Below are 144,179 nucleotides of genomic sequence, written 5' to 3'. Positions count from 1 at the left end.
ATAAGCTCAGGCGCCAAACTGCCCATGTTTTACATGTCTGGAGTGTGGGAGTCAAGGGCCCAACTTCCTGCTTCTCCTGTGCTGATGGTTAGACTCCTTGAGTCACAGCGCGCACACACCAGCACCCACTCCACCCGAGCAGCAGCGGTTAGAGTCCGACAGACGGACTCGAATTATGACGCCTGAAACGCTAAACACAGCTGATCGCTCTGGGTAAACACAGCTGATCGATCGATAAAAAAATACCGCTGGAGTGAATTTACTTCCGTCACTGAAAACAGTCTTAAACGTAACTGCTGACATCATGCAGCAATGCAGCATGATGATGATGGTAAAATTTTACAGATAAAAACCATAGACTGTAAAAAGAAGATAAAAACACGTGTTTCTTCATCAGCATCAGTAGGCTACAGAACTGAAATGAGGCTAGAGGGGAATTCAATCAACCTTTATTTAATGGGAGCATTGGGAAAAAAAACCTTTTAAAGTAACGAAAAAGTTACTTTCTCAGTAACGCATTACTTTTTGGTTTAAGTAACTGAGTTACTAACTGAGTTACTTTTTTATGAAGTAACTAGTAACTGTAACTAGTTACTATTTTTCAGTAACTAGCACAACACTGTTAGACTCTACTTGAGAACAGATCAATTTGTTTCAGTATTGCTAACACTAAAACAAATTGAGCTTGGTCAAACTCTGGGGGAGCTGCTGTGGCTGTAGTAACACTTACACTGGTTTATAAATAAAGATGAGTGATCAAAAACAAGTTTACTCCTGAAAAAGTCAACCAGGATGAGGACAGAATAACTAAATGTACTTTCAGTGAACTCACAGATACAGACACTACAACTTGTACAAACATGACGCTCACAAATGTGTTCCTGAACATTACAGTAAATACAGAAGAAGCAGGTGGGTACTTTCCAGAAGGAGATGATTTGTTTGACATGTTCGGTTGCTTTGGAGACAAGCACTGATGCATGTGTGGGTACAGTATGAGTGTGTGTGTGTGTGTGTGTGTGTGTGTGTGTGAGAGAATGGCAGAATTGCCGGGTGACAGCCAGTTGTCCAGAGGGTGGGGAGCAGGGTAAAAAAGGATATTAGCTGGCTCTTGAGTCCAGGGATGGAAACCAAACTGGGCAGAGCTTCAACTTCAAGGACGCCCTCTGACCAGATTTTCCCAGCCTGATCAGGCCTCACCCCTCTCCAGAATCTGGGTTATTAACTGGCATGGCATCCAGTGACAATGACAGGCACTGACAGTAATTTGGGGTCAGACATTGATACTGGGTCCAATTATTCCAGATTCTCGTGTCTTCTTGCTGTTAAAGTTGGAGTGGATGTATTTTTCCACATCATAGCACACTTAGAAACTGGTGAAAGTCTGACTCTTGCCACTTCAGAAAGAAATCTTTGTCATTTTTGAAACAATGGAGCCTTGATTTCAACAAAGTATTGGATTAGGAAAGCCGACTGTTTTTATTAGCTACGGCTAGATAGATAATTAGGGTTCCATTTTGTACGAAGTGAGATGTCTTTCTTTTTTGATTACAAAGAAGGTGATTCTATTAGTACTGTGAAAATATCAAAATGCTAAATCAACAGTCTATGATGATTTGTAGAAGTGGGTCAGTGTATCTTTGGAGAAGTACAGCCCAGATTGCAGAGTCATCACATTAACATACTTCAACCTCTTCAGTTTCTAAACAGTTTGAGGCAAGGAGCATCGGGTGGATAAAATGAGTGCAACCAAAATCAACCTACAATTTTTCTATAGACGTTAGATGTCAAGATAGTTGTTTAGGCATCCTGGACACACTTCCCTTGAAGTAATGTTGAGCACAGCACAAAATCCCTTGAACTGTTGTCCAGGGTGGGTAAAAAAGAGTGTAAGTAAAAGTCCAAATGTCAGAAGATTCTCGATGTGTCTCTTCTTAAGAGATGCTGAATTAGCCATGCACTTTTCTCTTACCAATTAGCTGACTGGTCTGAACTGGATCTAATGATAATTGAAGCGGCAGCAGCGCCTCACACAGCCCCTAATAGCTTTCTCTTTAATAAATCACAAGGGGCAATCACTCTTCCATTACCTTCAATCACACTTGCCACAATCACACACCATTAAAATGCTGCACTGTATAGATTATACATGATGACAGCAATCCAATCCTTCGTCCTTTCTATTATCTGAAGTAGAACCAGAGGTTGGATAATAACACCCAATGTGAAGTCAGCACTTTAGTCCCACACGCGCCTTATAACTGTTCAATCCCCCCATTTGTTGGCAGTCAAACTGTGTTTTCTAGCTTTCTTTCACACGTTAACCATGCAGCTACCCCGTACTCAGTCTATTCTACTAGCCAACTTAATGCTGAGCTCAGTTCTTCCTCGCCACATTATTAGCTTTGACCTTTGTGTGTCGGTTCCAGCGCTGATACCAAGCCAGAGAAACTCTGCCAGAACCTGAGCCAGAAATAAAGGGGTAACACATGTTGCATTTTATGAACAGTCCAGCCATGGAACGTACTTCCACTGTGATGAATACAGGTCTGTGGGGACTGTAAACCATGCTAGGCTCTCCAGACACAAGAGGATCCCTTCCCAACCACACCCTGAAGCTATCTCTTGGCCAGAACCCGAACTCTGTCTCTTTACAGTAGATGTCACTCCATCCACTTAATGCTCTCCTATTCTGATTCCCTTCTTCACTTTTATCCAGTGGGACAGCTCTTAACTTGTCCCCACTTTTAATTTGACCCACCCGTACGAAGTACACTGACTATAAGCTCTGACATTGCTGCCATATCAATTTTATCTTTATATTTTTTGTTAACTTATGGACAAAGAAGCTAATGAACACAACAATGCAGACATGTGTATTGCATAAAAGCTGATTTACAAGCAGTCCCTGAGGAAAAAGTGTAACACTGATACGGTCGAATAAATGAATGAATGATGAACCCTAATGAAAGAAGCACTACATTTATTACCGAAATCTAAGTCAACAGGTCGTTTGTGTGGATGGCAGACAGTAGAACGAAGTGCACGAATGCCACACCAAAGACCACGTTCAATTCCAGATTCCTGTTTGTGGTCAGGTTTAGATGAGTGCAAGATCATGGTTTTTGTTAAATGTCAGTAAACATGTGTCTGAAGTCACTCTGAACCTTTAATCTACAGTATTAAACCAGACAATCTTTTTTTCCCCCCAAACCTTAACAAAAAAATGAAAATGAATTTGCTGTATCTGTTAAATAAAATTTCTACCCAACAGGGTTGTCTATGTCTCACACTTCATGATTCCTCTGTCACCCCACCCACACAGTCACAATTAGGTCACCTCTGCTCCCCCTCCACCTCAATGATGACTTGTGATCTAAAGAGTGGAGTCATTTTCATCTCAGCTCATTTCTGCCTTCTCAGCCTGTGAATAATTGGTCACCAGTGGTTGTTAACACTCACTCTGTGGCTTTGTCAGTTGCTGCAGTGCCACAGGGACACAGACTGGACATTATGCAAGCAGCACTGACTAAATTAATAAAAATAACTTTCAAAATGAAGGCAAATCCAGTACTCGACCTTGCTGTTATCTTGTGTATTCGTTTACACATGGAATTAAAGCACATCTTTTAACCAAATATTAAAGCTTGCATTTTTAAGACAAACCTAAAAAAGAAAAGAAAAGAAGATACAGTACTTAGCAACTCAAAGTTTCTACATACGTATATCGTAAAAAAAAACCTGAACAAGTGTGGATTAAATTGAAAATACACAGGTACTGTAAGCCCAAGTAGCTTGAACTTTTTTGCCAAAAATGAAAATACAACATCAGCCAACTTCACCATAAAAAACACAATAAAGACTTGGAGAACCATAAAAGAAGTCCTGAAAGAACCCATTTCAGTACCACCAAACATCAAAGTGTGAAATAACAAATACGTAACGATTCACAATCAACCTATTAGATGGACAGAATGGGAAAATAATGGGATACATTTCATTAAATATAGATTACTCACTTATTAATTACTCATTGTATTTATTCATAACAAAACTGATAATATACTCTTTAATACTGAAAGTAGTTCAAAACCTACCCCCATAATCTATAAAGAATTACAAAAATCAAATAACACAGAAATTATTATACAACATACTGTATATAATAGATACATTTAATAAAAATATACCAAGTAATTGCATAAAATGTAAAAAAAAAAAAAAAAAAAAGGACTCCATACCCCATGCTTTTGGGGAATGCAATAAAATTTAATCCTTATGGGCAGAACTAGCTTGAAGAAAGGTGGCATAAGGTAAGTATTAAAAACTCCATCACTCTGTCTTATTACTGATGTGCACGGTGATCATACCCTAAGATATCCGAAGGGCTGGATTGTTCTCCTATCGTCACTGAATTTAAGAAAAAAACTCATACTATTGCACAGGAAAGACACTAGACCTCCTTCTTTTAACCACTGGAAGTGGTACTGTATATGCTGCACTATTAAGAATGGAGTATAATGTGGCTAAGGAGAGAAGAAAAGCACAACAATTCAATCAAGTTTGGATAATTGGCAATAATTACAGCTCTTGAAAATCAAGGAAGGTTCACTTATTGTATCTTTTATCTTCCCCTTTTCCCCTTCCTTTAAGGTCATATAGGAGAAACAGAGGAGAGGACTAATCCACTCTTCCCACTGTAGAGAACTGTATAAGTGAAAAGTCTTTCTCTTTGTCTTAAGTGTCTTTTTGTCTTTTGTTTCTACTTTTCTGTTCTTAGAACCTCTATGTATTGTGGCTACATGTACATACTTGGGGACATGAAAACCAATAAAAATAATTACAAAAAAAAAAAGAAGTAACAAACATGTTGTCCCACCACAGAGTTAATATCCAAATGTGGCAATCAAGCTGAGCGGTGAGGAAATTGTCATGTATTTTCACAGGCAGGAACTGACACAAAGTCCAAAGTGCTTCCATAGCAGCAGGGAGCAGTATTCAATTTAGAGACTCATTAATGTGAAGTTTTTTTTGCAACTCTAGTCCTTTTCCTATTCTTCCTGCTGTGAAGTATCACAAACCAGCTATGTAAAGTGGGTTTACAATTGTGCAAAAAATATGAAGTGCACTGTCTCATCTGTGTCAACTCAACATTGTGATAAAACATTCCTTCTGTTTTTGAAAATCATTGTCATTTTCTATTGCTCACGTGACAAAACATTTGTCGAGGTTCAGTTTCAAATTGTATTTTTGTTGTTTTATTGGTCTCCCTGTTGTTTGACTTTGATGTTGCACATGTCATCCAGGTGTGTCGTCCATGTCGAGTGTCCCTTTCCCACTGTCAACTTCCTCAAACCTCCCAGGGCTGTCAGTGAAGGCAACCCACTCTATACATATCATACAAAAGAGAACAATCAGAATGTTTCATCAATGAGTAAACAAATACATAATGATAACAATGAAGAGCAGTAATAGTGATTTGAACTTAGCCCCATCAGTTAAGTCTATTTAGCTTTAGTCTGTGAATCTGTTAAATGACAGGAAGTGGTACAAAAGCACACTATTTTTTAAATATTATTGTATGCCCTGTGTCAGGTTTGGACAAATAGTCTTGTTGATAATTTGTAAGCTGTTGATAAAGAGTAAGCTGTGAGGAGATTGCTGGTGTCACTTCAGATGATTTAGGACGTTTAAGTAAACAAGACTGACAGTCTAACTTCTTTAGTGGCCCCAAGAGACCCTTTGCTATCCTTAGACCTCATCCTCGCTGTTTACATGTGAATAGTACAATGTGCAACAACACTGTTTTCAGATCATCTTCTTTGTGAAGATCTCTACCCAGCGAAACCAAAAACAATAGATACATACTACATACATTAAAGGTCCCATATTGTAAGTAGTGAGATGCCTGTGTCGTTTTGGATCATCAGGTCTAGGAGTTATATGAATACTCTCAAGTATCAAGGTGTGCAAAAATATGAACAACAAAACAACAAAATATGAACAATTAAAACCTGTCTTAAATGAGCTGTCAGGACTTACAGTATGTAACTTTGTGATGTCACAACAAAGCAGTCAGAGCCCATTAAAAGAGCCCATGTAACAAGCCCCGCCTGCAAACTTGTAGAATTTGGATTATCTGAGAGTTTACCTGAACAAAACAGCCAGCCAATCAGAGGACAGGTTTAGAGAGTCTTTGTCTTAGATCTCTTTTCACAGTTGTGCCATTGTCAGATGTTGAACAGACTCATTAATGTGTTTGATGTGGCCCAATTCACCTACAACAGGTTCCAGGGGCTGTGGAGATGATCAAATATTCAGGTCATTTTGGCTGCATTAAGGTGCATTTAATATATATTTTTCAAACCTCTGTCTAATTATAATGTGAAGCTCCTGTCTGCATGCTAACACCTGATGGCATGACACACATTGTGAATAAATCATTTCCTCAGACTGGATTTAGATAGATTAAGCTAAATTGACTGGAAAAAAGGTTGTTTTCCCCACTACATTTAAAATCTATCAACTTTCTGTCAAGTTCATTCCTCTGAGCATCACCAGTGGGCTTTGCAGGTCATGACATTAGTTTCTGACTCACTTAGACAAACAGTGGCAGTGGATGAATGGATTTTCACCAGTCTGACCTTGCTGTGCTGTGCAGAGCAGTAGGATGTAGAGGGTATTGTCATCAGCCACTCTGTGCTTCCTTTCTCCACTTCCCACTTCCTGTCTGCCAGTGGCACTAAAGTCAGAGTATTCCTCTGTCAGATGTTGAGAATAAAAAAATGTGTGTGTGTCTGTCTGTCTGTCTGTCTGTCTGCGCATGTGTGTGTTTATGTTTATTTAGTTTTCATCTCCAGGAAAACTCCCATTGATTCCCTTCCCTTTTTACTTATTCTGTGGCTCAAAAAAATGTTATCTGACCCAGTTTATGCACAGCTGTGTGCATGTATTCTTGAATTTGTGCATGTGCAGGATGTGCAGTGTGTGTGTGTGTGTTTAGTAAGGGGACAGGGAGGTAATAAGGTAATATTATTTTATGTCATGACGGGTGAGAATATTTTTCAGTATGTTTGCACAGATAAAGGATGATAACAGATGGAGAGGTAGTTCGAGATGAAGTCATATTTACATTTCTATAAACTGCTGCTTGTGCAGGGAGTTTTTATCTTCTGTTGTCAAAGAACACAACAACATTAAATTTTGAATGTGGCCATTTGACCCTGGCAAACAACAGTTTTTACATAAACGGGCTTCTTTTATCTATGTTGCAGTTTTTTCCCCCTGATTCTGTTTCGCAAAGCTGCTCATGCTCCAATACACGGCACAAAAAATCTTGAGCTTCTCAGTCTTTTTCAAGAACAGACACAAATTCTTGATTGGATTCAGACCGAAGTGACTTGGCCCCTTCAGAATATGAAGATGATGTTTCAAAGTCAGACAGGTTTTTATCAGGGCTCAACACATAAATCTTCTCCCAGGTCACAACATAAGCTCAGTTTTGGTCTCTTGCATACAGAAGTTTCAAGTTGTCTCTGAGAGGTCACGGCAGGGTTTTTTTTTTTTTTTTTTTTTAAGTTGATTTCTCTTTGACACCTTCACATAAAACTGCAACTGAAACATTACTTCTTGCATCTATTCTTGTACTTTATCTTTCTCCTTCACGGCTGTTGTAAGTCTCTTGGTGGAATTGTTCGCTTGTGTCCTTTGTGCAGGTTCACTCAAGTTGGAGGATGGCCTGCTCTGGGCAGATTTACAGCTGTGTCACACTCTCTCCATTTCTTAATGATTGATTCAACTGGACTTCAAGGGAACTTAGAAATGGTTTTTATATCCACCCTCTTACTTGTACTTTTCTGTCACTGTGGGGTTTCTTGAAGTGTTGGATCTTCCAAACACAGCTGCATTTATGTAACTGATTGAAATCCCTTGAAAACTCAAGCAAATCAGTAGCTTGTCTTTTGTAATTGTGATTCATTTAGATTTAGATGTCTTTGTGGACACCACATTATTTGTGCAATAATCCAAACAATAAAACATGAAATCCTCCAAGACAGGGATTACTGTTAGTACTGTATCCATGCACCAACACACTTCTGTCCTCCTCTGTCATCCTGCCAGGCTTAAACGGCATCTCACTGCTGATTTCCATCAGTCGCTGCCACAGTGATCTAGTGGCTGGGCTTTGTGGGTGCGCTGTTTTTAGACGGAGGGAATGTCACTAGATTTATGTGGCTAATGCCAAAACAGCTGCTGCCATGAATAGCTGAATGAGGCCTCGTAGTTAATATCCACATCCAGACTGAGCCATTCAGGAAATGTTGCAGGTGAAGGTGAAGACAATGGAAAGTGAATAAGTCTTACTATACAGCAGACAGTGTGTGGGTTATCATGTTAATGCTCTTACACTTCTCTCTATCTACATTTTCTCCTAAACATACACATGTACACTCTTAAATACACACACACACACACACACACACACGCACGCACACGCACGCACACACACACACACACACACACACACACACACACACACACACACACACACACACACACACACACACACACACACACACACACACACGTACACGTACACACCAGTTTCCTCTGGCAGCCAGCTGGCAAAGTGCCCATCTAAGTCCATTCTGAGGGTTGTCTGCCATTTATGTTCCCAGCTTGTCCACAGGCCTTTCCGTCTGTGTGTGGGTGTGTGTGCGTGCGTGTGTGGGTGTGCGTGTCTGTGTGTGTATGTCTATGTGCATGTGTGTCTTCCTGTGAACCAGTCCCTTGGCACACACAGTCACATTTCCACACCCAGTTCCTATACAGCTCTATCCGCACACCTCCCCATTCACCCATTCACACCGACACAGTACATCACACACGCAATTAGCTGAACCTGCTGTTACTGGAAGTCAGCAGTGGGTGGAGTCCATGTAGTAAGTGATGGGAGGGGGTGTACATGCATCAGTGCATGTGTGTGTAAAAGAAAAAAAAAGAGGCTCATCGACCCAGCATGCAACTAAATATCAATATTACCGTAATACCTCAGACTTCCTATTGGCAGAGAAGCTCTCTGTGTACATAAGTGACAGATCAGTAGCATGTACATGTGTCACTGGCTTTCTGGACAGCTGTGGATGCTGTGAAAAGGTTGTTGCTCGATAAAACACCAGTTGAACCATCCATCTACTCTGAAATCCACCCTCTGTAGTACTGTAATGTCTCTTATTCCGATAAAAGTCATATTAAGATTGATTAAGTTTCAGACATGTCATTCACACTTCCAGATCAACATTATTTGCAATGCTTTTCCAAAACATTTTTCCATAGAGACACTCATCTGTCTTCAGTCTGTCAACAAGTCTGCAGTTCCAGTACTGTACAGGCCTCTGCTTTGAAGCTGAAACTAGTTAAGATTAACAGGAAGATTTTCTAAAACATTGTTAATTTAACAATAAAAACAACCCTTGTTTAATCCAACCACTAGTTCTACCATGTATCAGATGTATAGCATATTGTGACCATTGAGACCTTTCTAAAAATATCATCATGAAACCTGCCCCAGAGCACAAATGTGATTACAATCCATCCTCTCTTTCCCAGGTTACAGACATATCTGGGAGGGCTCTGCTGCAGTACAAAGGGTGTCAACTCAAGTCAATTTTTATTTACTTATAGTGTCAAATCACAGCAGACAGTATATCAAGGCTCTTTTTCCAATAAGCAGGTCTAGTCTTTTTTGCCATTGATTACAGAGACCTAAACCAGAACTGGCCTCAGGGCGGGGAGCCATCTGCCAGGCCTGGCTGGGTTGAGAGACAGAGAGAGGGTGGTGGTCATGCTCCTGAAGCTGTCTGGTAAAACACTGGGAGCGGATGCTGTAGGATCTTAGGAAATTATCAAGCACACAACATTATCTGGAGAGGCAAAAGCTATATCGTTTTCGTGGCTCAAATTTGCTCTGCTTCCTCACCCACACAGATCAGCACTCTCACCAACCAACTCAGATCTCTATCTCTTTTAAATGTTTCTGGGATGCATTTAGATTTGGCTCGATTTGCATCTGATAGGAATCTGATTCAATCAAGATGCATGAAATAGCCTGAGTGTAAATCCTTCTATCTTTTATTATAGAGTTTGCATCATTAGGAACTAGCTGATGACTGATGCAATAAATCTTCTTGGGAAAAGCCTCCTCTCTGACAATATATGACCCATCGGCTACAGATTAATTTGTCAAATAATTCCCTTAAACAGAAGGATGTTTCTTAGGAACTATACTATGCTCATATGGGACTGACTATATTGCACTACCAGTGTTCATAATGTGAGGGAACATGCCACTGAGCAGAATGGTGTCTCTTTTAATAAGTTTTAGACAATAATGGAGGTCTGAGACACGGATAATACAGCCTGAATGGCTTTGAATGCTCATACATCCTTTTTTTTTTCATGAGAATTTATGAGTTTCATGACAACAATAAAAAATAAAGGACATCACCGGCCCTATCCCTCACTGCAAATTCACCTACTAATATCACCTACTTCCTGTCGTGAAAACAAGACATAAACTAGCACACACTTTTACATGTGGGGGAAGTAACTGTAGCATCTCTGAGCAAGCAAGAAAAGTTTTGTTTACGATTATTTCCTCTCTGCTGTGTGATTCCTCTCACCAGCTGACGTATCCTGATCTTCTGGAGGTTTCATGACTCACAGTGGACTCTGGTTGGATGCTGAATGTTATTCTTTCCCATCATAAGCACAAACCTGAGCAATAAAGATGTGATCCCAGAGTCACAGTGACGTATGACTCTACTATGAGTGGTTACCAGTGGGAGCCTGAGGGTGTGTATCTATGTGTGTTTGTCGGCATATGTGGGTGTGTGAATCCTCTGATAAATCTTTGCTGTTAAGAGGAGATGGGATGTGTACCGTAATGCATTAAGATGGCTATGGCTCTTATTACCAGAGTTGCCACACACATGCACAAAACAATTTAATACACAACGTGGAGCCTTTATGATCCTTTATGCAGTAATCTCATTACCAGTGAGGTTGACAGTAATCAGTCCGGTAATCAAAGCTCTGCCTCTTCCTTGTATGAGTGCCTCAGCTTCCTTTTCTTCTCTCTTATGTGCCATTGCAGACCAAAAACAGCAGTGACTAAGACAAAACCGATAAGACGATTAGACAGTGGAGGAGCTGTAGACAGAGACAGTACATCTTCCTTGCTCGCTTACTTCGGCTTAATTGTATTACTTAGCAGGATTCAGGACGTCTGAGTCCACGTTGTCCACCAATATGATGGACTGTACCAACTGAGGCATGTGTTTTTTTTGTTTTTCCGTACACCTAATGACATACATACTCCACTAATTATTTGCACTAGCACTGCTTCAGCAGCAGTTTATGTTTTTAGTCCAAGTGCTGTTTCCAGGACAGGCTGTGCTGTTTATAACACACTGATATTAAAGGTGTAGTTATGCTTGAGTTATCTTGTTTAAAAATGTGACCAAGGAGCCAAGTAGCTGTTGTAAGTGTAAAAAAATGTTAATGTTAGGACGTTGATTACAGTCGGACAAAATTGGTTTAAGGCTAGACTGTCTCATTTACAAATGGTTGAAGTGGCCGTCTGAGGTGCCACCGAAGCTGTTGCCTCGGTAGACTACGTAGGCTGGGTCCTCCGAAGGATGCAGCCCCTGAATTGGGACACGTCATATCCAGTTCTGAAACACTGAGATAAAATATGTTTGAGTAAAAAGAAGACAATGGTATTTATGATGAAACGTTTGACCTTTTATTGTCTCCTTTATAAGGTCACTTGCCTATTATTTAAAAATGTCAATACATTTATTCTATGAGTAAACATATAGGGAAATTCACTACATTTGCATATTGCAATTTGTTCTTTGTTGTTTGGTCGTTTTCAACAAAGAGTGAAGTTTCAGAATCATTTCTATATTGTGCATTTTCAATTAATCAATTCAATGTTTATACAACCTAAACCCTTACCTTTCACTATCTTTGGTTAAAGGCCTTCTGTTCTTGTTTATCAGAAGGTCAGAGGAAAATGTGCCAGTTTGCACACACTCAGTTCCCATGTTAAAGTAGTGTGAGACTACCAGGTGGTTTTAATTGCTTTACCTTTTAAAGGAATCTGACATTTTGGGGGAATCTGTTTATAGTCCCTTTCTCGCTGGGAGTAGGATGAGGAGATTGAGATCACACTCGTGCCGTGTTTATCCACCAAATATAAGGCTGCCAGTTTGCTTGGAGCAGTGTAAAGACTGGATATAATATAAAACAACTTCTTCTTTTCCTTTGGGCTGTTCCCCTCAGGGGTCACCACAACGAATCATCTGCCTCCATCTAACCCTATCCTGTAATTCAGTATAGGGTTCATGAGTCTTGTGATTTGCATCTCTAATGTGGTTTTAGGTTTAGGTTGGATGCCCTTCCTGCCATAACCCTCTGCATTTATCCAGGCTTGGGACCTGCATAAGGAGGGCACTGGCTTGTGCCCCCCTCGAGGCTGCATTATATCATGGAAAACAACTATCTCATGCAAAGTATCTGTTTGTGTACATACAAATGAATGACAAATTGATTAATGAGCTCACAGAGGTAGTTTTGACCCCTGAAAAGCAAGATAGCTTTTTCTTTCTGTTTATTGTGGGTTAGTCACCTATTGTTGGCTGTAGTCTTATATTTGGTGAACAGACTGGTATTGATCTTGTCTTCTAACTCTTGGCAAGAAAGAACACAAACTATTCTTTTATTTTTTTCTCTGAAAATGTCAGAGTGAGTCGACTTAAAACTCCTGGAAGTGCTTATTCATTTAGGCCTTTTAAAAAAGCTCAGGACCTTGTGGCTACTGGTTCAGAATGAGAATTAAGGTTTAAGCTTTTTGCAGAGTCATAAATTAAAGGTAGCACAAAATAAAGATAAAACATATTCGCTCTTCAGCCTGATTAGGTTCTGTATAAACAAGATGGGGGTGAGTGGTCACAAATATGGAAGTCTGTGCAGAAGAAAAGCCAGATGACCAGGCTGATCCCGACTGGAGGTGAGAAAGAAAAACTGCAACTCAGAGGAAGCAGAAGAGAAGAAAAGACAGCGAGAACAAGAGAGAAAGAGAAGAGCAAGAACTATACAGCTCAAGGACACGTCCTGTTTGTACTTTTTGTCACTCGTCCAAATTTCCGCACTTGAGAGCGTAAGTGGAAATAAATCAGCCGACGAGCCTGAATGTGAATGAGAATCAGCAGTGTTTGTGTGTGAAATAGTTAGAGTAGGAGCACACACTCATTTATTACTGTTGTACCAGACAGATTGAGTGAAGGACCATTTGTCATCTCCAGCCCCCCCTCCAACAAAAAAAAGCCCCCAAATCTGACTCTATTCACATTGACCCCATCTTCAACAAGTACCAGAAAAACCTGCACGGCTATAATTGGTGAAGTGCCTGCTCTGGGTGACCGTCACATCAGTCGTCTGTCTGCCTTGCTTTGTGTTTTGCTCCCTCTAATTTGACGGCCTTTTTTGTTTTCCTTTGAATGTCCATCTCAAAGTCTCATTTTTTATTTCTTCCTCCCCGCCACACCATCCGTCACACTCGTTTGGTTTATCCTCCTCTTTCAACCTCCCATGTCCCCGCTTTCTGCGTATTCATTTAACTCAGTGGCCCAACGTATTGTGGTGAATGCTAATAGGTTCCCACACTCACATGGTACAATATAGTGAAGAGTAAGTGACTGTGTGCGTGAATGCTTGTGTGTTTTTGTGTGTGTGTGTGTGTGTGTAGGAGGCTGGGCGGTCAGTCCACAGTTCCATTAGCCTGATGGAGTTTCTATTAAATTAGAAACTCTCTCTCTCTCTCTCTCTCCCTCTCTCTCTCTCTCTCTCTCTCTCACTCTCTCTCTCACTCTCCCAATCACATTAGTGCTCTTATCTCATTTGCGGAGGCTCTGCAGGCAGTGAGGGGCGGGGGCAGAGGAGGGGTGGAGTTATGATCTGGAAGCGGACAGGAAAAAGGACATGCCCTCGTAAATAGAGAGAAGAAGGACAGGCAGTTGATGTGTATCTAGTATGTGCATCCGTGTGCATGGAATGGCTATGTGTGTGTGTGTATAGGCGTACATCTGATGTGTTTCATTTTTTGAATTGTCACGGATGTTCGCTTCAAATTGGTCCATCAACAACTCTGTCAGACAGGGCTGACTTTAATGCTGCCTGATGACAAAATGCAGCATGGATGGGTGTGTGTGTGTGTGTGTGTGTGACTGTCATGTTAAAGAACAACCCAGTAAAACACAACATGGACATAGCCTACCTCTGCTTTAGGAATTGAGTTTGGGACTGAGATTTGAATAAGATAGGTTAAGGCTAAATTATAATGAGGATAAAATGATAATAAGTTTGTGTAAAGTCAGATGAAATACAGCTGTTGTGTCTGCTCAGTAATGATATGCCAGGGCCAAGAGGTGGTTAGCCTCTCTTAGCATAAAGCCTGGAAGCAGGGTTAGCCTTAATTAATATGTTACATGTCATTTGTTTAATCTATTCACAAAGGGAAATGTAAAAACAACTTTGTGGTTTTAGGGAGTCTCCGGCTGTCGCTGTTTCTTCACGACCCTAACAGTGTCAACCTCAGGGTGATGACAGCCAATCACCGCCCTTGGCTGATGTTTGGCAAGAAATAGCTACGGTACACACCACATCATAAAATAAATAAAACCTGCCTCCTGGCTGTAGTTCAACACTTGACATAGAAATATAGTGTCAATCCTACCGTCACTCTGTTTTCCTTTAAAGAAATAGATTTTAAAGATCCACCCCAATGAAGTCAAGTGCTGTTAATATGTCCAAGAATCATATGTGGACAAAAGCAGTCTGCTCCATGGCTGAGTATTTCCACCTTTGAACTGCAGTGATCCCATGACAACAACAGTTTTAAGAATAACAGATTCAGGCAGTCAGGGTTTCTTCCAAACTGAGGAACCAATCCTGTCAACTTACAACTACAAGCGGCAGGGATAGATAAACCTTGTCAGTACAGCAACTAAGTGTTAGAATTAGCACAACCGCTAACACTGTTAGTTAAGCTAACAAACAACATAAACAAACAAAATGTGCTAATTACACGAACACCCCATCCTGACATACAGCAATGCAAGAGAGCGAGCGAGAAAGAGTGATTAGAATGCGTACTTGTTCTGTCTCTATCTGGATGACATTTTGCGGCGGTGTCCCGCCCCTAAACACTTCTTATTGGTTGAAAAGTACACACTGCTTCCTGTTGACAAGCTAGTTATCAGAGAGAGGAGAATATGAGAGAAATAAAAAAAATAAAAATACTCCAAGCTGTGAAAAACGGCAACCAGGAAATGTCAGGAATCTAAAAGCAGCGCAAGAAGTTTGTTTACGTCCCTTGATAATTTTATTGGTTTGGATTTTCGTTACACTGCCTATCAGGACACCTTTGCGCAAGATTTCGTCGCCGTACAGCTTGCTCGCTGAATGTCAGGATGCGGAGTAACTGGTCTGGTTTGTCTGCTTTTCTGGATTCAGATCACAACCCTTCAGCGACCAGTTGTTGTTAATTCATCTAAACCATGTCAGTATAAGTCAACCTAGTAACGGGGCACTAGGCCTGATCCATATTTTTCAATGTGCTCCCAGTTTTCCACTTTTCATTTCTTGACACAAAAAACATGTTAAACAAAATGTTGACAGTAACAAAATATTCTACATAGACTAAACATATTCTTTTCATTGTTCATGTTGACTGATTGCTGGAGAGCTGCTATTAACCAGCATCATGTCCATGTCCGAAGAAGTCCTTCACTCTTTATGGTTTTCATAATAAAACATCAGTGTGCAGCGAGACATTCTCCTGAAAACATGGTTTACTCTCAGAATCAATGTAAGCTTCTGTTAAACTTAGGGTTCAGTGGAGTCAGGGGAAAGTACAGAGTCTTGCTCAAGTGTGTTTGTGAGTGTGTCTGTTTGTGTGTTCACTAGCAGCCATCCAGGGACGTCCAGCCACAGATGATAGAAGTAATGACTTAGTGGAAACTCAGCAAGACAAGAAGGAGACAGTACAGAAGAGATAGATACGCGGAGACAGACTTTCATGGAGACCCGCCATGCTGAGACTAATGTGTCCCTGGAATGTATAATTATCAGTGTGTGTGTATGTCAGTGTGTTTGGGTGTGGGAGTGTGTGGGTGTGTGCAGGCGACAGTGAGCCATTAGCCAGGTTTAAATGAAGGTCTGCATCAACAGCAACTATTCTAATAATGACCGGCTTGGTCACAGACAAACTAATGTAATGGTGGCGTCTGCTATAGTACGTCCTATTGTGTTGTGTGCATGTGTGCGTGTATGTGTGTGTGCGAGCATAAAGCTGAGTAAGGAAACATACCTCTTAAATTGTCCAAGGTGACACTATGTGCAGACATCGCTTATCATGCACCTCTGGATGTGATAGTGTTTCTCTTGCTGTCAAGTACACACAGATCCAGCTGAAACAGCATCCATTACAACAATTATACACACTCATCCAAAAACTTCCACAACGTTGGTTCTTTGTGTGTAATTATATGTTGGACTGTCAAAGAAGAAGTTTTATATCTCAGATAAATGACCTTGTTTCTGAGGACAGTCCCTCACCTATAAATCACTCGACTGCAGATCAAATCCAAAGCTGAGGTGGTAACAGGTAGTGACTTCACCGCTTACCTCATCTGTTAAGCCTCTGTGATTGGTTAATGGTTAATGTGTGGCCATTTTGCACCATCTGTCTCAATAATTGGCCCGCTCCCTTTGTTCTCTTCTTCCCCAAAGTCCCTTTCATTGTTGTTTAAGACCATTCATCTATTTTCAACCTTTCTTCTCGTCAGCTGTTTTTGATTGTTTCCCCCCTGTTATTACATTCAAATGCCATCCATCCCCTGCACAGCAGATATTCTGTCAAACACTGACCCGACAGCAGCAGGACCCTGCACTTAAAAGATTTAAAAATACTATATGATCTCATCGCAAAACAAATATGAATTTTAATTTAATGTTGATTTCAACTCTGGTAAGCGAACATGTGTGCAACTCAGCCACTGCCCAACAAGCGCCTCACCCCTCGGACCCCCAGTCTGTTCTTATATCATCTGCAATAGTGTAACTCTGTTACTTGTTGTTACATCTTTTTCTACAGTGTTATACATAAAATGTAATGTATGTCATATTTATCAAAAGTGAAGAGTGATGTTGCAAAATATGTCACATATTATTATACTCTGAATATATGAAGATATAGATTTACATAGAGATACAGAGATAGATTTCTATGTCGGTTTCTTCTTATGTATTTGATTTGATTCATTTTTTCTATCTCCTGCTAAATATCCTCAAAAGTTTGTGCTGCACTGATCTAACTTTTGCAGGTTTATTAAAAACTAATCTAATCTAACCTGCAGTGTTTTCACTGCATGTGAGAGATACTTTTTTTGTTTGTGAAATTGATGCTGAGGAGAAAACTACCTGGGGAGCATCTTCAGAAACAGTGCAACATTTTAACATGCACGGAAATTTATCATTGACCTATCCCAGAATCAACAGACTCTGTTTTCATTTGCACACAGACATTTATAGCTGTAATTGACTCACATATTGTTTTGTTTTCAGTAAAGCTACTGACTTTAAAATATAGTTTTTTTCTTCTTCTTTTTTTTTCTCCAGAGGGAGACAATAACCTGTTGCCTGAATGATACTAAATAATCCATCGTACAGTTCCAGGAGGCACAAATACAAAGACTTTATTATCACAACTGCTGTACTGATCGATTGGCCTTCTCTGTCCCGGCCTCGAGTCATCTATTCATCCAGACTATGATGTGTGTGTGTGTGTGTGTGTGTTTGTGTATGTGTGTTGTTTCTCCCAGGATCTCCTGTCTCTAGGTCATGGGAATCAAACACAGTAGCAGACAGTAAACACAGTTGGGGTCATGTGGGAGGAGGGATATACAGTATAGGTTTTATTTGGTAGTGGTCAATTCTTTGGAGACAGACTTCACAGTGTGATCGGGGCTGAGAAAAAGTCACAGGGGTGTATCACTCACAACAGGGAAGGCTGTTTATAAGTTGCACATGCAGGCAGCTTTATCAGCAGAAACACTGCATGGGCAAGTTGATGCTCTATTGGCCTAATTTGATGTATCCACCTGTGTATTCCCTCACATTGGCTTAAATACAAATCAGATATTCATCAGTCCTTGTTGCCTACTAGTGCTGTGTACCTTCAAGACATTTTTCTTTGCAAAACTGCCTGGGATTGGCAGAAGCTGTGCCCCCATTACACCCCCATCTCTTGGAAATTACATTCATATACAACTAATTTGCGACAGGAAACACATTTAGAGAAAAAACATATTGCTTCCCCAGTGACATTTTTATCTGCAGAATGAGTAAATATTTTTAGCTATTGCGACTAAAGCATGATTTATGTATTCCTGGTTTTCTTGCAGCACACACTTCAGACAGAAGGAGTTTATTTATAGTTAAAGGAATACTGCTTTATTTTGGGAAATTCACTTCCTGGCAAAAAGTTAAATATGATGCCAATCTGACATCTATGTCAAATTTGTTTTTAAAGCTCTTTTTTAATAAACAAGACGTGTTAATTACTGAGCTATAAATGAACTGATGGATGGATTTTGTTTCCATTTGACTGAGCCAGGTTAGCTGTTTGTCCCTGTTTGACTGCTGACTGTTGCAGCAGACATAGACATAGGTTACTGACTCTTTACTGGCTCTCTCTCTCACAAACACAAAGATACACGCACACTAATAAAAACCGGCTCCAGGTCCACAATCTCTATGTCCATGTCTTTAACTAATGGAGTTTGAGCAGTCTGCTGTTTATTATCTGCCCTGTCTTCTGAGAGATCTATATCTGTCCTGAAAACACACAAGACCTGTGTCTGTCTTTTGTACAAGCATCTGTGTGTAACGTATGTGGATGTACATGTTTGCCTTGAACTACAGGTGTTGGATAGAGAGCCAACATAAACAGGCCCATGTCTGAAAATGGATTTTTCATATGGATATCTGCATTGCCATCCACTGACTGTTGGGGTAAAGGTTAAGGACCAGCAAGTGCATGTCATGATTTTATCTCAGCAGGGTCTCTGAAGCTGATGGTGTTTGACCAACAAGCAGTCTGTGTGATGGATGTTCCTCCATTACAATGTCTGGTGCAGGTCATGGTAACAGCTCCACATAAAAGTAGCTGCTTGCACTCTGCCTTTCCTCATGTCCCAGAACACATGTTAAAAAAAACATCAAAAAAACAACATCAAATATGTCTGCATCATCTGGATTAGCTGAGCAAGCAGAAAACCACAGGAGATAAAAGTGGAATGACACATTAGTAAAGCTGGTGAAATAAGAATGCTGAGCAAAAAAATGTAAACGCTTCCCCACTTTTTGTAGGAAATTACAGTAGTGACTGTATTATTTTAAAGGGATAGTTCAACGTTTTGGAAGATTCGTCTTTCCCTACAGTGCATAGGAGTAGGTTTATTACCTTTAATAATCAGTGCATGTTGTTTTATGCAAGCTGCTCAGCTCACACAATTGAGGAAACGGTACATGGTCCTCTGTCCCTCAAAACTCATCAAATATACAGTCCAACAACTCCAAAACACTCTTGTGGAGAAGTTGTGACCTGCACATTCACCACACTATGTAATAATCATGTATAATTAATTATGTAACATTACGACACACAAAGCAAATACTCAGAACTACTTGCGCTTTTGAAATCACTCTGCCCAGCAGCCATGTCTTTCCAGCTATGCATTTGCGTCTAAAACAACTCTGTCTCGTAATGTTAGATTATTATTTCATAGCATGGTGAATGTGCAGGTCACAACTTCTTCACAAAAGTGTGTTGAATTATGTATTGGATGAGTTTTGAGGGACAGGGGACCATGTACCATCAATTGTGTTCGAGAGCAGAGTTCAAATCCACATTTAAAAGCCCTTGGGTATCAACATAAGTGTGACTTGCCAGATAAAAGATAAATATTTTTGTAGTGTAGAAAATGTAACTATATATTTTTTCAGATAGACCTATGCTACTGTACTTAACATGTTGGCCTACAAAATCATGTCATACCTGTGGCACTGTTTTCTTTTCATTTTTTTTATTTTATGTATTTCAAAAGGCAGGAACATGTGCACACCAGGAGGAAACCAGGAAGATACATGTTAATGATTCATTCCTGGTAAATGTTAGGGAGTAGATATTTACTGGACATTGCAGTAATTTTTGATCATTGTCCAGTATTGTCTATCATAAGACCTGTGAGAAATGATGGGCAGGGACGTGACTAACATTGTTAGATCTCATCCTGTCTCACCACAGCCCATCCTCAAGACACTCACACAGGAGTGCTACGCTAGCACAACTTCCTCCAGTAGCAGCACGTAGTCACAAACGTTAGTTGTAAGAGGAAGCGGTTGATGTCACCTGAATCTCTTCCTCCTCTCCTGCACTCCACCCTTCCACACTTCCACCGTTTCTTGCCCTCTTTGTTGTTGTGTAAAGGAAAATAACTTAAAAATGTTCCACCCAGAGCAGAACACTTGGGCCAGATAAAACAGTGACCTCTCCTCTCTCACATTTGCGTCTTTACAGAGGAAAAAGGAAGGAAGGAATTAAGTTTACGTCGAATGAGCAAACAAAAAATAAAAGAGGAAATCTAGCTCTGATAAACATGAAAGGCTGGTTCCGCTATTACACAAGCTATGCCATCTACCTCACTGTGAACTTTTGGGTCACACATTATTATGAGTTAACATTTCCTATTCAGTTTCCTTAGTGAGCAAGCAAGCCTGACATTAAAGAGCTACCACTTTGTGTGCGTGCATGTAAGTGTGTATCTTGCATACGTGTGTATTGCTCCATCATATACGCCACTCCACCTGGCTATGATGAATTGGTATAACCCGTGACCCTTACATCAGAGTGGCTGGTGGTTGTGTTATGCCTGTGGGTATCTTTGCCAGCTAAATTATTTAGCTTGAGTGACTGCTGGTAAGACACCATGCAAAAGGTTTTATTACACACTGATAGAAAAAAGATATATAGAATACAGTTATATGCTGGTAATTACTGTTACCAGTGTCACTGCAGGCATCCGACAAATACATAAAATATTTTTATGCATGCAATGGACAAGGTGAAAGCAGAAAACACTGATATATCCTGACTATGTAACTGTTGAAATAGGAAATAACACATCCTTTCTCTCAACTAAAAGAGTTGACTTCATAATCAATTAAAAACCCATCCGGTAACACTTTACTTGAAGGTATCGTCATAAGAGTGACATGACACTGTCATAAGACTGACATGACACGTTCATGACTGTGTCATGTCAGTCTTATGACAGTGTCATGTCACTCTTATGACGATACCTTCAAGTAAAGTGTTACCAAACATCCTCTCTTGTTTCATTACACTCACTAGTTTGTAATGTTCATGTTAGCAAACTAGACATGTGATACAAAACTAACAATACTGAGATTGCAACTCCTCTCCAAATTGTTACCATTACGATTCATTTTTTAGCATTTACTACGATCCCATAATTCCCATTTATGGCCTCAGTCCATTATAATCTCGTATTCCTGGTCTCTGCTGATTGGTCAAAGGCTACGATGACATACCGTGACATACAGTAGGGTGGTCTTTACTGATTGGCTTGGTGAAGATGTTTCTTTTTCTTACTGACAGGGACAGGGGGGAAATATAACATGTGCAGAAGTAACCAAAAACAGTCACTTGCCCTAAAGGGTTAAGCTGAAAAAAAACTGAAAACTCCACTTCCCATTAGGCAGCTTACACTTTTCTTTTTGAATTCTCAGACCCTAACCTATTTGTTTCAGACTCCATGACACCAGTTCAAAAATAGGCCTTATCAGGGATACTAACTTTTTAGATACACTATAGACTGGAGTTTGCCGTAGATAATGGCCATCATCATGGTAGTCAAATGTTGGATTTCTGTTAATTCATAATAAATGTTTTTATGGAAAACATCACCAAAATGCCACTGTTTCCACAATTTAAAGATAATATTAAAAATGTTCATGTCAGATTCAGCCTAGACATTGAAACTATACAGTGAATAGTGTCAGTTCTATCTTTTGTTGCTGGTATGTCTATCAACAGGTCTATTTTCACAGCAAACTGCACACAGCACATCTGCTCTAACCCATTAACATGACCACTGAAGTGAAAACTAAGATGTTCCACACCCATCACACAGCCAGTGTGTTCCCTTGTTTTGTCAGAAGGTAACAAAGCTCTTTCAGAGCCACAGCAGAACATATACATTTTGTTTCATTGGCAGAATAGTATTGCTTTTAATGAGAAAACTGATATGTGTTTGGGTGGTTCATAAGAGACAAGAAGCCCTACCCCCCCTAGCTAATTTATGGTGGTAGGTGACACTCAGTCTCTCATAGTGTTGAGTAATACTTATTTCAGTCAGAGCCTGCACGCTGAAAGTGATATGTTTCTCACTTTGTTTGTATTTTTATGCAGTGCAGTTAAAGTCATCACATCTGAACATGCACTGATCCCAAATATGTTCATGTTACTGACTCAATTAGATGAATCCAGATTTAGAGGCTGCATAGAAAAAGACAACTGTAATTTGCACTAAATTACAACTGAAGGTGGTGAAAATGAAGCCAAAACAGAACCAAAACAGGAACAGAGGTCAGTGTCTGGAGCATGTTGCCAGATAAGGATCATTATAGTGAAATGCTTGAGGACCTCCACTTTGAGAGCCACTTGTCTGGAACCGTGGTGGTCAGATAATAAACCACTGTTTCCGCCTCAGCCTCTTTTTTCTTCTTCTTCCAGCTTCCCTCTTTCTTCCTCTCTACTCACTTCCCTTTTCTCCTCAAGGCACTTCTCTTTCACATCATCCAATCCATCATAGTTTTGCTCCTTGCCCTTGTGGGGAAGAAATGGTTGCAGTGGTGTTTTCCCTACGCCTCTTCATCCCACACTAACATACACATAAAAACCTAATCTAAATAAGCCACTTACATTAACCACCAGCAATGAAAGCAATAGATGCAATGGGAAGAGAAAAGCAAGACTGGTTATTGTATCGACTGAAATGCATCAAAGTAAAATCAATCAATGAGTAAATCAATGAGGCTAGTGATTTATACATCCTGAAGTCCCTGGAGTTCAATAATTGTTCTTCCTCTAGGATATTTGTTGTCATGAATCCAAGACATCCTGTGATTGATAGTATCAATCTTGTGAAGGAGCAGGCCTGAGATAGATATGCTAATTGTCACAGCTTAACATGGCCAACAGGTAACTTTAATAGTAGAGTAATAGGCCTATAAAAAAGGCACAGCCATGGGCGTAATGAAAATCCAATTACAGTAGATAGTGTACAGCACCTCTGAAATGGCCCGTCAGTCAAACAGCACAGCTGGTGCACCTCAGTTAAATTTTTGTGTTTGAGGCTCTGATGATGTGGTAGAACCACTTGTCCTTGTACTGCTAATGTTAGCGCTGGCCTGGATATGGGGCGGCAGATGAAAATACGGTGTTGCTCAGAGCTTGTTAGTGTCTCAACTCTAATGCAACTTGGACTTGAGCTTTTGGAACTTGAAAGTTGGCAGGGACGGAGTGGCCATCAGGACAACCGGTTGCTCTGGTTGCACCCTCTCTCCACTGGGGTTTTTGGATCATTAAATCATTTCGGTAGCAGCTGCCTTTTTTTCTGTATTTTTGTCTTATCTTTTAACCATGGCTAATCACAGCTATCACTGCTTTGTGAGTTTTCCAAATCAATAATGAGATAAAGGTAAAAACACTCTGTTGCACATTGAGTTGCCAGATAAAACAGTTCATTCCAACAGCCAAATGAGTGCCTGACTCTTTGTTTGAATGATTTTTGTGAGATGTGTGTTGATTTAAGTGTGCAATGCAGCATTTTAGAAGCTGTAGTTCATAATTCTGTCAGATTTAGACAGTGTGACAATACATTATGACCATAGAGGTGACTCTTCTCTAAAACACTTCTCAGCAAGTCAACTTATTTATTGCAAGGCTGTGGTGATCAGTCTTATTATTGTAGATTTAGGAGTAAGGATCCCAAAAGGGTCCCAGATGATTGATAAAATAGAAAAGCTTACACTCAAATCACTTTTTAGTGCGAAATACTGGAAGTTTTTACCTTTCAGTACTCTAAAACCTATAATGAAATGAGTAGAGGTTCAACGTTCAAGAAGGAGTCACGACACGGCGTTTCCTGGTTATAAAGGGTCACAAGCAAAAAGGGTTTTCAACCAGTGTATGTATTAATTGTTTAAATGTATTTAAAGCTAACGGGTAAACTCAATGTATATCTATGTAAGTGACAGATATAGTGTGTAAATGGGTATTTATTTTTATGAGTAGGAGTGTTATAGATATTGCATTACTGTAAAAATGGTACACACACATACATGCGCACACTCACACACTCAAGGCCTGTAGTCCACTTGCTGAGTGACAAATAGCCACTGAATCATAGCATTGATCTTTCCACAGGAAGTAGCCATTGGATTAATCTGTAAAGTCACTTCCAACGATGAGAGACTTTCACTCATAACAGGACTCTTGGGAATTGATCAATCCTCTTAAAAGTGGCTTAGTATGGCTTGATAAGAAGCTCAACATTACAGGGCCACACACACACACACACACGCACATACACACAATAACAGACACACCCATAAGCAGAACAGGCAGCAGAACTGTATGAAAGACGATACGTCTGTTTACTTATTGACCTTTCAGTGAACTGTAGTTGCTGTGCCACCCATGGTGAAGCGTCCCTGCGCGTAGGCCGAATAGTTCGACATAATTACCCGACTCATATGAAAATCCTCTGCAACACAAGAGAATAGCCACAGTCAAGTAGGGTAGGCAGACACAATCTGATGAAGCCCTGTAATTTACATAAATGGAGATGAGAGACATGAAAGAATAAAATGAAATGTAAAAAGCCTTGTATTTATTGTCTGATTTTGTGTGTCTCTGTGAACGTGTGTATTTATATGAATGTGAGTTGCGGAGTAGGAGGTGGTAATTACAGGGACACCAACCTACACTACAGATACAGACATAGATAGATGGATGAATAAGAGATCAAAGACAGAGTGGCGTGTGTGGACTATGAGTGGCGATAATAAGGCCGACAGCTGCTTCTCAGGGATGGACAACATGTTTTGCCCTCATAAGAGATTCAGAAATTTAACATACAGTAAAACATTATCACCTATTAAACATGTCCCGATGACTGCTGGCATAGTGGACTGCACATTGCATGGATGGTCACACCCTGTTATTAAGAAATATTAGATCCTGACAAATATCTGTGGCACAATCCAACATGACATGAAGAGAGCACGCAGGTGATTCTCAGATACGTCACTGCTATTTTAAAATCTTTAATCAGATTGGAAATCGGAGTAACTCTTTAATACCAGACTTTAGAGCAGCAGCTTCCTTGATAGTGCTCAACCAATCCTGTTGAACTCTGGTTTGGCCTTTTTATTTGCTCCTTTTCTCCTTCTTCTCTTCAGAAGCGGGAGGGAGCTCATCAACCAGAAGCTGTTCACCTGGGTTGTGGACGGGGCAATCCTGGTGGGGCTTGACTTCTCAGTCTGTCATTTCTATTTCTCTCTCCCATTTGCTACATGGTGTCTTGTGTTTCATCACCAGACACTCTTTTACACTAATTGATATCTGGTTATGTAACTAGGTTTTTTAATGACCACTTTGAGTTTTTTAGTTCAGTAACTCCTTCCTTCTTTGTCTGAACTCTTACCAAGTTGGTGCCATTCTCCACCATCAGGAGACGAACAATTCTTCACCAAGGAGCATTAGCCAGGTTTCCATTACAGTTTTTGCACAACTGAGAAGCCTTTATTTTGAAAACTTTTTTTGATAAAACTTTAGTGTTTTAGTTTCACCTCCTACCAATCCAGTTGAACATTATAGTGGATTTATATGCCTCTGAGTGGGAACTGGTCCTAGACTGTGGCATGATATGGCAGACACCACCATGAAAAAAAGAATCTAGATTTTTAGGATTTTTTTTTTTTGCCCATTCAAATAGACTGAAAAACCAGCGAATATACATTTGGTTGTGATTTGTTTTCGAAATTCATATTCCCAATACTCATTTCTGGGTTTGCTATTTCAGATTGCCCATTATGTAGGTTAATGGAAACACACCACCAGTTGTTGAGGTTCATGACGGCTCAGTGTAAACAACCTTTGATTTGTTGCAGATATTATCATTCCCATCAGGTATAGAGCTAGCATTTATTATTGTCAGAGCACTTTACCACATATTGTGGATTTATATGCTCCATGTTAAAGGTCCCATGTGTTCTCTGATTATAGAGCAGGTACTATTAATACCACAAGCATGTCAAAGAGCTCAGTCCACACAGCCTGAAACCGAGGATTAAAATGAGCCATTTGGACTTCTGTAACTTTGTGATATCACAGACTGACCTTGTCACGAGATGTAAAACTACAAAAAAAAAATGTTTTGTAGCTATATTGTCTTATAGATCAAGAAGGTTCAAAGTGACCAAAGATGTTGAGTTCCTCTATCATTTGTGTCACTTATATTCAGTAGGCCTAAATGATGTATCATTGTTTATATGTGTATAAATGTGTATGCATGTGTCAGAACACTGCCTGTGCCCTGCCTTTCATTGACCCTGGTAATTTGTCTCCTTGGTAACCATGACTCATTTCCTGGTCAGAGTGAATGGATGATGTGAGCCCATTAGTGTTCCCTATGGGATCTTAATAATGAACTCTGTCTGGAAAGGAGTGAGGAAATGGTCGATATTAAATAAATAAATAAATAAATAAATAAATAAGCACAGCATCATGGTATAAATAATGTATTGATACATAAGTAATACAACAAAAATACCTATCACATACAAATCAATGAATTATTCAACCATTTGATAACTAACTTATTATTATGATTTACTGTGTTTTATGATGTGACCAGTTTCCAGCTTCTCAACTTTCAGCCAGTCAATGCTGTGTCCTGACATTTCAAAAGTGTTAATCTTATAACTATATGATGACACACATTCCTTAGAACACAAATCCTCATCACATGCACAAATTAATTGTTATGCTCTCCAGTGTTTGACTGACCTGCTGTATTTTTTTTTTTTATTATTATTATTTATTTATCCCCCCTCCACCCTGCAATCTCTGTGTAAAACTAAAGCACATGAAGGTTCATACCTACTTTACCTTTAGCTCCTATGACTGGTTCATTTGAAACAAAGCATGTGCTCCGGGCGATGTAGCTTGACTCAACGGTCTCTAAATAATTGATCAGCATCTGTCCAGAATGACATTGCCATGAGTGGTAAAAAACAAACAAACAAAAACCAACAAAAACACATCATGTCTACCCATACAGTACAAAGCAAATTCTGGTGCTTTGTATTTCTTTGACTAACAACAGTATACTACTTTCACAGACTAGATCCACATACAGCACAGTATACAAATATTAGAGATGCTTAATGATAAAAATGGATCAGTATATTTTGTGGGAAGAGTCTGTGTCCGCCCTATTTATTGCAAAAGCCCAGACAGATGAATTGACAGTAGATGTTTGCATGTGAAAAGAGAATGCTCCAGTGAGAAACAGGTCAAGACCGAGCCTGTTTCCTCGCAAATCATGTCCCACATTTCTGTCTGTTTGTTTTTACTGGACAGAGTGCAGCAAGGATCACGGCCCAAATATCTATCCATTTACCATGAAGGACGATATTCTGGCTCACCTCCTATAGCACTCTGTGCCAGGGGACAGGGGCAGCGGATTGGCTGATCTCATGACTTGGCCAACTTTCTCTGTCTTTCTCACACACACAAACATGTCGTGGAAATCTCAGCCAGCTGTGGTACTAAACTGGTGCTACAGTACATCACATGTGCAGGGCTAATTGACCTTCTCATGAAAGGACTTATTTATTTCTTATCTTTATCAATTTTTATTTCATCCTCATGGACAGTGATAAATATGACTCACTGACACCCACTTCCTCATGACAAAAACAAAATAACAACTTCACAGAAAAATTAACTATTTTATAAGCCACCAAAACAAATTGATTTAAAACTATGCTGGAGTTTTTTAAGCTATAACTACTCACTGAGCACCTATCAGAGAGGTGTAAATATTCCCACAAACAACATGATGCTGTTTCACAGCAGCCATTATGCAGTTAACTGTCCAATGGATGGACTCTGTGTGGCCCAACTGGTCCCGTGATTCAATGCATGCAGCAAACACACACCAACAGAGACCATGGCACTTATTCTTAGTGGATGTAAACTCAGTGCAACAGCTGCACGATGAATAAAACAGTATAGCTGTAGCAACAGTACAGATATGGAGCTTCAAAACCCAAAGTTTTTGTAGAGAAAATTTCATGTTGTTAAGGTTGCTAGGAAACAGGATCAGCACTTTGGGATAAAGGTCAGGGTGAGAACAAATATGAGGCAAGGCAAAAATCCATTTGACCACTAGGTTACACTTATGGGCTTCCTGTCTGGATACAGATTATAGTAATGTGTAATTAATCACTTGTGTAGGTTTATGACCTTAAACTTAACTAACCAATTTGCACCCCCCCCCTGAGAGAAATATGTAGCTCTATATCCAGCAGCTAGTCACTAACTTTGATTGGTATTGGTTTATTAGAGCTTCTGTAAAGCTGAACAAAAACAATAAGCTGAAAGACGCTAGAACCGAGCTTGTTCAATTTTCCATCATATTCTTACTTCACTGATACAGTAAGTCTTTATCACTAAATACAAAATGATGTTTAAAGACATTATAATAGGATTTCAAAATAAAATCATTACTATTGATATTGATGAAATGATAAGATGCAAATGTTAAATTATGAAAACTGGAAAATTGATAAAGGTCTACCAACAGTCCAGTCATCAGTGTTGCTCACTGTGTTTTCCAGACTTATTTGGTGCATTCCAGTACCCCACCTTCATTTCTCCTTTGATCCCTAATGGTCAGTCCAGGTGTTTGCACAGCAGAAGGTGGAGCTGTGAAAAGTTTGCTGAAGGCACATGTCATGGAGATTACAGTATCGGTCAGGCTTCCACAGGACACCTGTAGATTAAGCAGTGTCAAGAATAAAAATGTGTAAAATGGTGTGGATGGCAAACTGGGAGAAAATGCAATTTCATAGGGAGTGGACTGATCAGAAGAAGAAGAGAAAAAAAACGGAGGTTAAGCTGGGTGACAGAGCAGATGAGGGAGCAAATAAGTGGGAAACAGGAAGAAGAGTCATGTGTGTGTGTGGTCATGAAGTGGTGTTGGAGTAATGGAGTTACAAGGGTTTTTAAAAGTTGTCCAGATGGGTTTGGACCACAGAACGAAGTGTGCAGCAGCTGGTTGTCTGTAGCCACAGAAGATGTTTGGATCAATTGGTTCTCGCTGCTTTATGGCTTCACTTCCTGATGCAGTCTGTGGAGCGTCTGGTTACAGCTGCCATGTGGACTAATACCCACGACCACCTGTCTGGACCAACAACTTCTCAGACAACCTGTCTATTAAAACCAAATACTTTTGCTTTTGCATTGTTGTTAGGTCAATTACGAATATTGGTAGAGGAAATACTGCATGACAACCTCACCAAACCAAAAAAAAAAAACAATATTGTGTCCTGCATTTGAGCCTCATCATTTTCTTATCACTGTCTGAATTGACAAATGAACAAATGTCAGAGTTGAACAAGCATTTTATTCTCACTTAATGCACATTACATCAGCGTGACATCAGCGGGCCCTCTGTGGAAGTGGCTCTCTGACATTGAGAACTACATTTCTGTAGCTGCTATTTGTCAGTGCACGTTACCTTACACTGAGATGTGGGAAAAATCTGACAGAATTATTCATTTGGAAGATTCCTCAAGACCAGCAAGATCGTCTTTCGGCAACTTCAAGACCGTCGTTTCACAGTGAAGTCAGAAACACAATGTTGTACCAGTGATTTCTGGTACATTCAGCACTATATCTGTCACTGTGAGACAACTGCAACATGTAGCCAGTAGGAAAAAACATCACATGAACTCAAAGCAACATAAACATGCAAACACCCACACAAACAGAGAGAGCCACAAACATGAGCCATTGTACACAACACACAATATCTCATGTCCTGAGGGATGCAGGCTTCACTCTAATTCCCTTGCTAAAGCAGTATGCCTATAACTTGCCCCCCCTACCCCACCCAGCCCCCCTCACGTCTCGTCTGCTCATGACTGAGGTCTCACTTCATTACATCCTAGGGCTCATTCTCCACATTCCTAACTTCCCTTCTCATTTTGTACTTAATGTTGTTTTGATGCAGTTATTTTAAAACCACAAACCTCATGTGCGGCTTGTGCTTGTTATGGGGGTTGTGGGGGAGGATTCTGCTCTGAAACAACATAACATTTTCCACTGTAGCATCCCTCTTGTCACTTCTATTTCAATTTGCCGTACCTGCCGCACCTGTCGCAGAAGCCTCCAGACTTTGAAGATTCACTATTTTTAGGTGATTAGTGCGTTTCGCTGCGCTGGATCTCGCAGAGAAAAATAAAGATGGAGGGGCGGTGGAGAAGAACAACAAAGGTCGTGAACCAGACAGTGAGATATGCCTCCCACAGCCCTCTGTGCCCTCTGGGAACCTAAGACACGCAATTTCCCATGAATTGTCTCCGGTTGCTTCAGCATTTGCCGTGGTTGCACCATGCAGAACACAAGACCTGGTACCTCATATTTCCGGCCAGGTCTAACCACAAGACAATTCAATAGCACCTATTATGATGACATGATTGGTGCTTGTGGGGTGCATCATCTAAGAAGAGGTTTAATCCACACCTACGCAGCTGCATGACAAGAATAGATGAGAACTAGACAGAGGGCCGACTGACACAATAAATAGCCCAATAAATCTACTGGGCTGCCTGCCTCCTGTGTGTGTGCATTACCCCAGGGATGCAAGTTAGTGGTAAAAACAGAGGTGGTTGCTAACTCACTATCAGTCTGAATTCTTGAGGTGGATAAAATAATACAATACACACCGGACAACAGAAGGCAGTGCAAACACATCTCACACCACAGGGAATAAGTTGGGTGGCAGACATGGTAATTTTCTTATCTTGGTGCCCTAAGATTGCTTTCTCTGGTTACAACTTCCCACTTGTTGGCTCTAGACTATATCAGGTCTATGTTAAATTTTCTGAAAAAAAAAAAAAAAATTCAATTAGTATTTTACAGGACAAGATCAAATTCATGATGAGAATATAATGTAAAAAACATCAACTGATTTTACAACATTGTGGAAGACATAGAAGAGAAATTGTAAGATGACAAGGGGTAGTAAAAAATGAGAAAGAATGATAAAATGATCTAGAATGTTTAGACTAATTGCTCGATTAATGGGAGAAAGACTTTATTATAATGATGGATTGGAGAAGTTAAAAGTAGATTCAGGCCTAAAGAAATTACAAAAGACAGTGTTGATTGACGTACTGATATAGCATATCACAGTAGTTGTTGTCTTATGTCTAGGTTAAGATTCCTTCACTGTCAGGTTTTTAGGAAATTGCTAATACTGTATGGAGGACAAAGATGTCAGGGAAGAGTTGGGAGCTAAGATTGATACCAAATTTTATTCTAATTTTAATCCTTAGTTCCTTTGATAACTCCTGAAGCAGATGTTCAGGATGTTTTTACCAGCAGCTGAATTATTCGCAGAGGTGTCTTCCTCTCCATACAGTAACAAGCAGAGGTTGACTAAAACCCATTGAAAGACACATAAAACTGTTCCACTTAAAAAAAAAAAAAATATCATCATAATTCTGCACACCTCAGGTTGCAGGTAGAGTACCACAAAGGCTTAGTCTTACCTGCAGTGGCCAGTGGCATGATGTCCCCGCCCTCTCTCCCTGTTCTGTCTCTCTCATGGTTGTAATCTGAATGAAGGCAAAAAAAATCCCCCAAAAATCAGTTAAAAACCAGTGGTTCACCAATGCTCCTTGGAAGTAGCTGGAAACTGAGACCACTAACATTTGGTTCTTCACTAATTTATGAACCAGATGTTCAGCAGGTTTTTACCGACAGAGGTGTCCTCCTCTCTCTGCAAAAAAAATGACCTGGAGATTGGTAAATGGATAAAGCAATTTCAATTGAAGTATGTGGCTTAAAACTATAAAAGTTGTTGTTGTGCTTCTGGCAGGAAACCAACACTGACACACGCACATTGGGGATATGATGCACGGATGGGGGCTCCAATTTTGATGCCATCTTAACTATTAATATCATTGTGTTCACAATAAGTTAATCATATATGGATAGATGGATGCTGCAACTTCATTCTCAGATATAGCTGCAGAATGAGAATATTTAATCAAAGAAAAAGTTGTATTCTTAATCCCAAAAGAAAAGTGAAAGACAAAAAGCACTCTGAGCACTGCAGCAGTTCACAGTCTAATGTTTCATTTCTAAAATTGTTCTCTCCTACTTCCTCGTTCTTATTTCACATAAATCCCTGCTCCAAACATTCATCTTCCCCCCTCTCCCTCATGAAAGTGTGACTTCATTATGTTTCAGTTACAAACCACAGTTCACCTGACTAATACTGTAATAACTGTAAGAGTTTTGATTAGTTGTCAGTTGTTATATTCAAATGTGCATTACATTGTGCACTATGACATGACAGTGTTGGTATTCGCTCCATGATGTTTCTCTATTATGAGACAACAATGCATAATCAAAGACAGAGGGACCAGTATCCAAATGAACACATTGTAACTAGTTTTATTTACACACAAGAGGAATATTTGCAACTCCTAAACAACTAAAAGCTTTCGGCCTTTGTGCTAAGCTATACTAATCACTTGCCTCCTCTTTGACATCAATCCTTCGTTCATTTCTCCATGATTTCTTGTATTTCTTTGGGAGCAGACCTCTGGGGGGAAATCTCAATGTTATCTTCTTTTCACCTGTTATCCAGCTGCAGGTTGTGAGATTATTACTCTCTGCCCAGAATGATAAAATGTTTGCTTGAGGTTTATTCTTTTTTTTTTTTTTCAAATGTGAGCACCACAACTTTGATTTTCGTCTTCACAGGAATGTACATAAAGTCTGTGCTGTGAAGCTATGGACTTACGAGACCAAATCATGGAGAAACAAGATGTAATGCTGAGATGAAGACAGGGCAAAGCTCTTTGCTCAGACTTGTGGTATTGATCTTCTCATCCAGAGTAGCTCTAGGCTAAAAAAGAGAAAAAGAAAAACCCCAAAATGTTGAACTTCTCCTTTAGATAAAACACAAAGATGATCGTCAGTGGGCACAGCTGCTTAATTTTATGCAAAATATCAGATATCAGTGTGATATTCAGCTCAATATTAAATTTAAACACAGCTGTCCTACCTACCTGAACTTTTCATTGCACTTCAGTGTGCAGTGTTCAGACAGGCTGTCGATGTTCTGACCACACAGCCTCAGGCATTACCATTCAGTAAATTTCATATTGAATGGAATTTCCCTATAGTTAATCTTGCTTGGTCACAGTGCAAGGACAACACTGCCATTCAGTCAGCCAGCCAGCGGTCAGCAGGCCTGACAGACACCCAGCAGGTCAAACAGTCAGTCAGCCAGTATGTCAATAAGGGTCCAATTCACATATGGTCCTGTATTTGTGAAAAGAGATGGACCAGTTACTGTACAGCTGCAGTATAATAAGAGTGACTGTTGCCACTGGTCTCCGACCACTAGACTACTGCACATTTAGTTCCAGTTTACACAGGAAGGACAAATTAACTAGTAATAATAATGATGATAACAACTTCATTTTGTATAGCATCTTTCATACACAAAGTATAAAAAGGAGCAAATCATTTAACACAGAATGTCCACAGAGGTTGTGGCCTGTTTAATGGACATGGGCAGGTCATTACACAGGTTCACTGCATAGTTCATTAAAGCAGCTTCCCCACTTCCCACTGATTATGAAGGGTTCTGCTTTGGGCACAATCAAAAGAGCAGCTCTGGAGGATCTCAGGTTTTTTTTTAATGATTAATAAGATCTAAAAAAAATATATATATCAGATATATATGAATGTGCTATAGGATTAAGAGCTTTAGGTGATAAAGAATTGGTCTTAAAACTATTAATCAACTTTTTTGGAAGCTCATTGCAGTAGTCTAATCTGCTAGCTTCCATTAGTCAGTATTCATCGCCATATATGTATTTCCTTTTTATCATCCGTCACGCTGCTTCCCAGGGCTCATAAACAGACACACACATATGAAGCAAACAGAAGATCATAGAGGCTGCACTAACCAGGTAAATAAATAAAGTAAAAGGACACTATGAACACAAACAAATCACCTGTTCAACAAGCAACAAGGAACAAGTCTGTGGTCCAAAAAGGTTGTTTGTAAGTATTTGCATTGAAAAACGTGGTGGTCCACGTGTCTCCTTATATTATATTATTATTACTCCAGATCAGTTTTGGAGTTGTTGAAAACTCTGCCATGAGCCTAGGTTGGTGACTGACTTTCTCAAGGTTCTTTGTCAACTTGTGTCCTCGATTCATAGCTTAAACTCCTAAGAATCAATAGACACATATTGTTGAGTTGTCAAACAATGTGACACATCTGCATCTCTTCATACCAGTCAACTGTGTTGTGATGTAGTGCAGACTCTTCTATTTATATTACTGTTTATGGTTTATTTGGACGGCTCCTTTTTTTATACAGATGACAGATTTCCTGTTGGTGAACTCTGTGTTTTCTGTTTTTTTCTTTCCAAACAACGTAGCAACATATCAAATATTAAAGTGGCACTCCACCCGAAATGTATTTTAAGTAGGCTATCAAGCATTAACCTCTCTTGACTTGAAAACAGTTTTGTCCTTCATGGAGAAAGGCAGCCAGGGTCAGTCTGAATTTACTGTATATTAGTCCAATACTGGCAAAGTTCCATCCATCCATTAGCTTCCTCTCCTTTGTGGATTTATCAAAACTACAAAAACCTCTGAAACTTACTGAGTCACATTGTCAACAGACATTTGTCTGAGGCCTGAATATTGCTAACTAAACCTCCACATGTCTTTGTTACCTCTGTTTAACCCTTCACATGTTCACCTTGCTAAAGGCCAAACTCTCTTTGGACGCATGTGAAACTGACTGGCTGTTTAAAATTTAAATAGTGTCAGACATTCAGCAACCAAAACACCCACCACACTTCCTTGTCAGCCTGCAGTAAAGCCATGTAAGACTACAGATAGACAAGCAGCCACCTACTCAGTCCACTTGGCCAGTCAGGAGTGCATCAAGACTGAAGCCATTGTCTTGATGCACTCAGCCCTGGGCTGAGATGAGACGGAGGCTGGAATGCATGGAGGGGCGAGAGTCAAGCCAGACTGCTCTCGCTCTGCACAAAGTCCTTTATTCTGAGGCCGACATGAGAGAAAGGCACGGTAGTTATAAGGCCAGTGGAAGGAAGGCGTGAGGAGAGACTGATAACCAGCTGTGTAGAGAAAATAAGTGAAGCTCCAGACATCAAAAACGACGGGATACATCTCTGAAGCAGGGTTTGCCTCAGTATGTTCACTATTGAATTAAAACGCAGGAAATGGAAATTCAAAAGCTAGACCATATTAAAGTCGACTTTTTTTCATTGACAATTTCTAAAAAACATTACAAAATGACAACAGTTGTCCATTTAGCAGGTGTTAAAGGTAACATTTTAAATCAGGCAAATTGAAAATAAACTGCCAGCAGAGACACTTCAAGTCTCTGTGAGTCAGACTCTCGCTCTCACTTGCTGCTCCTCCTTCACTCTCTTTCATGTGTGTCAGTGTGCAGGCATATCTTAACTTGACGATGCTATCACAGGACTTCTTTTTGCCTGAGGTGGGATCTGATGGAGGCAGAGGAACACAGACAGAACAGACTCGCTCGACAGCACAGTGAATGAGCAGCAGTGATGAGGGGAGATGAAGTGAGCTGAGAAGGGATTCTGCCATGAAAAAAGATGAAAATGGGGGAGAATGGAAGCCAAGATGTAGAGACCCCGGCTGAGAGGAGTTCTTATCCCTGTCAGCATGACGCCGTCTGACTCTTGCATGTAGAGAAGGAGTCGATCCTTTATCATCCCTGAAGAAGCAAAATGGAAAAGCAGAGAATAGATATTTAATTTCCTACACGTTGCATTCAAGTATTCAACTTAATTTGGATATCTCAGTTTGGTCCCCATTGACAAATCAGACTGTGATCCAAATAATTAGTCTTGACCAGACAGTGTTGCTCATCTTAAAGTTTCCCAAAACAAAACTGGATTCCAAGGAAGCAGTCCACTCTACTTGCTGGTGTGATTATTGTTCACTTCAATGATACTTCATCGTGGCAGCGATCAGTGCTGTGCCATAATTTGGGTGAAATTCATTTTTGGAACCGTTCAGAATTTTGAATTATAAACTATGAACTGAACTAGTTCATTTTAAAATTTGTGAACTGAACTTTGAACCAGTTCATGTAGAAAGTGAACTTTCCCAACACTGACAGCGGTAATGAAACCTTTATGAACGCCAGATATAAGCCTCCACATGCCCAATATGAGCTATACTGTATGTGAGCATCCTGTTCTAAACAGGCCTGAAAATTAAAACCTGACCCAGTCCAACCTGCATGCAGCCCGACTCACCAATACTAATTCTTGACCTGACCTGAGTCATTTGCGTCCGGTTGGGTTGGTTGAGTCTTCCTTGTGCATTTCCATTTATCAGTTAAATTTATATGCTATATTATAAAACTCTGACTGTTTGACTGTGTTGGTTGCAGGCCTCTGAATAAGACTCAGAATCAGAATTGTCTCATTCTCGTTTCACTCGCTTTCCTCTTCTTTTTACCAATTACCATTGCCGTGAGTTGGAGGTAAGGCAGGAGGAAGAGGTGGGTGGGACTTTGGGGGGGGGGGGGGTTGCTGTGTGTGAAAGAGCTGCTTCAACTGTACTGACATTATCACTTTAAAAAAAGAGATACACTTATATTGTTATTGCTGAGAGTTAGATGGACACCACTGCCATGTCTGTGCATTGGGCAAGGGAGTGATTAGCTTCAATTAGCATATTGTAGTTTGTTTGCTAAATCCAGGCACAGATGGGGTTTAGAGCGTTTTTGCATTTTCTTTGTCTCTATGAATTAAACAAACAAGATACATCATGTTAATTAGGTAGCTGCAGAAGCGCTGGTAGGAGTGTTCACATCTCTCCTGAGTCTAACTGTTTCACTCTTCCAGTCTTTATGCTAAACTCAGCAAAGCTACATGTAACTAGTTCCTGGCACACAGGCATGAGACTCATACTGATCTATTCATCTAGCAAATAAACTATGCAATAATTTAACCTTTAAATATTGCCTATCCATAAAATACTGTATGATTTCATTCTGCATATGAATGATTTGTTACCACAGTTGGCAAATATCCAGTGTAAATAGAGTTTTTCCCCCCATAAAGCCATTTAAGAGCAATGATCCACCTGGTTCGTAAAAGTTTCTCATTTCCTCACAGATTCCTCAGGTCTCTCTCTCTCTCTCTCTCTCTCTCTCTCTCTCTCTCTCTCTCTCTCTCTCTCTCTCTCTCTCTCTCTCTCTCTCTCTCTTTCTCTCTCTCTCTCTCTCTCTCTCTCTCTGCCTGCATATTAAGAAACAGGAAGAAATCACACACGCACACACACACACACACACATGCACTTGTGTGTCTTTCATTCCTTTCTCCATTTGGCATCTGTTTGTTTTATGTTAGTTAGTAACCTGCTTCACCATTCCTTCTCCAGCTGGCTGGAAAACATGACGGCATCTCAAGTCTCTTCTGGACCAGGGGCTACTCTCCTGCTGTGTGGCCCACTACCACTCTCTGCCAACTCCAGATGTCCCGAGACAAAGTTTCTCCAGATGAATATATACATATATTGTGTGTGTATGTGCCACCCTAACAGCTGTTGGACTGCCCGACATCATGACTAGAGAATGTTTGACTAATCTTGAATCCAGATGCTCACCTCAACATATCTGTGTGTGTGTGTGTGTGTGTGTGTGTGTGTGTGTGTGTGTGTGTGTGTGTGTGTGTGTGTGTGTGTGTGTGTGTGTGTGTGTGTGTGTGTGTGTGTGTGTGTGTGTAAAACCTGCAATAAACACACTTATCACACACACCCTCTCAACAAACTTACACCTACTGTTAATAGACTTCAAGGTCATAACACATTACAACAGCCTGAAATGTTGCTTGATGCTGCAAATTCAGATACAATGTACAATGCCAATTCAAAAAGCCATATTATAATACAAAAGATAATACCATGGACATTTACTGAAAAGTAATAAACACACATCATGAAACCAATACAAATACACACTGTGACTACAGCAAAAACAAACCAAGCCTGAAAAAGTGGAGCACACTGAGCTTCAACCTGAGACACAACCCCCGTTCATACCTAACATTATCATCTTTCCCAGCTGATCCAATCACAAGTGGTAAGCTGTGCTATTTCACACATTTGAGATCTGATCACTCAAAACAGATTTGGAGGGGGCTAAGATGCTGTCAACATGATTGATTTTTGGTTTTTAAAACTATAAATGTATATTCTGCTGGATCAACACTTCAAACACAGGAAAACTGTAATTATCAGACTTTTGTTTTCTTATCATTTACTTTCTAGATAACCATATCTAATGAAAACAATAGGTTCAGTGGATTATCAAGAGAAACAGGAACTATATCTCACCTAAGAATTTTGAAAATGTCTTATCATTTACTTTCTAGATAACCATATCTAATGAAAACAATACATTTAGTGGATTATCAAGAGAAACAGGAGCTATATCTCACCTAAGAATTTTGAAAATGTCTACAGTCTACATTCATGGTCACCAGAGGATATACAGGTAGACTGCTGATTTTCAAATCAATTCTTAAACCAGAAGTAAAAAAAAAAAAAAAAAAAGATGTAGAGAGAGCTAAATCTACTTTAGATTCAAAGGACAATGTAAAATATCTTACTTTCACTTAGGTGTAACATAACTTATTTAGATTATCTGATTGGATCAGATGAAAGTTTAATGAGTGCTGTGGGTGATCTGAGGCAGCAGATAATAGGATACAGCAAAGAAAAGGGGAATTGAGCAGATGAGGGTTCATCAGTTCAATAAAACCATTTAAGCAGACAAAAGAAAAAAGAACATCTCAGATGTACAGATACACAGAACTTTTTTATTTGTATTTATTTATTTATTCAGACAGGATTCACAAAATAGCCTCATCACATTATCTCTGTGTTTGTATGTGATGTACTGTATAAGGTTTTGTAATTTAGTATAAATTCCTCATCACCAGAAACACCCACCACCTTCTCCTTCACTGTCATTGTTTCACACTGAGGTGATGCTGAGGTGACATCTGGAGCTGTCATGGAGCTGTAGTGTGTTTTGGTGCCAGGTTGGCACACATCAGGAGGTCGACATGAGTTCACCTGTGTGATAATAAAATGATTGAGTCAACACCATAATCACCACAATGTCCGTACAGCTTGTAAATTGCCAGTGGCAGCTAGTGTATTGGTCAGAGATAAAACTATTGCTTAATCATAAAAGACGGAGGTAAAAAGTCACCACTTTGGTGAGGAATACACAAACACCAGCTGTCAACCAGTCAGAATTTGTTTAAAGTGTGACAACCCCTTTTCCTTGAATTGCTGTAGGTGTCTGGTGCTACTGTAGTTACCCAGTCTGTCTCTTTTCTACTGCCAGTTACGAAGTACTATCATGGGTCCTGACGTAGTTTTTCTGTGTCCACCACTATGAAAACAAATTCTTTTTTCTCACAGACCTGTTTCCTTGCTGTAACAGGATTAAAAAATGAAAAGGTTGCATTCCTTGTAAATCAAGGCCTGGGCCTTCAAAGGCAAGAATTTTAGCAGTGATAACCTTAAAGTGTGAAATCACTCAGTCAATCAATCCATTTCTCTCACAAAAACTGAATCTAATTTAAACAGAAGTCACCTACAGGTCAGGAGCCCTCCGCAATCTCACCCCCTGCACCACAAACACAGACCAAAGTGGTGTATTATATCAGATAAAATATGAATAAGAAACACAATGGTTCAGACTGTGCCATATTATTACCAAACATTATGTTGCTGTCACTCCTAAGGTGAAAAAAAAACCCAGCCACCATGCAATTACTGTAATTTTGCCAGTCAGTCAGAACTAAGTATTTTACTCAAGTTGCATCTGTGTAAGATAATATAAAATTATTCTGCACTTGACTTTATAGACAAATCTGTTGCCCATGCACTGTGCAGCGCAAGAAGGCCAGCTGGACTCAAGTAACACCTGGACATGCTCATGAATTCCACCTGGACAAATAATCACATCACACCAAGAACACAAAAATTAACACGCACATATGCAGGTGTACGGATGTACTTGGAGTACTGTTGAAGAGTACTATGCAGTAGCAATGACAAATTCTAGGTGAAAGCTTGAGTAATTTAATGTGAGGTTGTGTGAGGTAGTTAGATATCATCACTGCTTTACCTGCAGTAAATTCATATCAGGGCAATGTCACTTAGGAGATGCAGCTGGGAGCAGTAGCTGAAACATCTGTAAAAAAAAACTTGTTTTGGACACTTAAAAAAGGTTGATATCAGTAGAAGTGTACACACTGTTTAATCTCTTCTCTTGTCATCAAACAACCATTGACCCACTGTATCATTTGTCACAAGTGTGTTGTTAATTGTTGTTTTCTCATGAAAACAATCTTTATTATGAGATGACAAAATAAATGAATGCATTATCATTAGAAAACTGACTTTGTTATAACAAGATAACGAAATAATGAGTAGATACAGAAAATGAGAAAACGGCAATGAAGTAAAAAAATAAATAAATATGTGGCTGTTCTCTGCTTCCTTATGTGGTACCTTTTAATGTCACAAGGTCCTCTTTACAGTTTTGCAGTTCTAAACTGTGAGGGATAAGGAAAGTCAATGGCATAGTCGAGAAAATCTTTCTTTTGGTGATGTGTCCAAGGTGCAAAAAACTACAAAACAACAAGAGAGTTCTTCGACAACTCTCATCGGGACACATGGTGCTCTAAAGCAGCCCCTCAAACTGTGGACACATTTGATTTAAGTTATTTGAGATATTTTTTTCATCAATTGTTGATGAATCATGCAAATCAGGACAGGTCAGATGACCAACAAAAAAACAGACAGTTGCTAAATTTTTGCAGCTGAAAAATGTTGCCACTGTACTGTCCAAAGCTGTATTTCACCTCTCTAAGCTGAAAGGACACTGATGACAAAATTGACTGCATGTCACTGGCTGTGCTGTATGTATTCTAGATCAGTGGTTCTCAACTGGTGGGTCGGGACCCAAAAGTGGGTCGTGGACCCGTTCTGCATGGGTCGCGGACAGCTGGTCAAAAAAGTAAATAATATTTAATGCACATCTGATGTTGGATATGTCTTTTATTTTGAAAAATAACTTATATTGAAAGGCACACGAGACACGTGAACACATCACATGCAGTTGTAATGGTCCTCCTCAGTTTCTTATTATTTGCTCTGAATGCAAAGATATCAGTTTCTTATTAATGTGGCCTGAATGCAGTGAATCTTGTTTTGTTTTGTGGGTCTTTATTTTGTGCAATTTGATATTTATTCACTTTGTGAATATGCTCTGAATGCAGAGATGCATTAGAAGTCAAATATATCATTTTGTTGGTCTCCATTTTGTGCAGTTTGATATTTTTTTATTCACTTCCGTACATGCAGTTGTCATGGTCCTCCTCAGTTTCATTCATGTGCTCTGAAATGCACTTTGCTCAATAAAGAGCAAAATGAGTTTTTAAAGGCTTTAAAAAAGAAATTCTTGGTTTGAATTCTATAAAAGTGGGTCGCGACTTAATGACCATGGGAAAATGTGGAGCCCAGAGTGAGACTAGTTGAGAACCCCTGCTCTAGGCTACCTGTACATAATACCTCTAACAATCACTTGAAGGCCCAACATTGTTCATTTTTGTTATTATGTGTTATATTTCATATTTTACAATAATAATAATACCACTGCCCTGCTGTGCTTCATTATTGCTTAATTAGCAACTCACTGAAAACTCACAGTAAACAGTAATTGCAGTAACCCGCTGCTGTTTTCTTGCAGCAGAAAACACAACTCTGTCTTATAGACACTGTGCATGTATGTGTTGTTATTGTGGATTTGCATGGTGATCCAGCTCCACCGGAAATGTCTCGACAAAACTTCCACGTTTCTCCTTTTCCTGAGAGAAAGCTCTGACCTCGTCTCCACAGCAGCTGAATCTAAAAACTGAAAAGGCTCTTCACTTCCCACAACCCTGTGTGTTATGAACCTTTGGCCCCCACAGACCCAGGAGAGATGAGACACAATGGCAGGAGAAATACTCTCAAAATGTGTATCTTCTCTCACATCTGTGAGGCTACTGTATTCAGTATTATGGAAATAAAGAAATAACTGAACAAAATCTTATTTAATTACTAATTTGGGGATAATTACATGACTAAACATGAGGTTTGCTTCAATCAAACTACAACGGGGAAATCTATTCCCCTTCCCACAGGCCTTTCCAATTCTTAAAAACTTGCATGACTGTATCCTAGATGAACCAAAGCATCCAGAACATCCCTCACCCTGTGGGGAACGTCTCTGAGACAAGCGATCAAAACCTTCATATTCAGCTCACGAACCAAATCCACAGGGAAATCGCACAGCAGTCATGGGAAGACTTACCTGGTCAACATGTTCTCCTGACTTTGTATTACACTCTCTAAACTTTTATTGCATCCTCCATCAATTCTTGATGTACGCTACAAAGAGAATACAAAGGGAACCCAGATGAGGTGGTGAGATTTAATGCAAACCTGCTGCAGCCACATGTTTTATTATGATACGTAGTTCCCTCATCTGTACAATAAAACTCGCATCTCTGCGAAACATGTGAGTGTTTACACTCTCATGTGCGATATGTAAGCTTGTGTGTGCTGATAAAACCTGCAGAGTTTGGTTTCACGCTGATGTTAAACCTATTATCAGAACAAGTAAGAAAGCTCATAAAATTATGGGATGTAATAAAGTTAATGAGCAAAACATCCCAAGGGACACATGCCGTGTGTGTTTGTAGCTCTGTGTGCATGTGTTACTGAGAGAAAGAGATGAAGATATACTGTGTTTGTCTGTGTTAACAACCACTCAGTACAACACAGTAGAGCTATGTGCAGTACGGAGCAGTGTTGCCTCATAGCTCATTAAATGTCCCATTTGACATTGTTTGAGTTAATATTTAATTCTAAGTTAACCTTCTCAATGTCTGGCTCAAGAAGAACAGATCAGTGAGCCAATCAGAAGAAAGGGGGGACTGAGCCTCTCCTCTGATTGGTTGGTTGGATGGTGGGTCCATGTGGGCAGTGTTTGGGATATAGTTGTGGTCAGCGACTGCTTCATTGTGACATCACAATGCTACAATTACAGTCCTGACAGCTTGTTTTGAGCCTCAGTTTCTAAATCCAGGCTGTGTCTTTCTATGTGAGTCTGTGACATACTGTATTTGCAGTATTAATATAGCATCTAGATCTGCTTCATATTCAAAGGACACATGGGCATCTGCATTTATATTGCAGTATATGGGATCTTTAATATCCCAACCCTGTCATTTAAATTCAAACCCCTGCTTGTATGTCAACAGGATATACTAACAGGTGTATTACTGTAAACATGTTCTTTGACAGGTGGTTCAACTTTACTATGTGCAGACATTTGAAGGAGAGTAATCAGGGTTTCTAATGATTAACTTTGTGTGTGCATGCATGCACGCCTGTGTGCGCGGTGGGGCTGAAAGTGAGTTAATTTTCTATCCAGAGGAGAGAGATGGCTGCAAGTAATTATTGTACTCCACAGGGTGTACCTGGTGATAACTGTGGCAGATAGATTTAACAAGCAATGATCCTGGCCAGACATGGACTTAACTTACACACATGCACAGCAGGAAAGCATTAAAATCATGTAAACAGAGAGCAAAGCAGGTCAGCATACTTAAATACCATGTACACACACGACATGAACCATTAAAGTTGTTTGTTTACGAAGTGCACAGAGGTATGGCTCACTTGAAATGGCTGACAGCACATTGAAAAGTAGGTCATGGGGTTGGAAAGTGTGTTCACTCATTGTACATCTATCCTCAAAATCAATAATCTGACAAGGGCCCATCTAGATGTTTGGAGATATCCGTTAGTACCTTAAAGTACATGCCTCAGACATCCTTAAGTCTGGAGCATTAGTGGTCATTAAAATTGTCAAACTGATATTTCATGTTAATAGTGGCTGAACTTACTACACATAAAAATTAAAATATTACCTGGCAGTAAAGAACCCTAACCCAAACTCATATACAACTCTGCAATCGCCAGACATTTAACATTTCAATCGTTCTTCTTTAAAAAAAAATGTATACCCCACAACCTTTCTGTTTCTATGTCCATGTTGCAGTACAATTAAAAATAAATTGCTGCTGAGCAACAAACAGCAGCGACTAGCTTGTGAATATAGTGGAGCATTTAACAGGATTAGTGGTGGAGAATAAAATAAAGCAAAAGGAAGAGTCAATGTTAAACTATATTGATCAGGAATGGACAAAGAGAGTAGGAATATTTTGATAGATTTACTGATGGATTGTTGGTTTTGGTGTTTTTTTATGGGATCTGTGTGGACATAATCATATTGTTGAATCATTATAGTTTATCATATGTGTTAAATTCCAACATTTCCTCCAAAGGCTGATGATTGGGTTCACTCCTTGTCTGTTTTTGTTTTGTTCTAAAATACCTACTAGTGAGCCCATCCCTCAGCAAAAAACCTCCGTGAGGACTCAAGATGAAGACAAAGTAATTATGACCTGGTATCAATTTTTGCCAATTATGCCAGCTGTGGGATGTAGGTGTCACTTCATTTTCACCCCTGAAAAGGACTTAATCTAAGGCACCAAAAACATCTAATTAAAGTCTACCATCGGTCTCTCTTCTGTCATTTTAGTGATGGGATAAAATCCATCAGAAAAAAGCAACACTGCTGTGCTGTGAACAATGAATTTCCTCTCAGTGTGATGACACCATCGCCTGCTTGGTTTCCTATAGGCTCTGCATGGTGCTCGCTAACTTCCTCTCCGCTCATGTGGCTTCCTGGCAGTGGGCCAGACCGCTCTCTCCCTTCTCTGCTCTGCTGCCTGTCCCACGTGAGACAGGAAGCAAGGCCCTGGACAGTGACCTCACTAAAGGAGGGAAACAGCGCATGTGTGTGTGTGTAATTGTAATTCTCTACTTGCAGTCTGAGCATAAAAAAGCACCATTGTGAATATTTTCAGAGCAACTTTTAATGTGTACATGTCCAGCATGGCTTGTTAACACACTCAACTAGAGGTGAACACACAACAACACAAATGTATAAAATCTAACATTTTTTCTACAGAAAAAAACCCACTAACAACCAATCAATAAAAACCTAATTGGAATGTTGTTAACAAAAAAAAGTCCTATCAAGTTTGGTAAGAAAAAAAGAACAAAATCAAATCAAAATAAGACTAATTATAAAGGACAAAGAATAACCTCTTGATGTTTTCATCATCTGCTGATTTTCATCTTTTTTTTGTCTTCACCTCATCCCAATCAGGGACATTAGAGAAGGCTTTTCTTTTTCTTTTTCAGAAAGTCACTAAACCATTACTCAGGTGTAATGAAGAGAGAAGTTCGAAAGGACCTAGTGCGAGATGCCAGGAATCGATGGTCAGCGCAGAACAGACTGAATCCCAACGAGAATCTACACTCTACTGAAGCTGTAGTTAGTGGATGAAAACAGTTTTCTTGAGCCGGCTGTCCAGCAGTTTCATTGTCAGGGCTGAATTGATGCACCGCACTCGTCTGGTGGGGGGAAAAAAAACGACAGCACCAATGCCGAGAGTCATTTGTCAGCCTCGGTTTCTGTTTCATCCCCATGGTGAAGGGATGACTTGACCTGGTTATGATTTAAAATGAGTGGTTTCAGGGTGGATGGAGCTCAACGGGAGAGATACACTCTGGGGGAAAGAGAGAAGCAGCTGGACAACCCACGATCCTTTAGGGTCCTGTCATGAGACACGAAGCTGACCGTTCAAAGTCTTACTACACGTTGTCCTTTTTTTCTGTCTTTTGTTTATGAAGGGGTATTTTCTGGTACAGGTAAGACTTTGCACTGATGCAATGGCTTACACGCTGCGACCGCAGGAAACTGAAACACAGAAAAAAGTAAACAGAGCGGAGAGAACAGACGCAGCTGAAAGAATACCTGCCTTCTGAATGATGGTGGAGATTTTAAGAGATGTTCATTAAGATACAATAAAAACAGAAAGGTAAGAAAGGCTGCGCTCAGAGCCAAAACAAGAGCAGCTGAATCAGGAGAGCCTAACGTGCAGTGTTTACAGAAATACATCCACGGAGAGAGATGAAAGCGTAGACAAGCTGAGCGATGCCCTAACCTCACCCAAACTTTGCATCGAGGGCCCACACTTCAAAACACACAAGGCATTAACATAAAAGAAGAACAGCCTATGCAACTTTATATTTAAATGTGACAGGCCTTTGTTCGACAAAGTGAAAACCTGACAGGTAGAGTGTTTGTAAGTGAAGCTTTCCACGGTGTTAAATGTTGCTGAACAAGGAGGGTTGGATCTAAAAAAGGAGGTTCTGCTCTGTGAGGCTGGACCTTGGCCTGGACTAGTTTCCTTGAGGGAGGGAAGGTGGTAAGGTTTGGGGGAAGACAATAACATGGTTGTGTGTGATTGTGTGCGTATTAGGGAGAGAGAGGGAAAAGAGAAAGAGAGAGAGAGAGAGAGAGAGAGAGAGAGAGAGAGAGAGAGAGAAGGCCATTGTTGTTGTTATGATCCCCCTGGGCTCAGAGGGCTGGGCTGAGTATGCAGAGGGGTGGGGAAAAAGACAGTGTGGGAAATTTACAGCCAGAAAACAGTCGGGCCTCGCTTGTGGAGAGTAGAGCTGATTAAGTTGACACACTCTATCCACACACACACACACATGCACACGCACACACACTCACACAAGCATTCATCAATCAGCCCTGACAGATTTCTCCCCTCTCTTCTGCTCGGTGTCCTGAGACAATGAACTGAGCTAAATTCAATCCCAGCCACTGTGACCACACAGAGAATCATTCAAAAACTGCTTCGTCACCAAACCCCCCCTCCAAAAAAAAAAAAAAACCTGTAAAATTCAAGTAAAGCAAACTCAGGTATCTAACTCTATATAGGTTTTCAACTTTGAAGTGGTTACTTTAGGCTTTGAAGTGGTTATCTCCCTGTGGGCTCTCTGTTTGGAGGTTACTGAGGAGAAAAAGGAGGAGGCTCCGTACGCAACGTTGTGTCAGTGAGTCTGCATTTTCTGAGCCTGTCCAGACGCTCAGCTGTCTAAGAACGCATTGATGTGTGTGTGTGTGTGTGTGTGTGTGTGTGTGTGTGTGTGTGTGTGTGTGTGTGTGTGTGGGACGAGCAGGACAGGAGGAGAGGTTGGTGGCGGTGGGTGGGGGCTGCTTTTAACGCTGATTAGCTGCGTCCGCCAACCTCCCTCCCACCCCCCGCAGCCTTGACGATGAGGAGGTGAGCAATGGACACAGGACACCGTTTCCTGGCAACCGCTATCGACTGGCCACTGGATCAATCTCCAGACTTCTGGTGATAGCTGATTATACCCTTCCTTTTTTTTTTTTTTTTTGGTTCCTGCTTTCACTACATGTGTCCTATTATCTTAACTCTGTGTGCTTGGGGGTCTCACCTCAACCTGTTTCCACCTCACTGAACAACAGCAGGGTTAACATACAGAGGAACGACAGCTCAACTGCTACTGCTTCAGAGTAAAGGTCAGAATCTGTATGCAGGCTTTAACCTGTTGCCAGACTTCTCCACTTTTTGTGCACAAGCTTGAAAACAATGTGCCGGAATTAAAAAGGTTACTCTTCTTCAATCTTTTTGATTAGAGTCATAACCTTGGGCTATTTGGAAAGGTAACTCTTTAAATTTTTACAACCAAAGTAACAATTCTGTGCCAACGGCTGTGGCAGTGATATACAGGGATGGAATCAGGGACTTGGAGCTTTTGAACAATGTACAAGCTGTCAAGGTTTTGTGAATCTCTACCGGGGTCTTCCCCTGTGTGGGGGCAGTGCATTTTAAAACATGTAATGGGGGAGATACACAACTACAAGCTAAGCACTTCCAGCAAGCATTCCCACAAAAGGTCTGTCACCTACTGTAAGCTTAAGTTTCCTCTTTGGCCGGCGCTGTTGTTGAGCTAGCAGGAGAATTTGGGTCACATGGGCTGTTGCCAGTGGGAGCCATCAAAGCCCCCCCCTCTCTCTCTCTCTTCCCACCCCTCCTTTATTCCTAAGATCCAAACTTTGCAAGCTCAGGCGGAGAGGAGGTCAGACTCCCTCCCCCTTCCGCCTTTCCTTGTCTCAGCTGCAGGAAATTGGGTGTCTCCTCGCCCTCCCCGTCCACATCTGTGTAACCTGAGCTGGACGAGCTGAGCCCCCTCTGGTCAAGAGTGGCAGCTTACTTCATGCTACCTCAGATAAGCCTTCCTCCAATTCATTTCAAGTCACACTCTCAAGTCTTCCACCCTTACACCCTCGCTCGCCTCATCCTGCTTTTTAAACTCAAAATCTTACCATTGCACGGAAAACACGAAGGATGAGAAATTCTGAGTTTTATATTGCTGCTACACTTTTATAATGGGCCTGCTCCAAAAGAACCTGGGTAAAGCCACTTGTCTAAAAAATGCTGAAAATGTGTTCTAAAAGTGATTTGATCTCGTCTCTGAGGAATCATCGTCATCATTTTCTTATGAAATATTTATGGAGGACGACACAATTCATTTTCTATATTCATGCCCATTTGTTACTATTTCAATAATTTTAAATGTATATTTCCATGGCAACCATTCATTTTTCTAAAGAATAAAAAGCAGTAAGCAGCTAATTAAAATGTGTTTTGAGCTGCATAACCAAGTACGTATATTGAACATTAGCATTGTTTTGTCAAAGTTACAGGACATTTTGTGGTTAATTAGTTTGCTACTTGACTTTCATACTCAGTGTAAATGAATGGAAACAAAAGGCAGCTACCGGTGGTAGAAGACATACATGACAATGTAAAACTCTACAGCATGTATGTGAAAATGATTTGTAGTTAAGTAGCTTTGTATTAAAAAACAACTCTGGTGTGGCCCTTTAATCCTTGGCTCATCGTAATGAGAAGTTAAGATGGGCGTTTTTCCGTGCACACACTTCTCCTCCATCCTATCTCTGGTGTTGCGAGATGAAACAAGAGTGGGGAGTGTTTTGATTCTGGGAGTTCAAGGTTTAGTTTAAGGGTCATCGAGGTTAACAGCATTTGCACACACCTGCTGTTTTTTAATGAAGGGGATTAGTCTGCGTTCACATGAGCCTGCGTGGCCCGGGCCCACCCTGGCGCTCACAGCTTTGCTCTCTTTATAACAAAATTGTCCTTTTAAATAAAGGACTGGCAGTAAAAAGTCTGTTATGAAGTGCAATGCTGTGCAGCTGCTTACTGCCACCACTGCGCTGCGTTTGTGGAGTTACATCCTGTTCTGAAGTTAAAGGCCACGACTTTGCTTTGTTTCGCACACACACACACAGATGCAGTGAATCCTGTGTTGTTTCACAGGAGAGGCAAGAGCTGACTTTTTAAATGAGCCATTAGTCTGTCTCCTCTGTAGCGCAAATAAAAGCTCTTATTGTTGACAGAAAAAAGAGGCTCTCTGAGAATTAGCCAATAAATGAGAGTTAAAGGAGGAGGTCCTCTTTTAACTCTGTTTACCTTTTCAGCCAAAGAGGTCTTTAAATTGTTTCCAGGTAAGACAAAAAACAAACAAAAAAAACAAACAGGTATTGGACCTATTGTCCAACCATTTGGGCACAACATAAAGAAGGAGAACGAGGTAGCAGTGGCATGCATTTAAAGGATTGTTATAATGTCGAAGCTGTTGGTTTCATTTTTGTAGTTTTAGCCAGTATTTTTTGACTGTTCATCATATTCTAATCATTAAAGTAACTGCAGAAATCTGTGAACACGGGAGAATAGCTACAACAAAGTCTGATGGGACAGCAAACATGATCTGTAAGACAACTGGCTCGATTAAAGAAACATTTTGAGAAAAAAAAAAAAGGTTTTGGTTTGAGTTAGTTCAGAAGGAAACAAGAGGCCTGGCTTTGCACAAAGCCGAATAAATCTTTTGAAATCTTCCTTTAACCACTGTTCAATGGATTTTCTAAGCAACTTAATTTGGAGGTAATCCTGGCATTACACCTGGAAACTGTGGGTGCACTTTCATGGCAAGTATGGCAGATCAAAGTGAAACCTTGAACAGAGTGGATCCTGGTTTGTGGACTGATTTATGTTACCAACAGACATTTTACAGACTGTCCTCATTTACTCTCCCAGATACATTGGGCTAACCTTGGACTTGTTTGAAGCCTCTGTGATTTATTTCTCTTTAGCGATATCCTCAGGTCCCCACATTCCCAGATCTCTGCAATTTACACGTGAGTGCAGTGTATTTTTTACCATTTAAATCAATGGCCAAAACTGCAAAAAAAATAAGAGGTGAATGGTGATAAGACTTATCCTTTGAGGGCTTATCCTTCACTATAAAACCAAAGCAGTGTCTGCATGAACAACAAACAAAGCTCAAACCTTCAGATCTCAACCTTCCAACCATCATGAGACAAAATCCAAAGGACTCACACCAGGCCTCCAAATACCCCTCACTGTCAGCTACAGTGGAATATCTGTTGTGATCAAACCCTGTTTCTCTCTGACCGTGACAAACTTTACTGCAGAGACAAGGGAGGAGATGTAGCAAGGTGAAGCAGAGGATGATGAAAGGTGGGGGGAACTCTTCTAAACCCAACTTGAAGTTTAAGCAAGTTCTTCTATAAATCTGCTGTAACCCCTTGCATGTAGTATTTCCTTCGTGGTAACTGTGATAGTATAAGCAGATGTCAAGTTATCGGCAAGGAAAAAAGCCCCTACTGAGATTTGGGGAAGTAGGAGGGCGGTACAGACCCGGGAGAGAGAATAGAGCGGCCTTCCTGGTTGAGAAATAATAATAACAACAACTTAAAGTCACACAAAATGAAAAACCAAAATAAAAACAACAAGAAAAAAAAAAACCACAATGTGCAAACTTCTCTCATATAAATAGACTACAGTCAACGCATTTGGAGCACCATGGGAGACAAGAAGAGGTTAGGATGGTGTATGTGTGTGTGTGTGGATGAGTGTGGGTGTGCATGTGTGTGTTGTCAGTACAGTATTTGCATGGATCTACTACCACATGTACTAAGAGTTGCTGGAGCCACTGAGCACAGAGACTTGAGACAGATGAATCACTCATGGGGGAGAGGTTTGGATTAGAGGAGGCGGGTGTCTAAGGTCCAAAGTTCAAAGTTCAGCGTCTCCTAAATGTCAAGGGTCACACCCAGTCCTGTAGCGAGCGCTTGCAGTGCACGAGCAGCCGCGGCGCTCCTTTGCTCTGCAGCGTGTTGATGATGGCGTAGATCAGTCCCAGAATGCACAGCACCAGGACCAGTGGGATGGTCACCATCAGGATGTTCATGGTCCGCTCCTCGCTGTCGTCCACCTTCAGCACCACGTCCACCTCGTTGGTATCTTCCTCGCGACCTTCGCGGTAGTCTTCGTCTTTGTCGCCGTCCGAACCTTTTCCCGCGTCTTTGTCCGTTCCCCCTCGGTCCGTCTTGTCCTGGTCTTTTCCCTTGTCGCCGTCTCGTCCCACATCTGGGTTGAACGGTGGGCGGTTCACGTCTGGGAATTTGCGTCCCGAGTCTGTGTCGGTGTCTCTGTCCGGGTCCAGGTCAACGCTGCAGCCCATGAAGTCTCTTAGGATGGACTTGGGGTAGCCTGGCTCGCTCTTCATACGGTGGTTGTCAAACTTCCAGTACTTGGAACCCTTGTAGAAGTAGGTGAAAGCTGGAGAAGGCAAGGAGAGCAGAAGATATAAACCAACATACTGTAACAACTTGAGGACAAACAATTGAAAAGAATATTTCAGCATTTTGGGGAATAAGCTTATTTCCCCATTTTTTGTTATAGGAGAATACTGATATTTATTCCATCAAGATTGGGTGTGACAGCTGCTTCTCCTTTACATTGTTCGTACATTTTCTTTAAGATGTCATTGTTTTTGAGACACATCATGGATGAAGTGCATGCTGAAACTCTTATTGAAAAGATTACTGGAAAATGTATTAAATTATTTTTTCCTCTGGTCAGATCTTAGCCTGCAACAAAGTCTCTAAGGTTGCAGTTCGGACAGTGGCTGACAAGAGGGGCGACACTGTGGCAGATTACAGCAGTTATTTGGACAGAATATTCGGAGACACGCCCTCGGCTGAGCTCGACCTGCTAAGCCTTGAACCGGCTGGTCAAGTCTCAGGGTAAGATAGACACGCTTGAGGAGCACAAGGATTTAGGTAAGTGATATCAGATCAACTTAATGTGCAGTGCACAAGAAATCTGAACCGGATAGAGACATTGAACTTGAGCTCTCAGGTGTTTTTTATTTATTTGTTTCTATCTGCTTATAGGTTAAATAAATTATGTTGGCTTAAGCAGGATCTGGCAGGTGGTTAGCTTAAAGCATAAAGACTGAAAATGGGAAAACGTTCGGCTCGCTGGGCTCTGTCCCGGAGTCCCCCACTGGTTGCATGAAAGGACAGCTGTTTGCCGACTGTTTCCAGGCGTCATGCATAACGAAGCCAACCAACTGCTGGGTATTTCCACTCTAAGCACAGTTAAGTAAAACAAATTTAGGCTCAGATTCACTTCCCAAAAGACATACACACACGGCATCCCCTCTCCCATGATGATTGCATGACCACGCCCTTATTCTTTGTTTCAGGCATGCCTCTGTCTACTCCTTTCCCTTTCACACACACACACACACACACACACACACACACACACACACACACACACACACACACACACACACACACACACACACACACACACACACACACACACACACACACACACACACACAGAAAGCACTCCTCCTATCTTAGCTCACCTCCATCATCACTGAGGAAGGCCCCCTTGGGAGCAGAGGGCACTGATGATCCCCATACACTGATTGGTTTTGGGTATCCTCTGTCAGCCGAGCGCGACTTCTCGTTGAAACGCCAGTACCTGCAGACAGCAGCAGAGGAAAGATGGTTGTTACTGTTTATCAGCTGTCTAAACCAGGGGCTGAGGGCCAAGGGTGCACTGTGTGTATATAACAGTTTCCACAGAACAATCAAAGCTGCTGAGTGTAAATGCACAATGCAAACTCCAGTGTAATTACTTTCCTGAGAGTGTTTTCATAAAAAAGGCTGCTCTATAAATGTTTTTTTTTCTGCTCTGCAGCAAAGCGTGTTCAATATGCTTGTATTGTCCACTCTTCTCTAGCTTCTCTAACTTTGTTAGCAAAGAGCTGCACAAACAAAATATTTTGTATAACTGGATACTTTATACTCTGCGTCTAGGATAAAATAGACATAGAGAACGTATGTAGAAATACTCTATATATAGCTAAAATTAGGAATCATTCTAATGAATCAAGTAGTGAGAGCTGTGCAAAGATAAGAAGCAGTGGTTCATTATCTGAAAACAATGAAAACACACTTTTGTTTAATGGAACATTAAGGATTGATCAAGATCAAGCATCTTACTATTGATGCACACATAATAAGCATACATAATAAAACATATATACTGGCTAAAGGGCAATTATATGGTCACAGGCTTAGTTACCAGTCTCCTTGAAAGAAGTAAGTGTAGCCGGACGGCTCCCACCAGATAGCCGTGTCTATTCGGTCGTAAGGAATATCTTGACCATAATCAGTTAGCTCCAGTGGATAGCCTTGCTCTAGGTTAGCTTCCCTGAAAAGCCAGAATCTGTTTCCTGAGTAAGGTAGAGTAGAGTAGAGTAGAGTAGAGTAGAGTAGAGTAGAGTAGAGTAGAGTAGAGTAGAGTAGAGTAGAGTAGAGGAGAGGAGAGGAGAGGGGAGAAGAGGAGAGTTGCTTAATACAGACATCAGAACATTTGCCCTCCACTCCTACTTACAACCATTATGGACACACACACACACACACATACAAAAATAGATGTAAACACACACTCTGATAGGCACAGACACATTTAACTTGCTGGCACAGAATATGTAAAACAATACGAACAATATGAGAAACCAAACCAGCGTTCACACACACTTGTAAATTATATGACTGTAATAATGATTTGTTGGCAGGCGATCAAAAACACAGCAAAATTGACTACAACACCATTGACTGGAATTTGGGTTTGGCTTGTAATTATCCATTAGGAGCGGCTTGTCTCATGTCGGGCTAAGGCAGATTTCTCGCTGAAGGGAAGGTTTTATTATTTTTCACTGTGTCAGACAGGGGTACTCTGTTTCTTCTGGCACCATTACATCTCTGCTCTTGGCTTCAATCTGCCTCTCCCTCTCTAGTTCTCCCCCCACCCATCCACCTCCAGCCCCTTGCTCCTCATTTAAAATGAAAGCTCTACACTCAGCATCTGGAGAGAACAAGAGGTTGACGCAATGCTTCCGAGGGGTTCCTGCGGTGCACAGCCCTGATGTAAAATCCCATGACTTATTCCATGACTTTTATACGCTTGGGTCCGGGTGCTTCAGTAACCGACACATTCGATTGCTTCCTGCTTTGGGACTGTTGTTTTTCTACAGGCATAAACAGTGTGGTTTCTATCACAGTTGGAGTTGTTTTGGGTAAAAACAGTTGTGAAACCTCTGGGAAACACAACAGCTGTGTAGAGAACTGGATGAATAGGGTTTTGAATGTTACAGGACCAAGACTTTTCCTACTTTCCAAGTCTGGACTGCGTCTTCCCATTTATTCCTATCAAATAAATTCACGTTTGTCCTTCTTCAATAATGACTAAGCTAATAAGCTGAACTTGAACAGAAGGAAGGACACATTACTCTACATTACTATTTTCAACCATGAAAAGCAGCAGCTTGGAAATTGACCTAAAAGTGATATGTCCTGTCTGTCTATTGATCTCTTCCACTGTGTCTAATAACAGCGTGACACCTACATTCAACAAACAGTACTTCAAATGACAGCTGGTGTGAGTGTACATGCGCATTGGTGTTGCAATATGTGTCAAACTGTGACAAGGGAAATACAATTTAATATAAAATTTACACTAAAAATGATGATAACATATTAATACATAAATTAAGGAAATAAGTCAAACATAATCTATGTCTCTGATGATCATCGATCACCAAGATCATCATCATCTTCCAATGCTACCAACATATCACACACTACACTGTCTCTTATACATTTTAATTGCTTACTTGGTGAGACAGAACTGTCTTCACTGGAGATAACTGTGGACCTGACCTAATGATCAGGTAGCTAGAGCTAGAGCTAACTGGGCTGACTTACCTTGAAAACATAGAAAACATTCAAGCAGTCATTATTGGGTGATAATGTCAGCCAACATGAAGAAAATGGATTGTTCTACCAGTGTGGAATAATGTATGTACATAGCTGATATTTGGAGTCTGAACTCTGTCCGTGTTGCTCCCCATTAGGTTACATCCAGCTCTCCACAGCAGGAGGTGGGTAGTGATAACAGTCATTATTGTGGTAGTTGTTAGTTTTGTTGTCCATTGCCATCAATGCTGACTGATGTGAAATGTATTCAGCAGAAGAAAAAAAAAACAACAACAATAAAACACCTCAGCTTGGCTGCATGCGCAAAACTCTGTGACTCATGACCTTATGAGAAAGAGAAAGGATTGCTGTTGTAATGCTGACAGGACGTCAAGCTGTTGCTGATCTGATTGGTCCTTTTAAAGGTCTTTATAACAGCTCTCCCTTTCCCTTTTGCTCCCAGGTTTTGCAGCCCTTCCTTTTCTCTTCCCCTCCTCTTCCTGCCTCTTGTTCTTTCTTTGCTAATGGCGTGCGGCCAAGTGTCATACTGAAACACTTGCCAATGACATCATCCTCCTCATCACCAACAGCTGCCCCAAAAGACTGTGGCTCCCCCTGTTTGAACTGCATTAAAGGCTGCGTTCTTTCTTTTTCATTCAACAACTTTATCCACCATTGTAAAACACAAGCTGCTCGCAGGGACTCGCAGTATAAATAATGAGCTGTGCTGGAGGAGATTTATACTCTGCATGTAGAATACATTATGTTCTGCTGCTTTCTTGAAGAACTGGGGGTATGTACTGTATATCTTCAACAATATCTACAAAGGATGAAGGAGTCCACAATGAGCTTTACCATTAGTCTTTCAAAGTGACAGCTAATAACGGCAGAAAAATATTATGTAGAACAGAGCCAGGCCTTTTACAGCTATAATAAGAAGGAATAGTTAACAGTGGATGGTGTGCTCATGTCATTAAAAAAGATTGGAGAGTGGAGAGATTGCAGTTTGCCAGCAAGGGATAAGGAGCACAGAGGTTTGTTGATCCTCACAGGTCTCAAATCATACACATGTTCAAAAGTAAGTCATGACATTGTAAAAACAAACACCAATTAAACTGAGCTTTCATAAATTGGATTTTGTTTTTATTTACTTCATTAAATAGGGCTTGTAATTCATAGGCTAGATGTCAGGTTATTGTACGTTACATCATTCAAAAATCGGATAAATCCCACTGTGTTCATTTATGAAGAAAATTATTATTATTAACCACTCATTCTCACAGACTGCAAGCATTGGGGACTGCAGCTACAGGGCTTCAGCTAATTCCAGTTACCTTGGCTGGATGAACCAAGTGATGAGTGAGGAGGTTTTGGTTGAAATTGGGCTTTTGTTTGATATCATTGAGTTTGTGTATTTTATTTATCCTTTATTAGGTATTATTCATGTGCATAGTGTGTATGTAACACAAAAATATGTTAAATTGTACATTTGATAAAAGTTGTGGGTGTGGTCATATATATACATGACACTTGAGTGTTGGAGAGAGAGAGAGAGAGAGAGAGAGAGAGAAAAACACAGTCTGATGCTGTTCTTTCCTCCACCACATCTTACACCTCAATCCTGCTGTTTGTAGGGGCTTACCACCAACAAAACCTCACAGTTACATAATGTGAAATAATATGATGCACGGGTACTGACCAGCAATTGCCTGCTTTTGTTCTTCACGAGAGATAAAGAACAAATGATCAGTCATGCCTTTTGACATCTCAACTGAGCTGCACTTATGAAGAGGATAATTTGCAGTGTGTTTTCAGTCATGAATGTTTCAGAGTTGAGTAATTAGGAGCATGTCCCTACAGTAAGTGTGGTTACAAGTATTTGGTGCTTACCTTTAAAGAAGACGAACCTGCCGTCCTGTCTTTCATAGGCAGCATCTATGTCTCCAGGCAGACCCCTCCAGAAATGACCGATGGGCATGGGATAGTTATCCAGAACCCTGTTCCTACGCACCCGCCAGAACCAACGGCCCTGAGGAGAGAAAAGTGACAAGTGTGTTTGAGTAAAAGTAATTTCTTCAACACATCTCAGATTTTAAAAACATTTCTGTGCACGCAAGAAGATGCAGTGCAGACAGCTGTTGTGAGAAAGGTATCCTTTCTCGGAGCCTTACAATCAGCCGATCATCAGAGAGGTTTAAAACGTCAGAACCTCTCTGCTGATCGGCTTATTGACCTGTTGTCACTAAAACTCCAGAGAGAAGCATGTGAGAGCAGATGTAAAACTACACTACGGTAGTTTTCGGTTCTTAAGAACCACATGGATCAACACTTAAAATGAAACACAAGAGGAGTGTAAAATGTGGAAGCTTTAAGTCTGTCATGCTTGTTGGTCATTATGCCAGGCAAACTGAGGTCTGCAGGATAACTAGACCAGAACGTACAATAAACTAACAATAGTGGAACAGTAGCAGGCTAATAATAGTCTCTGCTCTGCTGGCTTTATCATGTCCCCATATCCCACTCTCTCTGTTGATCACAGCCTACTACAAATAACAATTAAGACTATCAAGAGGGATTTCACTGTCAGATCGGCATCACAGTGGCATATTTTATCCTGAGCATATAGGGAAAACGTGTGCTTTTGAACATTCATATCTGTATATGCACCCACCCAGGCCAGCAGACAGATTTACACCAGAAGCCCTGAGACTCATTCATAAGTGGTGAGTCAGTAGCCCTGCTTGTCCTGGATAATGTAACGGTAAAATGCTCAGTGCTGCTTCTTTCTGGCAAGCACACCTCGTTTCGTCCTTCACGTAGGACACACTGGCAGACAGCACGGCGCGGCACGGTATGGAATGGAACAGAGATGGAGATGGGTTGGCGAGAGCTGAGAGAAACATCTACAGGGGCCGAAGCGAACGGGCTGTGTGCTCCTCGATTTGTGTGGTCTGACAGGCTCCTTGCGTTGACCAGATTAAGACTGAATTGACCATATTAGTCCTCAGCAGAACAGACCAGAGCTCAGCAAGGGAGTTGCAATACTGAGAGCAGCCCGGCGTGCTCTGTTGGCTGTCTGTGTGTCCAGCCCACTGCTGAGAATAAATATTGATAGTGAATAAAAGACAGGAGCCATTTCCTTTACCACAGTAACAGCCTGTTTCTTCTTTTAATGGACAGGACTCCGTGGAAGAGACAGAATGGTACTGATGTGATGTAGCCCACTCCCACTCATACAGAAGTTAAAGTAAGCAACTTTGCCTATGAATAATGTCTCTCATTATCAACTACAACTTCTGAATAGTGCAGTCATCATTTTCACACTGGTACTAGAAATAAGCCAAGCAGTGACAATAAAACACAAATTATTAATATCAGTTGCTGCTGGGTGAGCAAACTGTGAGACAGTGATATATGGACTTGACTGAGTATGTCACTTGTTAGTGTACTGTATGTTCTCTCTGAGATACTCTCAAACAAGAAATGAGAGGAAGCACAAAAGAAGACACAAAGCTGCTGCATATCCAACCATCTCGTATGTACGTATATGCTGATACATTGACAGTGTGGAGTGTAAACAAAGTTGTATGAAGCAAAGAGATGCTAGGCCAATGCTTGAAACATTTTAAAACAGCAAGGATATTGTAAACTGGCGGCTGGCTGCATAGAAAAAGTCCAGGGATCACCAAAGATAATCATTCTCAAGTGCCTCTACATAATTTGATCTCAATCTACTGAATAGTAGTTCACCTATTAGAAACCAAACGGGTGATCTGGGATCAACCCTGCTGGCACAAATAAACATGAATGAACAAAGCAGAGAGTGTTCTGATCTTGAATTGTTCCTGTTACACTCAGTGGCAAATGGCAGACAAAGAGGCAAAAAGTTGATTGCAAAACTACAAATCTGCCACAGATGCTGAATTGTATCTAAAACTCAGGTGGTCGTTCCTCATGTGCTTGATAACAGAAATATATCTGCAAAAAACTGATCTGCTCAGTTAAGGAATACTAATTGCTTCTGGTCTGCATTTACTTTGATTAGATCAGAGCTATTAGTTTAAGAACCACTGCTAGGCATGGAAAAAGTTAATTGTGGACACTTATTAATGCTGTCCAGACTAGCTACATGACTGTGGGTGAAACCCAAGAACATAGACATCACTCGCCGAGATGAAATCTAAGAGCACAGATATAACTGTCTGACCATGTGCAGCACATGTCCAGGCAGCTGGATGCCAAGTCCTATAACTACTGGTCAGTGTCAGACACACAGTGTGCAAGATAAGAGATATTCATAGACTGATCTCTGTGTGTTTGGAGGGACAGTGGATAGCGCTCTGCCACACAGTATACCTTTAAAACACTGTTTGGTTTTATATGCAAATATTCCACTGTATAGCAATAATAATCCAAAGAGGCCCACTCAGAAATGTATTACAACAGCTTATCAGCTTTACTGTGAACATGTTTTTGTATTCCACTCTTGATACAGGCATATACTAGGTCAAACTGCTGTTGACACTGTTCTATATCTTCACTCGTTTGACTCCCTCCTGCTGCATCTCACTGTCAAACATCAGAACTTCTGATCATGGGACGCTGTCAACATTAGCCAAAGCACAAGTTTGTAATTGCACTGGAATGCACTGCCTCTAACCGTACATGACGATGAAAATAAACTAGAGGTGAATCTGAAAAGCTCCTTCCCAATAAGGCCCGGATGTCCTCTGTCCTCCACTCTCTAATATCTGCGAACCTCTTCAGTGTTCAGCACTGCCAACACTCGACACCTCCTCTGACCTCTCCCACTGGAGCACATCATTACTTATCTTTATAGAGCTGTTCTATGTATAGATTGTCACTGAACTAATCCTGGAGGGGATACAATACAATGGAGTAAATTTGAACCTATCTGCTGTTGAGATTTCAGTTAATTTAACTGGTAATGACCACACACAGTATTTTGCTTACATCATGGACCCTGACTGGAAACGGCTCCTTCCACCATTGGTGAAAACACATGTCTTATGTGTAAGGAGAGAGCTGCATAATACCATAGCACTTTAAAAATTAAATGACAATAAAATCCAGCTTAGAGCAACTGCAGCCAACAGCAAAATGAGAGTTTCTTACATACTAACTCTTAAAGGTAAAAAAAAAAAAAAAAAAAAACCTTCCTGATGGCTCACTGCTGCCTCAGCCGTTGTGAATATTTAGTGTGGGTCCAGAGGCTCTTTAAGGAAAACACCTAACAACACCCCACCCTTTTAACAGTGCTCTACCTCATAAAAACACCGGCCCTGTTGGTTCACAATCCATAAGGACCTGATTGAAAACAGACGTCTTGTTGGCCATGCACACGCCATTTGTCTCCAACTGATTCTGCAGAAAATAACAACTAATTTATTGACACAGTTAACTTGTCAGAACTGCTCCTCTGCTGCAGGAAGACTGAAGGACGTACAATAAAGCACTGTGATAGTAAACATAATTCCTTCCATATTTTAGGCTCATTACATCAGATCAAGTTGAAGGTATCTCTTGAAAAAGCCTTTACCTTGAAGACAAACATCTCTCCTCGGAGCATAGCAACCGTGTCAAAGTTCCCTTCACAGATATTGGGTCCATAGTGATCTGGTCTGTCTGTGGTCCTGGGACGGTCAGGATGCCGAGGAGGTGTCTGGGGTGGCCTGGGTTCAGGGCGACGGGGGGTTACAGTGGGCAGGGCCTGAGTGGGGCCGCTGTCTGGCTGACCTGAGGGGAAACAGAACATTGTTGTTTAAATCTGTTTTACATCATAATGGGTGATGCAAAGATGTAGGTATGATGACTGACAAAGGCACCAAATTTAAATGTGCGTAATTCAAAAAAAAAAAAAAAAGTAAAAAAATCTTACCGTCAATTCAAAAATGGAAATAGACTTAAGGTTAGAAAACACTGGGCTAAGGCTTAAAAAAACAGAATACCTAATTTAATAATTACAATATAATATAATGTCTCTACTGGTTGCCTCACAAGAAAGATACATATTAATGTGTCATACTAGTCCTTTACTATTCCTCAAATACTATCAAATAAACCTGAAGGAATTTAAAGTAAAATTTAATAAAAGATAAAAAAAATGTTTTACTTCATCGTACCATAGATCTGTTGTATGCCCCGTCGGTCATCCTCAGGCAGCTGGAAGTTCTCAGTCTCCATCCACTGGTAAAATGGAGCCATGATGGCCAGTGGATTGTTGGAGTGCTCTAAACCCAGAGCATGACCCAGCTCGTGGACTGCAACCAAGAAGAGGTCATTACCTGTGTGGAAATAAGCAGATACACAAGTTAGGGTTAAACTGGATCAAAATCCTAATGTGTCTTATGAAAAACACACAGGAATTCATGTGCTGCAAGAAACATGAAGGTCCCCTTCATGTATCTTGCAGCACATGAATGTAGTTAAAGTATAAGTCCCTTTTACTATAACTGGATAAGGCCTCTCTAGGGGCCTCATGTGTGCCATGAAAATATTCCCCAGATCACCACAGGCAGTCTGGACTGTTAACACAAGACAAGCTGGAACAATTGTTTCATGCTGTTCATGCCGAATTCTGACTGTATTATCTGCTGCCTCAGCAGAAATTGAGATCCATCAGAACAGGCTACTTCCATTTTTCAACTGTCCAGTGTTAGATGAGTTGATCAGTCACTGTATCATCTTCTGTAATCTTTAACCAGTCCACCTGGCCGAACTCCCTTCTAATCAACACTTCTCACAGTTTTGTGTTTTGCACCATGCTGAGTGAAATCTCAGACTGTTGTGAGAAATTCCCAGATCAGCAGTTCGAGAAATACACAAACTCACACTGAAGCAACACGTCACGGTCAAAGTCATTGAGTTCACATATCTTTCCTCATTCTGATGTTTGAAGTGATGCATGACTTTTAGGTGCTATATCATTGGGCCACTGCATGACAAAAGGGTGTGTTCAGGTGTTCCTAATAATGTGCTTGGTATGCTTATATCCATATTGTTAAGACCTGTTTTACTATGTCACTATAACGGCCACTCGTAACTTCCGACCCGTGAACTCGTACCAGATCGAACTGGTACCACTTCACAGGTCGGAAAATCACGAGTTACGAGTTTCCTTGAACGCACCATAACAGTCCTCGTCGCTACGTCGCCACATTCACGGCGTCCCTTGGCTGCACACACAGCCCTGCATGCCGTTCTCTCTCCTCATTGGATAAAAACTGTAGGATACGATAAATGTTTTCTCCTCGACTCAGAGCAGAGCAGAGTGACTGACAGACCCGTGTTTCGGTCCAAACACTCTATGTAAGTGATTGCTGTCGGAAGATATAACTATTTAAGACTTATATTAACACAAATATATCACTCACTTCTGCTTTAATATATGAGAATGCTTGTTCATTATTTTCTCCACAGATCTGACACATGAATCACTAAAGGCATGCTAATGGTCCCTGATATGAATCAGCACACATTTCTAACATTTCTGACCAGTCCAGGGCCACTGCAAATACTACACACACTGACAAGGCCACAAAGCAGCTGTGCCCCACTGACCACTGCATCAACTTCCTCTATACACAATAGACCTCTTACAGACATTTTTTTTGGAAAGTAAAACCAGAGAAAACTTGGTTTAGATTTGACCAACATATTCCTATATGGTTGTGTCTGATGTGAAGCCAGCACACAGCCGGGTACTTCCCCTCAGTCAGTCCCTCTTTGTCGCCTGGGGCCTGCCCTCTGTGATCTCTGAACTTCCGAGCCATTTTGTCTAGCTTGATGGGTCTTGGTGATTGGTCAGATCTGTGCCAGTGACATCATGCTGTTGAGGGGATTGGGACCTGCTGATGTCACTGAAGGGGATGGGGGAGATGCTCTGGATGCCTGTCCTTGTGCATCTCCTAATTTCTTATAGCAACACACACACACACACACACACACACACACAAACACAAAAGGGACACACACAGTTCATCTCCACCACCATCAATAATTTCAGAGTCACATGAGTGTCCTCTTGGCTTGCTAAGCTGCAGCTAACACTCCAGGAGAGAAAAAAGCAGAGAGCAAGATAGAGTGCTACAGATATGAGGGGGGGGGGCTGAGAGCAGATAAAGAGGCTTTTGTGAGGTAACCGCGACAACCATTCAGTTCGACAGAGGAAAGCTTGAGTAAACTTCAAACATCTTAGCATAGTTAGAAGCTCAGCCAACGCATCTCATTCTGACCATCCTACACACACATTTTGTCATTCAAGTCCTACTTTACTTGTTCAGCACGTCTCACGCCTTATTCATCGACAGCTTTGTGTAACACAAAACAGCACCCTGACAACCAAAATGCACTGTCCAAGTAGGCTCTGCCTTTTGCCAGTAACTTACTCATTCTCATCTGACCACAAAGGCTTTTCTGACGCTGGCCTTCGGGGTGTCGTTTGTATAAGGTGTGCTAGAGTGTGCATGTCAGTAAGTTGTTTGGATAAAGTCTCAAAGCTGTTTTTGTTAGAGCATCTGCACCAGAAAGGCTGATTTATCACACTGTGTGTCACAAGATTTACACCATTTTTTTTTGTTTTGTTTAATAAAATGTTATTTGCTAACTAAGGTGACTGAGGTCAGGGAAAGTGGGAAAGGATGAAACAGACAGACTGGGGCTTTTGCTGTCATATGTCAACATGTTAATATTTTATGTCTTACTATTGATCGCTTGGCTTAAGTCTGTTTATGTTTGACCCCTTTCAAAAGGAGGTCAGAGGTCAGGGCTGATTCTGCTTCATGCTCTAGGACACTTCAGTGAGGTGGGAGCAGAAAAACCTCCTTCATGTTAGATTTAGTTTGCAGCAGGACTGTTGATGGTTAAAGGATATCAAAGGTGCTTTTTCTTTTTCAGCAATGGTTCAGTTAAAATCTTGGTAAACTATTAAAATATACATAGGGGTTGGCCCTCTTGAATGAGCCATCATGTCTGCAATTGTAAATGTTACTAAGGCATTAGGTAGGGGTCACTGGTTTCTCAATTTCTGTTGAGCCGTTAGCAAAAGTTGGTCAGTCACCTGCAATAATAATCGCTAATAAATCAGTAATAAAGGGTTCTGCAATCCATTGAGTCTGCAGTTATAAATGTTAATAGGATGTTTATAAATTGCTTTTATGTCCTCAAGCCCTTTTCCAAGGACAAGTGATCTCCAAGGGGTGTGTCCTGCTGGAGGAGGAGTAATATAAAAATATTGGTACATTTTGCATGAATAATTAATACATATAATAATTCTATAACTACAAATCACATCTAAAAGTTGCTTCATAACTGACTCAAACAATTAATCCAACTGCCAGAGCTAAATGAAGACGACATCTGTGAAAAGCTTGAATAGCTACACATGTGTCAACTAAAGTCAGACAGGGTTGTAATTTGGATGCACTTTGCTTTTAAGCTGTGTGAGTGGTGTGGAGCAACAAAGAGAGCAGGCTACAGATCTTCCTGAGTGGAGCACACTCCCACTCACTGTGGGATTCCACTGCCCCTGTGATCTGTCCTGCAACACATCCCACACAGAGCTGATCACACAGAAAGACACACACACACATGATCATACATGCACGCACACACACACAAAGACAAACAGAGCACAGCTGCCTGTGTCTGGTGTGTGTATGTAGATAACAGGGCAGGAAAGCCCATTGTCACAACAAAAAGTTAGTGGGTGCACAGTAAGAGAAGGAACTTCTCAAATATTCATAAAAATAAGGATTTTTTCCTTAATCTGCAGTTTAATATGTTTCTGTGGTGCAAGAATTCATGAGTGTTAAAAGTTGTAGTCAGGTTTAGGTAAAGTTAGATTTATGAAAGATTAAATTTAAGATTTAAGGAAACTATAAACATTGTAGAATTATCTGCAGTGTGTGACTCTGGGAGGAAGTGTGTGTGTGTGTGTGTGTGTGTGTGTGTGTGTGTGTGTGTGTGTGTGTGTGTGTGTGTGTGTGTGTGTGTGTGTGTGTGTGTGTGTGTGCGTGCGTGCGTGCGTGCGTGCGTGCGTGCGTGCGTGCGTGCGTTAGGGGTTGCACGACTTCAGATTTTTTAAAGTCGACTTTAATGTTATGAAAGTCGAGTCGACGTCGACTAGTCGCTGATGACGTCATTCATATTTTTCCCATCATAAATCACAGGAGGAGGGAAATGCTTTGCAACAATCTGTAGCTTTTCACTGACAGACGCTCATGCACAGAAATTAGTCCACAGAACAGCAGCTGTATAAACAACAAGCTGTAAATCAGTTTGTTTTTTTGTAACATACACTCCTATACAAGTGCAAAAGATAATACTGTAGCTCCTGTCCGTTAAACAATTAGGGAGGAAAATGACTACAGGCCTCGTCACCATCACAGTCCTGCTCAGTCACAGTTTCACTCACAGTTTTTGTTTTTCCTGGTTGGTTGTTGCTGTTGTTGGTTGTTGTTGTTGTGCGCGACGTAAAGCTGTCGATATGAGCGGAGTTTTTTTTTTTTTTTTAATTGCCGGCAGCCTGGACACACTGGCCACGGAAGCGCAGCCTCACAGGCGCTTGGAGCCTCACAGGCAGCAGCTTCTCCTGCTCTCTCTCTCCGCGCCGGTCAAACATCGACCTGTCTGTAGGCTGCTCGGTTTTCCACACACACAGGTCTGTCTCTAGCGCTGTATGTATGTGTGTCTTGTGTGCAGACGCAACTGACAAATATTTATAGACGGACAAACTTAATCATCATTTATTTTATTTTGAAAATTGACCGGATTCTCTCGCCTTTTCTGTGCCCGACTTCCTGTCTGGTACGCGCTCGTTCTATCCAGCTTGACGGCGCTCGTATTTTTTTCATTCAGCGCACTCAGCTGTTGTTTCAAGCCGCTCTTCTCTCGTATTGTCACATGATCAGCGACTAGTCGACGTCATGCTCAAAACGTCATTGTGGAGCAGTAAAGTCGACTAGTCGATTAGTCGACTAGTCTGTGCAACCCCTAGCGTGCGTGCGTGCGTGCGTGCGTGTGTGTGTGTGTGTGTGTGCCTGACAAATAAGGGACGATGTAGCGAGCTGCCAACTGTCGTTAGGTGTGGAGCAAAGCGATGGAGACAGCAGTTTGGAATCTATTACTGGTATATAGATCCATTACAACCTACACAACATGACATGACTTTGGGGCTTCAAACTGCTGAATGTTTACAGAATGATCAGGCACATGATAACTCTTAAATCCTGCGTTTTCCCCCTTCAGAGTTCAGGGCGAATGACTCCCTCACAATATCTGAGCCCTCTGGAAAAAGCTTCATAACACAACAAACTGTCTGTGTGGCTGCACACACACAGACACCGATATACTGCAGTGCACACCAACTCAACTCACAGTGCAAGAAAACATCCAACCACCTGAGGCCACAGTTAAAGTCCAAAAAGCTTCTCCTAAATGGATGATCACTGAGAATTTTTTTCACCCTTTTCTTTCTTGTTATTAATAATTTTGTTGTTAGGGAAAATGAAAACTATAAAATGTATATCAACACCTCTCATTTTATTTCATTTATTTATTTACTGAGCAGGGACAGCACACACTGATAAACATGTCAGTTTTACCATCTATGTACATGTGCCAGAGTTGTCCCTGTATGTTACCTTGTATGTTCAGGTTTCCAATGGTCCACGGTTCATCTGAATCAAAGTGTGTGTCCCCTCCCATTCCAGGTCCAGGGAAGTATGCATGAGCTAGGAAGCCCCCCTCTCCATCAAAGGGCGAGCTGTCTCCATGAAAACCTGAAGCAAAGAAGATCATGATGTCGGGCTCCTTGCGGCGTCCATATTTGATCTCCTGGTAGGGGATTTCGTCAAAGGTCAACGGGGTGATGCTCTGCCAGACTTTGAAGGCCCGGCGGATGGCCTCATATGAATTATACTCTCCAATCTTGGGCGTGTAGTTCTGGATGCTGTGGGAACAGAGGTAAAAACAAATCATGTAAGGGGCAGCGTGCCATATCAGTTTTAATTAAAACATATCATTCAATTCATGTTTTATTCGTTTCATTTATTTTTCATGGTGTTAGTAATTTCATGTGTTTGTCAAATTGGAGAAAGATAACAGTAATTACAACTTTGCTCCAAAGTTCTTTTACTTTTTTTGGGGGGGTTGGAGCAAACATTTCCAGGACTGAGTTGAGAAGTCTAGAGTACCAGATGCATTATTGATACAACAAAATCAACTGAAGAAATGTGCATGTACCCTCTATGTGTGGCATGTTCAGTTTCCTTTTTTTTGATACCTGTATGTGAGGTGGTTCTTGTTCCATTTATGTCCAGTGAGGGCGTAGCGTTTCCGCCGCACGTTGGTTTTGATCTGGCCTCCAAACTTGTCAGGTACACCACAGCGGGGTCTCTTCATGGCACTGAAGAAGTTCAAAGAAGTCAGGGGCAGGCAAGAGAGCGTGTGCATGTTGTTGAAAGGAGGGAAAAAAAAACCCAAGAGAAGATATGAAGAGCATGACGTCCTAACCTCTGCTATCTTCCCTTGATGTCTGTGTACATTTTTGTTGTTTAATTTAGTAGTGTGAGTATCTGTGAGCCACTGAGCGCAGCCAGGCTACTGAGCAATTCCTCTCAAGCAAAAAGGAGCAAACGTGTTTAAGTCTCTAAGAGAGGGAGGAAAACTTTACAAGAGCTGAGCCCTGCCGACCTGATGGTTTGAGGGTCCATCTGTCCGGTGACCTCCAGGCCGTAGAATCTCTGCATATCGCTGACGGCATTGGACAGAATCTGAGCTGATCGCATGGTGGACATCTGTCTGTTGGCCTGGGGCAGGTAACCGTACATCCTCAGCCATGACTGGAGACACACAAGGGGAAAAAACATAAATAAAACTGTGACAAATAAAGTGTCATCTATTAATATGCTATTGTGTGGATTCACTTTAATCTAAGCTCAATGGGCTCATATTACTCATGTGATGACTACAGACTTTTAATATAATTAGGAACTGAATTATAGCGTAACATCTGTTTTCTAAGCGTATGGGCAATTGGGGGCTGTTTACATCTGAGAGCAATGATCCACGGCCCCAAAGATCTTTAAGTTTGTCTTCTGAGCTTCAACATCTGTAACATGATGACATGACAGAGATTTGCCTTAGTGCTCAAGCTTTGTGGGAAAATAACTCCCATTTGTTATTTGATCTTCAGGAAGGAGGAATGGAGCAAACATTGGTTTAGTTCTTTTAAAATATAACAGAAAAAGGTGACAAAGCAGCTGTGCATGGAGTTACATTTAATATGTTGTATATAAAAGGCAAGGAGGAAGAAGAGAAGGAGGAGATCAGCCCACTGTATCTGACCGTATTGGGAGTATGTGACTGTGAGGGCTGGAGGGTGGGGGGTTAATGACAGACATGAGGGAGAAAACGTGATACTTGACCCAAACACAGATGACACAAAGTCTATCCCACCTGTTATGCAGAAACCTTATCTCTCTCTCTCTCTCTCTCTCTCTGTCACACTCACACACTTTGACACACAGGCAAACACTTGCATATTGGGTAGTCTTGAGACACTAGATATGCTTACACATACACGCACTCCCCTCTGTGGTGCGGGGAATGTAAAAGGGTGTGCGTGTGTGTGTGTGTGTCTGAGTGTGCATGTTTTCCTGACGCATGTGGCTATATCAGCATGTGTGTGTGTGCAGGCCCTGAGCTTACGCCCATCTTTCACAATGCAAACACACTGCTTGATAAAACTCTGTATTGACTTTCCCACTCCCTTCAAACCATAAAAACAAACTCACATCTTTCATTCCTCTCCCTCTCCCTCCCTCTCTCTCTCTCTCTCTCACACACACACACACACACACAAACACTGTGCATGCATCTCCTAAATGTAAGACCGGGTGTAATAATAATTGGTCTGGCCACATACATGTTCAGCACAAAACACATTGTCTAGGGGAGGCGGTAACCCTGACTCAGAGGGTTAGTTTGCTTTAGGTTCATCCACTATCCAACTAAAAGAAATGACCAGTGGTCTTCCAGATCGTCCTTGATTTACTGTCTACCCTCTGCCTGGATATGTAATAAAAAGGGTCAAAAGGCAGATGTGAGGACCTGTGCTCCATATCAAATCTCAATGTAACTTTAACCTGAGTGCTTTTTTTCTTCAACATCTCTGACTGAAAAATAACATCTTGTTCACTATCAGACCAGTGATGACTGTGCTGCTGTGATCAATGATGATGAAGTGATCAATCAATCAATGCCGAACACTGAACTGAGTCTGACAGATCCTGACAGCATCTCCTCTTCTCCTCTTTTGAGATGAGTTAAGATAGTAGATGACTACTGTCAGCCATTTACAGTAATATATGACCTTTGCTGAAATAACACATCTTCTCTTTTTCTCTGAGGGTTATTTTTTTTTTATTGCAGTCTTCTGACAGCAGTAAAAAAAAAAGCCTGCACAACAGTAAGTTGTTTGTCTTTGCTGTTTGTCTAATAAAGGCAATGTGCAACATTACTTCAAATTCAAACATTAAGAGAGAAAACACAAATGCGTTTTTACCCTTCACCTGAGACGTCATGTCTCTGTAGTTTATGTGTGAGGAGACAATGGATTGAAAACCCAAAGTGAGAGCTCAGCCTTTGGTGCACTTGACCTGAGCAGCTCCCACAGTCAAAATCTGTTGTTTTTATGTCATTTCCAGCAGTTCCTGCACTTTCTATTCATTTTAAAAGTTTACAGGTGATGTCTATTACATATTTATGATCTACTTGCTCCTTATTTACCCCTCTCATGCTTTCTATTGTGAGTCTAAAGCTGTAAAAAAAAAAAAAAAAGAGCCCAGCTTATTATTTTACCATTACTCCCTCTCATCTTTATCTTTCTCCTTTTGGCAGAGAATGCACTGGCTCTGTCAGCTAAGTGTGAAGTGTGTGTGTGTGTGTGTGTGTGTGTGTGTGTGTGTGTGTGTGTGTGTGTGTGTGTGTGTGTGTGTGTGTGTGTGTGTGTGTGTGTGTGTGTGTGTGTGTGTGTGTGTGTGTGTGTGTGTGTGTGTGTGTGTCCAGGAGCAGGAAGAGGCATTGAGGGGGCTGAACTGGACATGACCCTGACCCACCTCTGCCGTAGGATAAGGAAGCTTCAAACACACTCAGATACAGTTACACTCTCTCACACACACACACACACACACACACAGAACCACTCAAAAACAAACATGCACTTCCTGAAACATCTAAATACTATCTCTCCCTCTTGCCCATACACACACAAGGCTGCTACAAACACACAGTTCAAGTGAAACAGGTGGTGGGGATCACAAAACTCAAAAAACATTTAGTTCTCTCTGCTAATGAAAGTCGTCTCTTGCCAGGAGCAGGTGGTGTTGTCACTTGACAAGAAGACCATTGCTGTGCTTACAAGAGGTTATGATACACCTACTGCACAGCGCTACAACTTCAGGACAGAGTCAAGGCTACATTCAGAAAGTGATAGAATGTCGCTGGTTAGAGACTAGTGCAACCTCGGAGGAAGACAGCTCTTGGTGAGGGTGCTGGTCATGGTTAGAACGGGCGAAGGTTTTGATGCATTTTATCTTCTAGACTGGAACCTAAACATCTATTGATGCTAATGTTAACTACTGTATGCATTGTAGCAATAGCAAAACTTAGAAAAAGCTCTTTTGACTAAAACCATGTGCTCACCAGCTGGGTGAGAACTGGGGAGAAATCCAGAGTGCAGTGTTAGTTCTGGTAGCTTAGATGCAACAAGCTGGATTTAGAAAAATAAACACAATTCCAAAATGACCAAAAAACATGTCCACAAAAGGCAGAAAATCTTACAAGAGCTGATTAGCAATGGGCAGTTCGTCAGGCCCGCTAAGGGAGTTCATATTTCATACTGTCTGATGATAACAACAAAGCACTTAGCAATGAAATGATGCACCCAGCAACAGTCAACCACTGACTTCAATTCTATCTAAATTTCAATGAAGGAAACCACAATCTGCTGTCCTGTGTGATCTCCAGCATGTGTCTTTTAACATTCCAGCCACTTCCTCCCTGCTCCTCTGTGGTCAGCATCTCCTTTTGGTTGTCACTGCTGCAGCGATAGTGCTTGATGAAGAAGGGAAATGCCTTGTTGTCTGATAATGTTTGTGTTCTGGTGCTGTGTGTCTCTGTATACGTGGACATCTGATGTTGTCCCGACACACTCTATCTCTGTCCCTGATTGGGTACAAGGGCAGAGCTGTAGAGCTGTTGGGAAGATGTATGGAGGCATACGATCCCCTGCTACCCTTCACCTAGTGTCACCCCGCTATGCAGAAATGTGACTGCCTCTCAGGGGAGAGGGCTCCGTCTTGTGTTTTTAGAATATAACTTAATATAATTTTGCCCTGCGGACATTCCATATTCAGGTCAACTCATACACCTGTGAGTAAAGTGTAAAAAAAAAAGAAGAAACTTTGCATTTGTAAACTGTAATTTTGGTCATTTTTTTTGCACATCAATTTGTGTGCATGCTAAAAGAAAACTGTGAACTCACTCTTCACCTTTGCAGCTCGAACTCCATCCTACAGGGAACACTCCTCCCCCAATCATCTAAAACTGTAAAGTACTCCAGTCTGGCTGCTTACCTCCCCTAATCAGCTGAGCTGAATACAAAACAAGTCTTAGACAACAGGAGGAATAGGGTTTTGTGCTATGAGTGTGTGTGCGTGTGTGTGTGCATGTGCGCTAGGCCTTTTCTATTAAATGGGCTTTCAAAGAGTCCTTGAGCTTACCTGCCAAAACCAGGCCTAGCAATATACAAGGAGTTGTAAAACCTGCCAGGGGTGTGTGTGTGTGTGTGTGTGTGTCCAACCACAATGTCAGCCAAGATACTAACAGGGCTTTTATTCCAAGGCTTGGTCTGCTGCCATGTCTTACCCCCCAAAGTCTTCGCAAGAGGATGGATATGTAAATGGAGTAGTGGGAGAGAAATAGAGACAGACAGAGAGGAGGAAGAGAAAATGATTTGTTCAAGTTGAAGATTTTTTGACACACAATAGAAAACTGAAATAAATGCACATGAGCAAATTCTCTCTATAAAATACACTCACAGGTATTTCCCATCTCATAGCAATCCCAATTCCCTGGCCTGTCCCAACACTGTAGCAATGTGAGACTTGGTCATAGCCAGTCACACGGGACCGGGGGGTGGGGGGTTGGGAAGAGACAACACGTCGCAGATTACATGGATACAAAGAGGATATGGACTGAGGAAGTCGCTGTGCTGCAATAAGCCACTGATTACTCCTCCCTTCACTACTATTTACTCTGCTTTAGCTGCAAACTGCTGTTCGACACTTTTTTTACTCTGTCACAGCCTGTCGTATCACGTCCATGTTTCTCTATTCAACCCACCCTCTCTCTCTCTCTCTCTCTCTCCTATCCCCAAGTTTTCTCTCACAGCTCACTCTCTCGCTCAGACAACAGGGTCCATTGTATTTCCTAAAATGCCTTGGAGTCCCGGGCTCAGCGTGCCTGTGCATAGTGTGTGTATACATGTGTGTGTCCTAGTTGGAGAACAGCTGTCACATTCAGCCATCACATGCTTCACAGCTGAGAGTGACCACTACCTTCCCTGTCAACTTTCTCTCTCAGCTTTTTTTTAAATGTATAAATACATAAACAATTTGCCTTTTATTTTTAAATCAAAATATCTGAAGTCAAAATGTCAGAATGTTTAATCAGATTAACACATCAATAATAATCTCTCTCTTTTCCCTCATTCTTCTAACCTCCCACCTCATCCTTTTAGTCCAGACGGAGTAGGAGGTGAGTTCTCAGACCAATTCCTAAAGACATGGATTGCACTAACTGAGGATTGGATTGGTTTCCAGTATGTGGATTGACTATTAAGTAGGTGTACAGTGCAATTTCAACGCAATCCAGCCAAGTCTGAATTTGCTGGAAAGATACCGGCTGCTTTGAAACATGTTATTTAACTTTGCATGATAATTATGTTGTTCAAAACACTCAGTCCTCTTTTAATTTGCCATTTATCTTATCAAGTAGACTGCAACATACTGTATGCGCTTCAAAACCTTAACACCACTGTGAAATGTGAGCCCACTTTCAGTTCACACATAAAATTTTCTATAAACTCTTATGGCTCCTGTGGGTGCAAACAAATGTTCTCTCCTGAGAAACATTTATCCACCACACAGACGCAGTACGGCCATCAGTGACTTCATAAAAATTGGGTCTGCCCTGCCATAAAGATTAGGTCATGGAGATTAGCAGGCCCACCCCCATCGAACTGCATGACTTTTTAAGTCTACTTGGGAGTTTTACTCAAATCTAACAGATGCAAACCTCCACTTTTGGATACATGCTGGACCGCTGCTAAGTTCCTAGGCTCTGCTACGAATAAAAATACTCTGTTGTTGCTGCACATTAAAATGTCAACTGTGAACTTGTCGACAAGAGCTCTTTCTATTTTCCACCAAGGTAACACATTTGGCAAACTGCTGTCACAGTGTTTGTTCCAAAGGACAGTATCTGTAGTAACTACTTAATGTAATATAACACTTGTGTGCACTTTAAAAAACCCAGGTCTTCCAACGAGTGGCCTGATGTGTCCTCTTCACTGCGCCTTAGAAAAGGCTTTGTGATAAGTCTGCATCATTGAATAAATACAGAACAAGTGCAAGACCTGCTATGATGACGACAATATTTGTCCTTGGGTCCATTGTCATAGACATCTTGTTTGGAAAGTTGTCAAGATTTTCCTTCGCCACTCAGTCGTATAACTTTAATTTTCTTCAGCTGATACAGCAGCAGACGTTACATTTAAAACCCTCTGTGTTCGAGAACTGCTGTGGAGCACTGGATTTTGAAAAGATGTTGACAATGTATTTGTTAATATTTTAACTGACACACGCAAACACACACATCTAGCAACAAGTAATTAGGAATTTTTCACCACTCCACACATTGTGTAAACCTTACAGCTCATCTCAGTGAGACACATTAGCACACACTGCACGTACCACAGCTATGTTAATACCCCATCAGAATGTGTTGCAACCTGACGGACAAACAAACCCGTGGTCACTGGGTTTGCGTTAAGCAAGCTCTCCGCTAATGACATGGGAGCCTCTTTACCTGTCTTCCCCCCCTAACACAAAACAAAAACAGGAGCTCTGCTAATCTGCTAAAATGTCAGCTATTATACTGAATCATCCCTCTCAAAACATTAATGGACTGATGGAGGAAGAATGCAAGGTGTGCTTGTTCAAATTCTGACTTGACACTTAAGAAAACTGGTGTGGAATAGATACACCCCTAAATAAACTTGTGTCCTTCTTAAGAGATCAGAGGAAGTGATATGAGCCGTGTGAAAATGACTTAGGGCCTCTATTGGACATCTTGATGGAGACACGAGCTGATCAATTTCATATGCCACACTCCACTAGTCCACTTTGCACTCTGCACTGTGATGATTGACTAATGAAGTTAAATTCAAAACAGTGGTCTCTTATGTGATGATTAGAAGAACTACACATGTCCATGCAGCACATTTTCTGTGTTTTTGCCATTTCACCTGAGTGGAAAGGGGTATGATTTCTAATTGCTAGCACAGCGAGACCACCAAGGGTGTTTGATAAAGGAGTGATGGGGACAGGGATATATGTCTTATTAGAGAAAGTATATTTAACATGAGAATGGTCAAGAGCCGGTCCCTGACAAGAGGATTTCTGATTTCCTTTTGTGCCGACAGTACTGTGGTCATTTCCGAGGATGGGATCTTTTTTAGACTTTTATACTCATACACCTACCAGTCAAATTTGCTATCCAAATGAAGTAGTCTTGCAAGTGGAATATAAGTACCGGTATATAAATCAGATGTTGTGCAGTGTGTTGTCCTGAAGGGATGGGTCACATTTCAAACTGTTACAAGGGTAAATAGTATTGCTCTATATTAATTGTTTAAAATTAGTAAAAGCAAATCAAATACTGATGATAAGTGTTAAGAACTGTCGATCGTTACCAGAAGATACACATTTGAATAGCACTCTTTTGTTAATATTATTTTAATCTAACTTAAGCAAATACAATCAAATTGCACTCTGAGTGAGACTATCATTTGACAGGTGACAGGTTCGTTATTAAGTCAGTATTACAAATCTGGTTTCTTTGTAGTTGTTGGGTGGGCTTATGAGCTTTATTTAATGTGGGCTACGGTTAAAACGCCGTGTTGTTACCTCAGCGTTGAAGGTGCTGACATCTTCCGCTCCATGCGCCCCGAGCGCACACAGCCACAGCGCGAGGAGGGTCCGTCTCCAGAGCAACCGAGAGCAGCGGTCCCGTGGGGTGGAAGCCATAGTCTGGTCTCGAGAGGAATCTGTCGTCTCTTGGCGAGGTTTTTTCTTTTTCTTTTATATTACGTGGTCAAACTGCTGTGGTTAAAACTAGCCGTGATGCTACGACCGTCTTCAACAGTGCACTTGTGCCCCGGACGAGAGCTCCATTTCACATGGACAGACTCAGAGCCGGGGTTTAAAGTGACCCTCCATAAATATCAACGAGTTTGCACTGATAGCAGATGTAAACCTATGAGTCCATACACCGTACTGCAAGTTTTGTTTTTGTTATTTTCTTGTTCACATCAATCACAAACGGCCTCACGTTTCTTTGCGTAATGACCTCTGTTATCTGTGAAGTTAGCCCACCAGAGCGCGCGACTCATTTAATTAACATCAAAGACACCGCCTAATTAGTAACCTTGAATGTGCAGTTTACAGAAGACCCACGACGTCTCCAGCCAGTGGCAAAATAAGTCTACGGCAGAAATGCGTCGGCAAGTCGTCTACTTGTAACATGTTCACATCCAGTGACTGAACAGCTTTTTCAGCTTGATGGAGTAAAACAAAAAAGTTACAAAACTATAAAACAACAACGGACGACCGAATAATAAGCTCAAAGTTCACTGCACATGAGCTACTCCTACAACAAGCAGCTTGAAGCAGTGTCGCAGCTGAGAGCGAATGCGGTTCTTAAATAGGTATTGCGACCACTTGTAAAAAATAAATAAATAAAAATAAAATAATAATAAAAGCAGAATATATTTGCCGTTTCTTCGCCCTTTGAATCCAGTTTTCCCTTTCTCCGGAGCAGATATTATCTGAGGCCAGTACTTAATCGCTATCGGTCCTGTCCTGAGTCAGTGCCTCACGCACGTTGTTATCCCTACCGGAGCAAGCCGTAGTGGTCCGCTGTGCCTGTGTTTCGGTAGCCTACCTAACGTGGGAATGCCTGCTTCAAGTGGAAAAGCACGGGGCCGACGTGTTCCTGTTATGACTTTCAAAATAAAAGCACCTCGACTTTGCTCAGGTGACTCCTTAAATGCCTACAACTCTGGAACAGTTTCCCAACACCAGATATTCATGGTAGCACATGCAACATAGGAATTAACGTGATAAAAGATGTTGCTTTTAAATCAAAGGGCAACACACGTGTTTACTTCCAGCTGTTTACTTTTTTCTTATTATTTTGAAAGTAACTCTCATTTCCGATATTGTCTTGCGTGTCTATGGTTGACTTGACGGAGCTAACCACTACAATGCTCTTGTCAAGGAGGTGGAAGTGAAGGAGCAGAAAAAAAGAGCCCGAGGCAGACACATGACCCTCCCCCCCTGTGTTTTATCTGACTGACACCGAAGTAATAGACCACATTACACACACACACACACACACACACACACACAAGAAAACAGGAAAGTACAGATAAGATATGACACTTAAAACCACTTAATAACCAATATAAAAAGTTGTAATAGTATAGCCTATAATGTTTTTAAAAGATTTTATTGTTCCATTAAAGCAGAAGTAAGCGATATTTTTGTGTTAATATAAGTCTTAAATAGTTATATCTTCCGACAGCAATCACTTACATAGAGTGTTTGGACCGAAACACGGGTCTCTCAGTCACTCTGCTCTGCTCTGAGCCGAGGAGAAAACATTTATCGTATCCTACAGTTTTTATCCAATGAGGAGAGAGAACGGCATGAAGGGCTGTGTGACGTAGGGACTACGACCAATAGATCCATGACGAGGACGGGGGCTGCTAACTCCATCGGTTGACAAGACGTTATGGTGCGTTCAAGGCAACCCGTAACTCGTGTTTTTCCGACCTGTGAAGTCGTACCAGTTCGATCTGGTACGAGTTCACGGGTCGGAAGTTACGAGTGGCCGTTATAGTGACTTTCACAGGTAAAACAGGTCGGAAAAACACGAGTGGGTTGCCTGGAACGCTACAAAGTCGTAAGTTGTGACGTGAAGCTGTAATTTACGGTTTCAAAAGCCTGCCTGGAACGCAGCATTAGCCAAAACGACCGGATCGCTTACTTCTGCTTTAATTCTTCCAATAATTAATTTTTAATGATATATTATTCTATAGTTTGCTATTTGTCTAGATTTCTCATCAAAAACAAAAAGAGAAACTTGTAGCCATTAGCAACATGTGCCCAGGTCAAAAGGAAGCACCTGCCATCTGTGCAGATGGATTGCTAGGGCAGCTGAGAGTGATCCTATAGTTCCTCGGGCAGTCCCTGTCATTTGCACCCACTGCGGAGACTGCGGACAGACATGTCTACATAATTAGATCCCTATCAGTGGATCCGCTCTTGGGCGAAAGGAAGTAGAATGGTTGTTAATTCTTACTGGCTCAACACTGGAAATTGTAAACAGCTACACAACTTCATGTAATGTATCTGTAATATCATGGCATTTTATTTTTCTAATTTAGGAGTCACACAAAGAGGTAAAAATTATGAGAGAGGGGGGGGGGTGGGTTGATGAAGATCTTGAATTTCCATCCAATAGATCTGAAGTCACCAAGATAGCATAATTTGAAGATATTTCTGGCCAGTTAATCATGTATGCAGTAAGTGTAGTGCTGCTCCAGTACAGTCTCCACACATGATTAACTGGCCAGAAATATCTTCAAATCATCACAGGAGAAAATGGTGTTATGGTTTCCTGAATACATGCAGTGGTCAATGGTAAAGTCTCCATAAAGCCAAATTCTACTGGTCTCTTTGTCTGAGACTGAGGCTTGGAAATTGCTTACTATTCCTCTTGGGAGTGAGGCAAAAGGAAAAAGTTTGCCAGCTTGAAAATCCCCACCCCTGCATCAATCAACCAAACACAGTAAGATCAGACCCCATGCTGTCGGAGTTAGTAAAACTCTGTTTCATTGTCTTTCTCAGAGTAAACTGCAACCATGTAAAACAAAATCAATAACTTTTTTAAAAATGATATTCTATTTCCCTTTTTTTTGTTCCAGTGATGCCAAACAAAACAAATATCAATATATGCACTATGTAGATTTGTTTTCCATAAGTCAACTCTCTATTTTGTCTCTATGAGCCACCTGGCAGAAGGGAACATCTGCATGTCCAGCAAGTAAACCTGCTGATGGATAAAACACACACAGTCTGAAATGCATACAGGGTGTCACAAACTACAGGTGGGTCCATAAACACATATTTGTTTGTGTCATTATCAAACATGTGGTTTGCAGGCAGCAGGTTCTTTTGATGACCGTTCCGGCTCCAAATACCAAACACTTTCATCACGTCCTCATCAAGTCAAATGGGCCTGTCAGAGGATTCAGGTGTTTTGTTTCTTTTCTTAATAATGGCGTGAAAACATGAAAAAAGTCACAACTGACAAACATAAAGTAAAACTATATTACGTAAGAAAGAATTAGGTTTGCATGATCATGTAAAATGTCTAAACGTTTTAGGTGGGGCACTTTATTCGTTCTCCCGTTAGAGAAATACATTTTGTAAATAGCTTTCGCTTCCCAGATTTGTTTTCTTGATTGGAGTGGGAAAATGAAATGCTTTCATGCATTCTACCCCCATGTTCATGTTTGACTTGTTTTTTTTTACAGTAATGTGTTACTCCCCTCTGTTGGTGAGATGAGTGACGTGCAGCCATAAAACAAGTGATGTTGATTGGTGAAGTGATAATTCAGCCAGACAAATCTACAAATTTAGTGCTGAATGTGTCGACAGAAATCTCAGTGTCCTGAGAGTAGGCTACACTATATTTGTTTTGTTTAAAAATTAAATTCATTCACTGTGGGTTTAGTGGAGAGAGGTTAGAGAGAAACTTTGCTGCTTCCTCTTTTTATTTCAGAATATCATTTACATGATTTGTTTTGGGGTTGTTTCCACTTCCCTTACTTCCTATGAAGCTGTTTGGTTTCAACAGGTTTTCTCATTTGGTTTAGTCCTGCTGTCACATCAGCTGTATTCTCTATTCTCACACTAATTATTTCTACTGGAACTCACCAACATACAAAGGTAAGCAGGCTGTTCTTCTTAGAACCACATAGATTACTACACTGATGCTAATATAAGGCACAGGGGGATATATATATATATATATATATATTTTTTTTTTTATATATATATTTTTTAACCCAGTTGTATGGAAATTACTTTGATACTTTTGCTGCCCAATTGTGATGAATTGTGTGTTTTGGAGATTGTGTGTACTTATTATACTTGAGTGGGTACATTCAGTGAGTGTGGAATTCAAATTTAATATAAGTTTGGCATACATTGAATGACACATCAGAAAAATACAGCAAGCTATTACAGTAATGATCGTTTCACTTTTAAACCTTTCTTGTAATATTTTAATTTTATGCATGATTCCTTTATTCTTTAAACTACAAATTTATTTTCCAAAGTCACTAAGTCTGATTCTTTTCCATGTCATTATTTGAGTGTTACAGTAATTTCCCTTTTGGGTGTGGTCTGCTGCATTGTGAATTACTGTAGGTCATTGCCATCACTGTCATACGTATCTAGTCATAATCAGAGGAAGGCCAATGGCTGAAACTTGTCAATAGTGATATTTTGATAACATGTAAAGCTCTATCACTCTACATAATTTATTTCATAACGTGTCTCCTAATAAAACACAGATTGATTTTCATTCAAAATTGATCCCCTTCACCTACAGAATGAAGTGGTGGCTCCTCGGGTGGCTGCTCTTGTCTTTGGTGTCGAGTGGTGTAGGCCCCTGTAGGGCTTGTGGCACTGAGAGTTCGGATGTGCACACTGAAACTGAATCAAGTAAGATTGGTTTGATACTCTGTACATACATAAGTGTGTGTGTGTGTGTGTGTGTGTGTGTGTGTGTGTGTGTGTGTGTGTGTGTGTGTGTGTGTGTGTGTGTGTGTGTGTGTGTGTGTGTGTGTGTGTACAATTCAAATTCATTGAATTTCTACAAATGTTCACAAATTATTTCCTCTCCAGATGTCAGAAATTGTATGCAACGTGTAAACTACTACTTGAGCAAAGGAAAAGTCAATGAATCTATCAAGTAAACATTTTAATTGTATATCAAAGAATATTTTATCCTTTGGAATTTTGATCACTGTTTGTGTGTCTTTGTGAATTACAATGGCTATAGTATGTGTTAATGTTGAAGATTGAGACATTTGGTGTCTAGATTTAAAGTTGGGGTTTAAAACTGTGATGAATTAAAGAACAACTTCTGGTTCTTTGCCATAAGAGCTGTAGAGGAGCTAGAACAATACCTGGAGGGGACAGAGGTGGATGATACTTTTTCCATGCATGTTGGTTCTTTGGTGGCTCTCCTCCACAAACCCAGTTCCAACTTCCAAGGACTTGAAATTTATGCCAGTGAGACAGAGGTAAGGATATGTTTTATACGACTTGAAGAGTCAAACCAGAGTCATATGAATAGATAGATTATGATAGATAATTTTTTTGCAGGTTTTTAGCAGGACAATAAAGCTTGCACAGAATTTGGCATAAAGATGGTGTTTAGCTTTAAGTGAGATGCCTCATCTCTTTAGAATGGATTTAATAACTGTAGTGATTTCCTATAGGTCCTTTTAAATTCCTTCCATCTTACAAATATCTGTTTAATACATTCATGTGTGTTGGCCATATGAGTTACACGGTGAACATGTAAAATATGATCCCCACTTCAGCACGTTTGCATTTTAACAGTGAGAATATTCACATGCAAACATTTAGCACAGGGCTCTAGTCTTGTATACACCTTGTTATGGAACACAAGCATTTAAATGTTTAGCTATCTGACTGTGTGGTAAAATGGAGGGAGACAGGGCATTCACATGAAATCTTTCAATAAATTTGAAGATATTATACTTTTCATGTTGAGTTTTCAGTGGTATGTATACAGTTCAATCACCAAAGCTAGTTGTACAACAGCGGTCATTGTCAGTGACTTTTTCAGAAATGTTTGCAAATGGTAAGCAAATGACCCATTTAGAAGGACCACCTTATATGATGCAAGTCACTTCATAATCTGCAAATATACTCTGAGTTGCAGTATTCTTACTGTATACAAATATTTCTCATTATTTCTCTTCCTGCTCTTTGCACCCCTTCTTTTTCTGATGTAGGCATCCTCAAACCCATCTATCACCAACACCACAGTGAGAGTTCAACTGCCGAGAGAGTTGGCTACTGGACCAGACAACACTTTGGTCTTTTGCATGATTTCAGGATCACAAACAAATGGGGTCAGCAACCACACAAATGTATTCCAAATATTGTAGATAAGAATCTGAAAGAGCCACTGACACAACGATACAGTTCTGTTTGTGCAGCGAAGGGATCCTTCTTCGTTTTGTATGTTAGATGGTTTGTTTTTTGCTTAGTCTTCATTTGTTGAGTTGTTAGTTTAATAATTCATTTTGATTGAAAAAACATGGGGCTCAAGTTGTCCATATATATACTGTGGCACAGCTCCCCTGGTTCAATTTTGAACTGCTGTTCTTTCCATAGTAACAGGTGCTAAATAATTGTAGCTCAGTCTCTGTTCATTTCAATACACTGTAAATGTCAGTTTGCAGATGCTATTTGGTAGTGGTGGTGGTAGTGAACATGTACAGTGTGTGGGTTTTCCATTGAGATCACTGATGGTTTTTAGACTAGATAAGTCATTTCCTGTGGTGTGGGTTTGTGTTTTTATATCTTTAAAAATCTAGACCTAGACTGTTCCTATTACATCATAACTTCAAATGCACACACTTTGAATGTGTGGTTGTAATGGGGTGGGGTAGGGCTCCTCATTTTTGCTTTAACTGGCCAAACAAATGCACCAACTGTGGCACATACATGTAATAGGCAACCTAGAGCAACTTATTAGTAAGAGTTAAAATGTTGTGATTTTACACAAGAGATTTTACACACTTTTTCCAATAACGAATAAAGTTCTCTTTTGCGGAAATCAAAGAGGAAGCCATGTCGGTTGGCAGCAAAAAACAGTATCCTCAAATGAAATGATGCAGCAAGACAAAGAAAGAGGGGAACAAATAGCTTTTTTTTTAACTACTACAAGTTCTTGCTCTTTTGTCCTCACCATTGCTCTCTACAGTTTACATGCAAATTGTAATTTATTGCAATATGAGAAGGGTACCCCAGAATGACATACAATATTAAGCAGTGTTAGAAGATCACTGGCTTTCTAGTTTTGAACCAGTAAAGGTTCTTAAGGTGATCAAATACAAAAACTGTCATGGATACCATCAACCATCACCAACCATCAAACTAATTGAATGGGTGTTGTACTATAGACCCTGTTTGGAATCTCCAATGTATTGTATGAGAATAGACTGATTGGACTGAGCGTGGGCAAGAAGAACATTTCAGGACTGCAACAGCGTATCAACATCACCATGAATCTTACAATGGACATACAAGTAACTGCAGCTTAGATTCACAGATCATTTACTCTTACATCATATAATGTTGTCTCATTGAATAATATTTGTATCTTTGTTGTTTGTGTCACAGGAGACCCAAAACCTCAAGTGTGTATTCTATAATTTTTCAACAAAAGGTGAGTGACAAAGCTTTAGATTTATCTTGAATAATAATGATTGAGACCACTATTTCATTTTTCATGAGGATGATCAAATTGGATATTAGATTCTTTGTGGTTTTCACTGACAGCATTTGAAACATTCAATACATAAGTCTTTGTTTGACTTACCAGAAACCTGTACTAATGGCTGCGAAACACTGTGGGTCCATGGTCAGAGTCAGATCACCTGCTCCTGTAATCACCTCACATACTTCGGCGTGCTTATGGTAGGAATGGCCTACAGCAAAACCTCAGTTGAATGACAATATACCATGACTAGGGTGAGAAAATGTTAAAAAATAGTAATAATAAAAATTAGCTTCAAAGAAAAATAAATCATTGTTCCCATGAGAAACAAGCTCCCCTGTGTTAGAGTACATTGTTATTTAGTGTGCATCTTAAAATCCCTCCCTTGTTCATGTGGTTTGTATGTTAATGACAATAGATGGATATTATCTCAATAAAATACATGTATTACTATATTACCACATTATTATTGCACATTATGTTATTGAGGATATGAGTGTTATTATCATTATATTGGACATTATGCAGTCATGTATAGAATGACTGTACACAGTAAACTGGCATAACCTAATATAGAAATTAATTTGTTATGAACATGAATGTATTCTTCAAATAAACAGCATACACTGAGTTGTAGTATGAATTACTATGTAATTTTTGATGCTACCACAGGATGGAGCAAGAGTTTAACTTGAACTAAATTCAACCCATAGTGGCTCCAAGTCAAAGATATCAGTTATGAGATATCTCAAATACCAACTTTAACTATAACAGTAGCAAAGAAAATACAAGGCTCTATACTCCATCTATCTATCTGTTATATTGTGGGATTGTTATGACTGATGTTTTTATGTATAAGGGGCAATTTAATAGTAATGCTTGATGCTGGTTGAGCTGCTTTTTACAATGTCATGTTCTATAATCTAATTTTATATAATATGATATAATATAATATAATATGATCATATATTTATTTGTATCACACTATTAAGTACAAATATTTTATGTAAATCCAGAGAGCTGATAGAACTTTAAAAAATATACAACTTTATTCAGAAATAATAATAGCATTACAAAAAGTTCATATGCATTTTCCTTCCAGATCGCTGCTGAGATCTCATCTACAGACGAGGAGATTCTGACATATATCACTCTGATTGGCTGTAGTCTTTCTCTCTTTGCCCTGGTCATCACTGTTTTCCTCTTCATCATTAACAGGTACTTTATTCTTCATTGGGGAATTACTTTCCGCACCTAACACCATCATTTACTACATTCAGCTAAAGCACCAACATTTCATTCTTTCTACTGCTCCAAAATGTCAATTTATCCTTATAGAGGGATTTCATGGGGGTCACTGAAAACATATAAAAAATGAATAAATAAAATAAATGATTATTTACAATAACAATGATAAATTATCCTGTTACACGGTGATGCAGCTTATAAACAATTTGTGATACTTTAATAACTAATAATGCAAAAGATGATTTCATAGACAAACTATATAGATAAAGATAGACTAAAATGGAAAAAGGTCTGTGGAAAATGGTGGTGATCTTGCATAATTTGAGCCTTAACAATGATCCATTTTTCTGTTTGACAGAAATGTCAGAGAAGATGTGTCTATGAAGATCCACATCAACCTCGCCATTGCCCTAATCCTACTCAACATCCACTTCCTCCCCAGTAATGCAGTGGCAGCTCTGTCCTCTGCTTGGCTTTGCTTTTATATGGCTCTTTGTCTCCACTACTCCCTGCTGGCCTCTTTTAGCTGGATGGCTTTGGAGGGCTTCCACATCTATCTTCTCATAGTCAGAGTCTTCAATATCTATATCCGGAGATACGTCCTCAAACTTGCTGTGTTGGGATGGGGTGAGTAGACCCACAAGTTATCAGTATTGGTCTGTTGACTGAAAGAATCAGTGCCTTGCTTAATCATTGTGTTTCCTGCAGGTATTCCTGCAGTCATTGTGATCTTGGTGCTCATCATAGACAAGAATGCTTATGGTCGTGTCTCTCTGGACTCATCTAACAACAACAGCAGTTTGATGTACAGTAAAGGGGAAGTGGGACAAATTTGCAAGCATACACAATCTAGACTAATAAATAACTTGTACGCAAAATATTTTGCATGTGCATCAGAGTGTTTGTGTAATTGAGGACCATTGACAGTTACAAGAGTAATGGTACATTTATAGAGGAAAAATCCATTCCATTTCACTGGCAGCAAACCCCACGTTACCAAATATCTAATGTTCCTAAAGTTAAAACACTGAGCCCATACTACATCCACAGATACTATTACTCCAGTTAGCAAAAAACTGTTCTCAGCTGAATTTGTATTTTGATATCACAATGTTTGATTTGTCGGCATGTGAGTTTGTAAATTGTAACCTATTTTGGACATTTTTTGCAGATGCTATATAACCGATTACAGAGTAAAGATGGTGACTACAGTGGGAGTATTTGCCCTGGTGTTCATCTTCAATGTCTGCTTGTTCGCGTTGACTGTCAAACGTGTACTGACTTTCCACCATGGCAATGAAGTAAGGATCAAGCTGCAATGTTAGCTTTCTGCTCCCCTATTTGCATACATACTGTATGTTTATGTCTGGTAAATAAGTTTGGTATTAATCTAAATGTGTGTCCATGAGGACTTTTCTAATATAGGTTAAAGGTAGTTTTGGTGTTGACTTCACCAGACTACATATATTTCATGGTCTCTAACTGATAGTTTCTGATTGCCTGTTACCTGCCACTGCACCCAGAGTAAAAACAGAGTCAGGCGAGACATCTTTACACTGATGGGACTCACCGTCTTGCTTGGCATCTCCTGGGGCCTGATATTCTTCTCCTTTGGCTACCTGACCACTCCGGGCCTCTATATCTTCTGTATCCTGAACTCACTGCAAGGTCTGCATAACTTACTTCCACATGTTCAGCTGTATGATGTGATGATATTGCTGTAAATGTGAAATAAATGGTTATATGGGGCAAATATATATATAGGCTATATATATATATATATATATATCCTGGGGTACCTATTGATTAACTTCATACTGTAACTTCTGTGTTGTAGAAAATGTATCAGGGTACATTCAGATTGGGCTATGTGAATGCGAATAAGGAAGGGCATAATTTCCATATACATGTAGCTAGAGATGGCTAAACACAGCAAGTCTTTGTATTACCACATTTATTCACAGCTAAGTTGGTTAGGAGAAGAACTGTAACCCTTTGTCCATTCCTCACCAATATGCCTACCTGGCTGTAAATGTGTAATGGATACACAAATTTGTACAGCAGTTTGAGGACTACAGTATGCCCCTGTTACAAACAGACACGATAACAGGAAAAGCTTCATTTGTTGTAAGACAATTGCAATTTCAAGTTTAGATACTTAAAATTGTAATTGATGACAGTATGGCACAGTCACAGACAAGTTAGACTCTGTCAGTGGCATTTTCATAATTTGCAAGATGCTATTCTCCGATACTGTCTCTGCACTTCTCTTTCCGACTCACAGGTTTCCTCATCTTCCTGTGGTTTGTGATGTCTATGAGGAAGAAGAAAAACTCAGCTACAAAGACATGGGGAGAGACAAACAGCACCAACAACTAAGACTTACACCTTGTGTGTGTGTGTGTGTGTGTGTGTGTGTGTGTGTGTGTGTGTGTGTGTGTGTGTGTGTGTGTGTGTGTGTGTGTGTGTGTGTGTGTGTGTGTGAGTGTGAAAGGGAAAGGAGTAGACAGAGGCATGCCTGAAACAAAGAATAAGGGCGTGGTCATGCAATCATCATGGGAGAGGGGATGCCGTGTGTGTATGTCTTTTGGGAAGTGAATCTGAGCCTAAATTTGTTTTACTTAACTGTGCTTAGAGTGGAAATACCCAGCAGTTGGTTGGCTTCGTTATGCATGACGCCTGGAAACAGTCGGCAAACAGCTGTCCTTTCATGCAACCAGTGGGGGACTCCGGGACAGAGCCCAGCGAGCCGAACGTTTTCCCATTTTCAGTCTTTATGCTTTAAGCTAACCACCTGCCAGATCCTGCTTAAGCCAACATAATTTATTTAACCTATAAGCAGATAGAAACAAATAAATAAAAAGAGTTGGGGGAATACTGTTAAGTTAGACATCATTATTTTTTACTTTAGTTTAGTGCTACTTTAAAGCGTTGTCATACACTGATCAGCCATAACATTATGACCACCCTGATTCTGTGTAGGTCCCCCTTTTTTCACCAGCTAACCACTGGCATGAACTCCAAAAGAGGTATGCTGTGTTATCTATGACGTTAGTGTAAGACCTGCCTGAAAGGAGAGCAGATCTTACTTACAGAAAGCAATGTATTGTGCTATACGGTCAGAGGCAAACATTTCTGGTGTACATATCGGGGGATATTATTTTAAGGTTAATTTGTTTGCGGACGATTTATTATTAATATTAACACAACCGTCCCAGTCTGTACCTCAGGTGATGAAGTTGACTGATGCATTTGGGGCTTTATCAGGATATAAGGTAAATTATACTAAAAGTGAAGCTATCCCCTTGAACCATCGGACCTACTCGTCACATCTTGGTTCTGCCCCATTCCAGTGGAGAATTCATGGCATGAGATATCTTGGAATAAAAAAAAGGCAAGGCAATCAGGAAGGCCGTAAAGAGATGGACAGTTTTGCCCATATCTTTATGGGGCAGAGTAGAAGTTATTAAAATGAATATCCTACCTAGACTGCCATTTCTAATATCTGCCATACCATTAAAATGTCCACGACATTAGTTTAAAGAAATTAATAAATTGCTTACAGGTTTCTTGTGGAAGGATAAGCCACCAAGAAGAAAGACAGCAAAAACCCCTTGTCCACTAACAGTGGAGGAGTTACATCACATCTGTGAGTACAGCTCTATAACTGCTTAAAACAAAGGGGACCTTAAGGCCATGTCATGAAGTTCTGTGAAAAATGAGGTGGTGCTCGACCAAGAAGACAGCGGCATATCTGTGCTACTGGACTTGAGTGATGTTGTCACTGTGGCACGAGAGGACAGTGCACCAGAGAGCAGAGCCAAGGTTCAGAGAGATGGAAAGAACACTCCAGCGGAGCGGACTATATCGCCATCTTGACCTAGAGCAACCATCAGAAAGAGACTCGCCACACCACCACGATTTTACCGTTTAAGACAAGGATACCCTGAATTTAAAATAGTGGAAGCAGTGATTCGGGCAATAAATCCTGGAATAAAGCTGAGGAGCTATTTGGATGGAAAATTTGACCAGACCCTGCTCACTCTGAGACAAATTATGAGAAATCATTGTGCAGAAAAAGATGACACTGATTTATATCAGCAGTTGACAAATGCTGCACAGGGGCCAGGCAAAACACCATTTCCTAGTTCAAATGCTGGACTTCCTGTCAGAATGTCTTGTTTTCATCAGATTGTGCTGCCTGTGAGTGCAGAGCCAGAGCTTTCAATCCATTAGTGCAGGTTTGTCAAGGACAGCAGCATTAGAGCAGAGATGAAAATCTATCTGCAAAATGTGAATAATAGTGATGAACTGCTGCTGGAAAAAATGCAGATTGTACAGTACAACAAGAATGAGCGGGCTCTGAAGAGTGAAAACCACTGTCAGAGCCTGATAGAGGCAGTTGAGAGTGATGGCTCCTTCCAGAGAGAATCAGTTTGAGTAAAAACAACTAAACAGACAAAAGAAAAAAAAACCTGTTCGTTAAGCTGGAAGGATAATGTTGCTATCAAGGAGCTCACAGCCTCAGAGTCATTGCAACTAGTCCCTATGATAAGTCAGTTTACTCTGTGCCTAGGTGGACAAAAGGCACTGTAAAGCATGCCAAGAGGATCATGTACTGAGCTGTTATCATTGCTTCAAGTGTGGCAGTGATACTCAGTGATCCAAGGGATGCAGGGATGCACAGACAGCAGCAGGAAACGGATGGAGGTTGTGCAGACGTACGAGTCATGACCATGACAAGACCAAAGTCCCAAGCCAATCCAAACGTACTGCAAACCTCATCACCAAAAGAACCTGAAAACTCAAAGGTAAACCAAAGACCCTTACCTGCACTCAACACAATAGCATCCCAGTACCATCCTGGGAACAGCCTTCTTTGTATGCAATGGGCCAATGAAAGACAAGTATGTTGCACAGCTAATAGACAGAAGGTGTCTCTTTGGTAGTCATTACACAAAGTAAAGACTCAAGCTCTCTGGGATCTGGGTGGTGTCAATAATGGGTGAAGAATGGAAAATTAAAATCGTACCTAACATTCCAATCAAACCAATCAGTGATCTGCTAAGCACAGAGGAAACATTGGACTTGAGAGCTACCAACCGCTCAGAATTACCATTCCAGGGTCGGGTTGAAATTGATCTGAGCATACTTGACCCAAAGACTTAAACAGCACTGAACTACTCATACCGATGTTGGTGAGCAAAACTGTAGGGGAGAAGCCCATAACTGGCTTATGGCCAGAGTTAAGGTATTGGGTGCTGCCTATCCGACAGTGACAGGTGTCATTGTAAAAACATAATCAATATTAATCACTTCACCATAGTGGTCATGATTTCATGGCTGATCTGTGTTGAAATACCCAATTGTATTCATAGAAACTTTGTGGTGAGGGATTTATTTATCCAAAACAAAATATACATGAATATACATTCTATTTACAACTGTGTGAATCTAGTGCAAGTTACAGAAAAGCAAGAACTGACACTATAAGGACTACTGTATGCTGTCAACGCACCCCTTCAACAACTGTGTCATCTAAAAAGGACAGCTGTTCTAGAAGACCAAACAAATAAATAGATGAGGTGCTTTAATTGTCCAAGCCATTATCTAAGAATATAGTGTGTATGATAATGCTGTGTAATCCTAGTTCACTAGACTGGCATGTCAATAAAAAATAAATAGCTTGTTTTTACCAAATTCAACTGGAAACTGTTGCTCTATAGCCTAGTGATTTTCCATGTCAGACACTTTTGCACATTATTTCCGTGTACATATACAAATGAAACCTCACCTGCTATAATTTTGTTGCCCTGTAAAAAATAATTTGTATAATACAACCACCTCTGGCAGAGCGAACACAAGCACTGTTTCATTTTACTTTAAACCCCCAGTGAGTCATGTTCACAGCTCACTCGTGGTTGACTGGTTCTTCCTGTTCACCTGTTCCTGTTCAAAGGTAAGAAGCAACTGTTCTGTGTCTACGGACTATTAATGTTATTGTTTCATATTTTTTCTTTAATCTTCCTTATGTGTCAATGCTACAGTTTGAAACCAGAGAACAGGGGATAGAAGAAGAGTTTCATTGTTGTGGCAGAGGGTACTTGCACTGCCTTGATTCCTTGTCTGACCACAGGAAAGTAAACTGACTGACAGCTGAGACACACTGAACATACAGTATATGTACGAAAATGTAACTTTACTATTTCTGTTATTTCTTTTTTTTCAGTCATCACACACACATACAGAACAATGGTTCCTTTGCTGCTCTTACTGCTGCTGCCTGAATCACTGGCACAACAACAAGAACAAGGTACGAATTTTATTTATTTATTTATTTAAAGGTTTAAGGATCAGGGACATTGCTCATTAATAAAAACATTTAAACAAATGTAAACATGCCAGAATTAGCCAAAAGGCTATTTTGCATCTGTTTTTTTTTTTTTTTGCATCTGAATGTTTAGGTTTTGTTCAGCAGAGTGCATCTACTGTAGTAGGCTATACCAATTTGGAAAAAAATGGTTACGTATGTAACCACGGTTCTATGAATTTCGGATGACCACTAGAGGTGGTAGAAATGAAATATAAAAGGTATCAGTTATTCTATTCTTTTTTTGTGTTGAATTTTTACTTGTCACAAATATTAAGGATTCATGTGCCAGCACACTTCTCTGGCATAGCAAGACACAACAGAACTGTCTGAGACCTGGTTCTGTGGGGTTCTTACAAGCACGTTAAAAAAAATTCATTTTTCAAAGCTTTCATATTTCAAAACACTGTTTTAAATGAATGAATCTCTTTCGGGGCTTGAAAACTCTGGAGAAGGTTTAGGGCAACATCACATTAGTGGTATGTTTTAATGTATTAGGGGCCTATTGTGATTTTCCACAGAGGTTGAATATGGAGAATTCTTATTAAAAGCTATATTTTTTCATAAAATGACTACATAAAAATTATATTTAGTCTGAATTAATTAATTTAAGAAATGTTGACAGATCCAACAATGACTTCCTGTTTACATCGTACCAGCCAGTAGCTGTCACTTCTCCGCTGTTTTGCTCAGCTTCCTCTCGGTTGTGTGCATTTACAAGTTAGAAGTCATTTATCTAACATCACAATTAGTCCGAAGCTGTTTAATGAAAGTAAAAATTAAACATAAGGTAAATAGAGAGCCTAAGTGTAAGCAGGAAGTAACGCTCATGGGAAAAATAAATAAAAATCTTCATGTAAGTGAATATAGGAGTCAAAATATTATTTTGTGATCCGATTGAATTGTGTCATGAGAAAAAAAGATGACCTCTACCTGTTGAAAACATTTCATGCCAAGAAATCAGCAGTTTGTTGTAAAAATATTATAAAATAAAAATCCAAAACATCCATAACCAGAAACACTACAGGTCATGTATGTCACACACCACATGCTGCCCTGTCCCATGTCAGCTACTCCACAGCCTGTTACTGTAGTCCGTAGAGCAGTCTTCGCGCAAAATAAATTCTTCCATTGCCATTTTACGACAAACTGCTGATCTTTTGGCATGAAATGCGATGTGTTGAATAGCTTAAGGTCATACTGTATATTTCTCTAATGACACAATTCAATCGGATCACAAAATAAAATTTTGACTCCCATTCACTTACATGGAGACTTTTTCCGAATTGAGGTCCAATGGCGAGCTTCTCTTCCGCTTCGGCTCTCTATATCCTGCATAGTTCTTCTCCTCTGTGCTACTCTGATCAGAGTGGTGTCCCTAGCAATGGTTTGTTACACTTAGCAATGGTCTGGCAACGGAGTGCTGGAATTATTTTTTCTGTTGTTGCAAGTCCTATCTTGATCAATAGATGGTGGTATTCTGCTCATTCTCCATATTCAACCTTTAAACATGTAGAAAAAGGTTTTTTTTTTCATGTTGTTGTGACTGAAGATGCCGTAAGGTATGTTAATACAATGGTCTCTCTTCTGGTGTTTCTGTTCTCTTTAGTTTGTTTCAACATTTCAGATGGTACAATTACTGTTAATACATCACTCGGTGATATCCATGATTATTGGAACAATGCTGTGAAATGTGAAGTGGATGGAACTCCTTGCGTCTTTCAATGCACGGACAGCAGGGAACCATGGTCCAATGAAACATCTACATGCTTCAATACTGAAGTAACAGAATTGTACGACAGGACCATATATAACTTTAATCAATGTAAGTCATTGTCTCTCAACTAAGTTGTTGTCTCTGTATGTACAGGTTTTTAACATCATACAGCACACCCAACTGGTCTGTATCCTCAAAGAGGCTAAGTGGATGTCTGCATCAAATGTCTGATTCCTGTGTCACTTTTCAGATGGCAACTGCACCATATACATATGCAATGACACTACCATCTCAGAACTGGTTCAATCTCTGGACAGCCACAATGCTAATCAGAAGGAAATGGTTCAACTCTTCTACATAAGGGATTCATGTGTAGAGCTTTTCAGAAGCAGCTATCAAGTCAAGAGGGACTATGTAAAGTAAGTGTCAGTCTTGTTGCATGCACTCCTCCGTGTTCTGCTGAATAGATTGGTTCCTTTTGTTGTTGCCTCTATCCTTGTTTGTTTTTAAGTCATGCCCCATGGCGAAGTTACTTTACTGGTCCACCACTTAGACCCATATAATTGGATGAGTTGGCACAAATATTTGGTTCAGACAGTCTTCTTATAAAATGTCTCAACAACTTTTAAATGGTTTGTCATGGAATATTACACATGAATTAATGAACCTATGATGACTTTTCTTCATCAACAATCACAGGTCAAAAGTTCAAACTGTTTTGTTCTTATTCACGTTTAGAGCTATAATATAAGCATATGGAAAACTGAACTAAGATAACAAATATAATTAACAGTAAAATATAGCCTTTTGTAATCTATGCGATCGATCTTGAATTGATTAATTGATTTAGTTGATTAAGTTGATTTAACAGACTGGACATTTTATTGGTTCTTTCTGCAGTGTGGAAAGACAAATAATCCATAGCATCATGGAGACATCCTGTTTGGAAAATGGAGGCTCTCAAATTCACGAAATGAGGATGTTATCTCTGGATGTGGTTAACATCACTGATGCTGACCTCAACGCTGCAGAACACAGGATCAAGTTATATGCTCCACAGGTACACAAGATCGGATGGAGATGGTGCTGGTTCATTCAGAAGGAGCATTACCCATATATATTACCATATATTCTGGTCTTCTTATGTCCATTGATAGCTGCTGCCTGAGAATGCATCATATGTCCCTGACGTTTGGCTACCTGTGAATGCCTTGTGCAACATCCCAAAGGAGGAGAGGATCATTGGTTTGGTCACATACATGAAGCACGACCAGTTCCAAGTACGTTCTCTATCTTCTATCATTTCTAATTTATCCATCGTCTTTGGTAATTAGTGTTTGATATTGAATTTATTTATTTTTTAAGTATGTCTGGGGGGCTTTTTGCCTTTAATTGGTAGAATAGCTAAGAGACACAGGAAATTGGGAGGCAGAGAGAGTTGGAATCACATGCAGCCAAGAGCAACCAGGGGAATAGAACCCCGGCCGGCTGCAGCGAGGGCTGTAGCCTCTGCATATAGGCACCTGCTCAACCCAGTGAGCTATATGGCTCCCTGATATTGAATTTTAACCAACTGATTATAATTATACTTTATATTTATTATGTCATATCAAAACTTCTAGATTGGGTTCTCTATTTCCTGCCATGAACACCCTTAAACTGTCTCCTTAGTTTCAACAGGAGAACATCACATCCATGGTCCTCAGGATAGAAGCACTGAGGGACTCCCCTAAAAATCTGAACCCACCAATCCAGATGATTTTTCGAGTTTTTACTGACAGACCTAATGAAGTAAGTCTGTTTTTGCAAGCAGTTATTGACACTTTTTTTTGGTAGGTTCTTTCTTAATATCAGGCAAGGCAAGGCAAGGCAAGGCAGAAACCTCAGGGTGAGCAACAGAGGAGGGATCCCTCATCCAGGACGGGCAGACGTGTAATAGATGTTATATTCAGACAAGAAAACAGTTTACAACATGGAATATGGGAAAACACAGAAGTGGTCAGCAAGAGCTGATGATGGCAGCTTCTAGTGGTCAGGAAAGACAGGGAGAGCAGGCCAGCTTAATGGGAGTAGTGGGTGGCAGGCTGGTTAATGAGAAGGGAGATTGTATTATAATCATCTGCGAAAGGCATTCACAGACATCACCAACAGCAAACTTGAAGAAAAAATACATTTAGGTATAGAATTCCATCAAATTTACCCTTAATATCACCATGAAAGATATTAGTCATAGTGGACAATTAGCATATCAGTTCATCTGGCTGCTCTTCCACTATTAATGCATATTATTTATATATATATATATATATATATATATATATATATATATATATATATATATATATATATATATATATATATATATATATATATATATATATATATATATATATATATATATATATATATAATTATTTATATTTCCACCCTCCTACACCTGTATCTGAGTCTAATCCATTTGCCAGAAGAGACAAAACACACAGCAAACAAATTTAACATAGTATTAACATGATATCAGTATTTCACTTTTATCATATCACAACTGGGACATCAACAAACCTACAGTAATTTTCAGCAACATATTGACACAGAATAGGCTACTTTGAGCTGCACAGACAATAAAAGTGTTAAGTTTGTGCTACTACAGTAATAAGACTGACACAATTTTGATAAAGACTAGTGACACATGACAAATGCTTAGAATATCTTGACTTTTTGAAATTTCAATTTGGGAATTTCATGCCTGTTCCCTCTGTATTGTACCGACTGATGTTTGATGATGGTGTAATTGTCACTGTGGCACTTCTGTTTTATCAACTACATAAACTGTGCATTGTGTATGGTAATTGCAAATTAGCTTCATATTTTTGTTTTTTACAGAATGAATCATGGTTACAATGTCACTATTTGGATGAGAGCGGTAGGTGTCAGTTTTTTTTCTTACCTAAGTTTGTGATTGGTCAGAACATATTGTATTATAGTGTATAGTGGTTATTGAGTGGTAGCATTTGCCAGCCACAAATACCATTTTTATTTCATTTTATGTATTTCGCTTAGCAGACAAGCAGAATTAGGCCTAATTAACTAATTAAGTTGCCTTGTTCCTAGATTTCACCTGGAAAACAGATGGATGTGAGACATACGGCGACCACCCTGACATTATTTGCAGATGCAACCATGCAACACCCTTTGCTGTCCTATTGGTAAAGAGACATACTTGATTTGACTGACATGTCCTCCTATTACTTATAACTTATAATCCTTTATTTATAAAGCTTTCATACAATAAGTAAAAAATACAGTGATGGTATTAAATTAATATAAACAATCGTGGTGCTTCCTTCTGTATCAAAAATTTAAAAAAAAAGAAAAAAAAAGTGTCGATTTAAAATCTGTATGTTAAGGTGGAGTTAATCATTATTCCATCTTTTCTGTAGGTCAGAGTAGAAATCTCAGAAATCCACTGGGAAATACTGTCATACCTCAGTTACATAGGTTGTGGCCTGTCTGCTTTCTTCACTGCTTTGTCCCTCGTGATGTACGTCTTTGGCCAGTAAGTATAAGAGTATACTTTGCATTCTGAGCAGATTTTTAGTGGGGTCCAGAACTCTACCTATGTCAGGCCAAGTGATCCATGACTGGATGTGTTTTTGTTTTTCTTCCAACTCTGAGTGAGACTATTGTATGTGAAAATCACACATACTCAATCCAGCCAGTCTGGGACGTGTCACTGAAATCAAATTGATTCTCAGTCAGATGTTTGATGTGATAAACTGGGGCTATTATCTCCATGATTATGCTTAATATTATGAGCTGGGGACACATGGCATTTGGGGTTTCCATCTGTCCCATTCTTGTCAACACAGTTCATCAACAACACCTTAACATCCAGAATCTTACCTGTGTCTATGGATTTGTCACATGTCCCTCCTGTTCTCCTTCTATCTCCACCCCCAGAAACCACAGAATGGATTACTCCCTTTCGATACATGTGTCTCTGAGCGGCGCCTTACTTCTGCTCAATGTAACCTTCCTGCTGACTGAGTGGGGGGCCACGGTGGAGCCAGACTGGGTGTGTGTGTTTGTTGCAGCTTTCATGCACTACTCCTTGTTGTGCTGCTTCACCTGGATGGCTATCGAGGCACTTCACCTGTATCTACTGCTGATAAAGGTGTTCAACACCTACTACAAGCACTACTTAATCAAGCTGTCTCTTGCTGGATGGGGTGAGTGTTGCAAGAACACTTACTTTTCTCTCTACTATCTGGTGCTGTGGTGTTTATGTGTGAGATGACGATGATGACACCAGTATTGTTTAGCCCTGTTACATGATTCAGCATTTCTTAATAAATGAAGAATAAAGAAAAATCCAACTTCTGAACCTTTTGACTATGGCCAGAAGATGACTGTGTCATTGTCATTGTGGGTGGATGACACTGTGCCCTTTAAAAAAAAAAAAACATTTTTCTTTTTTTGGGTGATTGACACCAAATGACTGCTATGTTTTTTAACGGAGCGGCTTTATTTCTTTGGTTACAATTGTGTAATAAGGTCATGGCTTTATTCTGCAACACCACAATGATCTTGCATGGTTATAATACAGTTTTTCTCGATTGCTAAGACACATTTCTCGAAAGCTTCTCTCATTTTCTCTAAACTGTGAACACAAACCCCAATTTTCAAGCTACATTCACAAAACCTCAGACTCTTCTTGCAAAACCAAACTTTCACCTCAAAACAGTTCAATCTGTGCCCAAAACTGAACTATGTTGTCAAATCGTGCCCCGAGTCAATCAAAATTAAAAACACTACTGAGCAGCCACTAAACACTACATAGAAAAATAGAAAACACAATGCTCAGCACATGAAGCTGTAGAAATAAATGTTTAGTATTGTTCACTGTGGGCTAAATGCATGTTGCAAAAAACCCTCCTCCCTCCCTCCCCACATCTATTTCATCCCCTTATACTTCCTTCTTCTTTTTTCTTCCCAGTTCATCCCTCCCTCCCTCCCCCCCTCCCTCAGCTTCTCTTCCTTCACCCTGTCGTCTCTCTTGCAAAACAAAAAACCTGTGCGTTTAGCACTTGTACATGGTAAAAAGAAAAAAAAAAAAAAAAAAGTACAAAAAACAGAAATCCTGTGCATTTTACATGTAGCACTGTACAGTACAAAAACAAACAGAAATCTTGTGCATTTTTAGCACTTGTATGCAGTAGGCCTACATACAGTAAAAAAATAAAGTACAAAAATATACACATGAGAAGTGCATTTCTCTGTACTTGGTCAGGCCACATCCTGAATTGGCTTATATATGTTCCCTCACATCATTAGACACAAGTGTGATCAATCTTGAGTTGTTGTGTTCAACCAATGAAACCTGTGCTTTACTTGTGTTTGACTTTTGCCACCTGTGCTCAGCATTATGCAACACAGGTGCATCACAATGAAAATGTGTTGGCAAGTTGTGTCTAAACAGGTGAAAAGTGCTGATGGTTTTGCCAAAAGAGTGACTGATTCAATCAGTGGGTTCAGGCAACTGAGCATTTGGTTCAGACAGTAGGGTTTAGTGCTTTAGCAATTGAGAAAAACTTGAACTTGAATGATTATAGAAATAACCTGGTGTGCTACTTTCACATGGGAATTATGTGTGTGTGTGTGTGTGCGTGTGTGTGTGTGTGCTTTGTAGGAATCCCTGGCGTAATTGTGGCAGTCTCTGCAGGTTTGCAGGACTTCAAACAGTTTTATGGAATTACACAAATGACTATGGCTGATACAAACCAAACTTCTGCCATGTGAGTCAATTATATATTTTTTTCATAATTGTTTTTAATATGAATTTCAACATGTTAACATCTCATTTGTAATTTGTTGTGTGTTACAACTTTTAGGCTTCAATCTGTTTTTGTTTGTTTGTTTTGTTTTTCCAAAAGCAGAGCTTAATTATGTAAATCCTAAAACAACTAGTATGATGGGGGGTTTTTTTGTTGTTTTTTTTTTTGAAGCAGTATACTTATCATGTATACTGAGATGTGTCTTCTCTGTAATATTCTAAATCTATATTCTGATTTTTTGGGTTACCTGCCTGTCACACAGCTGCTGGATCACAGATAACTCCTTCTTCTACTCCCTGAACCTGGTGTATTTCACCCTCACATTCATCTTCAACGCTGGCATATTGATGGCAGTGGCCTCAAACATCTGTAGGATGAAACAAGTGTTCAGGACTAAGTCCAACCTTGTACAAGAGAGAGACACAAAGACTGGAAGCACAAAGATGTTCCGTGAGTCTTGCAGGAGTAGTTTGACTGTGCTAGGTCTTACCTGCCTGATGGGGACCACCTGGGGCCTGGCCTTCCTGGGCTCAGGATATGTCAACTACCCCATCCTCTACCTTTTCTGTATCCTCAACTCCACACAAGGTTTGCTCTCAGTTTATATTTATATATATTGAATAGTCTTTGAAGGATTTTGTCCTAATATGTTTTTCTCTGCAGGTTTCTTCATCTTTCTGTGGGTCTGTCTATCAGTGCAGAGGCAGAGGAGGAGAGATATAGAGGACAGAATGACTTCAACTCCTGTGAGGACTTCAGGAGTCAAATCTGAATAGATCTCTTTTCCTGGAATTGCATAACTCACTCATCCTATGTGTAACTATAGCAATACTAACTATGGCCAGCTGTCACCACCCTTAGGTTAAAATGCCCTTGACTGTAAACCTTTCATATCTTTTAGACATGTAGGCTGCGTGCTGTAAAAGTAAAGCTCTTCCTTTTGCTTATCTTTTACAGAACATTGTACATGTGTTTTTTTTTTTAAAAGGAAAATAATATGTATGTTTCCGGCTAAGCACCTGCCCAAAGCTTTTTCTGGCATGGATGTGCGTGTGGATTTTTCTTTTTTCTTTTCTGATTTACATGTGTTTTTTTTTTTTGGAATAACATTTAAATAAAATAAGGGATCAAGAGTGGCAGAAGTTTTGTAAATCTAATGGACCTATTATGTAAACAAAGTATCAAACATTTTTTTCAATAAGAGTTTAAATGTATCTCTTTCAAAACCATTGCACCTGCAAGCTATGTTTAAAGTAAACTGTGCCTTTAAATGTATAATAAAACATAGCAAATATTGATCATGCAATTGTTTTCTCACACTTGCCTGGTTTTCTTTTACTCAAGCTGGTGGTGAGCTCTTTTGTTGTGTTCACGCTTCTGTCCTTGTGAGGTGAACCTGTTGCATCTTATAAGGTTGCTGTAATCAGGCACCTTTTCCCAATCTGTTGAAGATTTTGGAGAATACATATCAGATCTTGTTATTTTTTGTTTCACTATTTCCGTTAATATGGTCTGTGAGCCTCCAAGCAAAAACCTTTCTGACCTTTCTTGATGCTTGTGATTTCAAACTTGACTTAGGCCTACTTGTGGTCTTGTGGTCTGACCATCTTTTCCATGACTGTCATGTCAGAGTCGAGTCCTATGATATAAGATCACTTGTCCACTGCTAAAGCAGCTTATTTATTTCACTGAATCAGCAGTAAACCCAGTCCTAGATTTGTATGTAACACTGTTGTCAAACTTAAAAGCAAGCTTCATGTGGTCAAACACATCTCAGTTCCTTATCTCTAGATTTTTTTTCTGCCCAATAAGTCAATCATTACTGGTACCCAGACAGTTACGGTTTTGACAAATCTGAAACTACTGTATACTTACCCGATGCAAGTGTCCCTAGCTTTGAGACTATTTGAGAAACCACACCTTGACCCAGAGCTTCTGAAAAATGCAACAGGTCTCTCTTCTTTTAAGAGCTCCACAGAAGGTCTGCTGTTCTGAATAGAAGTTTTTTTGTCTTAATAATTTCCACCCATTTGAATAAAGACTGTTTTTTATCCATTATGTTTGTTCAAATTCAGATTTAATTAGAAGTTGACAAATCTGTCCACATGGTCTTTCACCAGCTCATAACACAAGCCAACAATTGTGTTTCTTTGTCAAGGTTGCTATATATTCCAGTGGATCTGTCCAGTAGCTAATTAGGAAGAGAGATATGAGAGACAAAATGTCTTCATTATATATGATGACTTTGGGAATCAAATCTGATTAGGTCCTTTACTGCCATTAGTCTGAATGATAATGTCTGGAGTCTGGATAAACCCTATGTATTTAGTGACCACCTTCATATAACCATAGCAATGATGCTCATGTCACCCTGCCAACATGGTAGGTCATGTTCTTTTGCTCATCAGCACAGAAGTAACATCATGGAAGAATGGCCAACAATTTATTATATTTCAGTTATTCAGATGACACATTAAAGGTTTTGTATAATGGCATTTTTATTTCCACATGTGTGTTGGCAACTGTGAAAATCATGAGCTGCAAGAGTTTCAGTTCCTCAGCAAGCTATGTCAGTTTCTAACTATCAGCCAATCTACTTGCGTAAATGAGAAATTCACAGTATTTATTCACTTCCTCTTCATCTAACTGTATAGGCAATGTCCAATGTGGGAGATTTTGAACACAGATATCATTTATTTCTCTGACCAACCAGTCATATTGTAAGTGGTATAGATTTGCATTTCTTTCTTCTAGTGATAACTCCATAGAATAAATAAATGATCACAACATGGCAGCCATACTGCCTTACAAATTCACAAAACTGTGTAGAATCCCTGAAACTACTATTGCGACCCCGAGAACAGGGTTACTCTAATTCTTTTGAAAACACATCTGATATGAATCACTTCCTGTTCATGTGAGCGTTCCGCTGCAACTCCATGTGATGCAGATGTGAAACTCGTCACTCACCTCATCAGCAGGCAGAACCACATGAACTCTATCATCGTATGAGAAACAGTTAGATATGATGTGGATTACTCTTATTCTTATGGGATTTGCCTGGTTTTCTACAACTCAAGCCTTAGGTGAGTTTTTCACATTTGTTCTGTGTTTAAGCTTCTGTGCCTGTGCGGTAGATACCAGTTAAACTGTTTATGTATATCGCGACCAAGAGACACATGAAGTCAGTTATGGTCCTGTATTACCCGGCGGTTGGAACTCTTACCTAACCACTTGAGCAACATTAAAACTTTAGGCAGTTACACAGTTACAACTGAAATGATGTATTTTCCTTTTTCTCACTTGTAAGTTTATTTTCAACTGTACATCCATATACTGTATTCAACTATATCTGTGTCTGTCACCCTGTCAGAAGACTGTAATCATGTCCTTGATGAGTGTCATCAAACTAATCCTCAGTGGACCAGGTAATTCATATAGTGATATTTTTTAATTGTACTATTAACTGTGTTTGTCCTACAATAGTAAATGTATGTGATTCTTCCCTGCTGTCTCATCAGTGCTGGAACAGCTTTGATGTGATTATTTGAAACTAAATAAGTACAAAGTCCAGTGACCGACCTTAATGAACTATATAATATCTCTCTGTTCTGTTCTGGAGTAGTGCATCCAGTTACAATACTGATTGCTTGATCACTAAAGTATGTGAAATATGTGTTGATAGCTGTTATGAGGACAGAATTGCAACCTGCAGTATCAGAGGCCGTATGTTTAACTTCATTCGTGTCTTGGTGCAGTCATCTGAAGAGGTAAGGCAATTTCTTGGGTAACTTCCAGCTCTTGTCTCATCTTGTTCTCAATTATTATATCAGAGGTAAAACAGTCAGAGATTTAAACATGATCTGAGTGTAAGATGTTACAGTTTCCACTACATAGTTTTTCCTTAAACTTGTTTAATATAATCAAATCAGCTAATTAAATTTCCATATTTTGTTTTTCACTTATTAATCATCTTCATAGTAGCCTACTGTTTATTCAATATCCCTTGAACGTCTTTGTGCATATTTGTGGTTTTCTAGATTGAATTTACACTCACTAGGCACAGAGTACATATCCCATCTTCAGCACTGCAGAAAAGCAGAGGAGCTGCATCTGAGAAGGAGGGGGTGATGCTGTTGTCTACACTGATCAACAGCACTTACTTTAAGGTAAGTTGCACCGAAGGTACAAAAACAGGACAAGAGACCAATTAAAGGAGACTGTTTGAACCCTCCTTAACTCCCCTTACTGATTCAACATTAATCACAGTGAATCTTAGGATAAAGGGAATTAGTTGAACTAATGGCATTTTTTTTACCTTTTGAAAATTTGAGGGAAACAAGAGAGAATGGATAAGAAGAGGGCCTTCATTTCTCAAACACTGACACTGGCTCCTAGCCTACTTTGCTCCTTTAACACCTTCCTTTCAAACTGGTTTGCAATGATTTCCATGAACGCTGTACTGACACAATCAGCCATTGTGCCCCATGAAATTGAGGAAATGTTGTAGACTGGGGATGGTTGTACAGGGGTCAGTTAAAACACTTCCAGTTTCTCCAATTATGGACAAGCTACAAATCATCTAATTCAGTCCATCCATGCTTTAGTCTTCATTCCACTTGTGAAAAAGTAGCACTCTGTAACCGAAACAAACTAAACACACATCTGTACTAGGCTAGCTAGGGTGACTCTTACTTTATTCCTTTTTAGGCTACTGTGATCCATTGTCTAAAGAAGTAACTAATTATTTATTTGCAGTGACTTGCCCAACACTGACTAACCTGAATGTCACTTTAGATTGTGTTCAACTTCTACTTGACCTTGCAAGATGAGTTGGCTAAAATGAAGGAACCATGGTCACACTTGCTAAATACCGTAGTGGTTAGTGGGAATTATTACACAAATGCATTATGACCATGGCCAACATGTGAAACCACAAACATTAAGTTGTAAAAACATGTTTAACAGCGGTCTCATTTCTCTTTGTAGCCCTACTACTAAATATGTTTCTGTCCCAAATTTATTTCTGTTACTGGCATCGAATCAACTTCACCTAGACATTGATGTCATGTGTTGCCTGATCTCCCCTATTTGTCATTGCAGGTGGGCCCCCCTCAGAGAAAAGGAAGGAAAAGAGCACTCATACCAACCGAGTCTGCCTACAGCCAACCCACTGTTTTGGGAGGGTTGGTCCTTGTACTGAGGGCAGGAAACCACCCTCTTACAAACCTCCCAGAACCCATCAACATAACCTTTAACAACATTGAACTGGTAAAATGGTGATAACTCTGCTGGCATACATTTGGAGACTGTAACATGCTGTCCTCTGATTCTGATTCACTTTTCAATATGTTTCAGGTGGACAGTGGGTCTTGTGTGTTTTGGCAGGAGCAAGATGACAATACTGGTAGGCTATGTTGGCCTAATTTGCTGTTTACAGATAAAGCTAATTCACTAATAACCATCGTGTGCTTTTTAGGTTATTGGAGCAGAGAGGGCTGTTCTACGCATCGAAAAGGAACTGAGTTTATTTGCAGCTGTAACCACCTCAGTTTTTTTGCTATACTTGTGGTAAGTTGTGTCGTGTTTTCATGTCACCTGAATGCCATAATGTGATATAAATGTCAGTCCCCCATACATAGATTGTGTGGTTGTAGCACAGGTTTTAATCCAAACCCCTGTCGGAGGAAAAATAAGATCCAAAACATTGCCAGTTGCGATCAAGGATCTATTTTATTCCAACATGTAATTAGTACAAAATAATGGTATTGAATATGCTCAAAGGTTATAAAATGTGTTAATCAAAGTTATAAGAAAAATCCCATCAGAGTATCAAAATAGCTCCACAAGGCGATCAGAGTAGACTGAGCTTTGGTGCAGTAGAGTTTACGCCACTTAGAAAAAATGGACATAAACCCGAGCCTGTTCCGGACCAGACTAAGTTCTTATCTCTTTGTCTTCGCTTTTTATTTACGATCCTCCCTTCTATTCAAATGACGATTGACGATGATGGTTCAACTACGATCTGCCCCGCTGATTTGTTCAACTAATATTATACGACATCACACGATGCTAATCCCCACCTTTATGGACGTGTCTTACTATGGCACGTGTTGGGGTTCATCCCAAATTCAGCTTCATTGGCGCCACACAGTCTTGCTGACGGGCATTATCTACGTTACCCCCCTTGACTTCCTCTGTAGGCACCTAGACACCAAACTTACGATGCACTCCCACGCATGCGCACACTCTGACCACTCCTCCCTTGCTTCCTCAGCACTCTCTTGGTTTCCTCATGCTCACCCCTCCCTTCTCTGTCTCTCTCTACCCAACACCCCACAGAGCCCCCCATTAGGCTTCTGAAATTCATTTTTAGTTTAATTTTGAATACCTCTTTCTTTTCCAGAACCCTGTATCAACAGTGGATCAAACTAATGCCATCGCTCTCAGCTACATCACCTACATTGGATCAGCTCTCTCTGTCATCTTCACAGTCATCAGCTTGATCATCTATGTATTCTTACAGTGAGTTTCTTGTTTCTTGTTGCTAAATAGGGTGATTCTCTTTCAACAGGGGCTTTTGTCCATTTTGTCCTAATGGTATTGACTGAACTGGCATTTCTTTCATCTAGAGTTTAGACCACAGAGCAGATATCTTTCTTTCTTTTGAAGATTGAAATTTGTTACAGGATATGGGCTCAATACAGAAAAACAAAAAAAATGTTTATTTGAATGTTGTGAAATGCATCTGAATGTTTTTCCAACCCTTTTCACTGTGGCAATGTCTCCTGTCACTGTGGCAGGAGTATGTGGACAGTAGCCTACTGAATATTCATCGCTATGATTACAAAAACAAAACCCTTAAGAAGTTGTTTTCATGGTTGCTATACTTACAACGTAGTTAACATGATCAACGACATGAGACAACATAAACTACTGGTTTCACAGATAAGTCAGTATCAGTGTTTTACTGATCCATTCATCCCAGCCTGCTGTTCACATGGATTGTGTCATACTAAATACTACATCAGACTTTTCACTCTACTCCTGTCATATTTGCTATATGTCGCTAAACAGAAAACATGCTTGTAAAATAAACCACCATACAGTCGACGTAGGTTGCTTTTACAAAGCACAAAGCAAAGGTGTGATCCAGTTTCTCAGGTAGCACAGAGCGGCAGAGTAGTTCCTTACAAGCGGTAAACCAAACTGATAAGCTGCGTTTCCAATGAAGGAGTTCCTGGTAAAAGGAGGGGGTAGGGACTTTTACAGAAACTGTCCTCTCACTCACCTTTTTTTTCTTTTTACTGCTCTTGTTGTTTTCTGGCAGTATAGACGCTTTCAAAAAAAAAAAAAAAAGATGGTTTTTTTTCTCGATCTCGTCTCGATCATCACGTAGCCTAATCCCGCGATCGCAGATTTTTCACACTTTTTCTTTTTTCCAGGCCTACTGCAACTCTCGTCTTTTACTGAGTTATTGTCAAACAATTAGTATGTAGGTGCAGCTTTGAGCTGCACCCTTGAGTATTTCTCCACCATTAACCTTTAAGTGTAGACTCCCTCACTATTATATCAATTCTGTTACTGCAGAAAGATCTAAGAAGGCACTGTAGGCTACTATACTGTAGGCTATCAGCCAGTCTGTGCAGTTTGAATATCAATGATAAATGAGTTTGACTAAATTTGCTTATTCTAAGTGATATAGTCAGATCAGCATGTGGAGAAAAAAAAGGGAAAAAGAGCTCTGACATGAGAGTAACCCTACACAAAAATAGGCACATGTTCTATATCTGATATGTCAACATTAAAAAAATGATCATGACAAAGTCTATACTGTTTGTCTTTCAGACGACGGCGTCCAGAGAAGGCCATTGCTTTGCATATGCAACTAACAGTAGCACTATTCTGCCTCCACCTCAGCTTCCTGCTCGGAAGCTTCTGGGTTAGGCTGCTGAAGGAAAATGAGGAGGACTTGGTTTGTAAGTTAGTGGGTCTCTCATTGCACTGGTCTCTGCTGGCCACCCTCACCTGGACAGCATTAGAGGGATTCCATCTCTACCTTCTCCTCGTGCGAGTCTTCAACATCTACGTGACACGATACCTGCTCAAACTCACCTTGGTGGGATGGGGTGAGTGGAATGTGTTTAGGAGAGTGTGTCTTCTGAATATTAAAGGAGAATGAATTTGCTGTTTTTGAGGGTTAGAGATCAGTGTTGATAGTGTCGATAGTCCTTAAATTGCATTAATTTAGGTATATAACAGGTGGACTGGTTACATCACTGTTTCCTAAGCTAAATTCTGTTATCTGAAAATTCTCTTTGTAGACATAGAAGCTATGTGAATCAGGATAACTTGCCTCCGCTGATGACACATCTAAGGCTAACTTCACAGTGGTTGAAGAGAGTGGTAGGCTACTATTGGATAAGAGAAGGTTTCACAATTTGGATCAGATTAAATTGTCCAACATTTCTTCACTTCATGGTAGTTTCCTTAACACTGGGATGGATTTGCTCTATGAATTTTGAGTGTGATTGTGACCAGTAGTGAAGCTTTAAAGTTGCAAAGAGCCACATCAGTGAAAGGCAGCAACCATAGACGCATAATGGAGGCTAGGGAAGGCTAAGCCTTCCTAAATTTTATGCTGAAAAACTGTGGAAATCATATAATGACGTGCATTTCATGATAAGTAGTTTCATCCTGGCGCTGCCTGTTCTCCCTGTTCTTGAACAGTTAAGATCCTTATAATGTAGCTGCAACTGACAGTTTTGGCCACCTGGCGGCAGCAGAGCATCCTGTATACCGGGCATGCTATGACCTTTAAAGTTGATTGTGGCAAAACTTTTACACAACCAGCAGATATTGAAAAAATAGTAGCATTCATTATGAGTCATATATCTGTTTTTACTCTTAACTGCATTAGTCGCAAATATATTAAAGTTTTGATGCTCTCAATTCAGTAACACAATATTAGAAGCTGAGAACAGAAATGCAAGATGCTCAAGCAGATACAGTTAACTATTGTCTGGGCTTGTTAAATCAGATTCTGTTTTTCTCTCATCTTTCTACAGGCCTACCTACGGTGGTTGCAACTGTATGTGGGATTTTAGGTGTTTATGGTAAATTCACTCTGTGGGATGAAGACAAAAAAATTGTAACGACAGAAATGTAAGAAATAAACAATGTGTGATTTCTTAGTGGAAATTTAATTTAATTTCAGATTGTCTCTCCATGATGAAATATCAAGTTAAGTTTTAAAATTCTTGATCTTAAATCTTGTGTATTTTTTTCTTTCTTTCTCTTTTTTTTTAACTAACCCACAGATGCTGGATGAGCAAGAACTTTACACATCACCTCCTAGTCATCTACATCTCTATTCTGGCCTATTCATGCCTGGTGATCCTCTATAATTCTTGCATGCTGGGGCTGGTGGTGTATAAAGTGTGGGGACTAAGAGGAGGTTGTGGTCGCACTGAAAGCAAGAGTGGCTTGAAGAGGATGACAAAAGAGAATGGGAGCAGGTTATGGAAGGACTGTGCCACAGTGCTGGGCCTCAGCTGTGTGTTGGGGCTGCCTTGGGGGTTCGCAACCACCACCTTCACCTCACTCCCTGCAATGTATATTTTCACTATACTTAACTCCCTGCAGGGTTAGTATGTGTTAAATCATCAAATACTGTATGCACCATGCTTTTAGGATTTGCTGAAGAATTCATCGCTTTTCTTTTCTCATCTCAGGTTTCTTCATGTTCCTGTGGTCCTTGGCTTTAAATTGCAAGTCTCGATCTGACAATAACTCCTCCATCAGAGACCGCTCTTCTCAGAAAATGATGACAACCAGTTTCAATAACTGATTTTCCTCAGCTAAAACAAACAAACATATTATTCATTGCCAATATTAGGTGTCTATTGACTTGTGGACCTCAGTCATTTGCTTTTACCTTCCATATAAGACATTGTGTTCACCTTCATCATAACTTTGATTAGGCTCACAAAAAGGTAGTAGCCTGTACTATAGCTATATTTATCATAGCGAACACGCTAGTTCTCCTGACATTAGATATTTAGGCAGTTACATTAATTCTCTGAGGTTCTATTTCTTTCTGCCCTGTGCTGTTTAGTCACATCTGCCATATTGTTCTCATTGTTGTCTGCTCAGTGGAGATGGCAAAAGACTTGTTATCTTGGTCCCTAACAGAGTATGGTTCTCTGTTTCATGGAGGGTTAGCATTGTTAGGTTAATCTGCAACTAGTCAAAGGTCGCTAAAGTTGAATATGAATGCTGACCACTGAGATTTCATTTCAATGAACTAATGTTGCTGTTGGAAATACTGGTGTGACCAGGACTTTGAATTTGGAAGCAACTGTTATCTGTTTCTTTTCAATGTCCAACAGGAAGGGGGCTTCAGGCTTGATGCCGTCAGTGCTTACAGAAACCTGCTGACCTGCTTTCCCCAGATGGCTGTTCTCTTCTGTTGAACTGTTCTCTGTTACTTTGTCATACATATCTGCAGGTGTTTTGTTCTGTAACTTTGTAACATAATTGATTGAATCTGTTGTCAGTGTTGTATATGCTGCTCTGCACTTTAGGGTAACAGTTAAACCTGTTCTACTCATATGGTCATAAAAAAAAACATGAAATTCAAGCCTGACCCTGAGACTTTAATGCTTGTTTTTGTTATGTTTTGTATAACAATGTACAAAATAAACACAATATACTGTTAAAAGTCAGCTGGGTGGAACAGTTGCAGTTGAACACCAGCCTTTCGCAAACCAATGCCTCAATTCTTCCATCCATAAAAAGCAACTATTACATACCATCTCAGTTAACCATTATTGATCTCCAACATTAAAATAAATACTCACGCCCACATACATGAATAAAAATGCACAGAACTTCATGACAAAATCATTGAACAGTCTAAACCACAACAACAATAACAACAAAAGCACAAGAGAAAAACCTGAAACAACAAAGACACAGGTTTTCAGTTGTAACCTCAACCAGTAGAACGTAGTTTGACATAATATTCAGTATAAACGGAAATCTGGGACAGAATGGCTGTTGATGGAGGGACATGTCTGAAAGACTTTCTGACTTGAAATGACAAACAGTAATAATTAGATTAATCAATCAGTATTAAGAACATCGGAGATCCTGAGAGGGGCAGAGTTGCTACCACCATCATTGAAACAGGGACTGAAGAATGGGTGGAGTCCATCTGTAAAGGAGCAATTAGTGAAAGAATAGATCATTTCTGCAGCATCAACATCATAAAAGGAGACCAGTCCCTCCTCATAATCCACAAACACCCCCACCTTCTGGGGCTGCGATGTCAGAGGCAGGATGACATCAGGGTCAGCAAGAGCTATGTACTCATTTCCATTCCTGAGCTGCAGGGTCCAGTAGCCAGCCTCTGGGCTCGATGTGACTTGTCCTTTCCTGGTTGCCGACACACTGGCCACTCCTAAATCCCATTTAGTTTTCTCTTTAACCTCCACCTCATAGTAGAATCTACCAGAGGAGAAACTCTGCTTCCCCAGGACCATGACGCAATATGAAAATCTCTCTGGGTTATCCGGGAGATTCTTCTCCACATTACAATGATTTACTTCCTTCCCATCATCAGACAGCATGAGTTTAGGATGTGCCGTGTTGGGATCAAGAGTGACATCCACTGCATACTGCTGCACCCTCTTCAGTTCAGCCCCAAACAGCTTGGTCATCTCTTTGCTCAGTGTTTCCTTGAGGTGAGCCACAGCTCTGGCCACAGACCCCTCAAACAACGTCCGATGGAGGGTGACTTCATCCCAGTCTTTAGTGTTTGGAGTGTTTGTTTCACACAGGGACGAGAAGTTTTGGAGGAGGTGCAGGTGATCAGAACTCAAGAGCTGCTGAGCCTTGATTTTTCTCTTCATCAACTCTAGGATCTCCTCATCCAATTCTTTGATCAAGTCCTCAACACGTTTTGCTGTAATTTCCTGTTTCTTTTTGATCTGCTCACTCAGCTCAGCCAGGCCTGTTTCAGCAAACTGCATCAGAGTGGAGAAGACACATACACCATCTGCTGTCTCTTTGTCTGCGGCCTCCCTGCTTGTCTCTGCTGATTGCCTGAGCTCCTGTTTCTTCAGCTGTCTTCCCTGGATCATCTGCTGAATTTCAGCATGCATCCTGTCTAACTCAGCCTTCCTCCCTTCGCTTTCTTCACTCAGTGGAACAACGTCATGTGTTTCATGGCCCGACTCACAGCAAAACTGACACACACACATCTGGTCAGTTTTGCAGAACAGCTCATAGGGTTCGAGATGCATTGAACATATTCTCTCTTCCAGATCTCCCAGCGGGTCGGTGAGCTTGTGGTTTTTCAGGCCCGACACTGTCTGATGTCGCTGCAGGTGAGTTTCACAGTACGAAGCGCGACACACCAGGCAGGACTTGAGAGCCTTTAATTTCATCCCGGTGCACATGTCACACGGGATCTCACCCGGTTTGGCAGCTTCTGAGGGTTCTTCTACAGCTGATTGTCTGAACTGAGCAACCATCTCCATCATGAAAATATTGACGTTCAGCTGATGACTTGTGTCAAAAAACTTTTTGCAAACAGGACACTGAAATTTCCTATTGATTTTCCAGTTTGCAGTGATGCAGCTCTTGCAAAAGCTGTGACCACACAGTAGGGTGACAGGAGTGTTGAATACATCCAGGCAGATGGAGCACAGAAAGTCAGCTTCAGACAGCAAACAGGTAGCAGCTGACATGTTGAACACACTAGGGGGCAAAAAAAAACATCAGATTTTTTTTTGCCATATGAAAATCATGTCTACATGACAAAGACTATACTGAGTAAAATCTGTACTCACCCTGTGGGTTTCTTGTGGTGCTCCTGAGGAAGCTGCAAGCGCTGGCTTGTCTTTGTGGGAATGGAAATGGATCCAGCTGGCACTATAAAGGTCAGTGTAAAGACACTGGGGGGATGTGGCTCCTCTTTTCAGTGTTGCTCCACCTCCTCTTGAAATGTCCCCTGACTACCCCCCTTAAGGCAATCAGCATTTCTCCTCTGTCCTTAGAGTCCAGCGAAGCCCTACTGTCACAAGCTGTGTACAAACATGATAAACTTGTCATGTAACTGAAAGCTGGCCACGTGACCGTCTCTTGGTTGATTAAGACAGGCCAAATGTGTCAGTTAACTGCCACCGCAGAGGCACTTCACATTGTTCTACCACAGTGAAGGGCCGAGGGCTGGGCCTTGTGGCCGGGGGAGGAGGCTCAGCAGGTGATTCAGAGAAGACAAGTGAAAAAACAGAGGATTTAGTTCATCTCTAAGTAGGCCTTTATCCCCAGCTGTTTGTACCCTCATATATTTTAATGTGATGTATCATTGTTTCTTCTATTAGTATTTTTCCCAGATGACTTGAGCATGGTATTACTTATTTTCTTCAAAGTGACAGCAAAATTAAGAGATTCAGGTTGTGTTGTAGAGTTGACAACGATCACATAATTGCAGTCAAAGTTTTTTTTTTTCTTTTAAAGTGACAGTCTTGTAAGTTATGCTTTAAAAATATTTGCCCACAGTGTTAATACTGAGGTTACTTGTTAATAATGTTTATTAGCTGTTTATCCATCAGACTAGAAGAAACATTGTGAGTTGAGTAAACATGTGCTATTGCCTTGAAGCTGTCTCTAGCTGTCGAAAGCAACAGTAGGCCTAGTGATTTTGTTTTCCTCCTGTTTCTATCATTTCTTTTCCTCAAACTGTTTGAAATGTAAAAACATTTTGGAGATTTTTAGTTTTATCTTGAAATCCCTAAAAGGTCCATTTATTTATTGAATTAAGACACAGTATGAAATATTACTATTAGGTTGTGTGATGAATAACTGCTTAGCATTTGACTGTTTAATATAAAATGTAGCCTAATTAATCACAATGAAGTTTTATCAAACAGCAATTTAATTAGCGTAATTACAATGAACCATAGGAATATTATGTCAGGTGAGGCCACAATTCAAATGATCTAGGGCATCTTGTTTTTTTTTTAATGTACAGTCTATTGAAAATAAAAGTGACAGAGCAGAGAAACACATTCGAAACAAATTAAAATAAAGAAGTCAGTGGAACATATGGTACAAAAATAATTATATTAGAGCCAAAGAACAGGAAAGAAGAGTTGTTTTACATTTTCCCTAAACGTGGAATATGGAGCTCATGGTTAATAAATTGATTGTGTACGTGTGTAATTTTATTACTATTCAAATAGGCAAAATGTTTCCCACTAATTCATTTTCCTACGTGCAAAGGCTCCGCCGTGCTGTGACGTTGATGGTACCCGGAAATAAAGCGCGACTGGACTGAGCGGTCTTGCATTTTCCTTCCCTCCCCTCTCCTCCTCCTCCTCTGTGTGTGTATGTGTGAGCCAGACAAACCAGACAGGGTAACAACATGGATCCAAACACGACTGTTTTGCGAGTCAAGCGAAAGCGGGGGACCGACCCCGCGGATGCTTTGTTGCTGGCATGTAAACGTATCCGACCGGAAACGTCCCAGGGCTCGGGCGAACCGGTACCGGAGCCCAACGAGGCCGCGGTGGAGAACTCCGTCTTCAAACTCGTGGCGACCGTAGCGACACAGGTGAGAGGCCCGGGCCGCTGGCGGCGGGGCTAGCCAGCCAGGCGCCGCGGGCTAACGTTAACATTAGCGCTGCTTGTCTGGTTAATGTTAGGCACAGGTGAGCAAAGTAACGTAACGTGAGTTAGCGTGGATGTATAAACGTTAAACGTAGGATGCTCTGTTTTCTAGAGCCGACGAGCCGTCGGTGCTGCTAGTTGTTGTTGTTAATGTAGCATCCAGCCAATGGTGTTAGCTTTAGCTGTCTGGCGGCTCCAAATCGCATTTAGCCTGTGCTGTGATGTCGTTAGCTCATTTTTGTTTGTGGTGGTGAACCTGGTGAAGATGTGTGGACAGGCCTCGGAAATCATTTTGGCTTAAACCAGAATCGGATCTTAAAACTGCACCGAATCGTTATTTAATTCCTCTTCAACTTACACGCAACGTCTTTAACAAAAGCTGATTATATAAGTAAACAAGCACGTATTTTTATCAAAGGGACCACTCTCTGGTGTAATACAATGTTAGTGGAGCCTCTTATTTTTATATTCTATGGCAACCTGTCAATTGTGTCTGTCCATTGTGACATTGGCGTATTTGCATAGATGTTGAAACTAACATGTTGCCCATGTGTGCACTTTCCCTGCTAAATAAATAAATAATAAAGTGTTGCTGGGAATATTGTGTCTGGGCAGTATTATTTAACCATCTCGTGGTGTGTACTCAAGGTTTCTCGCTAGTTAAAGCTAAGTAATTGGTCGTTTTCATGTTAGATCTCTAACATTGTCACGTCATCGACAGGATGCTCCAGTTCAGACACAGGTCAGACAGGCCTTGGCTCGGCCTCGCATGGCCCACGCACTGCGCCCCTCTGCTGCCAGCTCTCAGAGGATAATTGGGGACCTAAGGAGCACAAAGTGGAGCACCCGGAGGGAGGAACGCTACCGGATACTTTCCAGCCACCGCACAGGGCTGTCAACTCCAACCGAGCCACAGAGCCCGCAGACAGATGCACCTGAGAGCGCGGGAGAGACTGCGAAAGAGCAGGACAAGTGCTGGGGTCTGGGCGAAATCCAGGTGGTCGATCTTGTACACGAGGATGCAGAGGAGCAGGACAAATCTGCCAAAGTGAGTTTAATGTTATTGGAGCTGAGTAATGATGAGTAAGTGTGAGTGAGTATGTGTATAATTGATGCAGGAAGCTCTGCTATGATGTAATGGTGCTTTATTTTTTTTAATTTATTTTTTAGATGTGATTACAATAGTGGTACAAAACATTTGTCATACTGCAACTGTAGTATTCTTCAAGCTGCCTAATACACTGGAAATTACATATTAGGTTGCTGGTGTAAAAAGGGACATTTCAATATTTTGGCAAATTCGCCCATTTGCCATAATCCCTATAGTCATAGCAGTAGGTGCAATCTGTAATCGATCGGCGGGCAGAGATACAAGCTGCTCAGCTAACGCTACGGAGGCATATGGTATTTCTGGGTTTCCCCCATCAAACTCATCAAATACACAATCCAAGAACTCCAAAACACTCTCGTGGACAACTTGTGACCTGCACATTCACCACGTCATGAAATATTAATGGAACGTTACGAGACGGAGTTGTTTTCGAGGCAAATGTGCAGCCGGAACTACATTTCAGACATGGCTGCTCGGCAGAGTGACTTCAAAAGTGTAAGTTGTTCCGAGTATTTGCTTTGTGTGTTGTAATGTTACGTTATTATTTCATAGTGTGGCGAATGTGCAGGTCACAACTTGTCCACAAGGGTGTTTTGGAGTTCTTGGATTGTTAATGAGTTTGATGGGGGAAACCCAGAAATACCATGAGCCTCTAGTATTAGGTGAGCAGCTTGTATCTCTGCCCCACTGATCTAAAAACAGCATGCACCAACAATTAAAGGTAGCAAACCTACTGCTATGACTATAGGGATTATGGCAATGGACAAATTTGCCAAAATGTTGAAATATGCCTTTTAACATGCAGCTGTAATGCAAATCCTGTTACTGTCCATTGCCTTACCTAGGCATTTCAGCATTGTCAGTCATCTTCAACAGTTCTGTATGAAATGAAAGGTCAAATGTATATTGTTGAAATGCTTCATTAATTAATTGGAAGGAATTATAGAAAGACTGTTGAATACCAATAGATTGGTATGACTTTTACAAAAGGGATGCAAATGCTTTACTCATCACTCCCGGCAGTAATGTGTGCTGTGGTTAATTCGGTATTTCTTTCATGGTTAGTCTCAATGCTGATTAACTGATTCTCTTGCTGTCTTTTTCTAAAGACATTGCCCTCAGACCCGGAAGTCATCCTGTGTAATAACACAAAGATGCTGCGGGAGTGTCTGAGCATATCTGGAGAGAGGCTGGGCGAAGAGCACAGGCAGCAGGACGAGGACTACGTCTATGATCTTTACTACCAGGAAACGATCACACCAGGGTGGATCCAGGACATCCTGTCCGTCAGAGCCTACGCCGATGAGGGAGAACTGGTGTGTGTGGATGGATGGACAGGCGGATGAATGAGTACTGAAATCGGAGTGAGTGAATGAAGACATGGCAGAAATATGGTGCAGACATGGGCAAAGCAATGGGTCTGAGTTTACACACGATTTGTGCTTGTAAAATCCATTTTGATAAATCAACAAGAGGCGTATTGGGGCATAATGGGCTTTATGCACAGCTCCACTACTTCCTGAAATAAGCCAGCTCCTTTATTTCCTGTCTTACATTATTGGACCAATTGATTAATCCAGGTGTGTCTGACCTCACAACAATGGTCAGGCACACCTGGATTAATCAGTTGGTCCAATAATGCAAGACAGGAAATAAAGGAGCTGGCTTATTTCAGGAAGTAGTGGAGCTGTGCATAAAGCCCATTGTATTACATATAAGTCGATAAAAGAGTGAGATTTGTTTTTAGTCTTATAAAGTTTTTGGCCTTGAAAGTCTTCACAGAAATGTTCAAATCTGAGAATTATTCAAAGTACTTAGCAGTCAAACAGTGAAACAAAGTGATTGTCTAAAAGTGTTAATTTGGGTTCATGGCTAGCTCTTATCGTAAGACTTGCTATTACTAGTTATTTTATTTCTAAATAGAATCCCTCTAAAACTAATTATGAAACAACAAGAATAAGGCTTTGAGATATGTGGGTTGTTGCTTATCCCAGGTACCTGACCTTGTGGTTCATGAGGAGGAGGTGTATGAAGATGAGGATGATGAAAATGAAGAAGGCAACTGGAGGAATGAATATCCTGATGAGGAAAGTGACCCCGACAGTGACAGGGAGGAGCGCTATGGTGGTATGTATTTATTTATGTATTATTGTCTGTAAAACTGATGTCTTTACTGTTTAGTTATTACACCCCACTTGTTTAGACATGTCGCAGCCTCTCGATTCCACAAATCATTATATCAAGGCGCAATAATGACCTGTGTTTGGAGAGATAACATCGGCTGTATGTAAACAGTAATCTTGTACAGCTGCATTTCTGAATGAGCGTCACTTAGCCCCCACCCCCTTTGCTTGTCATTCTTTGGCTAATTTCCGCCTCGTGCCTGCAGGTTACTGGGAGGAGGAGCACTCTTACAGCCGGAGGAGCTGGGAGCATTACCAAAGGGAAGTGGTGCATGAGCTGGGCTGCCGTGATGATGATGAGGAGGATGACGATGGAGACAAATACAATTCCGATTGATCAACCCCCCCACCCCCACCCCCTTTAACCCTCACCTGTCAGTGGATCTTCCCAGTGCCCTCTCCACAGAAAACATTGTACTCCATAGACGTCTGTGTAGGTGAGAGTAGAGGAAAACACCTGCTAGACTGGCACAAAACCGTTTGGAAAAACATGTTGTAAGAAACGCTGTCTTAAAATGTAGCAATTAATGTGTAGCACGAATTAGATTTTATTAAGTTCCTAATTTCCAGCATTATTAACACCAGTAAAAAATGCTCATTTTATTTTCAAAAGAGTTCAAATTAATGTGCCAAAGTATAACAATGTCACTGACAAAACCTGTAGACAACTTAAAGCACACACCCTTCATAGTGTGAAGTCATCTCTCTCTTTACTACACAGACTTTTAAGGAGTGGGTGTTATTTCTAGAGGGATCCAGTGTCTTTTCTTCTTCTTTTTTTTTTAACTGTGGTGGAGTGGCTTTGTGTGTGGGTGTTTGTTCAAAGTGGATGCGTGTTAGAAATATTGCACATTAGTGTGATAAGCCTCGTATGCTTTGTGCTGTTAACATTTCTGTTGGTGAGACATTTGGGCCGCGTGAGGTTGCAATTAAGGGTGTTTGTTTGGCATTCTGTGCATGGTAGTGTGTGGGTGTGTGTGTCTGTGTAACTGTGTGTGTTAGTTTTGCATAATGTGAAAGTGTGGTGCATCTTTTTTTTTTCTGTTGTGTGCGTGTGTTTGGTTCAGAAATTCCCCTTGAAATTCTCTCGGATGCTTGTTGACTTGAACTTTTGTAAATATGTAGATGTGTATAAAAAGAAAGCTTTCAAAATAAACATAAAACGTAGAAGTGTCAATTTTTCTGGACCATAAACACAAACTTGTTCACTTTAAGAATGTATTTATTGATCATATAATTAGTTAGAAATATCTTCTCAAAACATTAGTGTGGAGATTAAATGCATAATAAGACAAATCAAGATGCAGCCCCACATCCACAAATTCAAATGTTATTTTACAAGTGGGAAAACAAAGGTGACAAAAAGTCAGACTCTGAATTTTCATTATTGCTGAACTTGGTGATCTCATGAGCTGTTTTGCTCAGTTACATCCCTGAGGTGATGCAGTGTTGTTTTTCTGAGGTAGGCCAGTAACAGCAGGTGTGAAAAAAAAAATCCTACCAAACTGGTCTTCTTTCACACTGTTTTTAAACTGGTCCATAAAGTGTCTTTTATCTATAACCTTAGGGGGGAAAAAAACTCTGAGAATCAATCTTTCTCATTTTGGAAACACTTTTCTCTGTGCAGGATTTAGGAAAAGTTCTGTTTAACCTATACTGACTGAGCATAAGTCAAATATGCAGCACATGATGGGATGAAGTCCAGACAAATTGGGTTTGCCTGATGCCAAATGGATTTCCATGTTCAAAACTGCTAAGATGTCTTTTGATTCATGCTTCATCTAACAGTCAAATTATTATAATTGCACATTAAAACTTCACTTTTTCATGTTCCTATCAACACGTGGCCACATTCGAGGTAGGCTACTTGTGTTTATCATTACCACTGAACCAGTAGAGGACGCCAAAGCACAATCTCATTAACGTCACTGGATTGAAACCAGAGGTGCAATTTAAGATGAAATATAGATTCTGAGAGACTTAATACAAACAAACTTAAACAAAATGACGAAAATGCTATTTTGACTTACGTCAAAATTGTCAGTTCATGTCTTGAATACATTGAATACTGCACATTAAACGCTGTAAATAGATGTAGTGTTGTACAGTTCAAAGCAAATCCAAAAAAACAAAATTTCTTCCAATGATGCTGGACAGCATCTACAGACACTGAACCCAGCCCAGCAAAAAATGATTTAAACAAGCCAGTGTTCCAATACAGCATATACCAATGTGTTAAAAATGAAAAGAACACACACAATAGAAATACCATACAATGGCGCCAAAACTGCATACAGGCAATGACATTACCATGATGAGACAACACCTTCACATAGCAGCTGACAACAGAAATTTTCTTTCCATTTTTTTCATCAGGAAATGAATGACTTGCAGGATGAATGTACGATATTTTAATTCTCAGTAGGATCAGCACATTCACACACCACTCATCTCACAGTGACAATAAGTTAAATCCATATCATGGATCATTATCAGGTCCCCGTGGGCATGTGCACAGCACCTGTAAAATCTCACAGGCATTTGCTACTCAAAAGGCATTTATACAAATACTTGTAAACCAAGAAGGCAAATCATTTTTACTGAAGGTCATGAAACAGTGGGAATGACACTAACAATGTCCACAGTAATATATCTGATGAATCTGCAAGTGAACCTGTGCAGCTGTGGCAGCATTTCCGGTGTTGTATAAGTCTGTTAAGTCCGAGAGCTTCAGCGTGTGCACAGTACAAAAAAAAGTCAAATATCCAGATTATGGTGTCTGGTCCTTTGGTTACTGTCTGCTTTAAGGTTGCAGACACTGCTGCTGGGTCAAGTTTTTTGAAGAGCACCGGATACTATTCACTTTTGTCCATCTCTGTCAGCACGCAGTAGCAGGTGTACTGCGTGAAGTGAGTCAAAGATCCTGGAATAGAGACAGCAAGATATTGTTAAAAGAGCAAGAGGACAAGCTGAAATGAGGAATGAGTGCTGCCTGTGGTGGGTTGTGTGATACACTTACGCAGTAGCTTTGTGATGACAGGTGGTCGTTTGGATTCAGGTAAATAGATGCCCATGAAGTAGACAGGAACGCCTGACAGGGCAATGGCGATGCCAATCAGAGAGTTGATTGTGTCGCTGTAGAGAGGCACCGCCACCAGGAAAACAGTACACAGACAGAACACCACTGGGTAGAGTAAAGTCAGCTGTGGAGAGAGGAAGCAAGAGGGAGAGCATGACTTAGAAACATAATAACAATAATTAATTCATTTTTAGCTCCAATGTTTTACAAAGATAGATTTCCATGTCATTTCTGATTATAAAGTAGTCTGTATTCAGAAACTGGCATCCAACCTTGCAGGGTTTGGTTTCTCTTAGTGTTTTACCTGAAATATGTATTTTAGTTGTATCAGTCAAGTCAGCCAATTAGAAGAGAGGCTCAGGGACTCCTCTCTTTTTTAACTGGCTCACCAACCCATTGTTACTAGAGTTCCAAGCCTTAGAAGGGTAATATAAAAGTGCAATTAAATTGTTTTTAGTTCTTAAAACTTAAAATATTTATTCTCACTGATAAACACAAAAACATTTTTGTAATGACTATGATATAACATCATTTTCTCCCCAATTTACGACTGTATATTAAGATCTGTAATGATGTAACATCTAATATTTAATTTAATTTTTTTATTTTATTAGTTTCAAATGACACCAATCAAGAGTATGCAGAGTAACATCTGCAAAGGGATGAACTTGATGGAAAATACAGTTATTTTATTGTGAGACAAAAATAATTGACACTTTAAGTATTAGTCATCTCCAATGATCTCCCTATTTATGGTAAGAATTCAGTAGTACATTACATTTCTACTTCTTATTTCCCAGATCTAGATAAGAGGAATGCTTGGGATTACGCAGTAGAAGTAACTGGTCAAACCTTGAGAGGTCTGGGTCTGTCGGGCTCCTTCCAGCGGAGATAGATCTGTCCAGCAATGGACAGACCCATGAAGAACCAGTAGCTAAAGCTGTAGTAGTTGATGAGCTGGAAGACGTCCTCCACTGTCAGGTAGATCAGTGACATGACACACTGGACGGTGCACAAAGAAGTAAAGGCAGAGTGGGAACAGTTAAAATGCTGCAAAATACAGTACATGCACTTGAAAAATTGTCTTTTTTTTACCTGGACAATAGTTTTAAATCAGCCAATACAATGAAAGTCTCTACCTTCCATCATACAGCCTTAAAGGGACATTGTGTAGCTTCTCCTGTTGTCTGTCCGTAAATCGATTATTTTGTTCAAAAGTATGTTTTTCATTAATCAGTAATCACACGCATCAACAAACTGAAGTGTTATGGTAAGCTTTAAATTTGCCATTCATATACTGTATACATAGAGCGGGTAAGATCAGTGCTGGCTGCCATGTTGCGCCGCCATCTTTTACGTTCAGTGGCAGCGTGACCGTAGGTAACCACGGAAACTCACTGGAGACACCAGAGCGGTTGGCTCAGGGAGAAACGATTGAGGTGGCATCTGTGAAAACCATCACCACGGTGTAGTGTGAGGAAGGATGGAGGGTCACACTGATGCTGCATTCACATGGAGTCAGGCAGACGGCAGTCGGAAACTAACCGGATGTAATTTTAGTCAATGAGAGAAAGCCGGTAAAACGTGAGTCAGGTAAACAATTCGATATCGCCATGACAGGTGGCTGTTGTCCGTCTGCCGTCTGCCCGATTCCACGTGAATGCAGCATAAAGAATACGATTGTGTTGGTTGTGACATACAACTGCACCGCTAGATGGGAGTAATTCCTATACAATGTCCCTTTAAGTGTTCATTTTCTTTTCTTCCTCAACCATATAAATGTGACTGAACCATATTCATACATTGAAGATGAGAGCAGGGACCGGAGTGAATCTGTAGATGTGGATCATAGACAGAGCGTCTGGAAGGTGACCCTCACGAGAACCCACGAAGAACAACCTGGACACAATACCCATGGATTAACACCAAAAAAGCACTAGCCAGAGTATTAGTCTCTTATACTGCTGCCCTAAAAATGAATTTCTACACCATAGTGAATAATTATTAATAATTATTATATTTGAATTCTACCTGGACGCAGCGATAATGGAGGCATTGAGGCCACCGTAGCAGGACAGAGCCACAGCAATGGGGATGGTCCAGCCCATCACACCAAGAGTATGATCTGCAAATGTCTGAAGCAGGCATATAAAGTGGATTAACATGTTTGGATTAAGTGGATTACATCTTTTTTCCCATCTCAACATCTTCTTTTGCCAAAGCACTTGACATTTTGTTTGCTCACCACTGCCACTGCATCACTGGCCAGTATAGCGCTAATATCCAGAACAGCATAGTAGGCCACATTGGTGAGGATGTAGATGATGGTAACTATGGGCATAGAGATGGCAATGGCCAAGGGAAGGTTCCTGGAACAACAGGATATCAGGTCATTACCAGGCTGATTCAAGGATTCTGACTTGTTAGCCGAATAGATAACAAAAAAAGGAAAAAATTACCTTTCAGGGTTTTTGATCTCCTCAGTAACAAAGTTGAGAGTGTCCCAGCCTGAGTAGGAGAAGAGGGCTGAGTAGAGCGCAAGCGCAATGTCACCAGGATCTGTAGATGATCCATGGAAGGATGATTCAAAGTTGGTTGTGTAACCTAAGGAACAGACACAACAATTAAAGGTAGAGTCAGAAAAAAGTACTGTATTTTATATATATATATATGAAACTTTGTATATTTTTTTTATTGAAAGGCTGTGGAGCAAACACAGTCTGTACTATTATATATCTCTGCACTGTACTGCAAGATATTACATAGACCAGATAACAATGTTGCCTTTGATTAAATACTACAACAGCTATTACAGTGGGATTTTCAACACTTAGCAGATGCTAGGAATCTGGTACTATGTTTAAATGGAATGACATCACGAGAAAACCAAGCTTTTTGCACATAACATCATTCAGTGGAAACTGTGTTTTGCTACTTCCCATGGGGCAGCCATGTGAAAAGGTGAGTACTGCAGTAACATCACTCACCCTGACACAGCTTGACAATGCCAGTAACGATGATGACAATGAGGGCCGCCACCTTGGCGTAGGTGAAAATGTCCTGCACACGGGTCCCCCACTTGACATAGGCAGAGTTTATGAATGTCAGTAAGCCTGGGGAAGGAGAGGAAAGTATCACAGCTTTGTGTCCACTCAGGTAGACAGACATGATCAAAACAGCAGTGGGATGCAGAGCAGTTCACATGTACATACATATACAGGCTGCAGCGATGAGCCTGGATGCTACATATGGCGGTTCACATGTTGGGAAGAGCGGCTGCACCAGGTAGTTTGCGAACGTAATGGCGATGACGGCCTGGCTGGTGGGCTCGATGATCAACAGGGATGTCCACAGTCTAATAAATGCAATGAAGCCACCAAAGGACTCCAGGATGTATGCATAAGACGCCCCTGATTTGGTGATTGTGGTGCCCAGCTCGGCGTAGCACAGGGCCCCCACCACAGAGAACACACCCCCAATAACCCAAATGACCAGCGACAGGCCGTAAGAAGCGCTGTACAACAGGACACCCTTGGGGGAGACGAAGATGCCAGAGCCGATCATGTTTCCCACGATAAGGCTGACTCCGTTGAGCAGCGAGATCTCCTTCTTCAGCTGCATGCTCTCTTTGGGTGCCTCCGAAGGATGGGAGGAGTGGCCAGCACTGCCGTTCATCTTCTTGGAGTCATCGCTGTCAGTCATGGCGGCGTCTGTCTCTGGGCTGAACCAGCAGGAGCAGAGGACAGGCTGCGGACACTGTAGATCCTGGTCCCTATCTGGCAACCTCTGCAGCAACCTGTACAAAAACATTCACATGTACAAAGTTATTGTGAGAGCTCAATGTCAACTGAGTGTTCTGTGACTGGTATTTAATCTCTAATGTACCAAACACCTGTAAAAGGAAGGTCATGGCTTGAGCTCAGAGTAGCACGGGAACGGGAAAGAGGCTTCGGATGAGCAGATAACAGAGAGGGCAGTGCCAGTGACTGTGGAAACATTAACTGCAGCAGCAGGAGGAGGAGAAATATGATGCTCAGAGGTGATTCAGCAGGGTAAACGGCTGTCTATGCCATGTAAAAGAAACTAGTTCAAAATGAGGATGGACAAAACTAGTTCACTGTTATGACATCAACAATGAAATACATCAGTAGCTCAAAAAAACAGGGCCATAAACAAGCATATTACCAGCTTCTCTTTGTGCTTCATATACCTGTAGTATAAAGGTAGATCATGTCTTTGAGCTTTCCTCTACGACCCACCTGGGTATCAGCTATGTTTTCATTGGCTCATTTAGAAAACACACAGCCAATCAGAGGAGAGCCTCAGAGATCGTCCTTGGTTCAACCACATTGTCGATAAAGGGTTAGACTAGTGGAGACCACGCGTAAGGTATGTGTAATAAGGAATGTGTAATTAATAAGAGAATAAAATGACTATAAACCAGAGTGGAGGATCAGCTATAAGGTCACAATGGGCTGTGTGCATGTCAGATGCATGCTTCATTTCAACCATTAGGCATCTGCTCCTCACCACCACACCAGCTGTTTACCTGGTGATAACAGACCAATCAATAAGTCAAACAGTCATACTGCTACTGTTCACTTGAATATCATCGCTCAACAATGCACACACTGAAACAGAAGTAACGTTGTTAGTCTGAGACCTGAAGTCAAGCAATTTGCGCTCAGAGCCGTATGTGTTTGCGGTGTGACTCCCTGTATGCATCCGTCAACATGTAAAATGTGTCAAACATCATACATCTTGGTTAACACTTGTGAAGACATAACATAGGTGTGATGTGCAGTGACCACAGTACTAGAGCACATGAAAGGACCTCCAAGATGAAATTCATGTGATTGCGATGTCCTGGATAGGAAGACCTTTGGCACCTGCCACCACACCCTACTTTTCAAATACACTTCAAAGACTGTAAGAAGCCCATGTGACATCAAGAGACAAACAGGAAGCTGAGTATAATGCAGAGCGACTCATTTTCTGATGCTGGGAAAAGACCGGTCAGACAGAAAGAGATGTAACATTTTCTCCTCACTGCCAGAGTCTCAAAGCTAATCTTTTTAAACATTATTAATTAATTGGCTCATTATCTGATAACTAATTAAGGCAGCTGCATAACCAGTGTGATCAATTTGCTGTTTTTCTCTGTTTTGGGTCATTGCAATCTGGGTATGTTTGGGTTTAGGACTGTTAGTCAGAGAGAGCCATTGAACTCCATGTCAGCTTCAGGAAAATAGTACTTAGGAAAAAATGAGCAAATTAATTGATGGACGACTAACAATAACTGATAATCAGAGCTCTTACTTATATAGCCTAGATTTTTTTTGTTCCGTTGTTCCATTATTATCTCATAGTGTGTGGGCGTGTCTGAACAGGTAGTAGACCTACTGTACGTCGGTAACTGGAAACAAGGTTAACAAGGTAAGAGGAACAACAGGCAGGTAAACATGACCAAGAGCTGCTCATAATGACAACTATTCTCCATTCTTTTAAACCTGTGACATTTGACACGTCTTGTCATTTATCACCATGTTCTGCTTTCAAGAACACACAGATCACCTATAAATGTGACAAATGCGAGGATGGATAAACAGACACTCTGCAAACAGGTTTACCTTTGAAGATTGAAGCTGAAGATAAAATGTGTCAAATACAACAACATACAACATACATAGGCTACAACTTGTATTAGCCTGTGGGAAAGCAGCTAAAATATTAAAATATAATTTATTTTTTCCCATCAATAGCCATATAACCTGTCAGAGGGGTGTGCCCTCCTTAAGGTCAAGGTGGATACATCTTATAGAAGAAGGGTTTGATTTAGCTCCAGTTATGAGGCTGAGTCAGCAGGGATCTGTGTAGCTATTTCCTGATGTGATGTTACACCCATAGAGACACATGACAGCCATAACGATAAAGACGTTCATAAAGAAAAGAAATAAAGAACTTTTCATTTTAGAGTACAATGAACCCATTACAGAACAGCGGGTGTCAAGTAGACACAATGACTAAACCACACTTCCGCTCCTGCACCTTTCACAATAAACCACAATTAGGGTGAATTCGCCTAATGTGGGACATTGCCTAATGTGGGACACTTAAGCTTAAATGGGTGTAGGTCTTCCTATAGCAAAAGAAAGTTAATGTAAATGTGGTCTCACACAAGCTGTGATATTGCATTATCAAAATCACATGACATCTCAAATGTCCAATCATAGATTTGGGAGGGACAGCCTTCAAACCGGGGGCACCCTGTGTGAAGACCACCAAAATGCTAGGTACTAAGGGTTTGGACAAAAATAATGTTAAGGCCATCATTTATTTAAAAAAACAAAATTATTGCAATTTTTTGTCAAAATGTGTTTATAATATGTTGATGCATTAAAATATATCTTAATGTGGTGTAACCATTCTCAATATTTAGGATTTTGATCAACATTTCTACTGTCCCACTTTAGGAAACATGCTTTCCTAAAGCGGGACAGGTGGTTGTTCCTAATGTGGGACAGTGCTTTTCCAGGTAAAACCAATAGGTTGACCAATAACAATGGCTGTTTACATGGTTTTATTGTTATAATGCATTGTTTTGAATACTTTACAACAAAAGAAAATTATATTTATTAACTGGAAGTGGTCATAATACTGTTAAAGGGGTAAATGGCTCTGATTATTTTTCTTTCTTGTTTCTAAATCTTGTCTTTTTTGATAATGTTCATGAAAAATGTTGTGTTTAGAAGTAATCAAAGGATAGCACATTACTGATTAATTAAATGGAATGTATTTCAGATCACAGTGGCAAAAAAGAGTAAGGCAATGAGACAAAATCAGGGAAAGAAAACATGGGAAAATAAAGGAAAATAATCAAGCAAGAGAACTCAACCAGTGGAAAAAAGACAGGATGAGGGGAGACTGAATATAGGGAGATCACTGAGGATGGTGGTGTCCCACAATTGAGGTTGTTGAGCAGGGCTGGGAATGACCCTAAGTCCACTCTCTAGCGCAGGGTCAAAGGTCACCTCCACCACACAATTGGTAGAAAACCATTAACACTATAGAAGATGAAGCAGAACTAGGACAATAAGTGATATTATTGAACACTGGTTTGCAATCTAGCATTTATCATGTAAATTAAGATGACTTTTAAACAGACTTTTTAGTGTCCCACATTAGGAGCATGACTGTCCCACATTAGGGAACGGAAATTGCCGCAAAAAACTTTGCAATCAGAGTTGAAATATGTATGGTATTTCTTTTAGGAGTGTGATATCAGAATTTTCTCTTTGGATTCCATTAGATCACAACCTAAGGATTTCAGAATGGTACAGGATGTAGATTGAAAGTGTTTGCTTCATATCGCAAAATACACCAGAAGTCTAAATTGCAAAAAATGTCCCACATTAGGCGAATTCACCCTATGTCTCACGCAGCCTGCAGGGGAAATCATTTGTCCCTCTTCATCTCAATCTGTTACTAAAAATGTCAAGTAAAATGTATTTGTATGAACCAAGCACATATGTGTAACAAACACACATTTAAATTGAAACGTCCAATGCAGGTTAACCATGGGACGATTCACAGGAAGAGCCCCTGTTCATAACAAAACAATGCGCTGTAATTAGCTCTGATAAAAGTAGGCCTACACCTGCTTTCTTCACCAATTATATGTTATCGTTCGGCAGTACCTAATTAGCCAATGGAGAGGTAGTCTGTTTTATTTTTCCGTTCTTTCTTTCTTTTTTTACGATGCTATCAGGGCTTTTAACCCAAACGAATAAAAAAATGCGTCCACCTTGCGTCAATAAAATGACAAATAGGCTACACTGTCACAAAATACACAGCATGGAGTCACAGATTATAGCCTTTTATCAATCGCTCGATCCCTTTTCATCTCCGGCACTGACTCTGCTTTCCGTGGGTCGCTTGTCGCCGGTGCGAACAGACGCGACTTCCCTTTTGTCCCGTTGTCTCCTTCAGACAAAGATTGAGACACCGTCCCACCGTGGCACTTATAATCAATCCCTGCTCTGCCGTCAACAGCCTCGGGATATTCCCAGTCTTACCTGTGCTGCTTTGCCTCCTTTTGACAGACAGCCAACAGCGTCCGCCAACAAATGCATCAGCACCGGTAAACAACTGACTGGCTGCTGCTGCTGCTGCTGCTGCTGCTCAGGGGAGGGGTCATGTGACGCTGGGGTAAACTAGCTATTAGTTTCATGTCGAAGCTCAGCATCTTCACCTACTGAAAAAAGACAACATAAATAAAATAAAACAACATGCAGATGGTTTGTCATGCAGATAGAAAAACAAGAATCAGTAAAGTCACAATTATTTCTTTTAGTTATAGATTTCTATCACAGGCCTAGGCCTAATTAAAAAGTGTAAACTCGACCAACACCTGTGAAGAGAGAATGTTTCAATACCACGTGGCACTAGAAATGATATAACTGAGAATCAACCCATACAAAGATCTATAACAAATGGTGTATATTCCTATATCAAGAATAAACTTACCACATCACCTACAAGGAGATTATTAGCCTATACCATATGCTCTCAATGGGTATTGAAATTGCACATCAAATACCCATAGTGTGGATATACATACTGATGAAATGTTTTATAATCTTAATGGCTGTATGTCTGTCTGTCTGTCTGTCTTCTTTCTATCTTCATTGTACATGTATTTATCTTACATGTACATAGGCTATATGAGAATTCACTTAGCCTATGCAGGCTACACAAACTGTAACGTGATTATTTTTTTAATTTTCATTATTGTTGTTTCCAAACTGATGTTATGGGCTTACTTTCCACAGTAAAACTTCATTATATCGCTGCAACCAGTCTCATGCGATTGCCATAAAGAGTGACACACTGCTGGTGTGTGAAGTGGAGACATGTAATTAGAGGGACCCTGCTATAGGAGCATGAGGCAGGGAGGACCGACCCTTCAGCAATATGTGTCATGTGCCATTGTCATGTTACTGAAGTGTCAGGGATGGTGAAAGACACACAAACAGCACAGAAGAACTAAGTATGTATTTAAAATGTTTTCAATAGAAAATGACAATTCAGTGTGTTGTGTTTTTACTTAGATATTATTAGTGCAACTACAATACATTGGGGATGTCAGTAAGACATGCCATAGCCATAGTATTACCAACAAGCCAAGACAAAAACAAAGTTAGCATCTTTGTAACCTCAGTCACTGCCACCTGCAGAAACCCAAACACCACATCCGTGGGTGAAAGTAGAGCACCATGCCTCACTTTTATGAAAACAGAGTTTGTTTTCTAGTCATGCCAGTGGAGGAGACGCCATTGGATTTCACTTAGCAGTCTGAGACCACCATTATCTCAAAATGAGCTGGCATGCCTGCATCGGGCGGCACCACAGATAAAAAGAGTTAAGTATAGGAACATTTTCTGTAGGACAAAGTCAAAGTAAACATGTTCCAAATCACCACTGACCACTGATCTTGGGGCACATGTGGGCACACGTAGTGGAGACATTGAGAATTTCAGAGGCAAACAAGCAGCATGTTTGTGATGAGAAAAACACATCTGAAACCTCTAGGGAGGAAACACACAGGCAAAAGATAAGGAGGCATGACAGAGCAGGAAAACAGCAAGCCTTGAATGTGCTTACTGTGCACTGCTGCGTACACACACACACACACACACACACACACACACACACACACACACACACACACACACACACACACACACACACACACACACAAAGACAAACATGTAGCCGTTAGCTCTTTGTAACCAAAACACTTTTATTAAAGCTATATATACAGAATAACTCAAATGTACAAAAATAATTTGAACGTCATAAAATTTCTCTTTACAAAACAAACAGTGCAAACGTCACAGTATCTAAAAGTCTTTTTGTGCTGTGCTTAGGATAAAAGGAATGTCATTAAAATGAAAAAAAATGGTTATGTAGGAATTTAAAACCTAATTTACATTGAAAAAAAGACACCATGCCAGCCAAAACAGTTTGAACTATTACTCAATTTAAATGGATTTGGTCCATTTTAAGACTTAAACTGAAAGTCTAAATAGACTATACTCTAGCTTGAGTCAGTCTACAACATTATCAAACATATAGCTAATTTACAATGCATGCATACTGTTTATGAAATGTTGTCAATTACAAGAACCACAGACAAGACAACTCACTGAGGTTCTATACACTGAAAACTGAAAGTCTAAAGTGCTACCGTATAAGATGTCACAATAAAATAAAAGTGTACAAAGAATCAGAAATAAAAAGCTTATCTACGGTTCAACAAGAGCGTCCATAATAAAAAATAATAACAATAATAATATACAATGAAATGAAGCTTAAATTAATCTCTAGATTAGAACTTAAAATCTCAAATAAATTCTTTCCTTTTTTCTTTTATTTTAAACTAGAGCCAGTCTAGGTAATTTTACAAATACAGACTCCGGGCCTGTATCATTGTTTTCCTGAGTGATTTATCCTCCACTGCACCAGAGAAGAACAATCAAGTAATTAAATATCTTTTTTCCCTACTTCCAGCAAGGTGAGAGCCAATTGTGGCTAGAATTGACAAAAAAATGATTGTTTACAAAATGCAGATATGGACATAAAATAGAAAATGCCTGTGCAGAGCGACAGTCGAGGTGCCGGTAGAAGAAGCCTGAAGAAGCCACATGCGATCACATAGCAGATATGAACATTTTAGAGATATTTAGAGACACCAATTAATTAATGAGCTTGTGCTAATGCTACTGGTGCTTCAGTCATAGGAGTGCTGACCTATCATTTCATCCACATCTGAGCATGTCTGTGATGTCTAATGCTAAAAGGGCACCTAAATGATAGGTGTAGGGATCAATGGAGAAATTATTCACTGCTTGTTGGGGTCACATTGAAATTCACTTGTCATTTGTGCTCAGGAGGTTGCTGCAATGTCTTGTTGAGCGTTCTCTATTACATCATGGAGACCTTATTTTTACGTACATAAAAGGCTTGACTGCTGCAGCTTTTCCCACCTTTTTTATGTACCACACTTTCATGATTCCCTTAAGCTCTTATCCTGAGACTGTAACATGTGTTGGTCCAGTGCTGCTAACAGCAGAACCACCAGTCTGTTTCTGTATACACTCGAGCATGAAGAACCGCAGCATCAGAAGAAAGCCTGGGGGAAAAGAGCATACACAAGATTCATTCATCCATCTTCCAGTTTCCAAAATCAAATGTCAAAGCATGCAAAGACATACACAGCAACTGTATATAGGTGAAATCTAAATACACTTACATTTCACGAGCTCTCAAAATAATTTGTTCATTTTATCATTTAAAAATATCTGACTTCAGCTCAGGTTTTCCTGCCACTGATCCCAAGTTTCACCTCTTGGTGAGTGGTTAGAATCAGTTTGGTGTCCAATGTTCAATTTAAGTTTGGTTAAAGCAGAAGTGAGTGGTCCGGTCGTTTTCGCTAATGCTGCGTTCCAGGCAGGCTTTTGAAATCGTAAATTACAGCTTCAAGTCACAACTTACGACTTTGTAGCGTTCCAGGCAACCCACTCGTGTTTTTCCGACCTGTTTTACCGGTGAAAGTCACTATAACGGCCACTCGTAACTTCCGACCGGTGAACTCGTACCAGATCGAACTGGTACCACTTCACGGTCGGAAAAATACGAGTTTCCTTGAACGCACCATAACAGTCCTCGTCGCTACGTCACCACATTCACGGCGTTCCTTGGCTGCACACACAGCCCTGCATGCCGTTCTCTCTCCTCATTGGATAAAAACTGTAGGATACGATAAATGTTTTCTCCTCGGCTCAGAGCAGAGCAGAGGGACTGAGAGACCCGTGTTTCAGTCCAAACACTTTATGTAAGTGATTGCTGTCGGAAGATATAACTATTTAAGACTTATATTAACACAAATATATCACTCACTTCTGCTTTAAGTATAGAAGATTTAATAGATTAACTTACATGATTAAATGGGATTATGATAATATATTATTGTCAGGTGCTGTTATTGTAAAATATAAACTTCGCTCATTGCCTTTTTTGGAGTATTTTTTTTCCATACACATGATTATTAAAGCAGAAGTGAGTGATCCGGTCGTTTTCGCTAATGCTGCGTTCCAGGCAGGCTTTTGAAATCGTAAATTACAGCTTCAAGTCACAACTTACGACTTTGTAGCGTTCCAGGCAACCCACTCGTGTTTTTCCGACCTGTTTTACCGGTGAACGTCACTATAACGGCCACTCGTAACTTCCGACCGGTGAACTCGTACCAGATCGAACTGGTACCACTTCACGGTCGGAAAAATACGAGTTTCCTTGAACGCACCATAACAGTCCTCGTCGCTACGTCACCACATTCACGGCGTTCCTTGGCTGCACACACAGCCCTGCATGCCGTTCTCTCTCCTCATTGGATAAAAACTGTAGGATACGATAAATGTTTTCTCTTCGGCTCAGAGAAGAGCAGAGGGACTGAGAGACCCGTGTTTCAGTCCAAACACTCTATGTAAGTGATTGCTGTCGGAAGATATAACTATTTAAGACTTATATTAACACAAATATATCACTCACTTCTGCTTTAATAATTTTTGCTAACAGTTATTTTCACCTCTTACTGTAATAATCAATGTTTGCATTATGCTTAATTTACATGTTTGTGTGTCATCTTTAAAGCGACATGTTAGCATTTGAAATTCCCTTTTTCAACTCAGCAGTGTTTGGGTTAATAAGTTTAGCTCTTGGATCTGGATCAAAAACAAATGTGCTGCATGTGAGAGGAAACAGCTTTTCTTCTGATAGGCCACAGTAACAGAAGGCCGTGATTAACCACGGCTATTGTCTCATTCCCACACCGATACAATGGACAACTGGCTCCAAACACACAGTCACCAGTCTGTCAGCCAGCAGCAACAATACCTCTGTCCAGGGAGCGACTATAAATAGTTACAACTTCTATGAAGGGGGCAATCTATTACGTGAATATGTGGTTTCTTGTTGTTCATCTCAGTTTGTTTGTTTGATCAAATTTGCCTCAGTGACAACAATGTCAAAGTTAAAGTCTGGTGCCATATAATTATTTTCTATAATGGCTCCTCCACTACTGCATTTGGAGTGTAATGACATTATCACATAAAGCTGGTCTGAGTGAAGCTTGCTTGTGTCTGTTTGTTCTGAAGATGCACACCACAAGTACTGACCTTGAAAAGAGTTGAGGATACAGGAGAGGAAGGTAACAGGTTCAAACAGGGGTCCAAAGTCCAGAAAGGTCAAAGCCCATGTTGTTCCAAAGAAGCAACTGAGGCCCCAGATGCTGAGAAAAGCCACATGACGCTTCTTCCATTCTTTCCTGCTGCGGATCTCTGTATAGGCCAGGACAAGCATCACAGTGCCGGAGACCACAAGGATGACCAGGACCGTCATGTTGGTGAAATAGTGAGCCAGCAAGCCCTTTGGGTTGGGTTTCATCCAACACCTACAAACATCAAATACACTGTCAATTAATCCCAGAAAAGATAAATAAAATGCCAGAAGTTCAGCTCTCTGCATGTGTCAAGTATCATAATCCAAATAATCATGCTCACATCTGATAAGGGTCAGAGACGTCATCGCTTGACTTCACCTCTCTCTTTCCATAAATGTCTCCTACTCCAGCTAAGATGATAGGAGGGATAACAGGGAGACCTGGAGGATGGAAGGCCATACTTTAATGTCACGTTCACCTCAGTGCGTCACTGAGATTTATTACAAATACTATAATGTCACACACTCACCAAAGCCAATGAAGAGCCACAGTTTCCATATGTTTTGGGGGAGGGTGTTGAACACCTTGTTCAACAACCAGAAGGTGTGGAAAACCTCTATGCCCATCCAACTGAAGGAGCTGAGCAGAGCGTAGTGGAGCATTGCCCCCACCCAGGTGCACAACTTCTCCCCTCCCACGTTGGCCAGGGTCCCAGTGAAGAAGAAAAGCAGACTGAGGAGAGCAAGAGATGCAGCTAAGCCCAGGTGGATGGATATGGATGGCTTCTTAGATTGTTTGCTGCAAGGTGGGAGTAGAAGGAAAATGAGAATTTACTTCACTGTTACAAATTATCTTTGTTGTTTTACACTTTGGATCACACTTTATACATCAACATGGAGTATTACCTCTTCCTGCAGAGATAAATGATGAGAGCGACACAGCTGATCACAGACACAGCGCAGCCCAGATGTGAAATAACCGTCAAGGCCAGGAGGTGGCGCACCGGTCGAGGCTCCATTTGCTGCAGTGTGGGACAGATACGGCAATGAGAAAGAGCAGCAAGGTCTTCAAATTGTGAAGCGCTTTATGTGTTGCTTCACAAACAAATTGAGTGTGTGTGTCACTGTCACATTACTCTTTTTCCGTTTTGTTTGTAATTTTCTTGCATAAAAAAACCCCAAAAAAGACAAGTGTGTCTGCAAACATGTCTCACCACCAGTATAGAGAAGTAAGTCAGATGGTTACAGTTGCACTCGGTGTGCTCATCTCCCATCTGCTTTGTCACACATCCATCCTCCAGCCAGGTGACCTGCGATGGATCTGCAGATGGACAACACTGATTTCAGTATGCTTAATCATCATCTGTGAGAGTTTGAGTAACGGGAAATCCCAAATATGTATTGTATAAATACTGTGCATAAGATTGACTCTTACTTTTCTTGGTGTCCCATGACACACACTTCCGTGGGCGATTTTTCTGAAGAAAAGGGAGAGAGATGTGAGTTGTCATCATTTCTCATTATAATGCTGCACATTTCTTTTTTTATTTGCATTAAATCACCACAATATTCTCAAATCGATTGAAAGAGCTGTCACTAAATGCATGCAGTTGTTATTTTCTACACAAAAGACTGTGTAATAGTAAATACTAATCAGATATAACATTAAACTGAGGGTTCATGTCTGGGTCTGTGTGTGTGTCTGCCTCAGACTACCCAGAGCATGAAGAGAAGAGGTAAGAAAAGAAAGCAAGTGGTTTCTGTGTTTTCTGTTATGACGTGACCGACTGCTCGAAAGAGACGTCATGGAGCAAAACCATTGCAACAGTTGTGTTGGTTTTGTTCTCAGCTTTAAGTGAACAGTCCAGGCTCAGCAACATGTGGTGTCAGAATTTGCGTTTGTTTGCTGCCTGAAAGCAAAGTTGCAGGAAATAAGGCCACAATCTCCTCTTCCTGAGTAACAGTAATGAATTATTGCCCACAAGTGCTTTTGCACAACATTATAAATAATGAAAAAAAAATATGCCGTGCAATTATTTTGGTACATAGTGATTGCAATATAAGTCATGATTTCAGTTGGAGTGATAGTTTTGGTATTTTCATTTTCAACTGGATTTTTAAAAATGATGACAATCTGATTTCTGTTCCTTTATGACAGGAGAAAATTATATTTAGGCTTGGGTTTCTCTCTGAAGCAACACAACACTTATGATGCTAACAATGCACGATAATTGTGTTGTGAAAAATCCTTCTCCATCTTGTCTTGGTTGTCACATATTCAAAGGCACAGACACATCCAGCTGCTGTACTGTTCATAACTGAGTGAAATAAAGACCCACAAACCTCTTTGATTACTAACTTCAACAATATTTTTCAGTGCATTGTATGTAGCATCAAATACTTTAATTTAGAATTTGCTGAAAATACTGACCAATGAAGTGTGTAGAGATTTAGATAATTGATATGACATGGATAAAATTAACACAGACACAAACTTACAGATATGGGATCGTGGTAAAAGGCAATCCTGATTGGCTCAGGCAGATCAACGATGATCTTGTTCTCCACAGTAATTTCCACTACATTGTTGAGAATCATGACCTGCTTTTGAACGTCCTGGAACACATAAACACACACACTTCATTTAATACCGCTTACATATTTACACACACAGTAGAAACAAAGCACTGTTTCAAAGCCTAAACTTGGATCAATAAAAATGGCAGACAGACAGATGAGTGTGTGTGTAAGGTTGTGCTGACTTTTGTCTTCAGGCAAACAGAGCCTCACCTGAAACACAGAGACGTTTTGGAAGAATGTGCAGCGCACTTTGCTCGTCCCAGTTGCTGCTGCTTGTAGAGCAGGGGGAAGATGGACAGTGGCAATGGGCACTTCAGATGTACCATTACTGGACTGATAAACAAAATACAGCACAGATGGAGAGAGGATATTAGACATTGGGTCGATTTTTTTATTTTAATTTTATTAGTATGTTTTTACTTGAACTTGTATGATAAGTATTTTAAACTATTTGTTGCACTCTTTGCACTTTCTTTCTTTCTCTTTTCTTGGATATGTTTGCCTCTGTTACTGTTATAGTGTATGTAATGTATGTATTGCATGTACAAAGCAGCTGTTACGATGCCACTTGCCCAAGACAAATTTCCCTTGCGGGACAAATAAAGTTCATTTGATTTGATTGGATTTGAATTCATTTCGAACAGAGGAACTGCTGCCTATAAACCATAGAAATCATAGTGTCAATCCATAAGCATTCAGTTAAATACAGAATGGATATAAAACAAAATATCTCCATGGTTTTCAGATCTCAAGTCAGATTGTTGACAGGATTCATACCACCGTGCTACTCTGCTTGAGACTGTGCATCACAAACCCATGGTGTACACTCTGTAATGAGTAGACTGTGTGCAGATTGATGGGTACATAGAGAAATGTCTCTATTTTAAGCTAGTTTGAAGGGAAAAAATGTCAGGTCTCAACATCCATCCTCTACTTGTCAGTAAAATGCTGCTATCAGCCACTTTCATGTGGCTCAGCTCTCACCTATTTTCTGAGCTAAATCACCACCACCCTCAACTTGAGTACATACTCACTGGCCAGTTTAAGATCCTGCTATAAAGTGAGTCCCTGATTAGCAGTCTGGATATCGTCTCGTTGGACTCGCCACAGTGGGTTCATGAAGTTACTACTGACATATTGTTATTGTCTCTTTGCGTCTGACATGAACTGTGCTTAATTTTTGAGTATGCAGCAAAAAAGATAAAAACCAGCATTGCTGACACAATCAATACTGCAGATGTGGCCTGTGCAGATTTATGATGATATAAGACTAGCATCCTATTCCTATTACCTGTCAGCTTTATAAAAGGGTTTAAGATCCTTTTTATTAGTTTCCAAATCACTCAAGCACCTGAATACAAGTCACATATGTTTTTCATTTAGACTCCCACTGCCCTTTTTAACTGTTCCTAGAACAACATGGAGAGGCAGCAGTCTGCAGTTACGCCCCTCGCCTGTGGAGCAGCCTGCCACAGGACCTGAGGACAGCATAATCTCTAGATTTCAAAGGAATATGACAATATGTTTGATCTATTATTATTTATGAACTTTTTCTTAAACCATAATCATTGAACCCTGTTTGAATCGTTTTGCTGCTTTTCGTCTTGTTGCTGTTGCTGAACCAACTGATCCTGTCAAGAACTATCAGGTAAAAGTATCATTCCTTTGTGCTAAAAAAATAACACTCTCTAGTTCACAAATCCATAGCTGAAATGATTCCCATCAAATCCACCATTCACTGCTAATTGAGAAATATCTGCTGAGAAATGTTAAATGAAACCAATAAGCCATTTTTTAAAGAAATTAAACAATGAATTTCTGATTAGTTTTTAAAATATTGTTCCTTCATTAAGCTGAGCACAACTCACAGGCTTGAAGAAGTTTTGATATTTGGTGAGAATTTCCTATACAATTAATTTTTTAGAAGATTTTGATTTGTAGCTCCATTCCAAAAGTATTGATGAGTCACCTCTTTGTGAGTCTGTTTTATAGGTGATGAGAGGTTGAGGCCTTTGAAACCGTCCTTCATCTTCACCTCAACGCTGTTGAAGCTGCAGGAATCTTCAGCATTCCCTGCAGCATCATCGATCCTGCACACACACACACACACACACATTCACACACCCATCATCACGACATTGATTAAAAAAACTCTGGTTTCAGATGGTTATTTAAAGAAAGCAACCAACGCCCTAACATACTTAAAAAAGTTTAGCTTCCTGTTTATGGCAAATGTTTACGCTCTTGATTACTGAACATAAAACTAGACAGAAGAGGCATCGGCAATCAAGTCCTATGAGGAAGGATGTTGAGAAAACACCCTGTCATGGTACTTCTACTGTAAATCTGACGATGTATCTGAGAAAAAACAAAGAGGAAATTACATGTTGTCTTGGGTGGTTCTTTGGCTTGCTCCTGCACATAGATCTTCTGCAAAAAATAAAAAAATGAAATAAAATAACAAAGCAGGTTTGAATTTGACATGCTTAACACATTTCACACATTTGACTGAACAAATAAGGTCTTCAAGCACAATCAAAACTGAATTATTAGAGCAGAAAATGATACAAAACAATTATGTATGATGCATAAAACTTTCATCTTGCTCATAGATTACAAAGATGACATCCAAGCGTCCTTACTGCAGTTGACAGATTCCCCTTTGAACTCGTAGCCACTGCGTGTTTTGTTGGTGATAAAATCTGTTCGAAGCGTCCCATTGGTGATGCCGTAGGTAGCCTCGGGTTGAGCTAAGCTGTCAGACAGGTGAGTGCAGTAGGACTTCCGCGGGGTGGCAGGCGAGCACAGGGACTGATTCTTTCCTGCAAGCTGCCCAGCAAAACAAAGACAAATCAAAAGTGTGCAACACTTGAGACACTCTTTAACAGTGTATTACATACATCCCTAACCCTAAACATATATATACACATTTCAGGGCCATTGTATAGGGGAGAAAGGTGATGATAATTCTAGGGGCCCAGCGCCCAGTAGGGCCCACAAAAAAACCCAGTAGTCTAATCTTTGTATAACTGAATTATTCTGCATAAGACCCTGACTAATACTCATAGTAATGCTGCATTAGCATCAACACAAAGTAGGCTAAATAAAAAATGATAATACATACGTAGTCTAAGAAAAAAAGTGGAAAAGTCAGGGCCCCACTTTAGAATTCTTTCAGGGGCCCCAGAATTCCTAGCAACGGCCCTGATACATTTACAGTATATTGTATATAACATATTTCATGTACATGCATTTTAGTGTAACCCACACTAAGCCAGATACTGGGTGAAAAAAAAATTGTAGGCCTATATGAGCTTTTAGCTTTAAGTCCTCATCTAGCCTCCTTCCTCCTCCACTATTTACCTGCAGCGTTAACTGGTCCAGCAGTGGTTCCCAGTACAGGCAGAAGTTTGTCTCCTTCTCTGTATCTAGTCCGAGCTTGTGATGGGGAATCATGTCACACCGTCGACACCGGCTAGTGATCTGTCCACTGATGGACAGAAAGAGCATATCGGCAAATATCGAGATCCCATCACAGCCCGGGGTCAGCTGGACGTTCACGCTCAGGGGGTTGTTGCCATGGCGCCAGATGCCACAAAATGTCAAGTCCTGATCACTCTCACTTGAACCTGAGGGAGACAAAAGCAGACACACATTGACTGAAGGACAAAGGGCTTGACTGTTGTTAAAATATATGAGTAGTGAACACAATACTGAAACAAAGCCAGAGACAAGCTCCTGAGATAAATAAATATCTGGTTGTTTATTTTGAAACTATGTCTTCCATTATTCTGATGAGCCCAAATAATTGTCAATAAGATTTTGGCCTTGAGGAAGGATGTTCAAAAGATAAATTCAAAGTCTATTATAAACCTGTAAAAAATTCACGATGAGAACATGAAAAAAAAAAAGAAAGATTGGTGGTTGTAGAAACACGTGACATTATTGTGAGGTTACACAATTGGTATGGTATGAATGACAATAAAGGTACTCAACTCGTATCTTTACACCTCATTCATTCCAAATGTTTTCCTACTGTCTTACCCATTATTGTAATCAGCTGACTTTCACAAACATACACTTTGACTAATAGTTAAATAGTCTATTTAATCGTAGTGATCAAGAGATAGACGTCAATACTCATCCATTCCATCTTACGCAGGGCTGTATAGTGCAATGAATTCTGGGTAAATAATTACAATGTTTTTTTCTGACAAATGAAGCACATCCAACTTTCATCTGACTTTTTGGAGGCATTCATCAATTACAGGGAAATTCAAACTGTTCAATGAAATGTTCTCTCCAGAGTCGAGGCCGCTGTAAAATATCTTTGTGAAACCGGCCACAGGTGTTTTCGGTTACGTTTTCGGTCAGATTTTGCAACAATCTCAACCAGCCAATCACACAGTCAGTTGAAATGAATGGTCCCACAAAATTGTTTTTACTTCCTTTAAATAGCTAGTGTGAGGAAGTTAGTTGGAGGCCTGCTAGAACACTAGTGGTAATTTGATGATCAGACTCATCTGATGCTCCTGTCGTGTAGGTTTCGATCATGTTTCTGGTCACACTGAAATTTTTTTGCGTCATCACAAACCAGTCAGTTGAAGAATGTACAAATAAGCAAAACATTAAGGAAGTGGTGTGTGTGATTTTTCAGAGGTTTGCCCTCAAAAGTCGAAGTGACAAAAACATTGCAGAACAGAAAAGCACACAGTGTATGTCCTCCCATAGCATTGTGCAGAGGGTTAACAAATTACCACAACTGCACAAGTTAAACGCAACTTCATCAGCACACAGCTCATCTCCTGGCTGTCCGCATACTTCCTGCTCCAACCAAACACAACGATGCGCTAGACACTCAAGTCCCACTGTGCAAACACAAAACTCTGACATGTTGAGAGAGTTATTGCACGGGTTTGCAAAGGGCTATTTACAACCACATGTTCTGAATTATTTCATGAGCTAAACATCTTGTCTGCCTTGCTTCAATATATTGATGCCAGGGATGATGGGACGTTTTAATTACTACAAGCGCAACCTTCATAGCCTGTATTGTTTACCTCCTTAACTTCATGCATCTCTGATAAAAAGAAGCTTTTATACACTATACTCACAAAAAGTCAGGGATATTTGGCTTTTGGGTGAAATTTGAATGCACCTAATATGCACTTTAACCTTTACAGGTGAACTTAATTTGACCTTCTCTAAACTTTTGAATGCACATGTCCAACTGTTCAATCTCTCATAACATAACATGCTGTTCTCTAACAAGGGGATTAACAGCAGAAATCACAACAAGTATAGTATCTGATCCATTATTCGACCACTAAATGTTCTGGTTCGATGCCAATTTGTATTTGGTATGTATTGGTACAGTCGAGAGCTTGGTTTTAACTTTGCATGTGACCGATAAACATATCTATCTATCTATCTATCTATCTATCTATCTATCTATCTATCTATCTATCTATCTATCTATCTATCTATCTATCTATCTATCTATCTATCTATCTATCTATCTAACTATCTATCTATCTATCTATCTATCTATCTATCTATCTATCTATCTATCTATCTATCTATCTATCTATCTATCTATCTATCTAAACAGTCCTCTTCATCATGCTGTTCACATTCTGACATCATGAGACCAAGACGACACCTCACAGTCAATCAACAGTACCTAGCCATTATGAGGCTTCAAACAGGATGTCCACTGAGGTTAGAGTGTCACAGAGTCTCATCAGCAGGTTGCAAAAGAGACAGACTGTAAGAGTCATGGAAAGACAGAGAAGTGGACGTCTTTAGTTCACATGACAACTTATTGAAACATGGACATTTTTTGTTGTGGTATACCACCACTGATGTGAGCTTTTGTTTCAATAAATTGTTTGAGATGAAGAAATTACTGTTTCATACTAAAGGGACTATAATATCATTGTAGCGTTAACTTTTAAAAATTTCCATGAATTTCATCCAAAAGTTTTTTGTGAGTAGTGTATATAGAGTAGAAAGAAAACATTGACACTGTGTGTAGAAATGATTTGTTTTGGATGTGAATTATTCCTAGTTAATAGACTATGGGGATGTTTTCAGTTTATTTCTGGTGTTTGGATTTTCTCTGAAAAAAGTGTCACAAAAGCAAAAGAACAGATGACAATATTAAGTAAAAGTCTGGTCTGGTTGGGAAAAAAAATTGAGTGTGCCAGAACATAAAATCAAGCGCACTTTTTACAGCTGCTTGAGAGGTTGATATGAGTCGCAGAGCCCTCCCCGATCGTCACCACACACACAGCTTGTGTGAGCTGCTGTCTGTGTTGTTGAAATGAAACTGAATATCACCACAAACCATTCTGCTACACATTTCACTTGGGAAATTTTGAAGCAAACATCTGCCTGCTCTACCCCACAACACACAATATCAGACAGAGTGGAAGCACAGATCACAACACTGACAGTTCAGAAGTATTTTTTAAAAAAAAGCAATTAATAAGGAGACTACATCTGCTTCGGATGAGAAAAAGTTGGCCAATGTGTTTTTTGTGACCTTAACCGCGTACCACCATTGAATATTTTGGTAGTAGACACACTGGCCTACTTTCAACCCTGACTGACACCCAGACAGCTCGTAGTACAAGCGAAACTGCATCGGTGGCAAAAATAAATTTGCTTGTGTGTTTGCAAAACATCTTCCTTTGTTTAGGGAGGCCCTTGTCTAATGACTAGGGCTGCCACGATTAGTCGACTAGTCACGACTACGTCGACTATTAAAATCGTCCACAACTAACCTAATTTAAAAGTACAGTATGTAAGAAATCTAAAGCAACTGGCTGTAAAATCGTCCTAATATGTAACAGAGACTCAGGAATAATGTTCATATAACATACTGAACTCACCAACAACAATCCTACAGCCAAGATATTCGCATTAAAAAAATTTTTTTTGCGGACCGCAAATCATGTTTGGGTCATTCCAGAATTGGAGGACATTTAAAGGGACAGTATGGGACTTTATTGGCTTTTTATTGACAAAAATCAAATATCGCTTTCATAAATACGTATTTCACTTTAGTGGAATCGCGCCCGCATACAAACGAGCGCTTTCTCGTACCTTAGAATGAGATGTTACAAGTCGTTACAAACATACAGGGGGGGGTTCACCGAACCTTCTCTGCCATGTTGAATCGCCATGTTTTACGTTCAGTGTCACCGTGGCTGTAAGTAACCTCAAACTCGGGCCGCCGGAGCTTCTCGGCTCGGGGAGAAAGTTTTCCAGACAGCGCCTGTTAAAACTGTCACCACCGTGTAGCTAGTGTGAGGAAGGACGGAGGCACTGGTGTTGCCTTCAGGTGCAGTCAGACACCTGAATGACGCCGTGAGTGACGCCGTCGGCAAACCAACTGGATGTTATTTTACTCGACGAGAGAAAGCCGGTAAAACGTGGGTCAGGTAAACAATACGACATCACCATGACAACATATTGTCACGCCTGTATTGTTTTGCCTCGTACTGGCGGACCGTTTGTTTACATAGAGGCTTGTTTATCCTGATACATGCAGCGTGTGTTGTTTTTCTGACTTCTGCCCGAGTTTACGTAAACGCAACAGCAAGAATACGTGCCGACATGCAACCGCACCGCTAGATGGGGATAAATCTCACATACTGTCCCTTTAAGGACTGAAACACCTCAAAATTTTACTATTTATTTGATCATTTTCTGCTATAGCCTATATTTAAGAAATACAGGTAATTAATCATCAAATAATTATGTTTGGCCAGCTCAGGACTCAAAGTGACACTTTTTATTAGATATTTTATATATTGTGTGTGCTGCTTGGTGCAACCCTGTTACCAATACTCAGGAACCTGTAAAGGTATTATATAAGTATTTATCTATAAATATTTGCCAAAATACATAATGAATATAATCATAGACACTACCAAAATGACAATAGGATAAACCCTCATGAGCTGATACAGTCATTTAAGATAATTTTAAGATAAATTACACAGTAACAGGGTTGAAATTAGAGTAACAGGGTTGAACAAAGTAACAGGGTTGAATAGATTCATTACTTTTGATTGTAGATTATGACATAAATCTCAACCCTGTTACTCTGAAGTAACAGGGTTGCAAGTAACAGGGTTGCAAATCAATGCTTATGTCAGCTGTTTAGCAGAAGAAAGATGCTAGCTATGGAATGTAATGTTACTGTAAGGTTGAGAACAAACTTAGTTATTTAAAGAAACAAAGAAAACTTTGAAAATATTTTTGCCTTATTCTGGTAATATGAGTAACAGGGTTGCAT

The 144,179-nt window shown here is 40.3% G+C and overlaps 6 protein-coding genes across 6 annotated transcripts; 3 read left to right on the top strand and 3 right to left on the bottom strand.

Annotated features, from left to right (window-relative positions):
- Positions 1-47,740: 47,740 nt before the first annotated feature.
- mmp15b (matrix metallopeptidase 15b) lies at positions 47,741-77,083 on the bottom strand. The gene is made up of 10 exons (XM_083999126.1): positions 76,088-77,083; positions 68,529-68,677; positions 68,119-68,241; positions 67,478-67,785; positions 61,958-62,119; positions 61,375-61,571; positions 57,705-57,843; positions 54,139-54,289; positions 53,414-53,532; positions 47,741-52,311 (listed from the first exon to the last, which is right to left on the bottom strand). The coding sequence occupies exons 1-10, from the start codon at positions 76,205-76,207 to the stop codon at positions 51,797-51,799; spliced, it is 1,983 nt and encodes a 660-aa protein (XP_083855252.1). The 5' UTR covers positions 76,208-77,083; the 3' UTR covers positions 47,741-51,796.
- Positions 77,084-82,135: 5,052 nt separating this feature from the next.
- On the top strand, positions 82,136-87,422 carry LOC311008143 (adhesion G-protein coupled receptor G1; the record flags this gene model as incomplete). The annotated part of the gene is made up of 11 exons (XM_084001578.1): positions 82,136-82,148; positions 82,303-82,358; positions 83,479-83,604; positions 83,699-83,744; positions 83,901-83,995; positions 84,898-85,013; positions 85,402-85,670; positions 85,752-85,848; positions 86,215-86,344; positions 86,567-86,711; positions 87,328-87,422. The coding sequence occupies 11 exons, from the start codon at positions 82,136-82,138 to the stop codon at positions 87,420-87,422; spliced, it is 1,188 nt and encodes a 395-aa protein (XP_083857704.1).
- Positions 87,423-101,919: 14,497 nt separating this feature from the next.
- adgrg3 (adhesion G protein-coupled receptor G3) lies at positions 101,920-109,598 on the top strand. Its single transcript, XM_083996505.1, has 12 exons — positions 101,920-102,047; positions 102,335-102,389; positions 102,647-102,731; positions 103,002-103,130; positions 104,065-104,232; positions 104,320-104,368; positions 104,441-104,532; positions 105,368-105,486; positions 106,810-107,090; positions 108,030-108,126; positions 108,282-108,607; positions 108,696-109,598. Exons 1-12 carry the CDS (start codon positions 101,987-101,989, stop codon positions 108,809-108,811), a joined length of 1,578 nt encoding a protein of 525 aa, XP_083852631.1. The 5' UTR covers positions 101,920-101,986; the 3' UTR covers positions 108,812-109,598.
- A 489-nt stretch (positions 109,599-110,087) lies between these two features.
- LOC311008142 (zinc-binding protein A33-like) lies at positions 110,088-111,716 on the bottom strand (the record flags this gene model as incomplete). The annotated part of the gene is made up of 1 exon (XM_084001577.1): positions 110,088-111,716. One exon carries the CDS (start codon positions 111,714-111,716, stop codon positions 110,088-110,090), a length of 1,629 nt encoding a protein of 542 aa, XP_083857703.1.
- A 1,634-nt stretch (positions 111,717-113,350) lies between these two features.
- Positions 113,351-118,104, top strand: slc7a6os (solute carrier family 7 member 6 opposite strand). Its single transcript, XM_083969388.1, has 5 exons — positions 113,351-113,584; positions 114,362-114,688; positions 115,861-116,067; positions 116,746-116,878; positions 117,141-118,104. The coding sequence occupies exons 1-5, from the start codon at positions 113,396-113,398 to the stop codon at positions 117,269-117,271; spliced, it is 987 nt and encodes a 328-aa protein (XP_083825514.1). The 5' UTR covers positions 113,351-113,395; the 3' UTR covers positions 117,272-118,104.
- A 1,512-nt stretch (positions 118,105-119,616) lies between these two features.
- LOC311006807 (Y+L amino acid transporter 2) lies at positions 119,617-128,176 on the bottom strand. The gene is made up of 10 exons (XM_083999781.1): positions 128,089-128,176; positions 123,226-123,809; positions 123,001-123,126; positions 122,473-122,617; positions 122,259-122,382; positions 122,045-122,148; positions 121,816-121,912; positions 120,866-121,015; positions 119,954-120,137; positions 119,617-119,857 (listed from the first exon to the last, which is right to left on the bottom strand). The coding sequence occupies exons 2-10, from the start codon at positions 123,713-123,715 to the stop codon at positions 119,790-119,792; spliced, it is 1,488 nt and encodes a 495-aa protein (XP_083855907.1). The 5' UTR covers positions 123,716-123,809; positions 128,089-128,176; the 3' UTR covers positions 119,617-119,789.
- Between the last annotated feature and the right edge of the window lie 16,003 nt (positions 128,177-144,179).

This window comes from Trachurus trachurus (genome assembly GCF_905171665.1).
Source record: "Trachurus trachurus genome assembly, chromosome: 3".
Classification (NCBI taxonomy): domain Eukaryota; kingdom Metazoa; phylum Chordata; class Actinopteri; order Carangiformes; family Carangidae; genus Trachurus; species Trachurus trachurus.
This window is presented reverse-complemented; position numbering and strand designations above follow the sequence as displayed.

Coding starts and splice junctions, on each gene's coding strand:
- mmp15b (XM_083999126.1), bottom strand. CDS start 76,207: ATGGCTTCCACCCCACGGGACCGCTGCTCTCGGTTGCTCTGGAGACGG. Junction 62,120..67,477: donor TGGAAACCTGAACATACAAG/GTAACATACAGG, acceptor ATTTCCACACAG/GTAATGACCTCTTCTTGGTT. Junction 53,533..54,138: donor TACTTCTTTCAAGGAGACTG/GTAACTAAGCCT, acceptor TGCTGTCTGCAG/GTACTGGCGTTTCAACGAGA.
- adgrg3 (XM_083996505.1), top strand. CDS start 101,987: ATGATGTGGATTACTCTTATTCTTATGGGATTTGCCTGGTTTTCTACA. Junction 102,732..103,001: donor TGGTGCAGTCATCTGAAGAG/GTAAGGCAATTT, acceptor GTGGTTTTCTAG/ATTGAATTTACACTCACTAG. Junction 104,369..104,440: donor GGAGCAAGATGACAATACTG/GTAGGCTATGTT, acceptor TGTGCTTTTTAG/GTTATTGGAGCAGAGAGGGC.
- slc7a6os (XM_083969388.1), top strand. CDS start 113,396: ATGGATCCAAACACGACTGTTTTGCGAGTCAAGCGAAAGCGGGGGACC. Junction 113,585..114,361: donor TGGCGACCGTAGCGACACAG/GTGAGAGGCCCG, acceptor CGTCATCGACAG/GATGCTCCAGTTCAGACACA. Junction 114,689..115,860: donor AGCAGGACAAATCTGCCAAA/GTGAGTTTAATG, acceptor CTTTTTCTAAAG/ACATTGCCCTCAGACCCGGA.
- LOC311006807 (XM_083999781.1), bottom strand. CDS start 123,715: ATGACTGACAGCGATGACTCCAAGAAGATGAACGGCAGTGCTGGCCAC. Junction 120,138..120,865: donor ACAGACCCAGACCTCTCAAG/GTTTGACCAGTT, acceptor CTCTCTCCACAG/CTGACTTTACTCTACCCAGT. Junction 119,858..119,953: donor TGTCATCACAAAGCTACTGC/GTAAGTGTATCA, acceptor TCTCTATTCCAG/GATCTTTGACTCACTTCACG.